Here is a 118,200-nt window from a genome sequence, read left to right as displayed (position 1 = left end):
TAAGCAAATGTATTTTCCACTGCAAAATATAGGCGGAAACGCAATCAAAAGTCTTACTACGCCCTACTTACTTCAAAGACCAATTGATGTAAGAACTCTTCAGGGTTTTATTGTTGCAAATTATTTTTAAATGATATATTATAAAATATTATTATTTTTACAAATATTAATTTTAAAATAACATTTAGTTAAACATGATTTGTTTTTGTCGTTAATTATTATAACCTTAGTTCGAAAAATAAATCATTAGGTCAAGCCAACAAGGAGCATGTGATAGCGCCAAAGTTATTTTTCTCAAAGTGGCTTCGCTATAGCGACCTTATGGAATAGGCTCTATGGCCCAAGGAAAAATTTGATTCATTTAAATTGAAACTATTTTTACAGATTTAAAAAAATCTAATTTTAATTGTTAGTAAATAATACTAACATGATGTTGTTAAAACTAAAAGGCGAAAGTGATGCAGCATCCATACACCGCCATGAACTGTGACTGTGACAATATGTACCGAATTAGATAAATCTACTAATCGTTAAACCAATATATGTGGTATATATTAGTGCAGTATGGATTCTAGACATATTACATCCGCCATTTTAATTGTCATGTGACTCATATCGACCTATGATTTAAATACATAAAATGCACAAATAATTTACAGGTGTTGTTAAACCAGTTTAATTTAACCACATGTAATGCTCTGTTGGTACATAAATCACTAACATTTAAAAAACAGCCCGACTCATGTTTTTGTTTTTATTTATTCACTTTTTTAATTTGGCGGCACCTCAACTCTTGTGGCCTCATGGGAACACTCATAAATCTTAGCAAAAACCAAACATTCAGTAATTTTCTAAAATATAAGTTTCAGAAATAAAATTGAATAACAGTTCAAAAAACGTTTTTATGCAACCAATAGTCTTATCTACTTATGCGTAAAAACAGCAGTATCTTATAAATGGTTCCCAGCTTGTTTTATACAGTATGTGTAAACTGAACTGTGCAAAAAACTTTTTGAAGTATTGCATTAATTGATATTAATCATGATTAAAATATAAAAGGCAATAATCAACAATGGTTCTTTGAATCTTGAAGACATCTGTAACATCTGGGTCTTTATTCACAAAACATTTTGGTGCGGTTTCCCGGACAGCGTTTAGACTAATCCAGGACTAGGCCTTATTTATATTAGGTCATTTAAGACGCTTTTACAAACATACCTTACAAAAAACATGCATTTTGCATTCGCAGTTTGATACAAAACAATGTTACCAACCAATATGTTACAATTAGTCAGGACAAGATGTATTTAAATTAAAGCAGCTCAAACTTGCATTTTAGTCTGGGACTAGCATAAGCCATGTTTGGGAAACCGCCCCTTTATCTTAACACTACGAGTTCTCCTAAATAGAAGTAAAATTTCTTAGCTAGGAGTTTCCTCCTAAAACATAATCACAAAGCTGCTGAGAACATCTTTTACAAAGGAATAGGTAGAAATCTTAAGTTAAGAGAAAAGAAGAAAGCTAAAGTTGACCTCGATGCTAATGATGTCATCAAAATTATTAACTGGACACAGTAATTGACTAATAGGGGATAGGTCTTTGTGAGTGATGAAATCATAGGTATATTGTATAACAAAGTATCATTATGCCATATTAAAATAGATTTTAAAATAAAAATCATAATTTTTAAATACAACATTATTAATTGAACAAGTAAATGTTTATCAAATTTACAGCATATTACATGTTCGCATTTCATAAACAAATGTTGGATATACCTACACTCTTTAAACAAAAAATTCTACAGAAAGCTCTTCACAGCAATACCATAAAAAATTATTTCATACCTTTATATAGTAAAAAACCCTTTTATTAAACTAAAATAAACCTTTTGTGAAGCAGAAAGATTATTCAAATAGCAGTTTATTTATGGAACCATATAGTAAAAAAATTTTTATTTATGGCATCATGTACAGTAGCACCTTTTTTAAGGAGTGTATAAGCACATTTTTGTTAACAGGACATCTAAACCCCATTGTATTTCTCTTTAAGTGCAATCTAGTAGTTTGTATACTTAATGACCTTGTACGTTTAACCCTTTTGGTCAATATACAAAAACGTATAATGTGTTTTCTTTAGTAAAGCCTTCAAACATATATTTAGTCAATGGCTAAAAAGCAATAAATACTTTGACAATGACTATTAAATTTATTATCATTGTTGAGTCATTAACAAAGTACATGTTACAACAATCACAATTATAATCAGCTGTTTCTAACATGTATTGTTCCTATCTGGAGATTGTCAGGGATGTGGACGACTGTTGGAAATGTAGGAGAAATCCACTTCTGAATGTCAAACGTGTTACTACCACAGAAACAAATGCTGCATGAACGTTTAAGATCTAAACTAGAGTATACACTACGCGCCAAAGTTATGAAGAGCTAATCTGAACATGTCATTCGTACAGACCCATTTATTATCTACATTCTTCAGCAAAAAGACCTGTTGGAAGCCCATAACTTGATCTTGATCTGCTGTAAAAAAAATTCAAGCAAATGTCAATGTTTCTTTCTTATATGCTCTGCATTTTTATAAAGTAGTATAAAGTGGTATTATTTATAGTATTGGTTTTATTAATGGTGTCATTCAACAATATTGTCACAACTTACTTTAAGCTGGCCCATGACCATACTCATAACACAACTGTCTGGAGTTGGGTGGTGATCTTGTGCAGTGATGCTGTGTTGAATGGTCTGAAAGGGGAGGCTCTACAAACAGGCACATTCAGTTTAGCGTCCATCTCAAGTTAACAGTAAAAATAATTATTATTTGAAGGACCCACATACAGAAGCAGCACTGGGTAAAATAACTTACGTTTAGTTTGTTCATTATTGCAGTCTTCCCTTGAAATCCCTCCCCTTCCCATGTTAAACAGGACGCATCGGTATAGAGAGAATTGCATATCATTATAAACATAACTGAAATGAATTTCACAACTAAATCCAAACCACGTTAAGGAAAACTAGTAGTTCCCTTTTCATAACAGGTTTACTTAAAGTTGTGACTATTCGTATTTATTACACTTGTTGAACTCACATAGAGGTCGGAGAGCTTCAGGCGGTCTGTATCAAACTGCTGATAGTAATGTTGCACGAAACCCGCGCCGATTTGTTCCCAAATTGGTTTTTCTGCCATTGCCTTGTACCATATAAAAGATCCAGCAGAGGTTTAAGGGGACAGGTCCACGTGCGGCTGATCTGCGAACAAACGCTCAAGTTCAACCAACTTGTAAAACTTGGATCGCGAAGATAAGTTAAGTGTTAGATCAGTCAAGTGACAATTTATCATTTTTATAAACAATCTTAAAGTGTGCCCCTGAATTTTTTTATATTTACTTACGTTAAACACCTCAGTGATGGCAACGCTGTCTGACCTGCGATGAATTACTTCGCGCCTTATTGGCCGGAAAAAGAAGCAGACTTCACCAATAATGTTGCTCCATTTTTTGTTTGTTGCTCAGCATATCTGAGTATATGGGGGAATAATGTGTTTGATTTAGGTGTCGATACATAATAATAATTATGGGAATTAATAAAGGAAAAATAGAAAATAAAAAACAAATAAACAACTTTTCCTAGATTTAAGATTATACTGATTAACAAAATATTAAGTCCAAAAACGATAAATTACAACGTCTAGTTATTCCACAAATATCTAATTGTATCTAGTACAAATTTGACAAATTGCTTTACACATATCTGTCATTATTATGTGTGGTCACATCAAATTCAGAAGGGAGTAATACTTTGTCATCTCAATGGTGAAGACTTTTAAAAAGACTTTTATTATGCCATCGCTTATTCTAATGTACTTTTTGTAGAGCACTCGGCGATTGCCTCTTTGCCGGTAATTCTTTGCAGACAATTTTTTTTCGCCAAAAACCTGTTCTTAGTATATGTTTAACGTTACATTTATTGATTTTCTTCTTATTTTTAAAATGATATTATTATGATCGTTGGAAATATTCTTCCGTGCCAAAAATAATATCAGGCGCATATCGGACAGCTAAGTTACGGATTTCCAACTTTCGGTCTGCTACATGTTATAAACACGGATGTGTTTACTGTAAACGTAAAAGTTAAATTTTCAAAAAATGTCTCGGTCTGAAGGAATCACGGCTTTGTCCGAAAATCCTACCGAGGTCTTTTTAGACGTGTCTAAATTGCTCATTACCTATGCGGATAATATTCTCAGGTAAGAAGGTTCGGTGACATTGCCAAGCTATGGTAAACATACAGTACAGTGTTTTCTGGGGGTCAGCGTGGAGTTTAATTTATGTGTGTGTGTGTGTTTACTGTAGAAACCCAGGTGATGACAAATACAGATCAATCCGTATAGGAAACCCAACATTCTCCGCCAAGCTGCTGCCTGTCAAGGGAGCAGTTGAATGCCTTTTTGAGATGGGATTTGAGGAGGTTGGTAACATCACTTCCCCATTCCGAGATGATGCTAAATTAGACACCTATTTCATTGTATCCATTTTATTTTTAAGTTTAAAATATATGTGTATGTCCCTATCAGGCTGAAACCCACTTGGTGTTTCCAAAGTCAGCATCTGTGGAGAAGCTTAGACAGGTGAGAGAGACCATTGCAGCTGAGAGAGACCAGAGGCTTGGAGACAGCAAAGCTACATCTAACCCACAAAGTGTCAGGGTTTCCCCACCAGCATCCTCTCCTGTCCCTGCATCTGCCCCTGCACCTGCACCTACACCTGCACCAGCTTCAATACCATTCACTGTAAGATTATTCATTATTTCTCAATTTATTTATTTTAATGTAGCATTAGTATTAAAGGAATAATTTACCCAAAAAAAGAAAAATTCTGACATCATTTACTCACTCTCATGCTGTTTCAAACCAGTATACATTTCTTTGTTCTTCTGATGAACACAAAGGAAAATATTTTAAAGAATGTTTGTGACCAAAACCAATCGTGAGCCCCATTTACTTCTATAGTAGGAAAAAAGAATACTGTGGAGGTGAATTGGGCTCATGAGCGGTTTGGTTACTGTAATAGAAAGAGTGTCTTGATGCCATTGCCATATTACTTTAAATTTTAACTTACTGCTTTATAGTTTCTCTGAATATTAACCCTAATAAGACCCTTGGGGTCAATTCTACCCCAAACCACTTTTCTTTAGTTTAAAAACATGGTTCCCTTTATCTCAGTGGAATAAGATTTTGTGACTTTTCCAGATTATCTGTCAAGATTCATATAAAAAAACTGCGCTTGATTCGGTCGTTCTAAAGAGGCGTAAAAAATTCACTTAATTAGTCCCTTTGGGGGTAAAAATGAACCCAATTGAAATGATTGGGGAAATGCAAAAAAAATAAAATAAAATAAAAATGCATCCAGAATAAATCTGAAAATTTCAACACAGAAAGGTAGGCCTGGTACTAGAACACAAATGTTACATAGAAAATAAATGCTCAATCACATACACACACAAACAGAAACAGACACACACAAACACACAAAGGTATGACTGCCACAGAGAGAATTTCTTATAGAATTTGGCAAAAAACCATCCACAGATGCAAAACAAAGATGTAAAATACTCACACAGGTGTGCGCACACACATACACACACACATGTGCGCACAAACACACGCACAAACAAAGACACAGTAAAACTTACACACACAGAAAGACAAAGTCGGACACACACACGCACACACACACACACACACACACACGCACACACACAGAGACAGACACACACACACACACTTACATTCAGTCAAATTTCTGTGGCATTTTGTAAAAACAGACATTTCAAAATGCATCAAAACTACAAAAAATTATACTATTTGAAATAATATTTATTTTTAATGTGCTTTCTAATGTTTATATGAACATAAATTCACAAAACATATCAATAAAGTATTGATGTTGAGCAGTTGACCACATTCAGTGAAGTGATTTATTTCCTAAACTGTAACCATAAAACTGTTTTTTCTAAACAGCAAATGGCTGAATTCAACACATAACATCTAGATCAATATCTAAAAACAATTTAAATCAAATTTAGATCATAATTTATGTGAATTTTTCATAAATTTGATATTTTTCAGGCAAGCTAATGGTGTAGTTGAGGAATTGAGTGGTAAATGGGTTTAATAGGACTTCATATCTCACAAAACACAGCATTAATGTATAGATGGGAAGAAAATGAAAAAAATGATATATTATTTGTATCATTAAAAATTTATATATTTTTTGTAATCACTTTTTTAATCTCTGGGGTCATTTTTACCCCCAAGGGACTATAACGTATACAGGAAAATAGGGTCTTAAGTGAGAACAGAAAATAAAGTATGCTTAAAGAATAGTGTAAGCCAAACCAAAGACACAACTGCACTAAAGCTGAATTCATGTGAACATTCCAGCATATCCTACAACGTTTTATTATTTATTTTTTGCTAGTCGAGCAGTGTGACATTTCTGAAGACTCTGCAGTCAAACTTTCAACATGTGATGGTGTATGAGAACCCTGCATTGCAACAGAAAGCCCTGAGTTGTATACCTCATGTATTACTCCGAGCCAAAGCTAAAGAACGTCTGAAGCAAGCCAGTGATGCAGATTCAGGTGTGTGTATGAGAGAAAGAGAGAGAGAGAGAGAGAGAGAGAGAGAGAGAGCATCTGTACCTTTTGATAACATATGATAAATCATATTTATAAAATAACTAAAAACATACCATAGCTTCCTAATAGTAATAATTCCCATAATCTTACATAAATTTAAGTTTTATGTTGGTTTCTGCTCCTAGCTTGTGGTTTAGAAGAAGAGGACATGTTGGTTCTAGACCTGTTGCAGTGGTTTAAAGGAGACTTCTTTTCCTGGGTGGACAGTTTGCCGTGTAGTCGGTGTGGAGGTAAAACCCATCCTTCTGGCTCCTTACCCCCTTCAAATGATGATCTGCGCTGGAATGCAGGCCATGTAGAGAACCACTACTGTCAAACCTGCCAACTCTCCACAAGATTCCCAAGGTGCACTTTACATTAATGAAAAAACTGTTTAATGACGTGTTGAATATTCTGCATGAAATTTCTGTTATGATATCCTGTATCCTTGCCTGCTCCATTTTGACTTTGGAAATACATGTACACTGCAAAAAGTGATTTTCAAGAAAAAAAATCTCTTTTTTGTCTTGTTTTTAGTGAAAATATCAAAAAATTCTTAGATTGAGATGCTTTTTCTTGATGAGCGGGGTGACCCGGGAGGATGGGTCTAGTTTTTGGACCAAAGATATTAAATTTAAGTGATTTTGTGCATAAAACAAGCAAAAAAATCTCCCAATGGGGTAAGCAAAAAAATCTTCTAAATTTTTCTTAAACACTGAATTCAAGAAAAAATCAAGAAAATTTTTCTTATTCCATTGGATGATTTTTTTGCTTGTTTTCTTAAAAAAATCACTTAAATTTGATATTTTTGGTCTAAAAACTAGACTTATTTTCTTGGGTCGTTTTGCTCATCAAGAAAAAGCATCTTAATTTAGGAATTTTTAGATATTTTAACAGAAAACAAGACAAAAATACTAAGAAAAGTTTTTCTTGAAAAGAATTTTTTTGCAGTGTAATATTTTTTTATCTGCACTGCAAAAAATTACTTATTTTCAGTAAAACATCTAAAAAAATCTTAAATTAAGATGTATTTTCTTAATGAGCAAAATGACCTAGAAAAAGTAAATTATTGCTTAAAACAAGCAAAAAAGGAAACATTTCTTGAATTAAGCGTTTATGAAAAAAGTAAATTTATTTCAAGAAAATTTTTCTTACTCCATTGGCAGATTTTTTGCTTGTTTTCTTAAAAAATCACTTAAATTTGATATTTTTGGTCTAAAAACTAGACTTATTTTCTTGGGTCGTTTTGCTCATCAAAAAAAGCATCTTAATTTAGGAATTTTTTGATATTTTAACAGAAAACAAGACAAAAATACTAAGAAAAGTCTTTTTTGCACTGCAAAAAATTACTTATTTTCAGTAAAAATATTTTAAAAAATCTTAAATTAAGATGTATTTTCTTTATGAGCAAAATGACCTAGAAAAAGTAAATTAGTACTTAAAACAAGCAAAAACAAATCTGCCAATGGAATAAGAAAAATTTTCTTGAATTAAGCGTTTATGAAAAAAGGAAATATGTATCAAGGAAATACATCTTATTTCAAGAATTTTTAGATAGTATTTTTTGTCTTGTTTTCAGTAAAAATAAGTAAGAAAGTAATTTTTTTGCAGTGTGAAATGGAAATTACCGTAACCATTCTATTTCACAGGTACAATAACCCAGAGAAGCTCTTAGAGACCAGGAGGGGGCGCTGTGGAGAATGGGCAAATTGTTTTACCCTGTGTTGCCGAGCTTTAGGTCTAGAAGCAAGGTATATCTGGGACAGCACAGGTACAGATCTTTCTTTTATGTTACTTGTGACATCTTAAGATTGCAAATGCAGTATTTTGTTTATTCATCGTTTGACCCAACCTCTGCATTTGGGCCTAATTTTGCCTCTAACTTGGCCATCTGGGCTTTAGATCACGTCTGGACGGAGGTTTATTCCCACTCGCAGCGCCGCTGGCTACACTGTGACCCTTGCGAAAATGCATGTGATAAACCCCTCCTGTATGAAGTCGGCTGGGGCAAAAAACTTTCCTACATTTTGGCGTTCTCAAAGGACCAAATTGTGGATGTGACCTGGAGGTACTCATGTAAACACCCAGAGGTGCTTTCCAGGCGCACACAGATTTCGGAGACAAAGTTGCTGCATGCTCTGAATGAGCTTAATGCTACGGTATGGTTCTCAAATGCATGCAATATCACAAAGTAAAGCTCATTTCATCACTCCTGGAAAGAAAATAACTGAATGTGACTGTTATTACCTGCAGAGGCAGCAGTCTATAGAACCAGAAAGGAAGAAACAGCTTATGGAAAGGCTGCTAGTGGAGCTGGTAGAGTTCATTTCTCCCAAAACCCCTAAATCTGGAGACCTGGGCGGTCGCAGCTCTGGATCTTTGGCTTGGAGGGCTGCACGAGGGGAGACTGGTGCAAGCAACACTAAAGAGGTATGATGCTGATGCTAACTTGTTTCATTACCAGCTTTTATATCAATGGAAATGAGTCCGGCACCGTTGTTAGGTTAAGCTTTTTATACGTGAAATGAGTGCGATACTTGCATACTTTGTCATTGGCCATTTCTTTAAGAGATAAATCAAAGAAGTGTCAAATATGTTTACATTTATTCTTTATGTATTTTTCCTCTTAGGATGCGGATGGATGTGTCTTCATACCATTAGAATCTGAGAGGCAAAAAAAGTTATTTCACATTAGTTACAATGTGGCTAAAGACTGTTACTTTAGAGGCTCAGAGACTATCCCAGGATGGCACAGAGGAGCTTGGAGAAAAGAAAATGTGTTTAGGAAAGAGGAGAACGACTGGCAGATGGTTTGTTTTTTGTTTTTTTTAACTTATGTGGTCATATTTTTCGGAATGAAAATCACTAAATGTATTTTTGTTCAAAATTAGTCTAAAATGATGAAGAATTTAAGATGTTTACATAGGAATCAAAAAGCTACAGCAACAAATTATTAGACATATTTCAATGTAAGAGTAAAAAGGGTAGAAATTAGCAAATCTATAAATATATATACTAGGGGTGGGTGATAAATCGCCTGCGATTCTCATTCATATCTCATCAGTAAAGCCAGTCATCCTGGGAGAGGCGATTTGTCCACGATTATGAACGCAATTTTGCCTAGCTTCTCAGTGAAATACAGCTCTGTGTAGTAAATGCCGCTCCATTTGAAAGCAGGGAATGGCGATTTACTACTAATCACGAAACCGGCTTGACTGATGAGATGCGCATGAGAGTCGCAGGCGATTTATGGCCCACCCCTAATATATACATAGATACGTCATTGGCGGCTGTTTCTATGGGCTGTTATACACAAGTCTGCCATATTGGAACTGTCCAAGGCAGTCTGTAACCAGTGTTGCCAAGTCTCCGGTGATCACTTTAAAACTGGTGAGGCAGATTGCTTTTTCTGGCGGTTAAGTCATTGTTGAAGGATTTTGTTTATTGGCTATCAATTTTAATTTTTTTTAAATAAAGTGTTTGTATTTTGGGCTATTGTCATTTGGTTTTGTTGCACAAATCTGGCAATCCTGCCATTACGGTTTGTGAACACTCGAGCAAGCTGACTGTGTGTCCGCAACCGTAGTTATCGATCAAATGTTGTAGACTCAAGTTTAAAAACCTGTAATATTAAGTTAATATATATATATATATATATATATATATAGAAATACCTGTAAAATGTTAGCCCGTTTTTTCGGGAATATAAATCTCTGCAGGGTTTACGAATTAGAGGCTGCGCAATGTTGTGGTATCCTGAAAAATTGTAAGTGATGTCTGCAACTGGACCATTCCAAAATGGCGGACATACGTGAAGCAGTTGAATCTATATATGCATATATATGCACTTACTAACCTAGTTCTGTCAATGCAGGTGTATTTGGCACGGACAGAGGGATCCGCCTTTGGGAAGATAAGCTGGAAGTTTGACTGTACTTCTGTAGGAATGAAGATAAAGTCTGCTTCTGTCCGAGCCTTCAGTCAAACCTTTCATTCAGGCAACGTGCGTTGGAGTTTACGTTCTGCACAGACCACCACAGAGTTCCCTGGAGGTATCAACCTTATGCCTTGCTAGATATAGCTAATGCCATCAAGTCTGTAGACACTTAGTAGATAGTAAATATAGGTTTTAATCTATACTTTTAATACCTTATGTTACATAAATGATTTCTGTACTTAATTCACCTGTTTGTACCATAATAGATTATATTAGTAATAATGAGTTTGTTTTCATAGATGGTGAAATGCACTCAGTTGCAAGTCTGTCTGGAGGAACGGAGCTGTTGGTGGAGGCAGAGCTAACGGGAGGGGAAGGAAACGAATCGTGGCAACATGCTCAGCTCTTCAGACAGAGTTTGAAGGAAACAGAGAATGTATTATTTGAGCTTCTGGTTGAAATCGAAGAGTCTTGATGATTTATGTTGTGAAAAACTAAGGAAATGTGGTATAACTGTTTGTTTTATCACAACTAAGAGAATTATGTTATGTTTAAATGGACATAACAAAATGAATCAGACACTAGTGTACTTTCTTCAAAGCCCTGCATGGGTAACACTTTATAATAAGGATGTATTTGTTTACATTACACTGTAATAAGTAAAAGTTGGATCTACTAATACATGGATCTACAAAAAGTTACTTTCACTTTTTACAGTGTAGTTTATGCATTAGCTAACATGAACTAACAATGAACAATACTATAGCATTTATTAATCTTAGTTCATGTTCATTTTAACATAAATAACTAACTATCATTAACAAAGATTAATTAATGATGAAAAACTATATTGTTTAAACTTTATTGTTACTTAATGTTAGCTAATGCAACAAATACAACCTTAATGTTAAATGTTACCCATGCACGTTTTATGTGAAACATTTAAAACGAATTTACTTTTCATTTTTTTCAGTTTATTGGCCAGAAATACACTAGTTCATCTGCTCTGTACTGTAAATAAGATGGTTTGATCTTGAAATGTATAATCTGAAACTGTTTGTGCGTCATTATTTTAGGTGCAAGGTAAGGATATGTCCACATAACAATACATTAAAATTTTATTACTTGAGTTTTGCCTGGATCATTCGCTTTATTGATCACCAGTGTTGTTTAGTCAAGGTCCAGTCATTCAAACTCCTTAAAGTATTGCACTACACAGTAATATGTTACATTTAACCAGCAAATGAACTGCTTTGTTGACTCATTTTCTGTAAGAAGATAGTCAGACACGTGTTTTCATAATGCAGAAATTGTATTCATTGCTTAATAACATACTTAAAATGGTAACTTGCCAACAAAACTGGCATCTAAGTAGCTGAAATATTCAACAGGGATAAAAAAACAAAAAGACAATTTTGACAAAATTTTCTTTGATTTAACAGAATATCTATACCTAAAAAGTGCAAGACAAAAAATTGTGCAGTTTGTGCAACATTGTTCTCTAAAGAAATACTCAAAAGTAGACATTTTATTCACATTAGTTGCGCAAAATTTTTAGTCATTCTACAAAATATGCTGTCTTTAAAATCAAAGGACCTTAAAATAGCTTTACCCCCCATTCCCCTCAATGTAGTACAAAGTCCTGCTCTTTTTAAGTATTTAAAAATACAAACATTTTAGAAAATGACAATTTACAAGCCATTTCACGTAATATTTACATACAAAGGGTGACCTTTCTTAATAGAAGTGCGTTGATAAAGATAAAGCATATGAATTATTTTTTTCTTCTTGTACAGGGAATGCTCCTCAATAAACCACATCACCAACACGCTCTGGTACAAACTGCACATGTGCAAGAAATCATTTCATCATGTATGCTAGTATTCACCACAATTCCTTTAGGTTAAAAAATAAGTGCTGTTCAATATTAGAGTAATTTTAAGCATCTCTACGTCCTGTCCTACAATATAAATATACAGTTTTTCCATCAAATTGATCTATATAAACAGTTTATCTCTATTATGTACACACACACACACACACTAGCTTGTAGGCTACACATGCACATGAAATGCATACATACAGTCATACATACAAACACTCGAGCAAAATTGTTCCGCAACGTTTGGCCAAATGAACGTTTAAGACAGAAGAGAGAATTTTCACATGTGATGATGTCATCAACGTACTCATCAATGACATCATCAACCAGATATGTAAGCGCCTTTGTCTAGGACAAACAGTGAACAGAAATGAGACACAAGATGTGGATGGAGAAAAAGAGGTAGAGATTAAAGGGATGGCAAGAGGCCCGCCTCTTTGATCTTGGTGTAAAAGAATTTCTCCAGTAGGTTGGCACATTTGTAGTACTCGCTTTCGGGAGGGTTGTACTCTCGACAGTTAGTGAATATCCGCTGCATGTCGGCCATGAACAGTTTTCGTGTCGTATAGTAACGACTCTTTAGGCGTTCACTCATCGTCTTCAGATCTGGATGGACAAACAACAAACATATTTGTAAAAACCCAACTTAAGTTCTTACTTTTAATTTACTTTTACATAAAATCATCCTATATATTATAAACATTCTGTTGAAATATAACCACGATATCCTAATATTGACGGAGTAAGACTGAAATCAAACTTTGATCCCCCTAATCCAATCATTAAGATACTTTCACCTAATTGCAAATGCCTGGATTTTACAGCCAGAGTCACATTTATGTACGGACAACCTTTGGTGGTGGTCTTGTTAGACCCCTGCTTGGCCAGAAACTTTTATGTCAACACTTTTTTATTAATATAAGTAGGAAAGTTAATAGTATTATAGATCTTCTAATCTATAATTTATAATCTAATTCGTTCAGATTGAGTGTAAAATGTATTGTGTGTAAACAAATAATTTCAGATCCATAGGAAAGCGGATGACTTGGTAATAACCAGGGGCCTCATTCTTCTTTACAGGTTCCATGAAGGGCCATGCATTTTGATGTGACTGTAACGTATAAAAACACGTTACCCTTACCTATTTTATTTTCACATACATTATATAAGTTTTTTGAAACGCATAAAGCAATGCAAATATACCTTGACCTGCTGTAAAATGTTCTTTATGGTACAATACAACTGGTCTGGATCCTTCAGTTCTTTGCTGGGAAGAAAAAGGCCCATTAACTTTTATGTTTAGAGGAACAACTAAATACAAAATTACACAACACATATTGGTCAATGACATGACATGCATATTTATGTGTCAAGGGGCATTATATATTATAAAAATAACTTGATGTGTCACTTTACTTTATTTTTAAATACATTTTCAGTATTTTTTTAATAATACATTTAAAAAAAGTTTTGGCATCTAAAACTTGGCATCTAAAATGGCAGGCGGTGCAACTGTCCGTACAAATTAGTAGTTTAAAGGGAAACTTGATTTGATTTTTACCGTTTTGGAATCCATTCAGCTGATCTCCGGCTCTATTACGCAGTGCCCAAAATTGTCCCCATGCTATTGAAAGTTACCAAGGGGACTATTTTCGGGCACTGCATAATATAATTGCGCCTGCTGCAGCCATGTTACGGCAGCAAATTTCTTGATTATTAGCCAGAATGAGAATATAGTTCCTAGCCATATCAGCATAGAAAATCGCAACTTTTAATTTTCCGTCAGTCTAAGTACACAAAGTAACTACAGAAGAGCCAAATTTTAAATAAGGTTTTTTTTGGGGTTATTTTTGAGTGCGATGCTAATGGTCTAATCAGATTCAATGGATTGTGCTAAGCTATGCTAAAAGTTGTAGCGCCAAACCCGGAGATCGGTTGAATAGATTCCAAAACGCTAAAAAAATCTAATGTTTCACTCTAGGGGAGGTAATTAGTATATTTAAAAAAAAGTGGAGTGCCCCTTTAACAAGAATAAACATTAAACATGATATCACATCTTCCAGTGAACCCCAGGTGGTTTTTATAGCTCAATGAAAAGTTTTAAATTTCTCTTAAATACTGAAAAAAATAGCTACTTTAATGTAGGCTGATAAACTTTCTGTGTCAGGTTGTACAACCAATGTAAAACTAAAAAAATGCTATCTTATCAAACACATTTTAATTGTATTTAAAAAATATATTTATGAATTTGATATCACAAGCACAAGCTTATACCAGCATCCAAGTAGACGTCAGTTGAATGTAAAATCTTTGCTTTGAGTTCAGTTGGTACAACCAGAATGTCGAAAAGGTACTATGAACCCCCCTCCCCCCAAAAAACAAGCTAAATAATTTTAATTAGCTAATAAAGCTAAAAAAAATATTGTTCTTAAATGTATAGTCCTTAAATGTTAGTTTCAAACTTTCAAACTATTTTCAGGATTGTAATTTTAAATGCTACTATCAAATAAACAAACAATCAGCATGACACAGGGAGCGCATTAAAACTTATCTGGCAAATAGGCAATAATTGGTTGTACCACCTGACATTTTGTAAATTATCAAAAATATTGTGAAAAAATATGTACTGAAATGTAAAAAAACTTTTTAAAACACATATATATAAATATGGATTACATCCCGTTTTAAAAATAAATTTTTAGGAGCATATTTTCTTATTGACCCATATGTTTAACTGTGATGTTTTGCATTGAAGAAACACAAATGTACCTTTTTCCCAATGGCTTCCAGCCCGTTTCACCTATACAAACACAAACAAACAGATTAAGCTACGAAAAAACATCAACCTTGAAAGCTACAAATGTCAAAACAACACTACCACAAAACTCTATTTATAATACTTTCGGAAAAAAATAATACTACTAATAATAATAAATTGTGTGTATATAGTTTTAGGTTAAGTACATTTAATGATCTTTTCAATAATATATCAACAAATACTTAAAACAGAGACGTACAGATTCCTGGAATGCTCTCAATGGGGATCTGCCGAACTCCTTCCTTAAAACAGGACAAACCCGGGTAAACTTTACGAATCTGAGCTTGCTTGCGCTCTATAAGCTTCTTGATGATCTATAAACGAGAAAATAAAAAGTGATGATGACAGAAGAAGCATATATTGTTATACGGTATGCAAACTCTATAACATACCTCTTTTTGTTTCTTTATAATGACGGAGAACTCAGTGTAAGGGATGCAGGGATTGAGTTCACAGCCCATCAGTGTTGCGCCCTCATAGTCCTTAATGTAGCCCACATACTTAGCCTTCGGCACTTTAATATCCTTAGAGAATCCCTGACATAAAACAAGCAATATAAGCTAAGTTCACTCTATAGGCACATGTTGACTATGCTTATTTATTAGGGTTCTAGTAGATCATGACAGAATACCATTGTAATGCAATGCTCTACCAACTGAGCTACAGGAACACTCTTAAAGGCACAGTTCAGCCAAATAAACACCTGTTTTGGCTACACTCCAGAACACTGACCTGTTTCTTGAAGTAGCCAATGGCATATTCATCAGCGTAGGTGAGAAAGTTGAGTATTTCATGTTTGATGTGATACTCCTTCAGATGATTCATGAGGTGAGTTCCATAACCCTTACAAAACAAATGAATGGAAAAAGTGCATAAGGGCATAGATTGTGAAGAAATCGAGGAATACATACTGTATGCGATAACATACCTTGACCTGTTCGTTGGAGGTGACGGCACAGAACACAATTTCAGTGAAGCCTTGAGTCGGAAACATTCGGAAGCAGATTCCTCCAATAACACGACCGTCTTTAATGAGAGAGAGAGTCTTGTGCTTCCTGTGTAAAGAGGAAGTAGATTCACAATGTTATGTCATCTCTGATTCAAGAGGAAACAGGCCAAAGGTTGATTGCTAGAATATTTTTTAGCATCTGTCGAAGACTTGTTTTGGGCTGCAAAGTATATTGAAACTACCAATACATTGCAAATGTGCATAATGCTATATGTATATCACAATGGTTGTAATAACTGAATATTTTTAATACTTTTAAAGTGTAGTCACAGTTCTAGGTCAGTGCAGATGACTTTTAAAGTTTTAAATATATTACATAATATTTTTAATAGATTTTACAGACATATTGGAGTGGTTTCCTTAAGCCGGGACTAGGCCTTAGTTTAATTAGGAAAAATAACTAGTTTTAACAAACATGCCTTCAAAAAACATTACACAAAAAAGGGCACTGATGTATTTTGAGATTTGTCAGTGCAAGTTGTTTTCAGTTTGGACAGCTCTTACATTTATTTTAGTCTAGGACTACTCTAATCCCTGTTTTTTAGCAAGTTATCACATTTTTATTCAATATTATGCAGCCCTAGACTTCATCATACAAACATGTGACTTATGAAAACATTAAGGTGATGATTATTTTGGATTTTATTTGGTTGTAATGTGACTAACGTACGGGTCAAAGACGAGGCGTGTGATGTATTCTTTAGGCATGCGGGGAAGCTGGTGAGAGAAGACGTTCTGCAGGCCAACAAGCCACATGAGGATTTTCTTATTGGGCTTCTGGTTGAGGGAGTTCCCAATGACATGAAATTCAATGACACCACGCCTCTCCTCCAATCGAGCAGCTTCATCACGAGCAGAATGGGCTGACAGAAGACTGGTCTGAAAAAAAATGAGAGCGATTGCTGCTTAGATTTACAGACAACGTATATTTCAGCATACTGTATTAGACCAACACTCTGTTTACCTCAGGTCCCAGCATGGCAGTAGGATCAGTAATTGTAGACATGACTTCATTAATAAGTTCCATTGGAATGTCACCGACCACGCGAGGTCGTTTGTTATCCTCATGAGATAAAGGCTCCGAAGGCTTTCGTTTTTCTCCACCTACTGTATTTACACACACATAAATGTGCATAAAGTCAATTGTAATGAAGTAACATTAATATTCATTTTGTTATCCTCGCAGTGTTGTTGTTTATAATAACTGAATATAGCATATTTTCTTGTTTTTAATTATGCAAATTATAATAACGTATACATTTAGCTGTGCTGACTAGTACCTGGATTGGGTTCCAGAGTGGAAGCTGTTTTCCGGGCTGGACTTATGCTGCCACCTCCGGCCAGCTCCACAGATGCAGGACTGCTGCTATAGCACAAGGGGCGTGTCACAGGCGAAGCACTAATCACTGAACCAATCAGAGAAAAACATATTTACATAGTCATGCCAGAGAGAAGTGTTTATTTATGCCATAATAATTCTAACACTGTTAATCACTGTGGGAATTTGTCCTCCTGATAAACCAACCATAAAGTTTTCACTCCAGATAGGTGAATTGTGACTATATACCTCCTCCTCCAGCATAGACAGAAACCTGCGCATGACACAAACGTTCAAATAAATACAATATCCGATTTGTTTGGAGTATTCATGTTTTAATTGCTTACTTGGGAAAATGTGTGAGAATGAGCGTGCGTTTTTCGGGAGGCAGTTTGTCTTTCTCCTGCCTGGCTTGTTCCAGCAGCTGCTTCCTCATAACAGTGAATACAGAGCGGAGAAAAGTGCGTCCGAAAATCTGTGTGGCCTCGTACCGAGGAAGGCTGTCACAAAACTGGGGCACGTTACAATAACACAGCCACCTGTAAGCACACACCAAACAATGCAGTAGTCTGCCAACACACCAATGTCAATAGTGTTAAGTGTTAAATTATCAAATTGAGTCACAGCAATGTTTTTTCCAATGCCTTCAACAAATGACTGGATGGTTAGCTATTAGAGATAACTGGATAGCTTGGATGCAAAACCCTCCAAGTGATTCTAAGTGCATCTTTTCTTGTAAATGAGCATTTTTATTAGGCACTTTAATTTAGATTTGGTTAAATTTCACTTTAATGGCAAGGTTATTAGTCAGTAATTTATATGCATTATTTAATTGGTATTTAACAAATCTGGCTGCTTTTTGCTGCAAAACCATCAAAGTACATGCAAAAATTTCCACTTTAAAAAAGTTTCCAGACACTCTTCACTGTCCTTTCTAAATAAAGGTAAGTGTCTGAAAAATTCAGTAAATATCCTAATATATTCGTAAACCGCTTTTCACTGGGGAAAATGCTCTTGCACCGTCCAATTTTGAAAAATCTGGGATTAAAGGATTAGTCCATTTTCTTAAAAGAAAAATCCAGATAATTTACTCACCACCAGGTCATCCAAAATGTTGATGTCTTTCTTTGTTTAGTCGAACAGAAATGATGTTTTTTGAGGAAAACATTGCAGGATTTTTCTAATTTTAATGGACTTTAATAGAGCCCAACATTTAATACTTAACTCATCACTTAACAGTTTTTTTCAACGGAGTTTCAAAGGACTATAAACAATCCCAAACGAGGCATAAGGGTCTTATCTAGCAAAACGATTGTCATTTTTGACAAGAAAAATAACAAATATACACTTTTAAAGCACAACTTCTCGTCAAGTAGATCCGGTCGTGATGCGCCAGCTGACCCCACGCAATACGTCATGACGTCAAGAGGTCACAGAGGACGAACGCGAAACTCCGCCCCCGTGTTTACAAGTGTCTTGAAAGAGGACCGTTCCTACGTTGTTGTATGTCAACTAATACTAATTAATGTCTTTGTGTCAGTTTATTGTTTACAATGGTCCGCAAATGTGTGTTTTATATATGTAACACATGACCTCCCTACGTCACTACGCATTTACGTTAGGTCGCGCTGGACCGAATCTAGACGAGAAGTTGTGCTTTAAAAGTGTATATTTGTTATTTTTCTTGTCAAAAATGACAATCGTTTTGCTAGATAAGACCCTTATGCCTCGTTTGGGATTGTTTATAGTCCTTAGAAACTCCGTTTAAAAAAACTGTTAAGTGTTGAGTTATACATTAAATGTTGGGCTCCATTAAAGTCCATTGAAATGAGAAAAATCCTGCAATGTTTTTCTCAAAAAACATAATTTCTTCTCGACTGAACAAAGAAAGACATCAACATTTTGGATGACATGGTGGTGAGTAAATTATCTTTTTTATTTTTCTTTTAAGAAAATGGACTAATCCTTTAAGCAGATTTGAAGCAGTGTTTGATGAAAGTATAATACGTGGCGAGAGCATTTGTTCAAAATCTTTATCTCATTTTTGATTTAGGTAGCGTTTAGCGGCTTTTGCTAAGCTCTTCATTTTTAAATTAGTTAAAGGCGGGGGGCACAATTTTTGAAAAACGCTTTGGAAAAAGTACTCGGGCTGAGTACCAAAACACACTTGTAGCCAATCACCAGTAAGGGGCGTGTCTACTAACCGACATCGTTGCCGGGGTTGCGTATGTGTGGGCGGGTCTATCAAAAGAAGGTCCAGATTCTATTGGGGTAGGGGCGTGTTTGTTTAGGTGATTTCAAATGTCAACACTGGCTTTCAGAGATCATGCACCCCACCTTTAACATTAACCATAGCCCACATGGCCCAGAAAACATGAAAATAAAAGTGTTTACACATAACATATAAAACAAAGACAAACCATTAGATCCTCATTATCAGCAAATCACCTGGTGTAATTGACTTTATAACCGACTACATCATCATCAGGTGCCCTTTGCCTCCTTTGTGAGGGCGTCTCAAGTTGCCAGTAGTTGATCTGGTTGAGGAACATCTTTGCGAGCTCCACAATGGTTTGTCTCTCCTTAGATGGTAGGTGGCTAAACTTGTACTGCACAAAGTTATTCACACCCTGCCACACAAACAATACAACAAAGCTCTCATAAATGATAATAAACAAGAATCTTAGGAATGTATTTGAGAGAGAAATTACATTTACTGCTTTCAGGATTGAATTGAATTTGCTATCCTCATGTAAAGCTCAGTGGTAGAGCATTGCATTAACAGTGCGGTCATGGTTTGATCCCAGGGAACACACATACTGATTTAAAAAATGTACAGACCATTTCAAAAGATGTAAACAACACGGGTCCAGAAGCACTTCCTGTATCAGTTTTTTAACACTAGATAAATGTTGGGATAAAATACAACCAACAGAACATATAGAACCGAATCAAAAGGTTAAACAAACATCTTAAAGATAATAATATATGTTAAATAAAAAAACAGACTGAAACAGGAAGTGTTTTAGGACCAGTGTTGTTTACATCTTTTGAAATGGTCTATAGCTTGTAATGCACTGTAAGTCGCATAAATGCATAAATGTAAATTTACAGTGTAAATGTGCTATAGTCTTGATGTATTCAGGTACAAGAAAATAAGTGTTTGCTTATGTTTACATTTATAAACATAAAACTATGTCACTAAATACGCTGACAAACATGGTACTATTAATGTCTGGTCAGGTATGCTGAAAGGGAGTGTCTAGGGTTGTTTGGTATGACAATGTATACAAGTTGCTTTTTATTAGTGCATCACAACAACATATGAAAAAGATAATTGTGGAAAGCTAGGAAGCTTTTTAAAATGTTACAGGTTCCATAAAATATGCTTTTAATATATAAATAAAACTATTTGCATGATTTATCTATATCTTCACACATGCTTCACGGACCTGATATTGATGATTACGACTAAATATTTGACATTTGAGACACGCTTGGCTACCTGTTCAATGCTTGGTTTTTCGAAAGGTGGACTTTCCAGAGCCTCCACCACTGGCCTTCCCATCTGCAGGATGCATTTCCTCAGCAACTAAAAGACAATTGAAACACATATTAATAGATGAAGTGCACAAACAGAAGCAAACACTTTTCACAGTAAACATCAGGCCTTACTGTTAAAAAGGGAGTAGTTCAATTAGTTTAATTATCAAGCTGTTATCGCACAAAAGATTAGTTGTCACAAAACAGGCTTTACTTGGGCAGAAAATGACAGGGAATCAGGAAATGACACGCAAGCAAGATTTAAACTTGGTTTGCCAACATTAACACCACCGCACGACGTGCCGCAACATGTGCCCACATCTGCCAAGCCTATGCCCTCACTTACTTTGAAGAGTGAGAAGTAAACTTGTTTAGTGTCAGGATCCTCCTCTTTATGGACACACGTGTACAAATATTCCACATCCAGTACAATTCCAAGCAGTCTGTTCATCTCCTCTTCCGACACACTCTCTAGGTGTGTGACGTGGTCACCTGGCCAGTAAGGAAAAATTTAGCAGAATGTACATTTGAATAACATGCTTATTATTCAGTCAAAAATGTATTTGACATTATTTTTACATAATCATTACCTAGGGCGTGGCTACAGCTTCTGCAGGGCTCCATTAGATTAACAGCAATTGGCTGCTCTGCTCTGGGTGGGGTTGGAGGGGGCGGAGTCGGTGGTGGATTTTGACTCTTCCAGCCATTACATTTACAAGCACCTTCGGCCTATGGGAAGACAAAACAAAACATGCCTAAAATTACTATGTTACTAATAAACATCAATACGTGTTTGAACACCCCACTTGATAAAATCCTGCAGTACAAATAAGGATTTGCTATAGTAGTAACTGTACACTTTGTTAATGTATAGCCTACTACACTATTCTGTAGCCTATAATACAGCTATAGTGGACTGACAATACTGTAGTATACTTTAATATTTACAGATTAACACATTTGTTCACGTGGGAAAAACAACAACAAACAAAATCGTAAATAACTTGTCTAAGAGCGTGTTTTTGAGAAATAGCAGGCAACGCCCCCTAAAACACCCAGTAGCAGACCACGCCCCCCTCAGCAGCTGTCATCCTGTCAAAACAAAGACGATGCTCTCTTCTCTCAAGTAATCAACATGAGATCGCGCTTACTATTTTAGCAAAACGCTCCACGTCGAAGCACAGTGACACTTTGGTTTAACTTGACAGAATACGTTGTCCAAAAACTGTGCATATTTATGTTAAAATTAAGCTGACGACCCGCCAAGAGTGTCCGATGTTCACGTCATGATCTTGCCCACAGCGGGCAAACATAGCGATGTTTTATCTCTGTAGACTACGGAAATGATCGCTCTCCCAAATATTGTGTTGTCTTTTTGTGCATTTATTTACCCAGCTGCACAAACTCACGTACATTTGCAATGTAATATAAAGAAGCATGAGGTAAAAGCTTTTGTGCTGCGCTTGCAGATTCAAGAGTGGGTAAAGTATATAACCCTTTCCACCCCTCGGCTTCAGTAATAAGCTAAACTAAAAAAAAAGCTATTATTTGCTTTCATCGCCTCCGTATGTACTGTATGTACTGTAACATACCTTGCACGAAGAATATACACCGAGTTTTTCCAGTTTCTTCGGGCGCGGGGAGGAGCGGAGCTGCGCCTTCTTCACGGCGATACGTGCAGAACCGACGGCGGCGCCTGAACATTCGGTTCCGCCGACTCCTGGCGCTGCAGGAGCCGAGCCCGCCGCACCCACCGCCGGCGAGCCCTGAGGAATCCCCGCGCTCTCCGACATGTCGGAGGTTGAGCCAGATTACGCGCTCAGACGCGAATCCTCGAAGTCCGCCCGTTGTATTGACTCTCTCTAGTCCTCAACAGCGGGAGCAGACATGGCGTTCATCCCTGCCTTTTTATTTGACATTGTAAATCCGCCTCGTCTCCGCTAGGGGAGGCACATAATGAATAACCCGTTATGATTCGGATAGAGTACAAATATGCCATAATTCTGGGGGCGAGCTTTTCAAGGTCAAATTATTTAAAGGGATGAGAAAGTGCCAACTCGATGCTTTTAAGCCAAAAGCTATATGGATAAATAAAGAGGTGTTAAGTTTTTCTCTAACATGAATGTGTTATAAACAACCCATTTCTAATGTCTTCCCTGCATGTCTTTAGTCAGACTCCCTTTAAAAATGGTGTACATAAAGATGGCCTTACATTTTTTGGTAACACTTAAAATCATTTTTATTATCATACATATTAATGCATAAGCTAACACAAACTAACAATGAGCATTGTAATTTTACTACATAATGTTAGTAATGCATATTGTTCATTGCCTATTGTGCACTAACTATTGTTAGCAGACAAGGCGTTTACTTTTAAATATTTCTTTAAAGGTGCAGTGTGTAATTTTTAGAAGGATCTTTTCACAGAAATGCAAAATAATATACAAAACTATATTATCAGGGGTGTATAAAGACCTTACATAATAACCCGTTATGTTTTATTACCTTAGAACGAGACCTTTTTATCTCCATACACCGAGGGTCCCCTTACATGGAAGTCGCCATTTTTCTACAGAAGCCCTTAAAGGACAATTTTTTACTAAGTTGTCTTTGACGATGACATGTTTGTCCAGTGGCGGCTACCGTAGCTTCTCTATGTGTTTCAAAAGCGAGGGGTGAGCAGTGGACTAAGCCATTGGTTGCAATTCGCAACCTCACCACCAGATGCCGCTAAAATTTACACACTGCACCTATTTGCTAAGATTAATAAATGCTGTAAAAGTTGTGTTTATTGTTGTTTCATGTTAAATAATGTAGTAAACTAACGTTAAAACAACAATTTTTTAAGTGTTACCATTCTTGGAGTTGTCACTTAATAATAATTCACTTATTTAACTGTATGTTGATCCATCTACCGTAAATCATTCCTGGAGGGCTTGAGTTTAGCTCCAACTTGCAGGAACCAGCACTCCAGTTTGATTTAAATAGCGCTGATCACCCATTAGCAAAATACATAAACAAAATCTGGGCGATCATAAACCAGACAAGGGTGATAAATAAAAACACTTTTCTGCAATTTACCACTGAATAAAAACAGCACAATATGCACATACATTTCAAATAAATGACTCAAGGTACAATTTACTTGTATACTAATGTATAATTAAACATAAACAATGGCTATTATACATGAGTGTGTCATTTGCACTGTGATGGGATTTCCATTCAGTGTTAAGACTAGAAGTTAATTTGGCCCTCTGAACACAAAATATGATCAATACCATTTATAAGAAATTTATTTGATACATTAACAGTAATATTTAGTTAAATGCATTTTTTTAATTCAAATGGGAATGCTTCAAAAAAAGACAAAAAGTTGAATGTAGCAGCGAATTTATGTGGTACCAGTATCCTAAAGGCAAAAGACTGAGCGAATGTTAAAAGTGGCTGGGTGTGTTGTTTGATACTGGAACAAGCAGAGGAAGAACCATCGTAAGCTTTGATGTATACACTGTTAGTTCTATCAGGTGATGAAAACATTGTTTTTGCTTTCGCATGGAAATTACAATACAGACCACTAAGGAAAAGCAAGAGTTTCTTTGTTAATAACACTACATACATTTTTATAAGACCACCATTGATTATAATTTAACCATTTTGTGAAAAAAGAAACAACTCCAAACCCCTATCAAAGCAATTCCTGGTTACTGTACATTTTTTATGATTATCTAACTCCCTATCAAGCATTAGTCCTGCAACAGTAAATGGAAAAGACGAATACATTGCAACACCCTATTTACAGTAAATTATTTATATATATTTATATCACTCTGGCTGTACTTGAGATAATATCAAGACCAAAAATTAGTGCAAGGCATGAAGTAAGAAACAAACTAAAGAAGAAAATAATGAATGTATCCGGTCTGGTGCATATATGTGCAGGTGAACGTATACTAATTGTATATGCAGAATTGTGTACGTTTCTCTAAATAAATGCACAATGTGTCCTTGTGTAGGCTATTTTATGCAAGTGCAACTCATTTGTAAGGACAGTGCCAATAATGCTTAAAAAACATGAAGGCTCGCTTACTGGTGAGAGAATAACAAAGGGGCAGGATCTTGGATCTACGTCTGTGTGTGTGTCTGTGTGTGAGATTAAGAAGGAGGTGGGCTTGTTGTTTGGCAGCACAACCTCAGGAAGTGGGCAGTCTGCCATTGAACAGAGCCACTGGGACATCCCGAATCAGGACGGGCCAAAAACAAGAAGAGGTGGAGCAAGGGGCGGGGCTAATATGTCTTATCCTCTCTCTCTCTCACCATGTGTGCCATTGAAGTTAAAACTTTGATTTATCTTTCTTAGGCCTTGTAGTGATACATGCATCCATTATTCTTTAAAGTTCATTTCTATAAAACAAAATCATAAAAAAAGATGGAAACAGAACCGAGAAAAAGAAAGAAAGACTGACTGCAGAGTTCTGAATAGCAACAGGGCAGGTGAAGAACTCTTCTGGAAGCCCCACCCTGTATGTCCAGGTCAGGAAAATGGCATATTTGTGACAGCATATATTACAGTATGTCTTAATCATGAATACAGGCCTGGGTCTTTACAGAAATAAACAACTAAACAAAAACACCGCAGATACATGGGCGGGGCAGAGCTTTTGTTACAGCGTAAGAGAGTTGTGGAAATGAAGAAAGCGGAGGCATTTCATTAGTTAGTCAAACTCGGGATGAAGGGCGGGACCTTGCGTTAGTTGTTGCAGTAACAAGAGTTTGGTGGTTGAGGGGGATGTTTTGCATTAGTTGCTGCAGCAGGGAGCCTTAGCGGGTTGGGCTGTCTCTGTGAGGTCCACGCCCCTACTCCGCCCACTGTTGGCTCCGGCAGCTTGGGGCTCACTCTTGGGCAACTTTTTCGCTGAGGAGAAACCAAACACAAAAATAAACCCTAAATATTCAGCTCCTATACTCCTAAAAACACAACCTGTGTTGAAAATCTTATAATCTTACCAATGGCCATGAAGATCTCATTCACATTCATGGAAGTCTTTGCTGACGTCTCCATAAAAAGCAAACTGTTGTCATCTGCATATGACTGAGCATCCTGGAAGAATTAAAATAACACAGGTGAGGAAAACAGCCAAAGTCAGGACCTTGAAATCTCTTTGATCTTCAATAAGGTCATGTATACCTGGAAGTCCACAGCTCTCTTGTTGGCAAGGTCGGCCTTGTTTCCAGACAGAGCAATAACAATGTTTGGGCTGGCCTGCCTCTGAAGTTCCTTAACCCAGTTCTTTGCTCTTGCAAATGACTCCTCATTGGTGAAAGACAGAATATTACAGTATGATCGTAAAGTAAGTGAGAGAAAGGTTACATTGTGTTACTTTTAAAGATACATTGTTACAGTTCCCTTTCGAGGGAACTTGCGCTGCGTCACTGCGGTAAGTGCATCTGAAAGGGTAAGTGCATCTGAATCAAATTCAACCAATGGTGAGGCTTAACGACAAAGACAGGGTGATGCGGAAGCCAGGAAGTATATCGCTATCTGAAATATTGCCAAAGGCGACGTTATAGGGACACAGGTAGTATGGCGAGGGAGATGCAGCGCCTTGTTCCCTTATCAGGAAACTACAGTACGTAACCTGAGACGTTTTCATTTGTCAAACACAACTATGCAAAAAAGCATTTTGGTATGAATCAACATCCACATACAGAAGATATAAGCATTTAAAGCAAACAGTTTAGCACGTGTGCTTAAAAAGTCTAGAATTTTTCTGATATTATCCTAGACTATACAGGGAATAATATGGATTTTTTTCCAGAAAACTTTCAATGCACTTTCAATGACCTGTATCTATGCATGTATATTTTCAAAAACTTCCATGGAGGAACCCTGTTCAAAATACCGAAATAATAACAATATATCAATAACAATGCTCTGTCAGCTAGCTTATTCAGCCACATGTCACGATTTTGATCCTATTTACCTCATTGGTGATATCATAAACTACAATGGCAGCCTGGGCACCTCTGTAGTACATGGGCGCCAAACTATGGTAGCGCTCCTGTCCGGCCGTGTCCCAAATCTCGAACTTTACCGTTGTGTCGTCCAGACACACCGTCTGTGTTAGGAACGCCGCTGTGAACAAAAGATGTGTGAGAAAGCGTACGCACAGGCAAAGATAAATTTAGCAGTGACAAGACCTTTACCTCCTATTGTGCTTTCCTGAAACTCGTGAAACTGCCCCTTGACGAAGCGCAGTACAAGGCTGGACTTTCCCACAGCAGACTCTCCTAGCAAGACCAGTTTAAACTGGCAGATCTTATTGCCCGCGTTGGACCCGTTGGGGCGTGTTGCTCCTCCCCTATTGGCCATGACAGTTGTCAATCACCCAGTCTCCTTTAGGTGGTCACACGCTCACCGAAAGCTGTTCCAGTACTGGCTGCGTGGCACAGAACGTGATCAAAAAAAAAAGAGAAATGAAAAAGAGTATTTTCACGTTGCTTATAGACACAGATGACCTCTTCCTGTTCTTTCCTGGCAAAGTTAAATAGTAAGTAAAATGTTATTTTTTGTTTTTGAGATTCAGTCTTTGAAGACAAACGGTAAGAAGGTGAATGTGTGACACAATGACAGCTTATCACAATCGACTCAAGGCAGTCGTGGGTGTGACTATTTACATTTATGAATTTGGCAGATGCTTAGAGAAGTGACTTTACAGAGTAGTGCATTACAAGGTATACATTTCAATATTTGTGGTGCCTGGGTTTCAAACCCATGACTTTTCGCGCTGCTAATGCAATGAGCTATACAGCCTCAGGGAATCCTAAATATTGACTGATATGTCATCTACTGAAAAGACTCATTTTATTCAGTATAACCTAACATTGATGAAATCCAAGCAGAAAAATTATGTCTGTAACCATGGTAACTCCTTTCGGCACAGAATGTCCTGAGTAAGCAGTCAAAACAAGCATACTCATTTAGCTTGACTAACAGCAAACTGCAACAATTCAACAGGAATGTCACAAAAATCCAGGAATGAAAATGTGTCAAATACTTCCGGCCTCCGAATGACTCCACAGACATTGAATACAAGACTAGACATCTGAGATTTTATGACATTCGCTATTGCGGCATTGACCCCAGGGCTTAAAACAGCACACAAAACACTTTCACTGTCAGAGGAGCGCCATTACTGCTGTTGTGAAATAGCAGACCACAAAAACAGACCCCTAACGCTTGTGCGGCCAGCAATAAAACTGATCGTGTGATGTTGCATCATCAAAAGAGAAGCTAGTGCTCTGACAGTAAGATTCATCTGCATATTAAACAATGCCTTTAAACCAGGCCAGGATATAAGCATGTCTGGGGCAGGATACAAATCACAATGATGGGCTGCATTCATCCAACTGTCAGGTATAGAAGCTTTTATGTGACTTTAGCCAGAAGTAAAACTAAGATCACAAAGCAGAACAACAAAAGCACAGCTTATGACATGGCAAAAGTCAAATTCCCTGTGAGAGACAACGACTGGTGGTCAAAATGCCTTCAATTTTAATGACAGGCCTAAAAATGACAAAAACAAACCAGTGATTTCTGGGTTAAGGTTGACACACAGTCCTCCTGTTCGTGAATCATCAAGCTAAAATAAGCACGTAGTACTATCAACAACAGAGCACTTCATAAGCCCCAAAAAACAACTTGACATTACATTTAAATTTGTGAGACCCAACATAAACTTAACATTTTTAAACACACCCATGACCGTCAAGCCAAAAAAACAAGGCGTCAAGGCAACCCATATTATATCAGATGCTAATAGGCACTTCAATGACAGGAATCATCCACAAAACGAAATAATAACAACATAACTACATTATTTAAAAAGAAATAAAGATCCTGCTTCTAATTTCACTTTCAGTCCAATAATTCTAACGTTACACTGTTTGCAACCCAACTGCATTCCGACATAACCTGCAACAACTAAACACACAACACGGCAGGTCAAGTATACAGTCATACATCTAACGTTAAGGAAGCAGGTCATTTGTATGTATATGTTAGGCTGAACAAATCGGGGTTACTCACTCTTGTGGGTAGAATTTAGTAAAGGGGCCTGTGATATTTTTGACGAAATATAGCAAGCTAAAGTGGCTAACTAGCTTGGGGGATACGCCAAAGCAGAAAACGACACATATAACGGACGTATTCGGTGTCTTTTTACCTGAATGCCAGCCGATATGTTGCGAAAACTGATTTCCGACGAAGGGGTGCTAAAATTTAAGAGAGGTTCTCCTTATTATTGGGGTCGGTTAATGGGAATTTTACCAACCCCGATCAAGTCTCCTCCTTTTTTTCTCTCGCAACTTCCCCTTCAGAACCAAAACACAAACAAGCGTTTCCGCCCCTCATGCCACGTCAGATGCCATTTCCGCCCCGCAATTACGTACTTCCTTGTCTTTAGGGAGCCACGTAAGGCCATTTTGTTAATGTATATATTTTGTATTATTAACAACAATGAAATATAAATATAAACTTAAATAATTACTGTACTTTACTTTAATATTTACCACGGTAATGTTCAAAACACTAGCCTACAGTAATGTATGCAACTGTAAATGTAAATCGGACTTTGATGTGAGAGTTTATCTAGTAAGTTGTCTAGTAATTTTGAGATTTAAATCTCTTCATTTTTGTGAATTAAATCTCTTTAAAACAGTTTGAAGTCCAGTATGCGCTTAGTGCTGAGAAAAAAAATGATGTTGCTGACATTATAAAATCTATCAACAGGGGGCGCAAGGACTCCACATTGTAATAGCGGTGTTAAAATCATTTAATCTTACGCACCTTGGAAAAATCTTGGAAAAGGATCTACGAGAAATCTGGCAACGCAAAGGTCATTGGTTCGAACCCGAGGGAACACACATATTGATAAAAAATGCATTGCAGTATATGTCACGTTGAATAAAAGCCACACCAAAATTAATGTAAATGTTTTTCTTGGATGATCCATCATAACTCTATGATTAATTATATTTCATACTCATTTATAATGGTTCCTAAAACACGATTTCTCGAGCTGTTTGGTTCAATAAAGCATTTTTAGCATTCACAGAAGTATGCTGTTGAACAAACGATTATAGTGGGGAAGAAGTATAAGATGGTAAGAAAGGAATTCATCTTCTAAGAGTGTTTGATTAAAAGGTTATTTGGGGAAGAAAATGGTTCTTCTATTGCACTGCAGTGTGCAGTACATTCCAGCGTTATGGATGTGACAAAAAGGGCACATGTTTTTGGGACACAACGTACTTTGAAGGAATTCTGTGAACTGAAAGGCACAAACCAGAAGCAATAATACCCAACAAATGAAGAAGGGACAGCACTTTAAAGAACATTTAATATTTTTTTGTATGTGCATTTATGAGGAAAGAACTATGTTATGGACGTAACATTTCTCCGTTATACACGTGAAAGTTTGAAATGAAACTATGGGAAAAAAGGCTTAATTTGACCAACACTTTGCATGGGTATTTATATCACCAAATATTGTCATCTAAGACAAAAAATTTACTTTCAATTATAGGTTGACATGAATTGCCCATATAATTAATAAACCATTAATGCACAGCATTTAAAGTTATATTTCTCTCTTAAACATTTACCTTTCTTATTCATTCCAAATGGATGTATTCATCCAGAGGCATAACCTAAACAAAATATTATGAATCAGAAAAATAACTGATATTTTGCTTTATATTGGAAATTTTTGTTTATTTATTCCATATGAGGATTATATTTTTTTTTTTGTTCATTAAAGGCATAAGCAAATTGCTTGTACATTTTAATTGCCCTTTAAAATAAGATGCTGCAAAAAAAACATAACCCCCGAAAGGGTATGTTATATATATAATAGTCCTGGAATGGCATGACTGGTGTGGTTTACGCTAAAAATGAAGATGAATAGGACTACAACCAAATTGGCTCCATGTGTCAAGAAGCGGACAGTTCCCAATGGATCATGGGTAGCACTGATGTCATTTAAAGCAGGTGCTGAATGATCTGAAAGGTTCCTCGCCATAACTGAAGCAATTTGTCAGATTGTTAATCAATAAGTCAACAACAAAATTGCTGAATTTGCAGTTTCATTCAATGATTTCATGCTCCACTCCAAACAGACTCTAGTTCTGCTTTTTGTCAATTATTTTATTCTATTTTTGTAAAGCTCTTCATTCTTAGTTTGTTGTTATTACACTAATACTTTTTAAAACAAACTAAACAATAAAATAATTATTCATGTTTAATCTAATAATCTTTAAAGTCATTTATTATGTGTTAAATGCAATAATTTTATTCAAACAGTTAGTGATTAATATGGCTACTGAATATGTAAACAGAACACAATGGAAACACCCAAACCACTACACAGTACATAGATCTTAAAGTGCATAAATGAATATGTTGCAGTAGTTTATCAAAGACACAATCTATTTCGGAGCCATTTAATTTTCTTTCCTGGAAGAAAAAGTCAATGTTTAAATCCCACCAGCTGCCTTTACGACCTACTGTGTCATAATTATATGAGACTGCTGTTGTAGCTGTGGTCCCTATGGGGTCCAGTGGTACTTTAATCGGCCTCTGTAGAATATAGACCTGAGACTCTTTTCAAATATAATGCAATATTCAATTTAAGCTTATGGCAAAATTGGCATCACCTTGATGAAAACAGGATTAAAAAAGTGGGGCGTTATTCGAATAATCAGATAAAACTTAATACCAAAACAAAATACCATAATAATTTGTTAAGTATTATTTTAGTTAGTATAATAAATCACTAACCAATGTTAGTTGGTCGTTGGTCAGATTATAGTCTCAATATAGTAACTATAAAACCTTTAGCATTTTTAGATTTGCATAGCAGATTAAATACCCACAAAGTGACACTTAAATATATGACACAAGTCAAGTACATTTATTTATTTAACAAAAGTCGTTACCTTTTAAAAAGGTCTCAATATGTACCATTTTGTTATAGATACAGGTGCTGGTCGTATAATTAGAATATTATGAAAAAGTTAATTTATTTCAATAATTCCATTCAAAAAGTTTAAAAACTTGTATATTAAATTCATTGAAGCACTGACTCCAGCTGCAGTCCAATCTTTGTGAGTCTCCTCCACATTTTTAATGGGTTTTGTTTCACAATCCAGGGTGCGGTTATCCCTATTGCTTGTACATTTTTTTTCTACCACATCTTTTCCTTCCCTTCGCCTCTCAATTAATGTGCTTGGACACAGAGCTCTATGAACAGCCAGCCTTTTTTTTGCAATGACCTTTTGTGTCTTGTCCTCCTTGTGCAAGGTGTCAATGGTCGTCTTTGGACAACTGTCAAGTCAGCAGTCTTCTCCATGCTTGTGTAGGCTACAGAACTAGACTGAGAGACCAATTAAAGGCCTTTGCAGGTGTTTTGAGTTAATTGACTGATTTGCACCAGGATTGAACCTTTTCACAATATTCAAATTTTCTGAAATACTGAATTTGGGATTTTTCTAAGTTGTCAGTCATAATAATCAAAATTAAAAGAAATAAACATTTGAAATATATCAGTCTGTGTGTAATGAATGAATATAATATACAAGTTTCACGTTTTGAACGGAATTAGTGAAATAAATCAACTTTTTGATGAAATTCTAATTATATGACCAGCACCTGTATGTACCTCTAAGATGCCAGTGTGTACGTTTGAGGTACCAATATGCACCTTTTAGGTACAAACGTGTACTTTTTATGTACCACCCCAGTGATAACTCTTGTACCTTTTTTCTTAGTACATACTGTATTGTGTTTATCGTGTACTAGCCATTTCTGTTTGTAACACTGTGTATTAAAATAAGTCTGAAAATAGGAGCTCATCCTTGAGGATTTGTGGTGATGATGGCTTTCATCATGATTCACAGTGTTATATATTCATGTATTCCTCTGACAGGCCGTTTATAAAACCTGTAAGTGTGGCAGTGTCTGAAACATGAAGTACAGTACATGATCCTATTAAAATTCAGCATGAAATAATTATATGCAAAAAAAATTAGACACATGGTCATGCAGGTCAGTCTATCTATCTTGTATCTCATTCTCATTCCTTCACATGCAGAATCAGTTAAGCTGAACAGCAGTTTTCCTTATTTTCCTCTAGCAGATACAGTAAGGTATCACACAGTTATCCTAGCCAATTTTAAAAATATCATGACATGGCTTTACGAGTGTAGACAGAAATAGAGTGCTGACCGACTGACTCAGGACGGAGAGATGGGACTTATCAAAGGGACTGTCCCATTGCAAAGGTTATTTGTAAAGAGTATCGACAAATTGACATTCTGGAGTGTATTTGCGTAAACGAACATCTGTACAGGATGATTTCATAAAGAAATCTTAAGGGCAACTTGACAGTTTTGAAAGTGCTAGATGTTTAAGAAATAAATCATTAAAGCCAGTCTGACAATGTTTTAGCTGGCTCAGAATAATGATCAGGAAACCATTGCAGAGCTTGGTTCCTTATCATAGTCTCTCTTCCTTATCAGACAGAATCACACCACTATACAGCTCTCGAAATGAATCTGTCAGCTGCACCTGAGAGCTCTTGTTGATTCTTGGCTGCTGGTTCTCTATTACGTGAACACAAACATTTCATTCAACACAGCACAATCCTAATATACAAAACAAACCCTATAATGATCTGTCAGTTGGCAAGTCTAGATACATTATCAGAAAAAAAAACGGTTACGTAATGGTCCCAAGCCTTCACTGGGGCATGTGCAAAGTTTAATGTCGTCAAGTACGGCTGTTTGAATAGTAACAAAACCCTTCTCCCAGAGAATGTAATTTTTTAACGGTTGATGATTGGCTCTTTTTACTGGAAGGCGGGACGTTGACCATTGCGATCTTCCCCATTCATAGCAACAGCACACTGTAAAAATTATATTGACTTAAATTAAGTTAAACAATTTCTATTATGTCAGCTTAAGGCAAAACTTAAAAAAGTAGGTTGAATGGACTTGCATAATTAAGTTGTTTAAACTTCATGCTGCATTTTTGCAGTGATGCATCTTGATAATCTTAAAGGATTATGTCACAGGTCAGAGCGGACCACTGATGTCGTGAGTATCACCCCTCCCTAGTTTCCACCTCGAGGAGGTCCCGAGAGCACCCCAATTTCCAGGCACACAAGAGCGTAAGTAAACTTAAAACAAACTTTATTTAATTTAATTAAAAGCAGGTAAGTGTGGAAAGGGAGGGGAAATCTAAAATCAAACTCTCGAGCCAGAGTCCAGAGAGTATTGGGCCGGTAGTGCTTGACTTCGCCACAGGGATTCTGCAGGTATGTCGTCCCAGAAAAGTTCCTCTTTCCCTCACGTGGCTTTAACTGATGCTTCCAACTAATACTGAATCTTCTGTTTCAGACTTGACTGGCCGTGGCGCCCTTCCTCCTTCCTGAAGGAACTCGGTGAGCAACAGGTAGAACTGAGGTGAGGACCTTGAGTCCAGGTGTCCACTTCCGAGGGCCCGGCTCACGGAGTGCCTGGACGATGCGCAGGTGGAAATTTCCAAAACCCTGAAACTTCACTCGACACACAAGGGGGGTCAGTGTTCCGCCTTCGGCATCTCGATGCTTGTACAGAAGGGTAGATGGGTCTTCGCCATGAACATACCAGTAAGTACTCCAAAACAGATGGCTATTGACTTAAGCGTACAGGTAAGTATCCAGAGGTAAGTCACTTTTAGCTTGGGCTTACAGGTTCGTGTACAGAAGGGCAACTGGATCTTCACGTTGGGCGTACAGGGGCGTATTCAAGGTAAATAGCTTTAGCTTGGGCTTACAGGTACGTGTACAGAAGGGCAACTGGATCTTCACGTTGGGCGTACAGGGGCGTATTCAAGGTAAGTAGCTTTTAGCTTGAGTTTAAAGGTACGTGTACAGAAGGGCTACTGGATCTTCACGTTGGGCGTACAGGGGCGTATTCGAGGTAAGTAGCTTTAGCTTGGGCTTACAGGTACGTGTACAGAAGGGCAACTGGATCTTCACGTTGGGCATACAGGGGCGTATTCGAGGTATGTAGCTTTAGCTTGGGCTTACAGGTACGTGTACAGAAGGGCAACTGATCTTTACGTTGGGCGTACAGGGACGTGTTCAAGGTAAGTAGCTTTAGCTTGGGCTTACAGGTACGGGTACAGAAGGGCAACTGGATCTTTACGTTGGGCGTACAGGGACGTGTTCGAGGTAAGTAGCTTTAGCTTGGGCTTACAGGTACGTATACAGAAAGGGCCACTGGATCTTCACGTTGGGCGTACGGGGACGTATTCAAGGTAAGTAGCTTTAGCTTAGACTTGCAGAATATATACAGAGGCGCAGGGTAAATATAACTCACAGACCCTCAAGGCGATGGACACCATCGGAAGCAGATAAGCCTTCCTAGAGCAGGGGAGACTGGAGAGGATGTGTTTAACGCGTCGCTTTTACTTCTTCACCCCACAGGCTTTCTTGAACCTCCGCTCAACCTGGTCGCTTCTGACCGCAGACAAAATTTCCCACGACGACACAGAGCCTTAGGCCCAGACTTGTGGAACTAGTAGACAGACACAGAGCACTCCTTCACAATGTTAACTGACTTCAGTGAATATGTGGGAAAACATACACCACCTCTTGGCTTCGTACAAGGGCGGATGGGGACACAAATCCAGGGCTGCTGCTCATTGGGCCTAACACGGCCTTTGTTACCACAATGGGCGGGTTCAGGTAGGTTGTCTACATCAGGTATGCACCGCGGGACCGACTCGAACGCTTCTCTCTCCTCTCTTCCAACCAGCGGGACAAGAGATCTAGACAGGGGCGAACTTCTGAAATCACTCCACAGTCGGTAAACATACACAAAGGCCACAACAGCTCGTTTCACATGCAGCAGCCAGTAATTCCCTCCGATGAACGGTTTTCCCACAACATCCACACAATACCTTTACTCGTTGTTATGACTTCGCCACCTCCAGGCGGGAACAAAGGGCCAGGAGTTACAAGCGGGCATACATAAGGAAGGATGGTCACCGCCAACACAGCACACGTTCTCTTCGACAGGATGCTTCTCGGCCTAGTGAGTGAATACAGACGACAGGGACACGGCACAACACTGCAATGTTCAGGTGTACACACGTCAAAGACAGACTCACCCACTGCACTCCACACACTTCAGTGACAATAAGGTCAGTACTCTACTCTCGAGCCGAGGATACGTCCTGGGGAAGATCAGGGTCACTGACCGGCGAGTGGCCAAAAATAGACGTCGTAGCCACCACAGATATCGTCCGCCCACTGCACTTGGTTCTGGCTCGCCCACCTATCCTTTCCACGGTGGGCCCACTTCATACACTGTTGCACACTAAAAAGAACACTAATATTTCATATTCAATGATGGCACATAAGCATGAGGGTTATTCAATGTACTCACAGTTTCGTTGATGCTGTACTTCTCTCTTCCCTTCAAGCTACTCACATGTACCAGACTGGGGGAATGATTGCCTTTTTCCTGCCTCGCTACTGTATTTCACACGGCTCTTCGGTGTATGTGATTTCTTCACAAATGGCAACACAGGTAAGTATACCTCTTCCTCAAAAAGACTCTTTACTTGCCGACCTGTATGTAGAGTCGTGCCAAATCCTCCAGTTCGTTTAGCGAGTCCTCAATGTTCATACACATCCACTTCTCCCTGTCTCCAATCGCCCAAACGCTCAGTCTCACCCGCAGTATCTGCTGGAATACAACTTCACTTCCTGTATTTTCAACGCCCTCTTTATACTCCTCTCTTAGTCCAAATCGCCCAATCAGCGATCGCCACACTCGGTGGCGCACCTGTTGCCGATAGCACTCAAATTTTGGTTTTCCGGAAGTGACGGGTATTTGAACATCATAGTCCGGGCGGAACTTCTCTCCACCATTTTCTAGCGAAAGGATTGTCATTTTTGACAAGACAAATAAAAAATATGCACTTTTAAACCACAACTTCTCGTCTATCTTCGGTCCTGTGACGCGCCAGCACAACCTCACGTAATTGTGTAATGCCATGGAAAGGTCACGTGTTACATATGAAATGCGCATTTGCGGACTATTTAAACAAAAAACAGACACCGAGACATTAATTAGTATCATTCGACGTACAACAAGGTCGGAACGGTCCTCTTTCTCCACACTTGTAAACACTGGGGCGTAGTTTCGATACGTCATCTGTGACCTCTTGACGTGATGATGTATTGTGTAAGGTCGCACTGGCGCGCCACATGACTGGAGATAGACGAGAAGTTGTGGTTTAAAAGTGCATATTTTTTATTTTTCTTGCCAAAAATGACAATCGTTTTGCTAGATAAGACCCTTATGTCTCGTTTGGGATCGTTTAGAGTCCTTTGAAACTGCCATTTTAAACTGCATTAAAACTGTTAAGTGTTGGGGTCCATTAAAATCCATTAAAATGATAAATGAGTTCTCGACTGAACAAAGAAAGACATCAACATTTTGGATGACATGGTGGTGAGTAAATTATCAGGATTTTTTTTTAGAAAACGGACTAATCCTTTAAATACTGAACCACAGTTTATTTTTTTCATGCAACAATAAACTGCGATACCAAATTTCACATGGACCTACTGCTGATCTTTCATAAGATCTTGCTAAATAGGAAAAATAAAAAGCGACAACCTTCAATTTATGTTCCCTGAGATCCATTTGCTTACAATACTTGAGACAAAGCAGTCACAAATTGAAGAGCTCTGTAGTGTATAGCCTACTAAAAAATCTCCCTGCATCAGCAACAATGTAGTTAAACAGGTGTTTGGTTAAGCAGTCGAGTTATTTTGCAACACTCATCCAATACCTCTTTCATTTAACCTTTCTGTATACCTCCCAGAAACATTCGTGATATCTCCACGAGGCTTTTTATACACAACTTGTTATTTTAATGTGCTTTTAAAAAGCTTTTCATAATCATTCACGCAGCGAGTGGCTCGCTTCTGCCCTCAGAAAAGAAACAGGATGACAGAAGACGGCCTCGTGTTCTGCACAGCGAGCAAAAAACCCCAAAACACTCTTCAGCGAAGACGGCGATGATGCTAGAGCCAATTTAGTTCTCTCGCTGAAGGCCTTGAGCTCAAGGGAAGGATGTAGGTATGATTGACGACCAAAGCACAGAGTTTGCCCGCTTTAACAATCGCACGAGACGCTCACAAAGCAATTTCTGCACTGCCAGAGTCTATACCAGCTGAGTTTATCAAAATGTCTAGATGTGGTATGTTTAAGAGATGGAGTAGCTTGTTATCAGAGGTTACTGTTCCTCGGATGAGTTACACCATAAACTAAAAGCTGTGTCGTAGTACACTTTATATTTTCTGATTGAATTAAGGGGAACAATCATTGTTTAATGAAATTTAAAGGTCCCGTTTTTTAAACTTTGATTGTATTTACGGTGCGCAATATAACATGTGTTCATGTTTCACGTGAAAAAAACCCGCGGTATTTTCACAAAATTTACTTATCTGTATAGCGCTCTTTTCACTGTCCTAAAAACGGGCTGATGTCTTCCTTGTTCTATGAAGTCCCTCCTTCAGAAATACTTAATGAGTTCTGATTGTGTAGTATGTTTAGTGTGTTGTGATTCGATAGCAGCTTAGCTTGACATTAGCTAAGCTGGCGACTAACGTATTCCTGTGGGCGGAGTTTAGTCAAAAAACTGTTCTACTGATGTCACTAAAGCAGGAAGTAGAGGGCTGTAGTCCAAACAGTAGTTCATCGTAAGCATGTGCGGTAACGCAATATGCGCCTGGTCCGAACTGTACTTCCGGTTTCAGTTTTTTTAATGGTCTGACTAGTTGATAAACTGAACTCTTGAATAAATACCTCGTCGAAAAAAATAACAAATGTTTTGGTTTCCTAGGTAATCTACGTGTTGTTTATTTTGCTTATTTTATAAATAAACTAAGTTTAACGTATTTTATTGTAATTTATTCTTAGCGGAGTTTACCGGAAGTTACTCGTTGATCACGAAAGTCACTTGTTTATGTTGCTACTGCTGAAATCGTCTATATATGGATATAAACTCCCCTTCCACTTGATCAGTAGCAGGAAACTGCAGGATCTCTTAAACCTAAATAAAATTAAATCCTAATTGCTAATTTTAAAGAAATTAGTCTTTTTACTTAATTTGGCTCAAAAACGCTCAAGATGTGTTAAGTTCCAAGAGAGGTCACAACAAACACCAACGATGCCTAAAGAAGACATTTAGTCCTGAAAATGTATTTTTTTGTACATATTTATGTAATATTTAACTACATTGTTGCTGATGCAGAGAGATTTTCTAGTAGGCTACACTACAGAGCTCTTCAATTTGTGACTGCTTTGTCTCAAATATTGTAAGCAAATGGATCTCAGGGAACATAAATGGATATTACAGGCTAGAGAGCCATTCACTCCTAAAATAAAGGTGCACAGAAGAAGCATTTTTGGTTTATTATAGTTTCATAAAGAAAGTTTACCATCCAAAGAACCTTTACATTCAACCAAATGTTCTTCATAGTGAAGAAAGGTAGACTATATAATGGTAAGAATAAATTTATTCTTTTAAAAACCTTTCACTTAATGATTCTTGGTGAACCACACATGGTGATGAACCTTTTGTGCAGCACCATCACTTTAAAGCTTATTAAGACCTATATATAGCCTAAATGTTCATTGTGACTCTATTGGCAATATGGACCAATGCAATTCATCTCTCTCTGTATCAAAGATTGGATCAGGTGAACCATCGGGCGGATTCACTCAGCTTCATCTCTAAACAATGAGACTCTGCTCTCCACCTGACAGCTCTACGGAAACACAGGGGGTTAAAGCAACCGTAGAGCCACAGGAGAATCACTTCTGCTGAAAGCCATTGATCTTCTCCTGCCTAACAGATTCCAGCTCCAATCCCTTCTTACGACTGTACAAGCACCTCTTCACAGATACATTTTCACATTCATTCATCACCATCGGAAATGTTAATGCTTACATGCAAACTTTCACATGCAAAATTTACAGCGTATGCATGAATGCAAACACAGTCATTCATAAACATATTATAAACATAACACAAAGCTGCTTATATCTGATAATACAATGTCCCTATCTGACAGATATCTGTCAGGAGAGAAATTAGAAATTGTCAGTCTCAAAAAGCAGCAAAATATGAAAATGATGGCCTGGTAACCAGAAACTGGCAACTCTCTAGTGTGGAACTTGAGACCTGTTTGACTGAACAATGGAACAGAGGGGAGATCTGTCTGTCTGTCTGTCTATATATCCATCTATCCATCCATCCATCCATCCATCCATCCATCGAGTTTTGGGTTGGAAGGAACTTGGGACCTGTTTGACTAAACAATGGAACAGAGGGGAGATCTGTCTGTCTGTCTGTCTATATATCCATCTATCCATCCATCCATCCATCCATCGAGTTTTGGGGTGGAACTTGAGACCTGTTTGACTAAACAATGGAACAGAGGGGAGATCTGTCTGTCTGTCTGTCTATATATCCATCTATCCATCCATCCATCCATCCATCCATCCATCGAGTTTTGGGTTGGAAGGAACTTGGGACCTGTTTGACTAAACAATGGAACAGAGGGGAGATCTGTCTGTCTGTCTGTCTATATATCCATCCATCCATCCATCGAGTTTTGAGTTGGAAGGAACTTGGGACCTGTTTGACTAAACAATGAAACAGAGGGGAGATGTGTCTATCTATCCATCCATTCAATGAGTTTTGGGGTGGAACTTGGGACCTGTTTCACTAAACAATCGAACAGAGGGAAGATCTATCTATCCATCAATCCATCGAGTTTTGGGGTAAAACTTGGGATCTGTTTGACTAAACAATCGAACAGAGGGAAGATCTATCTATCCATCAATCCATCGAGTTTTGGGGTGGAACTTGGGATCTGTTTGACTAAACAATCGAACAGAGGGGAGATCTGTCTATCTATCCATCCATCCATCCATCCATCCATCCATCCATCCATCCATCCATCCGAGTTTTGGGTTGGAAGGAACTTGGGACCTGTTTCACTAAACAATGAAACAGAGGGAAGATCTATCTATCCATCAATCCATCGAGTTTTGGGGTGGAACTTGGGATCTGTTTGATAAAACAATCGAACAGAGGGGAGATCTGTCTATCTATCCATCCATCCATCCATCCATCCATCCATCCATCCATCCATCCATCCATCCATCCATCCATCCATCCATCGAGTTTTGGGTTGGAAGGAACTTGGGACCTGTTTGACTAAACAATGGAACAGAGGGGAGATATGTCTATCTATCCATCAATCGAGTTTTGGGGTGGAACTTGGGACCTGTTTGACTAAACAATGGAACAGAGGGGAGATCCATCCATCCATCCAAGTTTTGGGGTGGAACTTGGGACCTGTTTCACTAAACAATCGAACAGAGGGAAGATCTATCTATCCATCCATCCGTCCATCGAGTTTTGGAGTGGAACTTGAGATCTGTTTGATTAAACAATCGAACAGAGGGGAGATCTATCTATCCATCCATCCATCCATTGTGTTTTGGGGTCTATCTATCTATCTATCTATCTATCTATCTATCCATCCATCCATCCATCCATCCATCCATCCATCCATCCATCCATCCATCGAGTTTTGGGGTGGAACTTGGGACCTGTTTGACTAAACAATGGAACAGAGGGAAAACCATCCATCCATCCAAGTTTTGGGGTGGAACTTGGGACCTGTTTCACTAAACAATCGAACAGAGGGAAGATCTATCTATCCATCCATCCATCCGTCCATCGAGTTTTGTGGTGGAACTTGGGATCTGTTTGATAAAACAATCGAACAGAGGGGAGATCTGTCTATCCATCCATCCATCCATCCATCCAATGAGTTTTGGGGTCTATCTATCCATCCATTAATCCATCGAGTTTTGGGGTGGAACTTGGGACCTGTTTGACTAAATGAAACAGAGGGGAGATGTGTCTATCTATCCATCCATCCAATGAGTTTTGGGGTGGAACTTGGGACCTGTTTCACTAAACAATCGAACAGAGGGGAGATCTGTCTATCTATCCATCAATCCATCGAGTTTTGGGGTGGAACTTGAGATCTGTTTGACTAAACAATCGAACAGAGGGGAGATCTGTCTATCCATCCATCCATCCATCCATCCATCCATCCATCCATCCATCCATCCATCCATCCATCCATCCATCCATCCATCCATCCATTGAGTTTTGGGTTGGAAGGAACTGGGTAATTGTTTCACTAAACAATTAAACAGAGGGGAGATGTGTCTATCTATCCATCCATCCAATGAGTCTATCTATCTATCCATCTATCTATCCATCAAGTTTTGGGGTGGAACTTGGGACCTGTTTGACTAAACAATGGAACAGAGGGGAGATCCATCCATCCATCCAAGTTTTGGGGTGGAACTTGGGACCTGTTTCACTAAACAATCGAACAGAGGGAAGATCTATCTATCCATCCATCCGTCCATCGAGTTTTGTGGTGGAACTTGGGATCTGTTTGATAAAACAATCGAACAGAGGGGAGATCTGTCTATCCATCCATCCATCCAACGAGTTTTGGGGTCTATCTATCCATCCATCCATCCATCCATCCATCCATCCATCCATCCATCGAGTTTTGGGGTGGAACTTGGGACCTGTTTGACTAAACAATGAAACAGAGGGGAGATGTGTCTATCTATCCATCCATCCAATGAGTTTTGGGGTGGAACTTCCCTACTGAAAAATCCAGCTAAAACCAGCATAAGCTGGTAGCTGGTTTTAGCTGGTTTAAGGTGGTTTACGTTGGTCCTCCCAGCCTGACAAAGCTGGTCATGCTGGTGGGCCAGCTGGTATTCCAGCATGACCAGCTAAGTTCAGCTAAACCAGCTTAAAATGTGACCAAAACACAGCTAGACCAGCTTGCTACACCAGCAAAACCAGCTTCCTACACCAGCAAAACCAGCTAAAACCAAGCTGGGGACCAGCTAAAACCAGCTTATGCTGGTCTTAGCTGGATTTTTCAGTAGGGTTGGGACCTGTTTCACTAAACAATCGAACGGAGGGAAGATCTATCTATCCATCCATCCATCAATCCATTGAGTTTTGGGGTGGAACTTGGGATCTGTTTGACTAAACAATCGAACAGAGGGGAGATCTGTCTATCTATCCATCCAACGAGTTTTGGGGTGGAACTTGGGACCTGTTTCACTAAACAATCGAACAGAGGGAAGATCCATCCATCCATCCATCCAGTTTTGGGGTGGAACTTGAGACCGGCATGTTGAAGTGTTGCCATTCTGTTTTCTGTTTAAGTAAATACAAACTTCAATTTTGATTCGTTCCTCTAACCAAGTATATATTATTGCTGTAGAAAACTTTGAATATAGCTCACAAAGTTTTGACCTTGTTTCGAACGCTCGAATGAGCAAATCCCATAGCGGGCTTCGCTGAGCGGGTTCTGTTCGAACGACACAATATTTTTTTGCTCGTGTTCATTTGAATGGAATAGCTGTATTGTACACATTAAAAGATGGGCGAAGTGATGAATAGCCTCTGTATTTGGGTCAGGGCTATCGGAAAATAGTGAATAGTGTTATTGTTCACATCAGACCGCTTGTAGAGAAACACTATGGAGCCTGTCCACATTTTCACCTACTCTCTGTATTGCTAGTATCCTGTTCTGTTATCTTACTATAAATATCTTTCTGGCTCAGCTTTTTCGTTTATTTTCACTGCTGTCTCTGCACCATCAGCTCCGCCCCACTCCTTCTCCCCCCATATCTTATACTTATCCTGTCCAGTGTTTTTGTCTGTGGCTCAGGTACAGACTGTGAATAATCCTGCACGAATTGTGCAGGGTGATAGGGATTTTTTTTTAGTTCACAGTATAATTAAAAAAAGATGAAGAGCAGAACTATTCGTTTTCTACAAAAATAATAAATACACAATGTAAAGAACATTCTGTGAAAATATAACCTTGATATCTTTAATATTGACTGAGTAAGGTCATGTCAAAGATTGAAATCAAACTTTGATGCTCTTAATCTCATAATTAGATTACAAGACTTTAGCCTGGATTGCACAGCCAGGGTCACAAATATACAAGGAATGGCAATACACAAATGTAAAAACCTCCCACATACTCTTTTTCCCATCGACAAAAGACATTGTTAGTAAGGTGTGCATGTTTTAAGTTCCCTGCAATCCCATAATAATCTCCTCAAACCCCCGTAGTTAGCTTTCATCATCAGCCTCTTTTGTCTCTCTTGCATCATCCATTTAAAACTCTACCACTTTCTTCTTATTTCCTCTTATCTCAGTCTCTCTCCATCTCACTGCTTCTCTCTGACCTACCTTACCTCAGCTCTTCTCCATTTGTTTCAGTTTACAGTTGTTCCCGTAACCATGGAAACCTGTCAACGCGCTGTATTCCCCTCAGATGAACCACAGCGGCGGCGACAAAAGGCACACACTGCTGGCGTCTGGCATGCGTGAGGTTTCGTGCCATGTTATTTCAACACGTCTATCACTCGCTCAGCCAGAGTCAGAAAACACAACGAGGACATGAATGATGAGGTGCATGCACATGCAAATACGTCATTGCTGCTAAAACACCAAACATAGCAAAATACAGGAAATTTCACAATAACACATCATTATTGCATTCACAAAAAGTGTGTTCCTGTGGTTTAATGGGTAGATCATTGTCATGGATTCGATTTAAAAAAAAAACACACACATTAGGGTGGTCATTATTTTTCAACTTTTAAAAGTTCATGCTCTCACCCCACCAATATATTTGAATAAATAAATAAATAAATATTATTTCAATATTATTTAATATTTAGAGGTTGCTCAAGACCTTTATAGTTTAACACATTTGCGTATTATGTGATACTTTGTGCTAGCATTTATAATTGTTTAAAAATATATACTTATGGCAGAAATTGACTTTTTTAACCATGCTCTATGCAATTAAAACTCCTGTTTTAGTTGTGATATGTCTTCCAAAGCAAGCAAGCTTCAATGTGAATAAAGCACAATAGACAATACTGCACTGCCAAAAAATATTTTCAAGAAAAAATTCTTAGTATTTTTGTCCTGTTTTCAGTAAAAATATATAAAAAAATATCTGAAATGAAGATGTTTTTTTCTTGTTGAGCAAAACAACCCCAAAAAAATAAGTCTAGTTTATACAAAAAAAGGTCAAATTTAAGTGATTTTGTGCATAAAGCAAGCAACAAAATCTGCCAATGGGGTAAGCAAAACATTTTTAAACATTTTTTTAAACACTAAATTCAAGAAAAATTTGCTTACCCCATTGGCATTTTTTTTTGCTTGTTTTATGCACAAAATTACTTAACTTTGATATTCTTGGTCTAAAAACTAGACCTACTTTCCCGGGTTGTTCTGCTCATCAAGAAAAAGCCACCCAATTTAAGAATTTTTAGATATTTTTACTGAAAACAAGACAAAAATACTAAGAATTTTTTTTCTTGAAAATCATTTTTTGCAGTGTGAGACATTGGCTGAAGCAACACGAAGCAAGTGCGCTATATCATTACTCGGATAAGAAGAGACTGAAATAACTGGAACAAAGTAACTCTCCAAGAAGCAAGTTTTATGTGTGTTATGCGTTTTTAAATAGTACAGTTTTTGCAAAAAATATGTAATATTCAAAGGCTTTGAGCAACCTCTAGATATTGTAAAAACAATTCAAATTTTGCACAATGTGTGTTTATTGATATCCTAACACATTTAGGGAGTGAGAGTTTAAAAAAAAATTGACCCATTATAAGGACCACTCTAATACACATACTAATAAAAACATTTTAGATTTAAAGGATTAGTTAGATAATTTACCCACCACCATGTCATCCAAAATGTTAATGTTTTTCTTTGTTCAGTCGAGAAGAAATTGTTTTTTTCTCATTTTAATGGACCCCAACACGTTATCGTTTTAATGCAGTTTAAAATTGGAGTTTCAACGGGGTTTCAAAGGACTCTAAACGATCCCGAACAAGGCATAAGGGTTTGTCATTGTTATGACGATTGTCATTTTTGACAACAAAAATATGCACTTTTAAACCAAAACTTCACGTCTATCTCCGGTCATGTGACGCCCCAGTGCGACCTCAATATGTCATCACGTCAAGAGGTCACGGATGACGTATGCGAAACTACGCCCCAGTGTTTACACGTGTGGAGAAAGAGGACCATTCCGACGTTGTTGTATGTCGAATGATACTAATTAATGTCTTTGTGTCAGTTTATTGTTTAAAATGGTCTGCAAATATGCGTTTCATATATGTAACATGTGACCTTTCGACGGCATTACGCAATTACGTGAGGTCGCGCTGGCGCGTCACAGGACCGGAGATAGACGAGAAGAAGTGGTTTAAAAGTACATATTTTTTATTTTTCTTGGTCAAAAATGACAATCGTTTCGCTAGATTAAACCCTTATGCCTCATTTGGGATCGTTTAGAGTCCTTTGAAACTGCAATTTTAAACTGCATTAAAACTGTTTCATGTTGGGGTCCATTTAAATGAGAAAAAGGCTGGAATGTTTTCTCAAAAAACATAATTTGTTCTCGACTGAACAAAGAAAGACATCAACATTTTGGATGACGTGGTGAGTAAATTATCAGAATTTTTTTTGAGAAAATTGACTAATCCTTTTAATTAACTTTATGTTACTTTGGAAAAATGCATCATCCAAATGCGTAAAAATGCAATAGCCTGTGCAACATTTGGATGCAATTTTATCCAAAGCGACTTACAGTGCTTTCAAGCTAAACATTATTTTTTATCAGTATTGAACCCATAAACTTTGCATTGCTAACAAAACGCTCTACCATTTGAGCAACAGGAACACAACAGCTACAGGGTTTCTAACATTGGAGTAACTGTTAAAAGACAATCTTGCTGAACAAGCTAGTTCAACTCAACGTGTTTATAGCTGTCAACCTGAGTAATATACAGTTTAATGAAAGACATATAGGTGGTGGTAACTCTATTGGCTCTTTAATCCTGAGATTTGTTAGTGCCAGAGAAACGAATTAACATTCGCCTCTGGATTTGTGTACTTCCCACTTTTTGATAAGAAAGAACAACCACAAATAAGATCTTCATCAGAAAGCAAACGATCAGAGCTATTAAATGCGCTCTCATTGTCTCTTGCTGTATGTAAATAATTGTCTTTTTGTATAAGCTCATGATGATACTTACAGATAACTCCATTAAGCCTCCTGAGATATGACCGGGTGACCCGGCTGCGAGCAATAAAATGTTCCTTAGGAAGGTCAAAGCACTCATTTCAGCGAAACGTCTCTGCGATGATTATACGTAAAACAACAGTACAAAACAATACGTATGGATTAATCCAATAGCTTTAGTCATTTATTTGCATTACATTTTTTTCTCTATAATAATATCAAAACAAAAATCATTTAAATAACATGGTTACATTCCCAGTAGTATTGGTCAGAGGACAGTTTCACCAAGTCATTGAGATGGTAAGAGAGCTGCATTAAGATTCATCGCTCTCACATTTCCACCAATAGCAAAAACATATTGCATCCATTCTTGGCATAGTCTTGTCATGATTCCAGAAGATTTCCTCTGTTTATAGAGGTACAAAAATACACCTTTAGTCGAGATACATTCATAGAAATATAAAAATTGTAAACCCCCATGCCCAAGCTTGGCACATTGCCTTTCGGTGACAGGCTGAGGAAAAGTTCTGCAAGAGGGGACAAGTGAAGGACAAAATTCAGCCGAATCAAGAGAATTATAAACACTTTTTGTGGGCCGGTCCCGGTGATATATAGTGAAAATACCATGTTGTTATATACCTGAAAGATCAAGCAGAATAAATACTGTACTGGCTATATACGTCAACCTTTGCAGTGACCGTAAATATAAAGTCTGACATGCAATTTTCCAATAAGAGAATAAAAGAGTCGTGGACGTATCAAACAAGCAAAATTGAATATTGTTGAAAATACAGTTAAAGGGACAGCATACTTAAAAACAATGCTGTCATTAATTTAATTTAGTTATCCTTATGCTGTTCCTAAACTTTTTTAGCAACTTGTATGCATTAAAATATTATCGTGAATTATTATCTTTTGTTGTTACCACAAGCACAATTAGATTGTGATGGGCAAACTATCCCTTTAAATGAATAAGGTCAGGCAACCCAGTATCACGAAATGACGTACCTATACCGATGGGCAACCTTCCGATCTCTCTGATGAAGCCAATACGGAAGTGACTTAAACTGCAATTCATTGACTGGCCGCTAGAGGCAGTCTCCAAAAGGGAGTCAATTCCCATAGACATCCATGTTAAAATGGCCAACTTTACAGTAGAAAACAATAAGTTTACAGTCTGGTACAAAAATAGTTTTTGGTCTGTATTGCTAAGTTTGCCCTTCATGACAACTGTGAGGGGGTGAATTTTTTTGTAACTCCTCCGTTTAAATTATATTACTCCTTAAAGTTCTGCATAATTAAGGGCGTGGCCAGTTGAGTGAGGGGTGAACTGCCACTGTGGTCACTAGAATCGAGCTAGGCGGGCGTGGTTTCAGCAACCAGACACCTCAGCTTCACCCACGTCCCGCCTCTTTACCCACTTTCGGATATCTGGGAGTGATGCGGGATGACGCACGGCCAAGATGGGGACGGAAGGCAACGCCTACTTTAAGCTTCAAAAACGATCTTCAGAAACCAATGGGTGACGTCACGGACACTACGTCCATCTTTTTTTTACAGTCTATGACCTCACTGAAAAAAGGATTCATTCAATTTACTCAACTTTTTCAAGGTAAGTGGTCGCAATCAACCCATTCAATCTACATTTCAACAAAAGTTTTTTGTTTGTTTTTCACATTTTTTTTTGTTTTAATGTAACTTAAATAAATTTATTGCGACCACTTACCCCAAAAAATTGCGTAAATTGAATTAACCATTTTTTTTCAGTGTCACGTCACATATTTGTCACTTAACTGTTTAGTCCTATTTTCTTACCATTGTTGCTTCGTTTTAGATTGACATAAAATTACATCCTTACCCAAACTAACACGGTCTCACACCCATGGCGTCAACATTTGACGAAACCCGACCATGCGTCAACATGTTGACGCGGAGGGCATACCCCTCGCGCCATTCCCCGACGAACCGGGGACTTCAATACTACTAGGTACGCGAAATTAAACAGTTGTCGCCTGGCATTGGGGTTAGGGAAAGGTTTGGGTAGGGATGTCATTATGTAAATCTAACCCTAAACCGACGCGAAAATGGTAGAAAATGGTAAGAAAATAGGAAAGAGAATGCAACGGACTTACTAGTATTGAAGTCCCCAGTTCGTCAAAAAATGACGCGAAAGGTCAAGTGTCGTCAAATATTGACGCCATGGGGTGAGACTGGGTTGCCCAAACCCAACTCTAATCCTATAATGCCTGGTGACAATGGTTTAAAAATCATAAAATATAAAAAAATAAATCATGAATAAAATGTATAAACCAATACTTAAAGTGACATCCTAACGCAAACACCAAATCTAACCCTAACAGAAGCATCGATGGTTTGAAAACAGTACAAAACAGCTGAGTAACAAATACGTGACAGTGACACGTAAACAGAAAAGCGTGACATGTTCACGCAAAAAGGCGGAAAACCAGGTCAGTGTCACGCTTAAGACTTACAAATTTACGTGGCTATAAGTACATAATTTCGTGATACAGGGTTGGATCAGGAGGGTGTAAACAGGAGTAGGAGTGTGAAATATGTTACCCGAATAAAACTGAAATGGAAGGCAGATAAACAGTAAGAGTGAGTAAAAAAAACATAGACAGACAAAGCAGACAGACCATGTCTGCGCCAGGCAGAGACACATGACAGCCACTTTGCTATTGACAACCAAGCCCCTAAGACCGGTTTCTAAAGAGCAAGCAAACAGAAACCCCCCTCATCCCCATGTCAATTCATCCTCACCCAATAGTAAACGCCCCTGTTTCTCCACCCCACTGAACACATCTTTCTTGCCCCAGATTCCACTGCCTTACAAAAGATATACCCCTTCAATATCTGTATACAGTAACCCGACCTCCCCCATACAAAATTGGCACACACTCCCGAATTCATGCACTCACATACACACAATAGCTCTGTTACAAAAACCAGTGAGCTGCGTCGCTGTCTAACCTTCTGAGCTTGCGCTCTACATAGGCAACAATTCATAACGGCACAAAACACAACACAAATATTTGGGAAAACTAGATACCCTCCATGTATTTTATTTTGGATTGATTTATATGCTTGCATAATGGAGCTTACTAACTTTTATAACAACCTTCACGTCGTGATGCCTTAAAATGCCGCCTTTGTAGACATCTCACTAGGTTTTGGAAGAGAGCCATTGTAAACTAGTTGCCCCTGCTGTTCATCCCTTCTGCCCTGAGGGGCAAGCTAGGAAGAGAGCGCATACAGAGAGACGCTGTGTGTCACAATGACCTTCATGCTTCTATGATGACTACTGCATAACCCTACATGGTGTCTCTACAAAACCTACTGCAAAGGTATAGTCTCTCGCCCTTCCTGAAGTCATGCAATTAAAAACAGGAGAGAAAAGAAACTAAAGAGATATCTCAGACCTCTGACACCTTCAGAAGTTGCTTTCGTCAAACATTTCCCAGCAAGAAATAGCCGTCTATAGACTCGATATGAGTAACCCACTTCTATCCAAACTTGAAACTTAAAAAAAAAAAATTATTTGATTTATTGGTAACACTTTACTTGAAGGAGTGTTCATAAGACTGACATGCCACCTTCATAATCATGGTAAGACACGTCCCATAAACATGAAGGAGATTTTATGCACATTTATTTAACTGTCATGAAGCGTCACTTGCTCAATCATGTAACCTTCAATGCAAAGATGACATTGCTTGAGATGTCCCTGTCCTGACAACTTGACATAAACCAATACTTGTCATAAATCTGTTATAAACATGACATAGCAGAATAATGATCAAACTGAAGAAACTACCTAGCTTTATGGGTTAACATTACATTAAACGGTAATTTAAATGTCATTAAGTGTAAATACTCTGTCAAAAAGTTTCAAATAACATAACAAAATGCAACAGACACATTAAAAGATTATAATCAACTTTACGTATGTGCACAATACATGAAAAAACGAACAGAACGTGTTCTTCCTCACACAGAGGGTTCTAAAATTGTCTGACATAGAAGAAAAAACTAACAGAACATTAAATCAATTTCATTTAATGTAATTTACTGTTTTTCAGCTATATGGACCTAACGCTGCATGGCTTAACCAATTATTGTACTGTTTTCATTTAATTTTGTGTGTGAATCAGTCTCCAAATGCAATAAAATATAACTTTATCAATTTTAATTATTATTATTGTATTTTATTTCTTAAACACCTACAGAAAACTAAAAAAAATTATAAATTGAAGAATATTCATGAAGTTGTTATACAACTATTTGACTGAGTATTTATACTTAATGACATTTTAATCACAAATTTAATTTGTATCACTGAAGTTGAGGTCAAGAAAAATATTCATGACGGTGTTATAAAACTATTTAACAGAGTATTAACACTTAATGACATTTTAATCACAAATTTAATTTGTATCACTGGTAAAAACGGTCAGTTATGTTGTCTTAGTAATGTCAAGTTGTCATGACAAGTTATGATGTATTGGTTAATGTCAAGTTGTCATAGCAGACATCTCAAACAATGTCATCTTTGCGTTAAAAATGCAATTAATTACGTTGTAATTAACATGTATAAAATCTCCTTCATGTTTAATGTTTATAGCACATGTCATGTCAGTCTTATTTCCCCCCCTTCAAGTAAAGTGTTACCCATTTCTTTTGGGCTATGATTAGACATATTTAGACACAAAGTTTGCCCTGTTTAGTCTAGGCGTAAGGGCTGTGTTTGGACAGCTATTAGATGTCTTTTAAACACAAAATTGCTTGCTGGGTTTATGGTTTTACATCTACATTGAAATATACAGGAAACAAGGGACCTATTTTGACGAAGCTGACAAGGAACATATAAAATAATTAGGCAAGGAGTTTCTATTTCACTTGGTGACACGGATTGGGGAATGGCTAAGTTTAGCTTTTTCATTCATGCATTTGGCAGACGCTTTTATCCAAAGTAACTTACAGTGCATTCAGCATATATTTCCCCGGGGTTCGACCACATGACCTTTGCGTTACTAATAAAATGCTGAGCTACATAAAAATTGAGCTACAAAACTGCAAAGTCAAAGCTGGCCTCAAAAATGCAATCTTCCCTTGTGCTTACTAATAAAAACTTGCATTTATAAGCATACCATTCCCTAAATTTGCAAAACAAAAAACTTGAATCTCTTCAAAGTTTACTGTGACAACTATGCTGACTATCATTGACTTAAACTGTTATAATTTGAGGTATGATGCATTCAAACTGAATGTGAGGTTAATCATTACAAATTTATTGTTTGTATATTAATTATTCATATAAATATAATTAATTATATTATATGCATGCATTGAAAATGTATGAAACAAGCTAAAATGTACAGTTAAAGATCAGGGGGCTTGCTTAGACAGTGTTCCTCTTATTTAACTAACATGCAGATAGTTTTGTATAACAATTAACCAGCAACATTTCTTGCATTTTTTGTTTTACTATAAAAGTATAACAATAAAGGAAAACACCACCATTTTTCAACATTTTACTATGTTCCTATCTCAACTTATCTCAATCTCAACAAATAAATACATAGCTATCTTTTTTCAATGCGTGCACTTAATCTTTGTACAGGGCGTTGTGAATGAGTTAGCATTTAGCCTAGCCCCATTCATTCCCTAGGATCCAAACAGGGATGAATTTAGAAGCAACCAAACACTTCCATGTTTTCCCTATTTAAAGACTGTTACATGAGTAGTTACACGAGTAAGTATGGTGGCACAAAATAAAACAATATTTTGTTAAGTGGATAAAAAATGAGAACTATATTGTATGCCGGAAGAGCACTTAATTTGCAGTTTGGATCCCAAGGAATGAATGGGCCAGGCTAAATGCCAACACATTCACGACACGCCGCACAAAGACAAAGCGCACGCACCGAAAAAAGAGAGGTATGTATTAATTTCTCTAAGTTGATGTAAGAACATAGTAAAATATTGAAATACGGTGGTGTTCTCCTATAAGGTTTTACACAAATGTGATCTAAAAGATATGCAGTGAACATCAGATATCTTTGTTTGATGCTAGATCATCTGATTGGAGATATCCCTTTAGTTTCTAACGTCAAAAGACATGCCTTCAGAAAGATTATCTTAAAAACTGAGAGGGTAAACATGTATATTTTCAAAGGAACCACTGCTCCATGGCTTTGGCGGTGCGTGTACCACTTATCTTATCAGTCCAGTTCTGAGTCCAGGTTAACACGTAGGACATCCATGTTAAAGGTTGATTGCTACAAGCCCAGAGACCTGAGATCCTCTTCACCTCCCAATGATGGTTGTCCAGCTCTGGGTAATGTTCCAGGGGTGCACGAAAGGTGTTGGTGATGTTCAGGAACAGGTGCTTCCAAACTTTGCGATCGGGTCCGAGCGATCATGGGAGAAAGGGTCAGTAAAGGCTCTTTGGATCTGTCTGTATAAGAGGAAGCAGAAAGTGTGACAGGAAAAGAACCAGATGAAGAGCCAGGAGAGATGGTAGGACAGACCAACTGCAGTTCCTGTGGTCTGAGCGGAAGCGATATTAATCCTCCTGGATGTATCCCGGGGTGCATCGGTGAAGGAAAGGGTGGGTTGGCCCAGGAGGAGCCCTGTCCCTGAAACGGGACAGAAGGAGAGGGATGTCCAGAGGTAAATGTTGATGTGCAGACACCTGGTGTTTGAGGAGAGGTCATCATGGATTCAATGAGAAAGGCGAGACTCCGCATGACTCGTCCTAGTTCAGCCACTTCCCTTCCTAGGGAGTTTACCTGCAACACATTACCATAAACAGGTGTCATTCATATTTAGCTTTTTGAAGAAGTCTTATTGTTATTCAGGCGTAAACACTACACTACACTACAGTCAATACAAAATCTTTTTATTACATTTAAATTATTATTGATCTTCATTCGTATGCTTCAGTGCAGTCACACCTTTGACTCTTCCACAATTAATGCCGACCTCTCAGGGTGGCAGGGACTTTTTGTGTTTCCCCGAAGAAATAAAATCAAATGGTGAGGATTTGAAACAACATGAGAGCCAGTCATTTTTTTGTCATAAACTGCCTTTTCAAAATAAAGTGGAACAGCTATGGCTTATTAACCCCACTTGTGTGTTTTGCCTGGACAACATCATTCATTTTAAGAATACATATTATGTCCTACAGTACATTAAGAAGTCATTAAAAAAGGCGGAAACATCCAAAAATAGTAAGATAACATTAAAATAGTTTCCCGCAGCCCCGGAAGAGTATGAGCTTAAAGAGTCATGGGTCATCCCACAGCACCCACCCATCTGTCTCTGTCTGCTAGAGCCAAAGTCTTATTTATTTAGCTCCTGTGTGACATCATTGTGCAATTACTAAATTGATATTTAGCTATTTCTGGGTTTTTTTCAATTCATGTTTAATGTTATTAATTTTATTTTTAATTCCTGATTTAATTATTTGACTTGATGTATAGTAATATCTTGAATCTCAGTTTTATCTTGACCTCTAAAATGAGATTAGGCCCATTCAATAAACATACACATGATCAAATCAATGTTAGGGAAGATATGAAGAGTTTGGTTCCAAAACGCGATAAACGCCATTTTTTTTATTTGTTACTGCCAAAATCTGTATTGTATCAGGTCAGTATTAAAATGTAAATTCTTAATTTTATGCAAAATCCAATATCCGCCGTGTTATTCTGTCATCTTTTCTTTCTTTTTTCAAACCGCGATAAACGCCAGTCCTCCTCCTCTGGAGAATGCAATAAATCTGCTTAACCAATCACAGCACACCAGTCCATGCACACATTGTAAACAATAATGGCTGCGCTTTGAATACACACAGAATCCTAATTTTCCTCATCTACTTTGTACTTCGTGATCAACAAACAAACAAAAACAAAATAGTAATTTTGATGGCATTCATAAACCTGTGGTGGTTTTCTGTGGCGAGGAAGAAACATAAGCCATTAAAATCAAGTAATTTACGCGAGAGGCACTCGGGCGACGGAAAAATGCCGGCTGTTGCTTGTTCTCACACGACAGCATCAAGCTTCTATCATGCTAATACATTGACCCCCAGGGGATCTTATGAAAAACTTTCCATTATTTTATTAAAAGTCAACGAAAATTGAGCAGAACCAAAACATTTTACAGCTAATTGCTGTCAAAAAAGTTCAGCGAAGACGTCCCAAGAATGGCAGCAGCAATGACAGTGTTCTTAAAATGTCAAAGTAAGTGTTTTGATTAATGCCATTAATGATTATTTTTTTAATCAGTGTATACTACTAGTCAACTAAATGAATATAACATGGCAAAGATGAATGCACATTAATATATTGATTCAATAGATTTATTGCATTTTGCGGAAAAAAATTATCAGTTTTATAATAAATCTTTGAAAATTAAATTATGGATTTGAACTTTTAATGTTATTATAACCTAAAGATGCTATGTAAAATGTTTGTAACAGAAAATAGTGGCTTTCATCTTGTCACTTTCTTCAAGATCAAAAACACATTTTTACCCAAATTAGTCAAAATGGATTTATCGTGTTTTGGAACCAAAATCTTCAACTTTTAAAAATATAGATCACCATGCTACAAATATACTCATAATATATAAAACTAGTCAAGCTACTCTTTTAAAAATCACAATGTACGCACAGGAAGTAACTAACTACTCGCCTATTAAAGGGGGCAGTATCTTTTTACATGTACTGTATAACTAACCAATGATGTGATTTATAATCCAAGCCATTTTTTGGCACAAAAACGATGAAGGTTTTTGAATGAAAGAATGTATAATTTAGAAATCATTATTAGACAGCATTAATCTTGAACGTAAATTTTAATAGACCAACCACAGCTACTGTAGGAATGCCTACAAGTGACCAACCAGTGCAGTAACTGGTTACATGTAAACTGGGATTAAAGCTTAATCATATATGACATTGAAAACAGCAATGTACCATGTTTATTATAACACTACACTAATATTTGTTTGAAAACATAAAAATGTACTGCTTCATGTTAGTTAAAGGTAGGATCTCTTGACAGAAATGCAAAATAATATACAAAACTATATTATCAGGGGTGTATAAAGACCTTTCATAATGAATCGTTATGTGTTTATTACCTTAGAACAAGACCTTTTTATCTACATACACTGGGGGTCCCCTTACATGGAAGTTGCCATTTTGTGCCGCCAAGTTGTTTCCGACAATGACATGTTTGTCTGGTGGCAGCTACCGTAGCTTCTCTATGTGTTTCAAAAGGGAGGGGTGAGCAGTGGACTAAGCCGTTGGTTGCAATTCGCAACCTCACCACTAGATGCCGCTAAAATTTACACACTGCACCTTTAATAAATTAACTAATGTTAACAAATGAGACCTTATTGTAAAGTGTTACCAAATATTTTAAAAACAGCTGAACTACTGTATGTGTCTAAAAACAAGTTACTGTACAACTTTCACTACTTTCAGTTTGTTCCCCTCCCAAATGACTTTTTCAGGCAAACGCACATTTAATATGCTTCCAGTTTAATATAACCAAAACTCATTCAGACCCAAATTTGATTTGGATACCTATTATTACTTTCTGACTGAGTATCTTCTTCCAGTTTCTTCTCTTTCTACACTCACAGTGACTGTCTTAAAGTGATCATGTTTGTGATGGTCCAGAACCACAGATGAATCAGGCTGAGGTGGACACAGATCTGGCAGCTAGCCATTGAATTGTGCCAATAGGCGATAATACCAAATAATGAGGGTAATTGGGTAATGAACCATAAATGTCATCAGTTGCAGCGAGGTACACGAAAACAGCTTATTATAACAGGAAGAGACAACAGGAAGAGAGCCCTCAACCTCTTGGTGGTCCAAACCAAGCATGGATTACAACTAAATCCTGCTGTGAGGCCAGCTGTCAAAAATATATAGTGAGATACAAGACATAGAATGAGAGAGAGAGAAATAGGGAAAGAGAGAGAGGAAGCAGCAGGATGTCCCTTATATAGCATTACCTGTCAAAATCCCACTTGTCAAAGTTATGGGTTAACAATCAAGACTCGAGCTGACATACTCATCAAAACTACACTGTCCTACTCTTTCTGTTTCCAGACTCAATTATGCTGTAAGAAATGCAGCATAAGTTTTGTAGTTGTTGCACAATTCAGAAACATAAAGTATAACACAACGAAAGAATGTAGAAAATAAATCAAAATCTGAAAGATAGACTGACAGTGAGACTTCCAGGGATAGATTTTTCATCCACAACTGATTCACCTCCACTGGGTTTAGAGTGGATTACACATAATGATAAATATACAATGTATACTGTATGTGGGAAGCCACAGTGAGCATTAGAGAGGGTTCAAGGGCAAACCTTTTTCAGCATCATGGGGCCAGCCCTACTTTCCTCTTCTAATGAGTTTTATGTCCTCTAGTGTTTGAATAACATCCCTTTTCCTCTCGCACAGCAGCTTGCCATATGGCCTGCGAATACCTGGCGCCAGTAGCTCACCTAAACCGAATTATCTCTGTACTTACATTTAGCAATACACTCTTAAAAATAAAGGTGCTTCATGGTGCCATATAAGAACCTTTTCTGCCTAAATGGCTCTTTAGGGCATCTTTAACATCTGAAGAACCTTTCTGTTTAAGAATAACATATCATGAAAATCTGACTTTTTTCATGTTTAAGTGCTATAATTGGGTCCTCAGTGCTTCTATCAACCTAGAAAATGTGAAAAAGATCAACCCAGTAACCTAGTTTTGGTAAACCATTCTCTGCAAGCATGTGAAAAAATAGGTAATTAAAATTTGGCACCCCTTGTGATGTCAGAAGGGGATAATACCACCCCTTAATTTAATCCAACCACGAAACTGCTATTTATTGCAGAGATCAGCTCATTTGCATTACGCATTTTTGCTCACACCTACAAAGTGGTCATTTTAACATGCTATAGTAAATTATCTATATAGTATTATGAGCTAAAACTTCACATATGTAATCTGGGGACACCAAAGACTTATTTTACATCTTAAAAAAAGTCTTGTGAAATGTCCCATTTAATGCGAAAAAGTGTGAATAAAGATTATAAAACTATATGAAGGAATTGGTTCTTTGAGGAACCAAAAAAGGTTCTTCTATGGCATCACGTGAAGAACTTTTTAGTTTTTCTCAGTCACTTTGGAGCATTTCTAGGGAAAATAATAAGTGCATTTCTTAGAACAATTCGTACAAACATGGATGTCCTGCAAAAGCCCGTAACTTGGTCAAAATCCTTAGTTCACGTCTCAAAAGTAAATGTTTACGTCAGTGAACATGTCAGTAGTCCAAGACAGTCAAAATGTTTAACCATGTTGTCAATATACCAAGTGTACACACAATCATATGTCAAACCGTGGACGAATTTACACTTTCACCTTTTTTTTCTGTAAACGAATTACACACATTGTGGTTTTGAAAAAAAGGTTTACTGTACTTTACTGTAAGAAATGTCAAATTTTCTTTTACTCAAAATTCACTTGACAGCGTTTTATAAATTTAGTTCATATTTACGAAATACAAAAAAACAAAACAGTATGACACAAGGGTCAACAATTTTGCATGGAATGCCTTGTATGATAAACTAATTCTGTAAGATGACATACACTGACATAACAGCAGACAACTGTTCATAATAATCTGCATGATTGTACCAAACCATTTGCAATTTGTCCAAAAAAATGAGATGCTCTTAAGTTGAGCACAACTGACTTGATAATGTGAAAGTGTTTAAAAAAATTATTTCTGATCTGAAAAAAACTATAAGCACCTTTATTTTTAAAGGCGGAGTCCACGATGTTTGAAAAACGCTTTGGAAAAGAAGACGGGCCGACTACCAAAACACACTTATAGCCAATCAAATCAAATCAAATGCCGCGTTGCGTATGTGTGGGGCGGGTCTATCAACAGAAGGTCCAGATTCTATTGGGGTAGGGGCGTGTTTGTTTAGGTGATTTCAAATATCAACATTGGCTGTCAAACATCATGGACTCTGCCTTTAAGAGTGTATCAAAAACCTGCATTCGTGGAACAAAAAAAATCCACCCTTGATTTAACATGACACAGGTAATTCAATAATATATTGATGACTGTACCTCTTGGTTGAGGTGGCGTAACTGCCCTCTTGTCTCCTCTGATTTAGCTGCAAATTCTACAAGAAAAGAAACTGTTCTGTCACATCGATAACAAATCCAATAAAAACTTATTTCAAAGAAAGAATTGCAAGATATGAAAGTTCTGTCTTCAGTTAGTCACCCTTGTGATATTTGAAAGAAGGTGTTATTTTAATCATCCATGCAATACAAATATGATGAATCGTTTGGTGAATCACCATGCTAGGCTCCATAAATGTTCCCGTATGACTTTTAAGTCTTTTGTGGTTATGTGGTAGCTTTGTATACAGTAACAGCAGTTGCATACATTTACAATCTGTCAGAAAACATGCAAAAACAAACAAATAAGCACCAGATAATGGGCCCTATTTTAACGATCTAAGCGCATTGTCTAAAGAATTTACAAACGTGCGGAAAGCCATTTCAGCACTCGGACAGCGGCATGAAAAAACAGTTCTCATCTCATCATATCCACAGGTACAGAGTCATCATATACAATTAATCCGTGGGGTAGCATTTAAAAAACATTTAGAAATAGATGCATTTGTTTAAAGCAAAGCATTTATTTACTTACCAGGCTGCAGGTGAAGCAGCTCTTTACGCCTTCTAACGTCTCATAATTGGTCCTCATTTATGTCCAAGAGACTCAATAATAATCTATTACATTTGAATGCTTAAATTTTTCATTTTTAAAAGCTTTTTGTGCTGCTGCGCATCCATGTGCGTTATAAGCAAACCTGCGTTGTCGTCCTGTTTATAGGCGCCTATTTCTAACGCGCACATTAAATAACAAAAACACTATTGCGCCTATTTTAGTTGCCTCAAAATAGCAACAATGTGCCTTAACACAGCTCGATTTCAGACCAGAACGCCCATGGGCGCAAAATTGGGCGCAAATGCATTTGTTATTTAAACAATGTGGCGCTAAACGTGAAAATTATCATTGCGCCGTCTTGAAACTAGCAAAAGACTCTTGCGTCTCGCATTGCGCCAGGTGTATGATAAAGCCCTAAATGTTATAACAGCATTTTAGATTTAATGTAAAAAATCTTTGTATAGAAAAAGGAGATACACGTTTTAAAAAATGCTAAATGCTAAAACCGTGATTATCAAAAATAATAAAAATTGTGTGCCCCGCAATATTGCAATCCAGTTTGCAAGAAATGTATAAAAATTACATCTCACGTCTCTGTAAAGCCCCTTGCTTACACACCTGCAGCAGTTGTGGTGGTATTAGTTTGACCATTGATGTTGTGCTGGTGACCAGAGGAAAATGAGAACGTATGGGAATTTTCAGGACCATCGCTGTCCTCGGTTCCATCCACAACCCTGAAAACACATAAACAACTCTTATCACATCTGTAATGTACCAGTGAGCAAACGTCTATTTAAATGACTGTGTATTTATATAAAGAAGTCTTTTAATGGGTTGTATGTGTGTAACTGTGTACAGACCTTGGACTGAGGTTTGAGAGGTCAGGCTTTGGAACAGCAGTCTGCTGAATGTGGAGCTTTTTGCTGGTTTGGTGATCATTTTTCTGCGTGTATGTTTTTTGTTTGGTTCCACCGCTCAGGTATCGTTTCTGATCGTCATCTTCATCATCTAGCTCATCTTGATGCTCAGCTATTGGAGGATAGCGCTGGATCACATCTCCATTTCCCCGCCCCTCCAGCTGTGATTGGACAGAGAAGATGTTAATCTCAAATATAAACTGCACACAGTTAAGCCAAATTAATTTTGGGGCGCACTAATGTCCTAACCCAAGCAAACCGTGCCCAAACATGATTGTTCCCCCTCACTACTATCTTGTCTCTCCTTTTAAACCACCCTTAATTGACTAGCATTGAATGACTCAAAATTAGTGATGTTTAAAAAAGTACAGATAATTTGTCAGTGCTTGTTCACTTTAACAAAGCATTTTTAAAGCAATAAGTTTCTTAAGGTCCTTTAGGTGGCATTTAGATAATTTGATGAAGGTCACAAGCTTGACTCCTACATTTGGCAAAATTCTTTCAATCTTTACTTCAATAGAATTTGTGAATACAAGATTAAAGAAACATAATGATAAAGAAAAAATTAAGTGTTTCTCTCTTTCTCTCTCTCTCTCACACACACACACACACACACACACACACACACACACACACACACACACACACACACACACACACACACACACACACACACACAGACACACACAGACACACACACACACACACAGTAGTCTGTGTCCACAGTAAAGATATGAGGCTCTATCTAATACCCGGCGCAATGCAGCGCAATGCGCGACGCAAGTGTCTTTCGCTAGTTCCCACCCTAATTTTCACGTTTAGCGCCGCGTTGTTTAAATAGCAAATGCATTTGCGCCCCCTTTTGCGCCCATGGGCGTTCTGGTCTGAAAACGAGGTGTGTTCAGGTGCATTGTTGGCGCGTTGCTATTTTGAGACAACTAAAATAGACTACGCCATTGACCAACAAAAACCTGGTCTAAAGTCTAAAGTCAATGGCGCAATATGTTTTTTGTTATTTAAAGAGCGCAGTAATATGCGCCTATAAACGGGAGGACAACGCGGGTTTGCTTATCACATAGTACATGAATGTGGAGCAGCACAAAAATGCTTTTCAATATGAAAGATTAAAGGATTGAATGTAAAAGATTATTATTGAGTTTTTGGACATAAATGAGGACTAATTATGAAACGTTAGAAGGGGCAAAGAGCTGCTTCACCTGCAGCCTGGTAAGTAAATAAATGCTTTGCTTTAAACAAATGCATCTGTTTTTAATTTTTTTTTAATGCTACCTCATGGATTTATTGTATTGACTCTGTACCTGCGGATATGGTGAGATGAGAAACATTATTAAGTAATGCTTAAAAAAAACTCTTTGCTAAAAAAACGCTGTCCAAAGTGCTGAAACGCGCAAAGAGCCGTTTGTAAATTCTTTATCTCCTGTTTGTTACAAATAAAGTATTTTTAGAGTACAAACCTTATCGTACATACTTGTAAACTATTTTTTTTATGATATTGGATAGCCATACATTTAAAGCAATTACAAGCCTGCTTTTTTACTTCCATGACTAAAAGAAAACGGGTTTTAAAGGTTTTAATAAAAAAATAACAATTTCAACACAAGTGAAAGACAACACAATTATTTAACATTAATCTTAAACTGGGGATCTTCTTCCTCCGCTTAGTTTTTCAGTTTACAAAGTTCGTCATCTAAATAGGGATTAGACATAGCGCCAGCGCATCTTGCTTTTAAAGGGGATGAGAGCTGTGACTCTCATTGGTTTACTGCATGTTACGCCCAAAATACTCCCATTACAATAGGACCAACCCTTTTCGGCCATGCGCTCGGCGCACAAACCATTTTTCCTGTCGTTAAATTAGCAAAAGTGGATTCGGACACGCCCATTTACACGTTGCGCTGTGCGCTTTAGACAATGCGCTTAGATCGTTAAAATAGGGCCCATGGGATTTAGAATTTGGACAAAAAGACAGCTTATGCTTTTTCGAGCGAATCGAAACCACACTGGGATAACATGGATGATCAGGTATTGCAAATTCTTGTAAAGCTTAAGATCATGTTGTCATCAAAGCATGAACTTGTTAATTTGTAAATTCAACACAAATTAATTCAAATTTAAGTCTGAAATGTGGATTCAGACTTAAAAACCCAACTGTGAATGTGCAGATACAAACATTCCCTCAAGGACCAATTAAGATAAAAAGCATAAAAACAGCAAAGCGAATGCCCTCAGTTAAAACTCATCATGTAAACGTCACGGTCACCTGAACTTTGAACTTGCAAAGAAACAACTGACCAGGCAATTTTAATAATACTATATAATGACCTCTAACCTCTAGTCATACGGTGAGAGCACTTATGTCACAAAACCAAACCCCAAAGGCTCGACCGCTTCTGGTCAATTATAGTCCCTGTAATGGCTTTTACTGCTTTACACCTCACGGTTCTCACGAACATTGCCAATTACACGGCAAAACACTTTGACGCAGCGTCGGATGGAAATAACAATCTCCATTTATAGAGCGCTTTAAATGTCAAGAGGTAAAACAAAGCAAATAGACGAGACGAATGCGAGGGTATTCCCCCATCTCACCCACTTTCGATCTCGCTCTCCTCCCTTGTTCTATATATACCGGATTAATTACACTTTTCCTAGACTAATTTGGTCATTTTCCCTACGTTGAATAATTGAGCTCTCTCGCCTTGTAATTGAAAGAGCGCTAGTTTCCTAAAGCAGTCAGTCATCCAGCACTTCAATAACCTCTGATAACCCCTCCCCTCTCTCTAAAACACCCTGTTCCCCTTCCTCCAGCTCCACTCCCTCTCTGATTACTGCTTTAGGCATGGAAGGACACGGAATGAGGAAGATGATGATCCTCGTCATCAATTCTCTCGCTGCTGTTTCCGAGCTGTAGAGTTCTTGGCTTTCCTCATTAGGCAAATGAGCCGAGAGCTAGATCATTGTTAGGGAAATGAGCCCGGAGCTATTATAGTCAACACAGCACTGTTAGTGGATAAGTGCAGAGTGATTGACAGATGAGGAGGAGACGCACCTGTGCGTCCATGGTCTTGCTGGACATTCTGGATAGCATCTGGAAAGAGAGATGTGAAAATGTTTTAGCGGTTAAACAAAATGTACAGGAAACGAAGCAATTTATTTCAATTATATTCTAAAATTGATTTAATGTCAAACCCACAAAGTGCCTTGAAATGCACACCTTTGTCTGAGGCGTTTGATGTAATTTCCACTGAAATTAGGGCGGGACGTGTTAGATGTCTCAGTAGTGTTTAAATAGTAGTAGTGTGTAAATACCTCACATAATCTGATAAGAAGCTGAGGTGGAGAATGATGCCATAAAAATTGTTGATCCATATTGGTGTAAATGAGAGACTGAAGTTTTGAACACTTATATCTTCTAAATGTCAATTTTGACTTTTTTAATATGTAAAATAAGTCTTTGGTGTCCCCAGAGTGCATATATGTGTAGTTTTAGCTTAAAATACTCCACAGATAATTTATTATAACATGTTAAAATTGCCACTTTGTAGGTGTGAACCAAAATGTACAGTTTTTGGGTGTGTCCTTTTAAAGGTGCAGTGTGTAATTTTTAAAAGGATCTCTTGACAGAAATGCAAAATAATATACAAAACTATATTATCAGGGGTGTATAAAGACCTTTCATAATGAACCGTTATGTTTTTATAACCTTAGAATGAAAATGTTTTATCTCCATACACCGAGGGTCCCCATACATGGAAGTCGCCATTTTGTGCCGCCATGTTTCTACCGAAGCGCTTAATGGACAAACTTGTCTCCAACGATGAGATGTTTGTCCTGTGTGGCTACCGTAGCTTCTCTATGCGTTTCAAAGCAAGGGGTGAGCTGTGAACTGAGCTGTTGGTTGCAATTTGTAACCTCACCACTATATGACGCTAAAATTTACACACTGCACCTTTAAATGCAAATTAGTGGATGAAATGCAAATACTGATCACCATAATGGTGGTTTGTTGAAACTGAAACTCAATTGTGCTGTAAATTATTCTCTCTCTCTCTCTTTCTCTCTCTGCACTAAATGGCAGTGCCAGAATTGAATAGTGCAGATTAAGGGGCGGTATCATTGTAATAAGAACCCCTTCTGACATCACAAGGGGAGCCACATTTCAATTTCCTATTTTTTACATGTTTGCAGAGAATGGTTTACCAAAACTAAGTTACTGGGTTGTTGTTTTTCACATTTTCTAGGTTGATAGAAGCACTGGAGACCAAATTATAGCACTTAAACATGGAAAAAGTCAGATTTTCATGATTTGTCCCCTTTAAGACTCACATAGTCAAAGCCCAAACCTTAAGCTTTGAATTCATGGGGACTAAATAGAGCCTTCAACATTTTCGTTAAGTTTCACGTATGTTGAAACAGCAGCCGCATTAGCCGTGATGTCCCATGGATCACTGGAGCATTCTGTCGTTCTGTAAACATAGCAGCTTTACTTTGCTTTGGCATTTTTAAAATGGCTTTTTCTAAAAAAAAAAGAATGTGCAAATCTGGCAAAAGAGCTTAAACTGGTTAAAGAACGAATCTCTAGTGTAGTTGATTCAAGACACCACCTGTCTAGCACAGTATCAGTAATGTCGAGTGGAGACTTACGTAGCTCTCTTGGCCTTCTCTTAGGTTGTAGGTGAGATCGTGAGTGATGTCTTGAACAAAACGGTGGGAGTATTCAGGATACAGGTTGAGCACCTCATACAGACCCCTCAGATTAATGCACTGCAGGTCACAGTATGTCAGCGACTTCACATCGGCGTTCGTCTTTATGACACGGTCATCAACAGACATGTTTGCACCAATCAGATCGCCTTTGCCTGGACAGGTAACACAAAAGAAAATCTCATGCAAAAAATGCAAAAACATATGTTGCTTTTACTTATACATTTTTGCCTGTCACATATCAGAAACCCTGTTTATACCTGGGATTAAAATCACTATGAAATTGAATTAAAAAATATTTTTTTAAATGACTTATTAGTGCCCTACATTACTTGTATGCATGACAAACCGAAGCGAAAATGGTAAGAAAATAGGACAAAACAGTTGAGTAACCAATCCGTGAGAATGCCACGGAAAAAGACAGTCCGTAGCAGGGCCACGGAAAAATGCGGAGATCCGTGAGAATGCCACGGAAAAATGCGCAAAAAATTCTGTGACTATCCCACGGAACTTTGTGAGATCAGGTTGGTCAGTCTTATGCACACCCCTTCAAGTAAAGTGTTACCATGGTTTTTATTAGATGTAGAAGTTCTTGAATTGATTAAATATTGATGAAATGACTAAAGTGACACTTGTTAAAAAAAGACATTTGAAGAGTTTGGTTCCAAAACGCAATTAACGCCATTTTTGAAAAAAAACGAGTTACTGCCAGAATCAGTATTATATCAGGTCAGTATTAAAAAGTAAATTCTTAATTTTACGCAAAATCCAATATATGCCGTGTTATTCTGTCATCTTTTCTCCCTTTTTTCCCAAAATGCAATAAACAACACTCCCCCTTTTCTACAGAATGCCATAAATCCACTCTACAGATTACAGCACACCACTGCAATGTAAACAAACAATGGCGGCGCGCTGAGTACACGGAATCCTAGTTTTCCTCATCTACTTTGTACTTCGTGATCAACAAACAAACAAAAAAAATAATACTTTAATAGCATTGATAAACCTGTGATGGTTTTCTGTGACGGAAAAGAAACGTAAGCCATCAACATCTAATAATAATTTACGCAAGAGACACTCAGGAGACGGGTGCTTGTTTGCCCGGGCCGACAGCATCAAGTTTCTGTCATAATAACACATTGAGCCCACGGGATCTTATGAAAAACTTTCCATAATTTTACTCAAAGTCAACAAAAATCGAGCAGGACCAAAACATTTTAAAGCTGATCGCTGTGAAAAACGTTAAGCGACGACGTCAAGTATAACCGCAGCAATGACAGTGATCTTAATATAACAAAGTAAGTGTTTTGATTAATGCCATTAATGTTTATTTTTTTAATCAGTGTGTACAACTAGTCAACTGAATGAATATAACATGGCAAAGATGAATGCACATTAATATAGGCGATTGATTCAATAGATTTATAGCATTTTGAATAAAAACTTGTCATGGATTTATTGCATTTTGTGGAAAAAATAATAATCAGTTTTTATAATAAATCTTTGAAAATCAAGTTATGGATTTGAATTTTTTATGTTTTTATAACCTAAAGATGCTATGTGAAAGTTTGTAACAGAAAATAGTTGTTTTCATCTTGTCACTTTCTTGGTATAGAAAACACGTTTTTACCAAAATTTGTCAAAACGGATTTATTGCGTTTTGGAACCAAACTCTTCATTTAAATTACTGACTAATAACCTCTTCATTGTCATTAAAGTGAAATTACTGAACCTCAACATAAGAGCCTGATAATTTTTTTAAATTTACAATAAAACATGTCAGATGCACTTAGAGGGTTTTGCATCTGAACTCCTCATATGTTAGCATCAGATTTTAACAGGGTTTCTAGCGAACAATAAGCAGCAAGAAAACATTTACAGTATATACTATAGACTCAAAAACCAGCACAGCTAAAGCTTTAGTAGAATTCAATGTCAGCGAGACCTTTCTCTGTCAGCAGGAAGGTGAAAGATGGAGTGTGTTTTCCCCTGTCGAAATTTATATTGTGATAATAACACAAACACTGGCAGGACCAACAGGAAGATGGAGATTTTTTTCACACATTTGCTCTCTGTCTTGTGAGCCTGCTGTGTGTTTGTGAAGTCCCACAGAGAGAGTGACTGATCGCATTGGGCGGCTTGTACTGTCTGATGTACACACAACCCCTTAACCCAACCCTCATATAAATCAAAGTTTTCACTTAATGAGAGGCTGTAATTGTTTTCTTCACAATACTTCATTAACACCTGTGCCCTGAAACTAGCATGAGAGAATTACATAAACAAATATGGTGGCCTGGTGGGTAGGACACATGCTGTGACATGTTGCAGGGTGGCACTAATACGCAAGCAAACGTGTGAATATAACTTTGCCAATTTATCGAAACTGCTACCCTACAAAATGGCAACAACATCAAATATACCAACTATATTTATGTTAAATAAATAGCTTGAAAACCATCTTCAAGCCTTTTGGTCAGATTCTACGTTTGGCAAATCAGAAGGCTTTGAAGCCATTTCTGCCTATCAGTCATTGTGCAGAGAGCATGATATTTTATTATTATTATTTTTTTAATCAAATAATGTCATAATAAACAGTGGTCTCAAATTCCTGGCCCACGGGCCATTTACGGCCCTCCCTCCCCCTCTATGTGGCAAGCATCTGCTGACAAAAATATAATATAATCCGTCCCGCAGAAAGATTTTTATTTAATTTTCATATTCGTTTGATTATTAATGTAAACGTTTAATGTAAACACCTTAATCAATACGATTGAGGTTGATCAGATGCAAATTTCAATCGTATTGAAAGGGTGGTGTAGTCCGATCTGTGATCAGTCAGCAGGAGACAAGTACGCATGGAAACGCGTGAATTGTAGTATTTCCTCAATCGTATGGAAAAATACATTGTGCACACTGCAAAAAAAATGACTTTCTTACTTAGTATTTCTGCCTTGTTTTCAGTAGAAATATCTAAAAATTTACCTAAGAAAATAAGTCTAGTTTTAGACAAAACATATCAAATTTAAGTGAATTTGTGCTTAAAACATCAAAAAAATCGGCCAATGGAATAAGAATTTTTTTCTTGAATTTACTTAATACATGAATAATATAACAAAAAATGTCTGATTCAATTTGCTTGTTTTAAGCACAAATTTGCTTAAATTTGATATGTTTTGTCTAAAAACTAGACTTTCTTTTGCTCATCAAGAAAATACATCTTGATTTAAGAATTTTTAGATAATTTTTACTGAAAACAAGACAAACATACTAAGTAAGAAAGTCATTTTTTGCAGTGTGCACATGCACAGAACATTTGTGCTCAAGTTCACGTCTTACATTTACCTCATATTTACGTATCACATGATTGTCGTCACAGAGACATGCAATAGCAAGGCAATGGCAACATGCATTAAGGTAATGGAGTCATGCGGTGTACATTCTGCAGTGTTCATGTGTACTTTCATAACATTACGCTACATAAGCAATAAAAGAGCCTTGTGCCTTTTAAATATTGTTTTTTTATGCCCTATATATGAAGAACAACTCTCTCCAATCCAGCTTTGTACATTTATCCAGAAATAAAGCGTGTACTCGACGAGAGATGCTGTGCGCTGGGTTGCGTTGCCAAGTCCTCTGCTTTTTTCAAGTTTAGATTTGGGCTACTGTTTAAACTGCCTCCGCGTTTTTTTTCTGCGGGTTAATTGTTGGTTAATTGTTAACTCTTGGTATTTGGGCTGTGAATAGTCATTGGGATGCTTTTGAGCTAGTTTTGAATGTCCATTTCAAAATTTTGAACGTCCAGAGAGTGTTCGTCCAGAAAAGATCTGTTATGGGGTTACTCAGCTGTTCCTTAAAAAGCTGCGGCAGGGTAAGTTCATGCCAAGTCACAGCTTCAATGGCGACACCTCACATAGGGAGGGAGAGGTGGAAATGTAATGCAACACATATTGAACTACGGATGAGAAAAATAGGCATCAGGTGCCCAGGTTAGGAAAAGAGGAAAGATGAGGAGACACGTGCAAAAGATAAAAGTATGTATGCAGCTCACTCATCTCAATTTAAGTATAGTATGAAGTATCCTTATGGTGCGTTTACACCAACCGCGGTAGAGGTCGTGAAGCGCGAGTGATTTGAATGTTAAGTCAATGTGCAGACGCGCTGACGCGCGTCAGGAGGTCCCGCGGCGCGGAAGAGGCGTTTGCCGCGGAAGACGCGTTTCCGCTTCATAAGGGGGGAATTGAGCGTTGTGCGCGGTACGCGCGAATGGTGCTTTTGTGCATTTTGCGGTTCACGCGAATTTGCAGCTGACGCCCGAGTTGAAAAATTTGAACTTTGGCGGAATTTCGCGCCGCGTTAACCAATCAGGAGCCTGCCTGCTGCTGTGGTGGCAGCCCTGCCCGGAGTCACTTACTCAAGCAGTCACTCGAAGCTATATGACACAAGTTGTTATTTCTATAGAGGAGACAGGAATAAAAAGGACCTCGCTTGGAAGAGTGTCAGTAAGGACTTTGGGCAACCTGGTAAGTTGTAATACACACTTCACATTTATCGACCCGCGCCATTTATTTTCCCCCTATAGTAAGGTTACCCAATACAAACTGGTAACTCTCTTGATAAATGCACAAGTAACATCTGTCATCTTGCAAACAGACACTTGCACAGCAGTTGCCCCTCCCACAAGAAGCGGATTTTGCTTCGGACGCGCGTCAAATGCTTGCTTTTTCCGTGCGTCTACTCCGCTCTACACGCGCGAATGCATTCAAAGTGTTCAAGCGGCAAACTAGGCGCGGTAGACACCATTTTGACCCCCAAAACGCGTTTTGTGTAAACTTAGCATTATGTTGCTTGCTATGCAGTTACTCATAGAACAGTAGCCTAATATACATTTTACAGAGATTAAAAGTCAAGTCTGTGACTTAAAGGGGACATATCACAAGACTTTTTAAAGCTATAAGAAAAAGTCTTTGGTGTCCCCAGAGTACATATGTGAAATTTTAGCTGAAAATACGATATAAATCATTTATTATAACATTTTACAATTGACACTTTGTAGCTGTGAGCAAAATGTGCCGTTTTTGGGTGTGCCCTTTTAAATGCACATGAGCTGATCTCCGCACCAAATGATAGCGTCGTGGCTGGACAGTGCAGACCAAGGGGCGGCACTATCCCCCTCTGACATCACCAGGGGAGCCAAATTTCAATGACCTATTTTTTCACAATGCTTATAGAGAATGGTTTACCAAAACTAAGTTACTAGGTGGATCTTTCTCACATTTTCTAGGTCGATAGAAGCACTGAGGACCCAATTATAGCACTTAAACATGAAAAAAAGTCAGATTTTCATGATATGTCCCCTGAAATAAATCAAAACAGAAACACTACCTGTTTGCAAAGAATGTATAATAGTTAGTAAATGTATTCAGGAATTTATTTATTTTTGTTTAGTGCAAGGTATAAATATAAAGTTATCAGGTCAGTGTAAAGATGAGTTCAGTGTTCGGGTTTGATTTATGTGACACTAGGTCTTAGATCGTTGTTTCTCTTCTGCTCCTTTGCAAAGGTCTCTGTGTACATGCGTGTTTTTGGACAGCGTGAAGTAGGTGTGTCACATATAGTGGATAAATCATTTAGTCTCAGTAAACATGCAAATTGAAGCAAATAATATGGCAAACACTTAGCATGATTAAAACTGTAACTCTGTGTAAACTAACCAAGGATAGCTAGCACCATGTTGTCCTTTAGCACCTCCATAGATCCAGAACAGACAAAGAAAAGGGCCTGCAGAGCATCTCCCTGCCGCAGCAGATACTCGCCCGGCGCGCAGAACGTCGTCTTTATGTGCAGAGACAGAGAACGAAGACACCCGCGACTGAGAGAAGAGAAGACCGACAGCTCCAGGATTTCTTTATTTAGATGCATTGCAATGTCTGAACGCATCTCATCGGGAAAATCCTTTAATAGCTGGAGAGAAAACACAGGAAAGAAAAAAGGTAAAATGAACAAGACATCAATGACATCATCTGTGCCCTCATCTGCTTACTATGTACTTTTATGTAATTATATATTAGATTCATTAAACTTAGGGGTGTCAACAATAATCGATTCGGCAATGCGCGCATGCACGATTCAGCATCGATGCAGCAAAGTGCCATAATCGATTATGTCACTGTTTATTTTCTGGCCTCGAGTGGACAATAAAGTTGTGAAGTTTCAATTACTTCCGGGGGCATAACAACAACAATCAAGATGGCTGAGGCAGAGAGAGATGACTGTGATAGACGGGTAAATAAAAACCCACCCTTTTCCGTGGAAAGTGGACATACGGGCACATTTCGGATTCTACGAAGTTAATGGGAAACTAGACAAGACTTACGCTGTGTGTAAATTCTCATCTCAGGTATATAATTGTCATTGTCTTAAAGCTAAGCTTCCGTTTTTGTTGAGAATAGTTGTACTTGACTGAATAAAAACAGTTGCTGTGTACAGTAGAATTATGATGCATCGTAGAATCAAATTGAATCGTTACCTGGTGAATCGTAATTGAATCGAATTGTGAGGGCAGTGCCAATGCACACCCCTAATTAAACTTGCATTAAAGTTATTTTGCATTAGTGCTGCCTCACGATTAGTCGTGACTAATCATTTGCAGAATAAAAGTTTTTGTTTACATAATTTATGTGTGTGTACTGTGTATAATAATATGTATAAAATGTAATATAAATACACACACACATACACATGTATATAATTAAGAAACATTTCCACGTGTATATACATGTTTATATTTATATATAATTTATATTATATATAAATATAAATATTTATTATATAAATATATATATTATATTTACACACACATATATATATATATATATATATATATTACATTTTACATGTATGCGTGTGTGTGTCTGCAAACACGACTAATTGTGACTCATCGTGAGGCAGCACTATTGTACATGTCACTTTGAGTTTTTACCCCTAAAAAGCAAGCATTTCGGTCATGTCTCATTCATCCATCCAGATTCACACATCCTCAGCCTGACTGGATGACATCTGTCACTCTCCCCTTCACTCACACACACACATCTCCCCTTCCCCATATTTCTCTTTCTCCACCTCCCCGGCCATCAGCCTCAGCCATCTATTATTCATAAATCTGTGATTTAGCAAGATGTTTAGATTCCATCTCTTTTTTACACCATCTCCTCGACTCTGGAATAATGTCCTGGGCTCAAGGACATACTGTAACATAGAAAGTTGTCACCCTCCTCTATGTGCACTGTACTTGCCTTTGTAATTCCCTTCATTATAGCTGAGGTATGTTATTAAGCTTTCATGAATTAATAGAAACCTAAAGATAGCACTTTTATAGTGTAATATAATATTTTGTATATACACACCAATATGCGACATTAGAGTGACGTTCAAAATAAAATGGCAAAGTTGGCTTGCCTTGCACAGTCCAGCTGTGTTCTGCATCAACCTACAGTGCATTAAAAGCTATACATATCACCTGAGTTCAAACCCATGACCTTTTTAGCTGTTAATGCATTGCTCTGCCAGGTGAGCTTGGAGCACTGATTTACCTCTGCAGTCTGTTACCTCGTTCGAGTCGATGCCGTTGTTGACAGACCAGGTGGTCTGAAAGTATTCCAGCATGCGCTGTTTGAGGCTCTGGGGCAGGTGGTGCACACGGATGAAATCTTTCAGGTCTTTAGTGCGTGTGTGGTAAGAGGACCAGCGCGAGTACATGCGCTGGATGATGGCTGTCACATTGCCAAAGACCAGAGCGTGCATCAACGCTGCAAAAGATACAATTAAACACAGGCCTACATTAATAAAATGTACTGTACATGTATACATGTATGTATAAATTTGCTAGGAAAAAAACTAAATCATCGCTGTTTTTAGATAAATAGATAAAATGGGATAAGGAACTATTGCATGGCAGATAAAGGTAAGGTCAAGTATGTCTTTTAAAGTATAATTTCACTTACTCTATGATACGCAGGTGATTATTTAATGTGTAGATACGTGTTGCTGTGTGCGATTGGGTATTACTGTATGTTTGGGAAGGGGGCAGAATTGCCCTGTGGCGACGGGTGACATTTCACAAAATAAAGGCCATAAATTTTCAATGCAAGCAGCTGGTGTGGCCTCACATATTCCCATGTGTCGACAGACAAACATGTGTAAACACACAAAACACAATGACATGTTGCCTGTTGTACGGTGCATATTGTCTGACCTGAATTGTGTTTTGTTTTTTTAAGAGATATTTATAGCCTACCTTTTTGGTATAATCATTTGTCTTGTACAACCCAACACAGATGCAACCTCACTTTCGGTTTTAAAATAAGGATAAGTAAAACACACACCCAGCATTAAGTTTATGGATTAAGTAGATAATCCGAGCTTGTCATACCGTGAATTATATCTAAATGAACCTCTAAAACTTCAACCTGCCTGTACAAACACACACAAACCTCCGATGAGCATGGTGCAGATGGAGAAGATCTTTTCTGCATCTGTGTTGGCAGAGACATTTCCGAAGCCCACGCTGGTCAGGCTGCTGAGGGTGAAGTACAGCGCGGCTATGTAGATGCTTCGTAAAGACGGTCCATTGCTAGCCGTTCCATTGACCGGGGCCGCGCTCATCCCCTCGTATGGAGACTCCAACCGCTTCCCGAGCTCATGCAGCCAGCCTGAGGAGAACGACGTAAGACCAAGAAAAAGAAAAGTGAGATGTTATTAAATGTTTGAAATTAGTTTTTTAGACAAAAATATAAAAATTTCTTTCATTAGATAACTAAAAAAGAAAATAAATATATATATATTTAAAATAGATGACTTAGACTGAATATTACATTTGTCTAAAGCAACTTTTTTAGGAAACAAAGATTAGGAAACTATAAAAGCGATGTGTCGTAGGGAGGCAATAGTACAAAAAGTGCTTATAAAATATCAAATATAATCCGTCCCGCAGAGAGATTTTTATTTACTTAGTTTCATATTTATTTTATTATTAAATATTGAGGAAAAAGCAGCCTTTAATAGCCAAGAATAAATGTGAACATCAATATTGTTTAAAATGCATCTCAGGGTGAAACTTCAAAAAACTTCTTGCTGATAAGCTTTTTTTTATGAGATTTATACATAATATGAAAGGATGTAAAAATAAGCTTTCCATTGATGTATGGTTTTATTGATGTATAGCATACACTCACAAAAATGAAGTTTTGATGTATTTACTGTAGTAAAATTGACAAAATATCTTGACCACATCTTTACATAATATCCTAATGATTTTTGGCATTAAAAATATTTTTATAATATATGTGTGCTACATTTGGTGGTACAATGTCCCATGTTTGTTATTCCATAGTTTTGATGAGTTCAATATTCTATAATAAACTATTAAAAAATAGTGTGTTCAAACTTTTGACATTATCCACCTTTTTCTCTAACGCGGAAGTAAGTGATGTGACATATTTCCTTTCCGGTCCGAGACTTCCGGTTCAATAGCCAGCCGGTAGAAAACAGTGTAGTGGGAGCACGCAAAAAACATGATTTAAACAGTTAATATTTACTACACCTGTCATGTATGAACCAGTGAGAGGATGAAATTAAGAAGTGGCTTGATATATGATGATATATTCAATCATTTCGTGTTGTTAATCAGAGGTGACGGTCTTTAATGCGCAAATAGACATACTAGTATCTTTACAATGGGAAAGTCAGTCGAGTGTTTGTACATAGAATTTACCAAGACTTTGTGTTTTTAACTTTTCAGTGGCTGGTTTAAAATGTCACAACTGTCCCTCTGGTGTGAGGTTTTTTTTAAATGACAATTTTTAATGGACCTGTTTATGGCGACACGTCGAGGTTCTCGCGATCCGACACCGTCAGCAGTATCTTTCTCATTCAACACATTGTAAGTTATTTGAACAAACCATAATAAACATATTAAACTACTACATGTATTGAGTATTGTTTTCGTTTTATGAAAATATTATTACATCGCTTCTTACGCAGGTGGAGACATGAACTTATGAAATAATTTGCTTACTTTTTAAAGTATTTGCTTTTTCATTTAAAACATAACAAAAGTACCCGCATAACACATTACGAACTATTATAAACATTAACTAAGCAGATTATGTCATATATATTTTGTACTGTAATCGCATTTTTGAAATAATATATAGTAGCAGAATAAATAAATCAGCTAAATCAGCATATTTTTATCAGAATAATATTACTTGTTTTTAAAATATTATTGTATTTATTGTTTACTGGCAGTTTCTATGAAAGGTTTTACTGAATGGATTTGTAAATACAGATCATGAGTGCGTGTGCGCCACATACATATTTAGTTCTTTTGTATGGATTATGGTTAAAACAAATGTTTTATAGAGATTTACTGCGTTTGTATTATCTATTATGCACAAATTATGTCGGTCATCCTGGATTTCATAATAAACATTAAACAGCCAGTCAAAACGGCACACTTGTGTCCTTCGCAATAGACTACCATTAGCTTTAGTGGCTCACCGGAAGTCATAAACAAGAAAGCTTATAGATGGCGCCCACATTTACGTAAAGAAACCGGTGGATATAAATATGGTAATCACACAACACAGCAGTATTTCAATCCGAAACAACGTACAATGGTATTGCCACAGAAAGTTTAGTATTGGGTAACCTTGGGTACAACAAGGCAGAATAGCACATCAATTGTTTCAGTCTCACCATAACAGTTCTTTTATAATCATGCATTGTTTGGATGCATACTCAGACACAGATGTTTTTTCATAAAGCAACCCTTGTGCTTGCTGAAAAGTAGGTACCATCCATCCCCACATTCTAAATCAGGGTACCAGAGAGGAGATTCCAGCGTTGCTATAGTAACTGCCCATCAGAGCAGGCTGAGGGTCAGTCGTTGGATGCAAAGTGGAAGAGCAGCTTTCCCTCAATACTGATCAGGGACCAGGGCAGTGGGAATGCTGGTACTTTTACAGCGGTCTGTCATTACGAACCACAGAGCAGCACACTGGGCCTAATTACAGCCCCTCCTACAGACAAGATGAAGAGGAAGGCCAGCGGCACAGCGTTGGGGTGACTGGTTTGCTGATGTTCACCCACTTTTTTTACATTCTGTTGCTCACTTGACTGCTTGCAATCTCTAGTGCATTTTTCCTATCTTTCTGCTTGTCCACTATGAGTCTAAAACACATCTAGGAGTGTCAGTCTTATCTCTTTTCTACTGTAACTATAAATTCTGCTCTTTTCATTATCGTCTGATGTCTTTATCACACACTCTCTCTCTTTCGCTCTCACTCACATAGCAGCGTAAGATTAAATCCATCCGTATTATGTTCATAATGCAATTTTAACCAATCTATTCCGAGCTGATATTTCACAGACGGTTTCATTAGGAATCGATCAGATCAAATTATACATTACAGTCGACAGACCCAGACTTCAAAATTAAATAACATACCATATGGTTTTTTTTTCAGTGGAAATAACTGCTCAATCATTACAGCTTTGCTTTTTATAAGATGCACACAAAGTTCAAGTTAGTAGGAAAAATTTGTGTTTCAAACAATAAAAAGAAGAGAGAAATGCATTTAAACAGTTTATTAAGAATTATATAAGTTGACCTCAGGGAAAAAATATTATAATAATATGTTTAATTTTATGCCATTTCATATGCATGTTTAAAGACATACACTGTATACAGTATGTGTGCAAAAAAATTTTTTTATGTATGTTTGTGGGAATTTTGCATGCTTGACTATCAAATTACTTTCTTACCTATATCCCAAGAGTCTGCGTTGCCCTCCACCTCTTTTTTGCCAATGATGTACCAGATGCAGGCCATCCAGTGAGCCAGCAGTGCAAACATGGACATTAGCAGTGTCAGCACCACCGTACTGTGCTGTGAGTATCGGTCCATCTTCTGTAGCAGACGGAGGAGCCTCAGCAAGCGTACGGTCTTCAGCAGATGGACAACTGACACCTGGAAGAGAAAAGACGTCATTCAGGGATTCTCACAGTAGATGTGGAGGATTTGCTGAGTGTGCGTTTGGGGGTTGTGAAGGGCACATGCTAGTTAACTGCCAGTTTTCTATAGACTACAGCGATAAAAATGGAACCAGGTATATTTTAGCAAATAAAGGAATATAGTGGGAACCAGGTGTAACATATAAGACTGAGGACTATAAAATACCGGCTTGTTTTTAACTCAGGGCTGGGTAAATATTGCACAGAACACACGCTCGTAGAAAAAAAGTACAAGAAGGTGCAGAAGTTGTCACTGGAGCCGTACACTAAAAGTAGGGCTGCATGATAAATCGCATGCGATTGTCACAAGCCTCTCGTCTGTAAAGCCTTTTCCTTGATTAGTAGTAAATCACCATCACCTGGTTTCAGATAGAGCGACGTTTACTACAAAGAGCCGAAGTTCACTGAAAAGCTAGAAAATATTGCATTCATAATCGCAGGCGATTAGAACTACGGCTTTACTGACGAGAGGCACGTGACAATCTTATGCGATTTATCGTGCAGCCCTAACTAAAAGTACATTTATGTACACAAAAGGTACATACTGGTACCTCAAAAGTACATAAAAAGTAAAAAAAGTACAACAAAATGGTGCATATTAGGACTTTGTTTAAAGGTACTGTTTCAATGACAACTTTTGTACCTCTATTTTGAAAAGTGCATTGCTGGGTTAAAAGTTACCCAATGCTGGGTTGTTGTTGCCCAATCATGTGTTGAAACTTTTCAGCAATTGGGTTAAAACAACCCAGCATTGGATCATTTTTAACTCAGTAGTGTGTTCTGTCTAATTTTTCCCAGCCCTGGTTAAAAACAACACAGCATTTTTTATTTCATTTTTAAACAGTGGAAGTGACACACATACTAACATACTGATAAAAAATATAGCTTGGATAAAAAACATCTGTCAAATGCACAAATCTAAATGTAAAAGTTAGGTCATTGCATTTAATTAAAGGGACACAAGGCAGCATTTTTATGTTAATAAATCATCTTCGTAAGTCGGTATATGGTTAAATGACTCATTACATGACGAATGAAGACTCTCTCGCCCGCCCCTACCGTCTGTAGGAAGAATACCCCACTTGCAAGTTCGCTGTATCCGACCCGGTGTCCTTCAGTCTCGTAAAGTCTCAGATATAGAAAGCATTTACTCCCAGACACTAGGGGGAGCTAGTAGAGAAATAATACTCAGACTTGCCTTGTGTCCCTTTAATACATGTTAATACTTCCAAAAAACAAAACAAAAAAATATAGTACCATAGCTGTACCATGGTATAGTGATGTAAACTGTCAGATAATTCAACAGTACTTAAATGGTATAGTGCTTACATTGCATACTAAGGTACACTCTAAAAAAAATGGTGCTATATAGCACCAAAAGTGGTTCTTTGCTCGTAATCATAGAAGAACCGTTTTTCGTGCCATATAGCACCGGTGAAGCACCTGTGAAGCATCTGTGTAGAACCACATAGTGCCATGTAGAACCATATTTGGTGCTATAGTGGTGCTATATGGCCCCCATATGGTTCTACACAGGTGCTTTACCGGTGCTATATAGCACTAAAAACGGTTCTTCTATGATTACGAGCAAAGAACCATTTTTGGTGCTATATAGACGGTTTCAGCAGTAACAACATAAACAAGCGCGATCACGATCCGCACGTAACTTCCGCTAATAATAAATAACAACAAAGTTCTTTAAACGTAGTTTACTTATATAACAAGCACAAAAAACAACACATAGATTACCTAGGAAACCAAAACATTTGTTATTTTCGACGAGGCATTTGTTCAAGAGATCATTTTAGCAACTAGTCAGACCATTAAAAAACGAAACCGGAAGTAAGGTTCGGATCCAGACGTGTATCACGTGCATCCGATGAAACCGTCTATAGCACCGTTTGGTTTTAGATTGTATATTAATGACCAAAAAGATGTTTAAGCGCATGCAAAATAAAAGTTTGTTTTTGCATAATATGGGTGTGTGCACTGTGTGTAATTATTTTGTATATATAAATACACAAACATGCATGTATGTATTTAAGAAACTTTTACATGTGTGTGTATATATATAAACTTTTATTTTGTATGCGATTAATTGCGATTTATATCAATACTATATATTATATATAAATGCAAAACTTTCATGCAAAAAGATTCTTTTGGGCCCTGCTAAAGTTTTTTTTTAGCAGGATGACCATAATTCATCCTTTTATATGCAAATACAAACTTTTATTTTGTATGCGATTCATTGCGATTAATATCAATACTATATATTATATATAAATGCAAAACTTTTATGCAAAAAGATTCTTTTGGGCCCTGCTAAAGTTTTTTTTAGCAGGATCCATCCTTTTATACATTATTACTGTGCATTTCTTTACATCCATACAGTAAGTCTAAGTAAGAAATCATGTTAAAATTTAAAAAGCTAATATATATTCAATAATTATTGCTTATAAATTTAGTATGGAATATATGCATAAAAATAAGATCATACTTGTACTTTGTATTACCTTTCACACACACACACACGCAAAATGATTAGGTGAGTTTGTCCTGAGCTTCAGGCGGTAACTAACAGACAATATTCATCACCGCCTCTCATATTATAATCAGACAGACAGTCCCCATGAGAACCCACATTTTCACATCCCTGCAGCATTAAATAATAATACACGTTGCAATGACTGTAATGTTTCACTTCACTATCAAATATTAATAAACAGCGAAAGATCACGGTCTCAGAATCAAACGAAATAAAAACACGAATGCCATTAGTAATATGCAAAGGCTGAACTCGAGAATAACAAAAGAAGTGTGAAATTGAGGGTGGAGAGGGGTGAGGCGGTGACAGGGGTCCATACGCCGAGGTTTATTGGGTAATGTGTCAAAGCGTATTACCAAATAATACACTCATACAGTTGAGAATGTGTAGGCGGATGCAGGCAAACGAAATAAAGAAAACTATTTATTCAGCTTAATGAGCAAATAACCACTAAGTAAAAATGTAAAAAGGCAAAACGGTTTATTAAGGTTTGCAGTAGGTGTAGGGTTAGTAGAGAAAAAATATCACTTCCTCAGCATATAAAAATTATAGGTTCAATGGAAAGTCATTCAAATGAAATCAAGTGTGCGCATACTAAAACTGAAGGGCGGATGTGCACGGATACCAGAGGAGCAGAGGGGAAACCTGTAATTGGAGCAGATTGAAGGGAACAGCCCAGATGCAACAAGCTCTGTATTACAGCAACACTAAAGCATAGTACTGTATTTCCCTCTGTCCAATATAATAAGCCTCAGTGGATTTGAAGCACTCGTTTCTCATGTTTTGCCATACAGAAGGATGCAGAGTTTCATTACTGCGCGTGTCATCACTGTATATGTGTACCCAAGTGGCACTGATCGATTTTGCCAGTCTGGATTGGCTGATTGTCTTTTTTATGAATTAAAACGGTGACCTGCTGTGACCTCTGCTTTCGTAGACGAATCGGCAGTGCCGGTGTCAGCCTATTTAATAAGTGACCCAGGATCACTTATTAAAAGTTGTACATTCATGATGTCATCTAAAGGACTTCACGGTCCACCCACTCAGGGTCACACTCGGCTTAATCTCAGCAGGGAGTATCTGCTCAATATTTTGTTAAACACTTAAGGGCAAGATCATTGAGATAAATAGACAGTGCTGGAGAGACTTAATATCCAAGATTGAAGATCAAAGATTGCTTGTGACTAATATATATCAGTCTGATTAAAATACATTTAGATAGATAATTTTGCTTCTTGCTTCATAGTTTATTTAATGTAGTCCTCAAATTATATTCTTAATTCAAGTTTTATTCCAGAAACATATTATTATATCCAATATTCCGAAAAAGCTAAATATTAGATTCAATTTTCTTCAAAAGAGGAAAGGCAATGCATACGTTCTGAGAAGCTGCAGCTTGTATCCTGGTTTCATTAAATCTGGTAGGCATAACTAATTTAATAACATCAAGTGAATATAAATACAAGAACCAATTCGTTTTTTTTAAGCTAACTTTAATTGCGAGGAAAATTCTTTGAGCGTTTTTGATTATAAGTGTTGCTAGCTGAAAATACCTTCAACTTATCCGAAATATTTAATAAGCAAATACACTTAAGGGAAAGCAGATGTGTACGACTTTGTGAAGGCCTTTCAGTTCTGCAGAGCAGGAATAAATTCAGCGCCTGCTGTTTTGCAATATCACATTGAAAATGCATTTGAAACTTCCCACAGGTTTGTTTTGATACATACGTTTTAAATATGCATTACTCACCACGCTGACTCTGAAAGCGTAAAGAAGATCAAAGGGTAGGGCGGCGACCAGGTCGATGATGAACCATGTGGTCATGTAATGGATGCAAATCTGTCGTGCGTCGAAGATCACCTGTCCCGACTTGCTCACGTATGTGGTGCGGAAACTGAACACAATGTCTGGCGAAGTGAGAGACACAAAATACACCATCAGCATAATTCAATGAATAACAGTTTGTTCACTGAGGCATTTTCTGTATTACAGCAAAAATGCTTTCTGCTAGCTTTTATATCAGGAGAGTCCGATCGGAGAGTAACAACCAAAGGATAATGAAATATTCATGGCCTGTCACCAAATCTGAACATGAGGCTTTATCAGTCATAAAGCCTAAGTTAAATTCACAAAGAGTCTCAAAGTACTTATTTAATGTGAGTGTTGTGATCTGTGAAATCCATTTAGGTATGAACTTATAACTGATCCTCTATAAAGTGGTTCTCAGCATGTGTCTGTTCTGACGAAAAGAAAAAAAAGAAAGAAAAAATTGTAAAAAATAACAAAATGCAATTGCCATGCATAGCTAAATACATACTGTAGTAAATACAGTACATACTGTTAACATACTCTCTTAGAACGAATGTGTTAAAAACAACAAATTAGTGTTGATTGTGGGACGACACCTTAAATGCGTTGTCCCAGAATTCACCCATCACTGTGTTATTATTGAAACAACACATTTTGTGTTACTTTTAACACAACTTGTGTTATATTTTAACACAAAATCAACACAAAATGACACATAATGTGTTAAAATTACACATTATGTGTTAAAATCTTAACGCACAAAGACGTGTAAAAAATTAACACATCCTTTCTAAGAGTGTACTTAATTTAAACTTAAACTAAAACTAACAGGGAGTAAAGATTGCTTATGCATTTACACAGTTTCTAGTTTTAAGTTCAGCCAATGTCATCTCAAAGTTTGGTTTTGGGGGCATTTTTGTTTTAATACAATATTTTTTAAATGTTAGATTTCATATTTAAAGTAAAATCTGGGTGCTGAAGCAAAACCATTTGAGTACCACTAATCTTGCATTTATGCTTTTTCTTTTATAATATTAAACAGGGATGACATCAGAGAAATATTAGGCAATGGCTATAATATCACACAAAATGTAAAAGTATTTAAAAAAAAATTATTTAATATACCAATGCAAAACTTTTTTTTCTGATTTAGAGACATTACTATGATTGTGTAAGATTTTGATGTGTTATATAAAAAAATACATGATGTCAAATGCCATCAAGACATATGCAAAATATAAAAACCTTACCTATTATAAAAAGAATCTCAACGGCAATGTCGGTGACCGTGGTGCTACGAGTGAAGTCGTGATCACCAATAAAACAAACATTGTACGGCACGGTCACAGCAACATAAAACGTTGCCAAAAGTATCAGCCAATCCCAGCCTGCTTTGAAGGTGCTAAAGTGTAGAAGAATGAATTTTGACTTCTTGGCATCGGCGACTTTATATTCAGGAAGGGCCGGTGGATCACCAAACACATTCTGTTACCAAAAAATACAAAGATAAATTGGTTCAGTGTTTTTTTTTTTTAGATTTTTCTACATCCTCAGTATTTGTACAACCTCACCTTATTAAGTTTAATTTTACTCTGTTTTTGACGGTTGTGCAGGTGTCCTGTAATCTGGTACAAAACCGTGCTGGATCGCAGTCGAGTGGAGCCGAACGGAGACCCGCCCTTGACCTTTTCCCGATGGCACCCTGTAAAACGGTTGGATTATGGTTATGAAAGTCAAGGGCATTGTGGGATACAATCTATCAAGAAATAAAAACACAAGGGAGAGTGGGGCTAAAATGTTTTACATCATTAATCTAGCAAAACGGGGTATAATTGAGGCCACACATTTAAAAGAAAGTTTGTACCTTTTTAAAATAGATTTTTACATATCTATGTAAGTCATTTATGTATTCCCCAATGACTTACACTGGGCTTAATTTTATACATGTACCACATTTTTATGGACTTAGTGTATGTTATATAGTTTTATTTCACGGCTCGTTGGAATGCTTGATTCTGATTGAATTTTTGCAGGTTTGTTATTTCCAGATAACAACCACTCAAAACTAATAACACACGGTAACCCGAATGCTGCAAATCAGTTTGACAGGTACAGTTTAATATTACACAAACATTTTATATAAATATGTCTTTTAATAACATATATGACATTAGATTTACAAAATGATTATACCAAATAGCGTGTTCGTGACATCTTGTCTTAACTTAAAAAATTTAATAAAAGTGTGACTTATGTCGCTTTTCCATTGCATATACCCCACGGTTTGGTTTGGGTCAGGTCGGGTCAGCTCACTTTACTTTGCCTTGGTTAGCTTTTCCATCAAGTTTAGTAACACTTCAGAGTGGGAGGGATTATAGGCGTGTCGTTATATTTGCGCTGCCTGCAGCTGTATCATACAAGTGAGAGCGTTGTTGAAATGCTAAACATCCCCAACATTCATTTATTTCTCAGTCCGGCACAAAATCAAAATTGACCACCACAAATAGATGTTTGCACACTTTTGGTATCAGCTTGGGTCGCTTGGAACCCCGACCAAGGTGGTACTAAAAAGTATCGGGTACTACGTACTGCACCCAGTGGAAAAGCTCATAAAAGTAAGCTGACCCGACCCAAACTGTGGGGTACTATGCAATGGAAAAGCGCCATAAGATTCCTAAGACCTGAGAACCAAGACAACATGACATGACATTGGCAGAGAAAAACTAAAAATATTCCTCTAATATGTGGTTAAGTAAAACATTTGAATCATCATCTCTTAACAACATTTAATTTCTCTCTAGAACATTCAATGAAAATCATTTCATTGAAGAAAGAATGTAGCCTATAATTCAGAAAGTGATTTTTGCTACTTGATGAAAAAAGCCACGGTTCTCCATCAATATTTTCATGCAAATGTTACCACTATTATTGAGTGGGCATTTATTCAGAGAGACCTGTTTTTTTTATTACTGACCTCCATACTACACAAAAGCTAAACAGGAATAAGTTCCTTTTTGTTGATGACCTGTTTTACACTACCTCGTTCAAGAAATTTTGTTGCCTGAATGCTTAGATGAATAACAAGAGTTCTGTACATGGTAATGACATATCGTGAGCCTCAAACACGATTGATTCCTTCTTCTTATGTAAACCTCGTGCATGCAAAAGACCGCTGAAAAACAGACCAATCTCAACATAACACAGACTGTGACTTTACAGTGGTGATGTATGCCCTCAACATTAAATTACACAATAAATTAAAAACAATGTTATTACAATGCTAAAAACAAAGTTACTGTTACATGCTAGTTAAAGGCAGGGTATCTCATTTGATCCAGAAACATTTTTAGTTATGCTGGTTAAAAGTCTCCTCACATCCTGATAGCAGTCACTATGTTAAGTTGTTCAAATGTATTTGTAGAAATTTATGTCATCTGTGAAAGGCGTATAGGACCAAAAATGTTCAACCAATCATAGATCTCGTTCCGAACGGACGTTGCCTTTTTTGTACCTTATCCGTAAGCGTAATTTGAATTACGGCACACAGACAGACACCATACGTCATCGGCGCGTTCACCTCCCGTCTGTAAACAGAGGGAGAATGGCAAACTTTCCTGAATTGACAACCCGCACAGGAGCCACAAAATGAAAGACATGTTTTTTTAACAACAACAGCAAAAACTGCCTGGATCAGCACAGAGCAAAAACCCAAATTAACATCGGCAACTTTACTGCTTTACCACGAGATGCAAACAGCTGCAGGAGGCAAAGAGTCTGAAAGGGTCGTTGCACTGTTTATTTTGCTAAGGTAGGTACGCGATATGTTTGTATTGAGATGGATTCAGATATTCTACATTGATGAAACATTGTGTTGCTTATGAAATTTCTGTTCACTTACGGATTAGCGTAACAATATAGTTACATCTACACAACCGAACGTGTGCTTTAAAGGGGTGGTTCAATGGTATTTCAAGCATTCTGACTTATTGACACAGTTATAGAGTTGTTTCCTTATGGTAAACGTAAGCAAAGTGTCAAAAAAAGCAGTTGGACATGTTACAGAGTATTTCTGTGCTGAATGCACTTCGCCAGGGTTCGTACAAGTTTCGGAAAGTTCTTTTTTGATTACAGGTCCAACTGACGTTTCAGGGGTTTCTATACATATCACTTCTTTATATGGGCACTTCCCCTGGAAACCCCCGCCCACCTGTCAATCAGCGGGAGACACTAGAGCTTGCAAACAGCTTATCACGCCACTCAGCTTTGTTTAATTTCAAAAGTCAACAATGGCACGAAAGATGAAGTCAGCCTTATGAAAACAATGGATATAGTTTATTATCCGGGGTAGCAGTGGAGTTTTGCGTGCATGTTTGATGCACTGGATTTTCCCAACCAGGTCATGACGAGTTGCACGAGGTAAGTAAGACTTATATTGGAAATAGTTGTGTGCATATTATATAAATGACACAAACATGTAGTGAATCATAAGTTAAAACATTGTTGTATAGTGTTGCATGACTCGTACTCGCTCCTCCTGCGGTATAACTCCTCCTTCTTCATTTTTTCGTACGTTATCGGAAAGATTCGGTAAAGCTTATCTTTCTTTTATAAATCTGATTAAACTAAAGACTCTTCTGGGATATAAAGGATGTAATACTACTCTACAGGTACTCCAGATTAACATCAGAAATGTAGAAACAGCGTGTTACGTGAGCTTTAATTAATTCTGATGTAAACCAGTTGTTTATGTTGGTTATTTTGTAATGTTATTCACTTTGGACTGCAAAGTTTTCTCACTGGTGAATGAGACATGAGATGTGACCGTCTGATCTGTGCATGTTCATGTGTTTTGAAAGAGGCGTGACTTTGGATGGTGATTTGAATGGAGGGTGGGATTGTGATTTCATTGCTAGTCGGCTACAGTTAGCATTTTTCAAAATGTGATACCCAACCTTTAATGCTATATGCTAAAGTTTAGCATGAAGTTCTACTACTGACATTAGTTACATTTTGCAGGTCCATACCGGAAAAAAAACCCTTACCATTCAGAAACGTCCATTAACAAACTACCCAAAATCTGTATCTTCTTCTTGCACACACACATAGCTACTGAAATAAGCTGCTCTGAGAAACAACCAATCAGAGTAGAGCTCAACAATATTATTTATGGCCCTTTCAAATAAGGTACTGTAATAATAGACCATTTTATTCTGGGGACAAATTCTAGGGCTGTAAGTGGACATTTTAAAATCTCTCGATCATTTCTGCTTTTAATAAAGTCACATACCTCATATGTAGGTATCAGAGAACAATATACATTTTGTATTAATGCATGGGATATATAAGAGATATTTTAAAAGACAATAGATTTTCATTTACATCACAGGCAAACAACATATGTTTGTTATTGTGCTTGCTACTGGTAGCCAGAGTCAAGTGGAATTTACAATTTAGGTGGAAGTCATAGGTGGACATCTTGCCAGTCGCTCTCCACAAATAAGTCAGAAAAAAATGGTAAAATATATACTCCATCTGTCACTGGAGTGGTACCTTTACAAAAACACAGCTTTGCACCTTCATATTAGTACCACAGAGGTACATATTGGTACCAAATGTATACATATCTGTACCTAATGGCACATATAGGACATTTTTCAAGGGTATTGCCTACTTCCCCCAGTGACAGCATCAGACCATTTTTTTTCTAATAGTGTAGACACAATACACATGCTTCAACTATGTTATGACAAAAAATCCTAAGCAGGTAGGAAAAATATTGGTATATCTGCTAGCAAAGCCAGAAACTGTCATAAAAAATGGTAGTGCATTGGTTATAGCATAAATAGACAAGGATTTTATCAATGTGCTATATCTCTGTGGATATTGTCAATAAGTGTGTGTGTGTGTGTGTGTGTGTGTGTGTGTGTGTGTGTGTGTGTGTGTGTGTGTGTGTGTGTGTGTGTGTGTGTGGTGTGTAGAATTTTTAAATCAACCAGCTGAGGAAAGCAGAAGACAGCTTGGTTGCCAGTCTCAATTGCCAAGGGCAACAGGGGAAAATGTCACTCATTGCTACCCTGCCGAATAAGGTACCAAGGGAAACCTGTGCAGCAGGATTGGGAGAAGAACTAGAGGGATGGAGGGAGAAGGAGAGAAAGAGATAGAGAAAAAGAGAGAGACAAGAGGCTAAGAAAAGAAAGGGAGAGTGAGAAGATTTGGAAGAGAGGGAAAAAGATCATATTAGCCTGCCGGGCCAGTGGAAAAGAGGGGTGATGGGAACGAGAAACTGATCCATAAAAGACTCCTGTCAATGGGGAGTGTAGCGGCATAACACTTATTATAGATCCTAATAAATGTACTCCCAATTTACTAGAGGCTCAGGTCATGAGAGAGACAGAGAGAGATAGGAGAACATGACTGCCACAGGAAGAGATTGTGATCAAGGCAGTAATAAGACAAAGCTGCACTTTCTTAACATAGCGCACAAACTATGTAACCGTTCTACCACAAATTTAAACATGCACACCACATATTTGAGTGGTACCAAATAATGAAAAACTGCTAAGGGAATGTATAAAGACTGCTGTGTTAGCAGTTCAGTGTCTACCACTATATCAGAGACAGTGAGTGATAGAAAAGTCCCCACTGTGATTATAGTGGGAATACTTTCCGGCAGCTATTTTCAGTCTTAAAAAAAACAGGTCTATTTATTTGATTGTGGGAGACTAAAACTGAAATAATGTACTGGTCAGAATAAAAAAACTACAGATTGTGTTTTAATAGCAATTCAAATTAAATTGAATAAAATGTAAAAACAACTGCATCAAAAATCACGTGACCCCAAATTTTGTGATGCCATTGGGGAGGCATAAACAAACATTGTGATTTAAAAGATAACTGCTTCTGTTAATTTTAAAGTTGGACTACATCAACCCATCCTCACCCCATGTCGTCAATATTTGACGACACTTGACCATTCGTCAATATGTGACGGGGAGGGTATACCTTTCGCGTCATTTTTTGACGAACTGGGGACTTCAATACTATTACGTCCGTTGCATTCTCTTTCCTATTTTCTTACAATTTTCGCGTCGGTTTAGGGTTAGATTTACATAATGACATCCCTACCCAAACCTAACTCTAACCCCAACGCCAGGTGACAACTGTCGTACCTAACTCTAACCCCAACGCCAGGTGACAACTGTTTAATTTCGCGTACACTGTTTAATTTTGCGTAATCTAACCCTAAACTGACGCGAAAATGGTAAGAAAATAGGAAAGAGAATGCAACGGACGTAATAGTATTGAAGTCCCCAGTTCGTCAAAAAATGACGCGAAAGGTATACCCTCCCCGTCACATATTGACGAATGGTCAAGTGTCGTCAAATATTGACGACATGGGGTGAGGATGTGTTGACTACATGCATATTTCTCCTAAACGTGATCAGCCACTGTTGTATGTGTTTTTTGTCATTTATTTCTATCTTTCATTTTTATTGTTTTCTTATGTTTTCAATGTTTATTCTTTAAAGTCATCAGTCATACCTTCAATAAATTCAATTACTCTGTATATTGTATCTGATATTTCTCATAAACTATGTGCTTTGTTTTGCCCCATTTTCTTTGCAAGGTATGATGCAATTACTTTGGCAATATTAAAGGGATAGTTCCACCAAAAATGAAAAATCTGTCATTATTTACTCCTCATTGGGGCAGTTTCCCGGACAGGGATTAGACTAGTCCTAGACTTAAACACTTTTTAGAGCTCTCCAAACTGAAAACAACTTGCACTTACATATCTCAAAATATATCAGTGCCCTTTGTTTTACCTCAAAATGCACACAGGTAATGTTTTAGTAAGGCATGTTTGTTAAAACTAGTTATATTTCCTAATTAAACTAAGGCGTAGTCCTGGATTAAGCTAATCCTGGTCCGGGAAACCACCCCATTATGTTGTATATGATCTGTTGAACACAAAAGAAATTATTTTGATAAAGATGGTGGGCCCTATTTTAACGATCTATGCGCACGGTCTAAAGCGCACAACGCACATTCTAAAAGGATCTGTACGAATCCACTTTTGCTAATTTAACAATCTGAAAGGGTTGTTCCTATTCTTGTAATGAGTAATGGGTGTGTTTTGGCGTAATGTGCAATAAACCAATGAAAGTTTTAGCTTTCATCCCCTTTAAAAGCAAGCTCTCATCCCCTTTAAAAGCACTGCGCAAAAATGAGTCATTAGCTCCACCCACTAACCACTGACCGACGCAGCCTTCAGGTTTGTTCGACTTCATGTGGCGCCGCAAGAACCGACAGCCGGATGACATCAAAGTTCCGCAAGAGCGATTTAAAAGCAAACTCCTCCGTATGATTTCGCGAATCGCTCTCGTGGTACTTTGACGTCATCCTGCTGTCGATTCTTGCACCGCTGCATAAAGTTGAACAAGCCTAATAACTTCTTTTACCGCTCAACCTGCTCTCAAATCAACTCAAGTCAACATGAAGTAAGCTGGCAGATGAACCCAACCAAAGAGTAACCCCGCTTTTACCGTCTCTTTAATTGCTGTAAATGTATGGATAGCCTACATGATGTGTAATCTCAAAGAATAATTTACAAATATGCAAGAAAAGGTTTGAACTCTAAAAATACAAACAGGAGATAAAGTATTTACAAACGTGTGGAGAGCCAGAGGTACAAAGTCATCATATTCAATAAATCCGTGGGGTAGCATTTAAAAAAAAAAATCAAAATAAATGCAATATTTCCATTGGTTTAAAGCAAAACATTTAATTACTTTCCAGGCTACAGGTAAAGCAGCTCTTTACGCCGTCTAACGTCCCATAATCATTCCTCTTTTAAGTCCAAGAAAATAAGTAATAATCTTTAACATTTTACTTCTTTAATTTTTATATTTAAAAAGATTTGTGTGCTGTCCATGATGTGTGTAATAAGCAAACGCAGACTGTCGTCTCATTTATAGGCGCATATTACTAACTCGCTCTTTACATTACAAAAACAGTATTGCGACCAGGTTTTGGTTGGTCAAGGGTGTTTGGTCATTGCGCCAACAATGCACCTGAACTCACCTCTTTTTTCAGACCAGCACGCCCATGGGTGCACTTATGGGCGCAAAAGCATTTGCTATTTAAACAACGTGAAGCTGGACGTGAAAATTATAACTGCGTCGTGCTGAAACCAGCAAAAAACACTTGCACCTCGCATTGCGCCAGGTGTATGATACTGGGCCCGGTAAGTACGCAGTTGACGGTACCCATTGACCCAATTAGAGACAGCATCTAATTCATACAGGCTTAGAAAACATGAGGGTGAAAGAATTTATTTTTGGGTGAACTATCCCATTAATGTAAGGTTTATGATATGTCAAAAAAGCTCATTTAAAGCAAAAATTACAAGAGTGTAAGTGAGCAAGCAAGAGAAAGAGAGAAAAGTACAAGATAATATGAGAAAAGGTACAAGAGGGAAGGTGAGGAAATACAGTTGCACTGGGATTTTCTGCTTGGCACAATGCTTTCCATTAAAGCTTAAGGCCAAATTTGATCTGGGTTACTCCTTAAACCATAAACGGAGATTTTTCATCTCACTATCCTTTTACAAGCACATACTGTAAATACAACCTTATAGACATTTCAGAGAAAAAAATCATTTATCGTCATGTAATAGATTCACACACACATACACACACATCATCCATCATTGGCTAACCTTCTTTTTTCTCCTCAAGGATAGATTTGGCTTTGGTGTCGGTGATGTCTTTAAAAGAGGCGAGAAGAAGGACCACATCTCCTTTCTCATTTTTTATAGGCACAATATCCAGCAGACACCAGAAAACACTACCTGCAGAGAAATGTAGGGAAGAACATTTATTGCGCAATATATAAACAGTAAAAAGCGACAAATTGCAGTTGTTGCCTTTAAGAGCTATAGCTACCTCATCTAACCCCTACCTTGATATCGTATTGTTTTGCTATTTTAACGACATAAGTGCTTGATGTACTATAAAACATGCCAAAACATATACACATTCAGACCTTCAATAAAAGTATTAGGGACTAAGCTGCAAAAATAGAAAATATTACATGCATTAAAATACTGTATATAGTAATGTAAAATATTGCATATGCTAAATAATATATATAGTTTTAACACGCACCCATATATATAACAAAATAACAACACACGCACACACACATATATATAAAAATCAATCTACTCTATTATATTATATTGTTGGTGATGTGGCCGCCTACTGTAAGAAGCACATGCTGTACTGTAGGTTACCTGACAGAACATTGATAGTGAAAACAAGACCAGGACACCCAGAAAAAAAACACTGTTATTGTATCCAATTTTGTAGGTGTGTGTATGTGAGAAAGCGCTTGTTTGTCTCGGCATGTATTGAGTGGTGTGGGTGTATGTCTGCGATAGGGCACTTATATGTGTGCTCAATTGTGTTTTCAGCTTTCTGTGTGTGCACTTTCACCGGTAGACGTTACTTAAAGCCTCTGGGGGAATCCCGTCTGATTGCTCACAGCTGGTAAAGTCTTTGTGAAAACTCTCATTTCCTTACGAAAAAGCCTCACCATTATGGAGAAGAAAGGAGGAGTGAAATAATAACACTATCTAGAACAAGTGCGCTGGAGATGTCCCATTCAATAAAGAACAAAGGGGGGGGGGTGAGAATGAGAAAAGGGTACAGTGACAGAGAAAGAGATGGAGGTACAGCGCAGAGTAAAACGCCACAGTCAGATGTGTTTTAAATCTTTATGTTGGATTTATATTGCTGTCTGAGTAAAGAACGTAACAAAATTATCATATCAAAAAGTACTAAGCCTGTACCATAGTACAGTGATGCATTAGACGGTAACAGCATGGTATTTTGACATATATTGGTATTGAATGATTACCATATTTAGGTTCTCTAAACTTTTTCAGCGTGCGGCCCCCTTTTGTACGGTGCATTCCTTCGCCGCCCCCCCAAAGAAAATTTATGACAAAAAACAGTTCTAAAACTTCTTTAAATTATACAAAGTAGTGCTGCCTTATTTTTTTAGGTTTAATTTCACAGAATTCATAATAAATTAATGTATTTTATAAAATGTCATAAAACTGGGGCCCCCCGGCACCATCTCACGGACCCCCTGGGGGCCCCGGACCCCAGTTTGAGAACCACTGCTCTAAATAATACTGGGTTGTTTCAAATCAGGGTTGGGTCAATCGGGGACATTTTCTAGGAATTTAAAGTTGGGTTTGTCCGAATTTTACCCAACCGTGAACTAAATCAACTCAAATGTTTTGAGTGTATTATTCAGAACATACTAAAAATACTGTGGGGCTACTACCAGTGGCGGCCGGTAACTTCATTTTACGCAAAATTTGTCACAACATGTATGTAGCCCGTCGTGTGAGTGGTTCGTAATTTCTAAATATGTGTTCTGCGTGTCGAGCGATCTTTTCAAAATAAGTGCCTGTTGCAGATGCATCTAAAGGGTTTATGATAAAAGAGACGCTCGCGTTTGCCAGATACTCGCATAATATCATGCGTAATTAGAGTTTACTGTTAAGGGAGTGTCTTGCGTGTATTTTGTGAACGTACGCGTCTCTTTTATTATAAACGGTTTTGACGCGTGTGCAGCAGGCACTTATTTTGACAGACACGTGATGCACATGACGCAACAAACACATATTTTGAAATCAAGAGCAACACACACGACACTCCGAACACATATTTTGAATTTGCGCCTCTCGGATGAGCAGTCATGAGCCGCCACTGACTACTTTGGTGCAAATCCAAAACACATGGTATTATCATGGTACATATTAAATCATGGTTAATCAAGTATGCACTTTATAATGGAAAATCATGTGCAAATTTGTAAAAGCTAATATTGTGGGGTAGTACTCTATGACTTCATAGCTATGGGCTCCTCTCCGTGTGATCACAATTCCCAAAAATAAAATGACACACCTGCTGAACTGCAGTTTTTAATTTGACTTTAGTGTCTCTCTCTGGTGCTTCTCGCAAACAAAGTCTAGTAAGAACCATCTGCCCCTTCAACAGTCAAGAGATTTCCTTTGTGTTATATAATACCACCTATTACTAGTACCAGATCGACCTTACAGTACTTGTCTGTGTTATAACAGTGGAACTTCTGCTAATATACAGTGCTAAAAATAGTAGAGATCCCTGCAAATGAAACAACCTTACTAAGCCAGTCAGCCAATACATTAGTTTATCCTTTGTTAAATAGTAGGTTGGCTCTTACATTAAAATTATCTCAAAAAATGTATTTTGGTTTAATTGCAATGTTTGTAATGTTTTTTTTGTCCTTACCACTCTTTTTGTAAAACATTATCTCTTCTTTAAGTTCGCTCTTCTCCTCAAGCGCAGCATCCACATGACGTATAATGTGCTCGCTGGTCTCCGGTCCATATAGAAACTTGCACGCACAGCTCTGCTGCATGACCTCAGTGCGTGCGAATCCCGTAAGCTCACAGAATCCATCCGAGCAGTACACGATTGGGAAACCTTTGGACACTTGTGCATTGGCCAGGATGAAGTTGCTGTCTGTTTCAAACACACACATCAAGTAAAAATGTTAGTTACTAATGTAATAGATATGGTCTTTGATATTGCTTATTTCAACCAGATGCTCACATAGAATTGTAGAATGATATTTTAGCAGAAATCATGTTGACGCAGTTTATAACATTTCCCATGTGACATTGTTAAGGGAAAATATCATGTTCCAAAATGCATTTTTAGGTTTCCTAATCCACAATGTGGAGAATCTGCACAATAATTTTACCCACAGGAGGCACCAAAAAAAATCACAAAAAGACATTATTTTCTCATCCTTATATCATGGACAGACATAGGAGTCACATTTGGAAGAGGAAATAATGAGGGAGAGGAAATAATGCCATAACTGATGGCATTTCATTCATTTTTAAACTATGCCTGTAATAAACTCTGCCACCCTCCGAATATTGCATTATCACAATCATCATCATCACATCAACAAATCATCAACATATATGGCATCATTTGAAAGCTTCGAACCTCAATATTGCATTTGTGTTACCTAAATAACTTAAAGGGACACTCCACTTTTTTGAAAATATGCTCATTTTCCAGCTCCCCTAAAGTTAAACATTTGATTTTTACCATTTTGGAATCCATTCAGTTGATCTTCGGGTCTTGCAGTAACACTTTTAGCATAGCTTAGCATAATCCATTGAATCTGATTAGACCATTAGCATCACCCTCAAAAAAACCCCAAAGAGTTTCAATATTTTTCCTATTTAAAACTTGACGCTTCTGTAGTTACATCGTGTACTAAGACCGACAGACAATTAGAAGTTAAATTTTCTAGGCCGATATGGATAGGAACTATACTCTCATTCTGGCGTAATAATCGAGGACTTTGCTGCCGTAACATGACTGCAAAAGGCGTTGTGATATTACGCAGCGCCTGAAAATAGTCCCCTTGGTAACTTTCAATAGCAACTTCTACTTTTCTGTCGGTCTTAGTACACAATGTTACTCAGGGCTTCAGACTAACTTTTTTCACTAGGAGCACAGTGGCCCCCAACTGAAAATTTTAGGGGCGCAAGCAGAAAATGTAGGGGCACACATTGTAAATCAACATGCTAACCAAATATTCACATTTCTACTAATTTTCACTGTATTACTAATAAATACTTTAATGATAGATGCAGAAAGCACAATGTGCTGTTTTCAAATTCAGTGTCACATCACAAAAAAGGTCAAATTTACTGGTCGCACATGTGCAACTAGATGTAAAATTCAGTGGCGCACTCTGAAATTTTAGTGCCAAAATGCCCCCATTTGGTGGCAGTCTGGAGCCCTGTTACTACAGAAGAGTCAAGTTTTAAATAGGAAAAATATTGAAACTCTTTGGTTATTTTTTAACATGATGCTAATGGTCTAATCAGATTCAATGGATTATGCTAAGCTATGATAAAAGTGGTACCGCCAGATCCAGAGGTGAGCTAATTCCAAAATGATAAAAATCAAATGTTTAACTATAGGGGAGCTGGAAAATGAGCATATTTAAAAAAAAAAGTAGAGTGGCCCTTTATGAATACACTGATAAAGTTGCTAACAGAACCTGTGTAGTCCAGTTTTTAAAGAAAATCTTATGCCATTTTTCAGTTTTTAATATTTTAATTGCATCTTCATTATTCTAGTTTATTTATAGTATCACTTTTTCATTGACATTCATTTACTGTAGGGAGTTTAGTGGGTTTAGTTCTGTAACTTACTGTAAATGTTGATTTGTTTTTATTTTAATACTCCATTTTTTGGACAAGCGTTTTGATTACAGGCATCATTGGACCTTTTATAGGCAATAAAAAGTCTGACTCTGCATGACATTAGTTAAAATCTTAAATAACCCTTCATGTGCAAAATGTTGTTTTCTTGTGATTTCAGTACATAACCAATTTCCTGCCTGGCAAATTTTTGCATTCTGAGTTGTCATATTGTCAAAACAGATTAATAGCAATTGTGCATCATAAATGAATATACCAACATTGCCATGTAAGTGTTTCTCGAAAGACAGCTTGTGAGACTTGTCTCTGAAATCCCAGAATGTGCATAGAGAATGCGTCATTAAATGCTGCCGTGTATTAAAAGCATTCGCACTGTGGAGAGACAGACATTTAGTACTGAACCTTGTTCTGCTCACATAAGCAAAAGTAAAGTTATGCTCTTATTTATAACACAGTGCGTGTTGGGAGGGGGTCAGACCTAGAAAGTTATGAAAAGAATATCTAAAGAGAGAGGGGAGGGGGGAAGAAGAGTAAAAACATAACACTACCATGGCAAAAGAAAAGATGCTGAGACTGTCTCTAATGAAGGTATAGAAATACAGAACAACATTTGTCTCAAATGTTTCTCCCAAACTTGCGTAAAAGAACTAAAAACAGACCCAAATAAAACTGTTGACATAAAGAGTACTGTATGCCATAAACTGTAAAAAATGGTCAAAATATGTACCCTAATTTGTCACTGGGGCAGTACCCTTAAAGGGATAGTTTACCCAAAAATGAAAATAATGTCATTAATAGGGATGCACCGAATCCAGATTTTTTAGGTTCGGCCGAATCCCGAATCCACCGTTTAAGATTCGGCCGAATCCGAAACCGAATACCGAATCCTACTCGCATCCTTATTCCAACACAGTAAAACACATTAATGAAGTAAAAAACGTCCACAGCAGTGTATTTTTCATTTTATTTAATTTTAACTGTACAATATGCCAGGATGACAAGTTGGAAAAACTATTTTGACAATAACCATAAGCCTATGCATAATGAAAGCGATGCGTTGCGACACGCTCGTTTTTCCAATAAGCAAGCAGCTCCGCGCTGAAAACTATATTTAACTTTGAGTGAGAAGCTCCGCTCGTCAATGTCACAGTCTTCACACGGCCGTCCAATTACAGTGGAGGAGGGGCGGGACATTACCACAGCAACCAACCGGCTCACAGCTGAAGCATCACAGCTACCAAGCGCTCGGCTGAAAAACAGCTGGCATTTGGGGTCCTCAAGGCGTTTTCAGCGGTGTTTAGAAGTTTTGGTGTGTCCAGCTGACCGAAAGAAAAAGCTCATCTCCACGTCAGCACCCGATGTGTGTAATCAACGGCTGCGTGACATCGACCAGCGTAGCGCAAGCCTAGGGTTCGGTTCGGTGGAAAAAAAATCTAGGATTCGGCCGAACCCGAACCCCGCCAAAAAGCCCAGTATTCGGCCGAATCCGAAACCGAATCCTGGATTCGGTGCATCCCAAGTCATTAATGACTCACCCTCATGTCGTTTCATACTCGTAAGACCCCGTTCATGTTCGAAACACATTTTAAGATGTTTTATATTTAGTCTGAGTGCTTGTTGACCCTTCATTGAAAATCTACGTACGGTATACTCTCCATGTCCAGAAAGGCAATAAAAACATCATCAAAGTAGTCCATGCGACATCAGTGGGTCAGTTAGAATGTGTTGAAGCATCGAAAATACATTTTGGTCTAAAAAGAACAAAAATTATTACTTTATTCAGCAATGTCTTCCCCCTCGCGTCCGTTGTGAAGCGCACGCACGAGACCAAAGCCACGTAACCGCAGTGACGCGGATGACGTGCCATCCTTAGACATGTTTGCAAAGTTTTTTTTCAAACTTACAGCGTGCGTCTCCCTCAGACTGTAAACGAAGCCCGGGCACACACAAAAAACAGCTGGGGCGCACCAGATAACACGTCAGCCGTGTCAAGAGAAGACAATGCTGAATAAAGTCGTAATTTTTGGACCAAAATGTATTTTCGATGCTTCAACACATTCTAAATGACCCACTTATGTCACATGGACTACTTTGATGATGTTTTATTACCTTTCTGGACGTGGACAGTATACCGTACATAGATTTTCAATGAAGGGTCAACAAGCTCTCGGACTAAATATAAAACATCTTAAATAGTGTTCTGAAGATGAACGGAGGTCTTACGAGTTTGGAACGACATGAGGGTGAGTCATTCATTACATTATTTTCATTTTTGCGTGAACTATTCCTTTAAAAGGTCCTAAAATGTACCATTAGGTACGGAAATGTATACATTTGGTACCAAAATGTACCTTTGAGATAATATGAAGAGTTTCGTTGCAAAACAAGATAACCACCGTTTTTTTAACTGTTCAGAAATCTCGTTTTTTGGTTGTGCATTCCAATTAATTTCCATTCAACTGCAGTTGGTTTGTTTTGATTTAAACATTCATAACCTAAAAAATACAGCTAAGTAGCACCATAAAACAAAATAATAACATGATAACATAATAATAAACATGTTTTGACAAAAATGTTAAAAATGGATTTATCTCGTTTTGCAACAAAACTCTTCATATACAGTATGTATCTTTGGGCTACTAATATAAACTCTTTAGGTGTAACGTTGTACATTTTAAAAGGTGCCGTCCCAGTAATAAGTCGGTATATATTTGACCGTGTGTAGCTATAACATATTTATAGAATAACACAAATTATTTGTTCTTGGAAGAAACCGATGACTAATGTGTTGATATATAAAACTCTCTTACTTTGATTACCGCATGTTCTTGTTGAGATCTTTCTCTATGTGACAATAATGAGATTTCTCAGTAGAAGAACTGGCAGATTTAAGGTTAAAGTATTAATATCTATGTTTGTCTTTAAGAAACAAGCTATATACGTTCCAAAACATATAAAGAGAATATCTTCCTTAATTTTTTTCAGGATGTGATCTCCGACCCAACAGTACGACAACAACCGAAACGATCCTCTTATCCAATTCAGCGTCCTGTGAAATTGTGTTTATCCATCTATGTATAGTTGAGCATGTTTGTTTTATTATCAGAACATGCATGCAATTAATTTGTGCATTTTTACAGACATCGTACAGTGTGTAGGTAAAAAATTCCCTCACTCATTTGCATACCAGACCTCATGTGGTTTACCCTGTCAGTTTATGTTTAATTGGACAGATTGAGAATTCATGCTGTAAAAACACTGCTGAGCGTGTGTGTGTGTGTTTATATTTATTTAAGTGTCTGTTTCCAATAAAAACATGGAAAGATGGATAGGAAAGCGTGGTGAAGCAGGATTCTCATTTGCCCCAGATTGTTGCATAAAACACAGACACACACTTACACTTATACTGTATGTGCACCTTTTGTGAGCGTATGTCCCACACAGGAGCACCTGAGATCTATTTAAAGAGCCAGCATGATTAGTGAGGAGAGGGAGAACACAAAAAAAGAGGGACGCAAGAACAACCATTTGAGGGAAAGTGAGGTTTGGGGGAGGGAGTGAAACCGATGCTGGAACCTTCTACTTTAATGCCATCCTGCATTTAAAGCCTTTTTGTGTACAACATGTGTAGAAGAGGGATGTGTGTTAAAGATACGGTATGACCCATAACCCGAGGCGGGAGCAAGGTGATTTATGTGTCTGCCCAGTATTAGGGTTAGTGTGGTCTCCTAAGGATATTAACGTCACTACATTACTATGTCTACTACTGTATATATGCATGTTTCTCGTATGCATGACACAAAACTCTTACGTGTGTATTTTGTACCGAGCAAGCAATACCCGTCATTTCACTGTCTAAGTTAATATAGTCTGGCTATACTGTAAGTAACCCAGTTTTAGCCAAAATAACTTAAGAGACAATGCAATGCATCTCATAGGACCTAGGCATAATACGCATTCCCGACCTATGAGTACAATGTATGCAGGGTTTCAAAAATCATATAGTACGCCCTCACTCTTCTGATGACGAAAATTGTGTCACGCTTACTGCGTACATGGAAAATTTTTTACTATACTTCGGCCTTAAAGCAATCGTTTTTGTTGACTCATTTTTTGATCAGCCTGAAAAACATTAAGCGTGAAAGTGTAATTTCGGCAAACACCAAGGGGCGGTTTCCCGGAGAGGGTTTATCCTAGTCCCAGACTACAATGCATGTGTGAGCTGCCTTAATTTAAAAACACCTTGTCTCATGATGCAAACCAGCATTGTCTTTTGTAAGGTATGGTTATAAAAACGACTTAAATTTCCTAATATAAGTTAGGGCAAGTATTGGATCAATCTGGAAACCCCCCCTAATGTATTGCAAAAATAATTACTAATTGTCAGTGGTGGCTCGTGACTGCTCATCCGAGGGGCGCAAATTCAAAATAAGTGTTCGGAGTGTCATGTGTGTTGTTTGCATTTTCAAAATATGTGTTTGTTGCGTCATGTGCACCATGTGCATCACGTGTTTTGTAAAAATAAGTGCCTCCTGCATATGTGTCAAAACCGTTTATGATAAAAGAGACACGTTCACACAATACACGCAAGACACTCCCTTAACAGTAAACTCTGATTGCGCATGAGATTACGCGAGTATCTGGCAAACATGAGCATCATAAACCCTTTAGACGCATCTGTAACAGGCACTTATTTTGACAAGACACGTGATGCATTGCACACAGGATCTCTCGATGCGCAGAACACATATTTTGAAAAAAGGAACCACACACATGACGGGCTACATACATGTTGTGACAAACTTTGCATCGAACGCCCTCGAAAAACAATGTCACCGGCCACCACTGCTAATTGTTTTAAAAGGTTTCCTTAACCCCATCCCGTTACTGGTTGGACAAACAAGTAGTCTCACCCAAACTTATGGTGTCAGAAAGATGCTCAACAATTGCGTTTTAATTGTTCATAATGTACTCTTTACTATTTCACATACTGTATAAAATAGCAGTATATACTACAGTATATACTATTTTATGTTATGCAGTAAGAGGTACACTATTTCTCCATTCCATACATAGCTTCAGAACATATTTTTTTTAACTGTATACTGTAACCCACCCTATGAGATACTGTATAGAGAGCATATTATTATGTATGGTTTTGTTGCGCCCTTGATTTTCCAGGCTTGAGGGCTTGACTGTCCTCTAGTATTTCCTTGAAATAGTGTAATGTATAATATAACAAGTCTAATATCTTTTCATGAGAAAAATACAGGCACCAGCTGGAAAACGGTTTGATTTCTCTTTTACCGGCACTAAAAAAGGGTGTTTTAGATAATAGCTTTAAGAATTGCAGTGAAATGACTGTTAAATACTCAATACTAATGAGCTCAAGTGGCATTATGAAATTGACAAGAAACTGAGCATGCTAATTTAAAACCAAGAGCATATGGTGCTAAAATTGTTTACAGTCTGTCACGTGTGTCCCCAATCAATCAGCAACCAATTAAGATTCTTTAGAAAGATTTGAGGTGAAACTATTCAACAAGGTTGTTACCTCAAAAAGAGTTCATCCAAAAATGAAAACCCTGTCATCGTTTACTCATCCTTATGTTTTTTTTTTCTTCTGTGAAACACAAATGCAGATGAGTGACAGCCTCAGTCCTTTTTCACTTTATTTGTATGGAAAAGTCAACTTCAATCATTGAAGTTCAATGTCAATTTTTCCTTGTGTTCCACAGAAGAAAATTATACAGGTCTGTGCACCTGTGTAGCTCATACGTGTAGCATTGCCTTAGCCACGCAAAACATCATGAGTTTGAATACACATATTGATAAATAATACCTTGTAAGTCGCTTGTGATAAAGCATCTGTCAAATGCATAAATGTAAATGTATGTAAATGTAATGAAACAACACATACAGTAGGTGAGTAAATAATAGGTATAATGAGTCACTCATGAAAGTTCCGTCATTATTTATTCAAAATTGTAATCGTGACCAATGTTAATTTTCATATTAAATAACACATTTTAGCCTTTAATGTAGTACTGTACAACATTAAAGAGATAGTTCACCAAAAATGCAAATTCTGTCATCATTTACTCACTCTCATGTTGTTACAAACCCCTTAAATGTATTTGTTCTGATGAACACAAAGGAAGATATTTTAAGAAATGTTTTAACCAAACCGTTAGTGGACCACATTTACTTCCATAGTATTCTTTTTTCCTACTATGGAAGTAAATGGAGTCCACAAACAATTTGGTTACAAACATTTCTCAAAATTTCTTCCTTTGTGTTCATCAGAACAAAGAAATGTATTTTCAGGTTTGTAACAACATGAGGGCGAGTAAATTATGACAGAATTTGCATTTTTGGGTGAACTATCCCTTTAATATTAAGTTATGTTTTATATGAACTAGATGAAGTAACAAAAACCATAGTAAATGTATAAATAAAAATGGGTGATTCTCGCGAAATTAGACTTATGAGGTGTCATGAAACATTTTGATAAAAAAGTAAATGCTATCAAAATAAGAAGCATACAGTTACAAACATCTCCTCATGTACTATTTTGCACATGATTTCAAATTACATCATACACACCAATTTTGTTGTTTTTTCCACATTTAAGGGGAAAATTGTCATTACCGCAACATGTCCATGACTGGATTTGGGTTCTTTGACATGGAAATATTTATAATTAAAAAATCTAAAAAATGAAACGCTTCAGTGCATGTTATACTATAAACATTTACAGTAAAGAAACATGTGCTATTTGGTGATCATTGGTAAATGTAGAGACATTAATAAGGAATATAAATGTGTCCAAGACCAATTTTCTCGTCCTCCACAACAATTTTCAATCATTGTTTAAGCCCTCAAGGGACTAACATTTTCAAAAAAATTGTTGGAAGGGACATAATTGACTGTGACACTCAAGATGGCTACCAGGTGAGCAGTTATTATTTTTTCTCTCCAGATAAAAGTTGAAATTTTGTCTGTCATAGTACCTACACAACTTTTTAGTTCTCATTACCGAAACATGAGTTTGTAAATGCATATATTTTAATGCGGTAATGATAATTTTTTATAATGATAATCTAAAAAATTTAAATAATTCTGTAGGAAATATTTTTAAATCCTCTAAAAATAATGGTTATAGTAAGTTCAGACCTTAATGTTATATGTGCAAAAAATGGCTTCAAGGGCTTTTTAAAAATTCTGATGCTGGACACCTTCTAAATCTGGATTTCGTGAGAATCACCCGAATGTGTGTGTCAATATAAGGAACCTTATTAGCAGAATTTCAAATAAGTACATTGTGTGTGATAGGTTCTGTTCTTTTATCCTGCTAACCTGCTTTAAATATGTAATTGTTTTTGTCATTACCTTAACAGGATGTCTTAAATTTAGTTTCAGTTCATTTCTCGCAGTACAGCACACATTTTTATACTCAGAATGTTAATAAGAGAAAGACGGAAATGTCTGAAAGTCTAGACTGATACAATTCAGATGCCATACTTGAACATACTGGAACAGCGAGTGACAGTTTCAGCTGTATCCCAAAAACCCTGGAGAGTCCCTTATTCCTGTGTGCTCCTATTGAAACTATTGAAACACTGTCCTGTTTTTACTATCCCTAATTTGAACCTGTATTATGCATGTCTTTTTCTATCTGGAGTTAATAAGCCAAAAATCCAATACACACCATTACAAGCTGTCCCAATTTTCTGTCTCTTTATGTCCCTCTCTTCATTCTTTTCATCTCTTTTGTTTTCTCACTTAGAGTTCTAGTCTTTCTTTTTCATCCCTAATGATGACTGATGAATTCGGTCTCAGCTCTGTGTGAAGTTCACTGAACAACAGAAAAGCAATATACTGACATCTCTATGCCGGTTCTGCCGCAGACAGTTCGTTCTGATAGCGTTACTATTTACATTGCTTGAGATGAATAGCATAATTTATCCAAATCTACAGATCTGTTTAAAATTGGAAGTGATGCTTCCTCTTTTCTGTGTCTGATACATGTTGGATTCACTGGCAGAGTGGTTATGCACTGCATGCAAGAGTGAACCGCCTGAAATATCTCCATTACCTGACTTGGGTGTCTAACCTTGCGCATGTAATTTTTCCCAAAGGAAGCATCTACTTAAAGTGTTCTTTTAAAAGGGCTCATCCAAAATTACTCTAAATTACTCTTTCACAGTTAACCACCGAGTTTTTGAACACACAATCGCGAATGCACACAAGCGCACACAAACACACACTGCTTTACTGTAATTACCCACCATATGCCGTCCTGACAGGTACGTGCATGAAAAGAGCATTTTGTAGTCTTTTGTCTTGATGGAATATTAACACATACAGTGAGCACAACCATTAGGAATTTCTTTAGTAATTTAATACATATATCCTCTAACAATATCAAGTCCGGAGGCATTTTTATGTAACTGTTGCTCACGATTATTAAGTAAAGTGTTTAATTAGTGGTGATTGCTAAGCATCAGTTGTACTATTGCTCATACTGAGGGTTATGGGGGTTCAAAACACATATAATTTGGGTGAAGACTTTAATAATACTTCAAATCACGTGCGCTTGTTTAGGAGATGTGTGCTGTTCCTTTTCAAAGCAATCAGATTCAATAGAAACCACCCAGAGCACCTTAACAACCACATAGCAATGCCTTAGCATCATGGCAGGGAGTTCCAAATTCCCAAGCACAACAAAAATGATCTAGCTTCGCACAGCACTAAGACTTACGAAATCAAGATTGGCAAGAGCATTTCTACACTGCCCTGGTTGTGTACCTGCATTACTCTTATGTAATGACCATAACATCCATCCACTGAGAAAAAAACGTATACAGTCTCACTGCTCACTGTTGATGCTCTCCACATGTACCATTGCAGTCACTGTAGATGACACCTAATGTGTTGTTCTCCGTTATGTCATTGTCATTCCTGCGCTATTCTCAGGCATGTTACCTGCGGCAGCTCAAGGTGTGACAGTCGCACAGGTATTTTTCTGTCCCTGAAGGACAAACAATAGTCACGGCTTAGAAATATAAGGGTTCAGCAGGCCAAAGGACACTGCATCCTGTGTAGAAGATTTATGTGGTTAGAGCTGCACCTTGTGCAAAAATAAAACAAACTTGGTCCATTACTCAAACCTATAACCTGACTTTACAGGGGTTACCTTAGAGGCAAACAAATTACCTATAAAAAGTTTAAAAAAAATAAAGCTCTGTCTGTTAGGAAAACAATTCACAGTTCGGAGAAGTCCCAGTGCTCCGAACATAGCTCATTAATTTAGATCAGATGACAGGCATTGAGGATCACTGTTTGATATCAAACTTTTATCATGCCTGAAAGTATGAGACATAGACCAGGCACTAATCCATGCGCCTTGAGGTAAAGTACCGTTCTGTGGTTGACCAATTATATTTGATCGATGCTGGTCTTTACCCAGGGCCACGTTGAAGATTTCATCACGATATTAAGCCTGTCCCTTTCGCATATTATTTGGTCAATTGGTCAGAACTGTAATTAAACAGACATCAAATTGTTGTTATCAATCCTGTTATCAAAATTAAGCATTTGAAAAGGCCAATTGATGTGCAGTATAAGCCACCCAAGCCTTATAAACTGCACAGGTGCCCTGACTGAGAGAGTAACCGTGTGCGCTGTCCATGGTGCTGACCGAGTCAACTTATTCCTAAGCTTACTATTTACATTCACATTAAACAAATGCCTATTCAAAGCCACTTACAGTAGATTCAAGCCATGTATTTTTTTATCAGTATGTGTTTTCCCTTGGGGATCGAACCCATGAGCTCTGAGCTGCCAATTAAAATGGCAAAATTGACAAAAGGAAACTATCCACTATACATTCACATGAATAAAAACACTTCTTTTTAAATCACTAAAGTTTTTTACACACTACCAGAGTTGAATGAATTCGCGATAACTCACGTGTGCCGTCAAAGCGCGTCGCTATAGTATCCAAAAATGTGTTCTGTGGCGCGAGCAATCCCTTCATAACAGGCATTTTCCCGCCCTGGTATCGAGTTCCCCATCAAAGTGACGCGGCGTTGTCGGAGACAAAGGTAGAGACAGTTTTAAGCACTCCTGTGAAACTGAGCCTTACAGACACGGACGATCCTGTTCCCGTTCAAGCGCGCGACACTGCCGGACGGGATGCGCGTGCTCGTGTTACTGGGAGGGACCCCTGCAGGTGCGTGTCAGGTAAAAAGCGTGTTGTGTAAGAGGGTAAAGATTCAATCAGGTGTTAAGTGCCACATCATTCAGTAGATAAGATTACCTATGCTATTAAAATATAGGGGGAATACGCTTTAAGGAGCCACAGTTAAAAGCACATTAAAGATAAACGTGCATTAAAATTAGGGATATAATTGGGCTGCTTCATCATTAGTGGGTACATCCACTTTAGTCTCCTTCATTTTGCATTGTTAACATGAAGGTAATTAATCATTTCCAGACTATGGCCCAGTTAAGTCAGTTTGTGTGTGTATGTATGAAAGAGAGAGAGAGAGAGAGAGAGAGAGAGAGAGAGAGAGAGAGAGAGTCCGGCCATGACATTGTACAACCAAAACATTGTACAACAAGACGTGATTTTTCATTCTCACATTTTTTTACGTGTCTGTGTTTATGCAATGCCAATTTAATGTTTTTAACCTAAACAAAAACAAAGAGAGAGAGAGAGAGAGAGAGAGAGAGAGAGAGAGAGAGAGAGAGAGAGAGAGAGAGAGAGAGAGAGAGAGAGGGGGGGGAGACACGATGAGTAATTATTTAAGAAACACAGAAACGTTATACACAAAATTAATAAATCCCATTATTTGCTCAACTATTTTAATTAAAGAAGGGGTTTCATTAAAGCAGATGGACTAAAACTTAGTTAAAAAGAAAGTATCAATTTATCACATCAAATCTCTACTCTGTGTCAAATGTGCTTTTATATTAATCAATCTAGCAGCGTTTGTCGCCCTCTACTGTTCATATGATTGAAATCCCGAACCGTATATTGTTCATAAGTTCATTTTCATGTTTTGTATACTGCACTACTTTTGAATTATAAACTTATACGCCGCCATACCCTGAAAACATTTTAAGCATTAAACCAATAACCGAAACAAGTTATTTATTGTTTATGGTCTATTATTGAGGATTAGTCACTAAAGTATGTTGTACATGTTATTTAGCCGTGTTTTCGCTATACACATCAATCCTTACACAGATAATTTCAGTAAAAATCTGTGTAAGGATTGATGTGTATAGCGAAAAGGCTGATTTAGAGAACAAGAAAGTGTACACTCTTAAACTAATGTATTAAAATAACACATCTTGTGTCTGATAACACATCTCTGTGTTATTCTTGGAACAACACACATTGTGTTGCTTTAGCACATCTTGCATTGTCCCTTTTATTTATTTGAACTCAAAATCAACATGAAATAACACATAATGTGTTTAATAGGATAACACAAAACGATGTGTTAAAATTAACACATCCTTTCTTAAAGTGTATTTGCATTTAATGAAAACATAAATTATTCTGTTACCTTGACACATTTACATTTTTGACAATTTAGCATATTTATATCATATTACAATTATGCGATAGAAATGTGTTTTTCATTTGATTTTAATAATAGGCAACGTAATTACAGACATAAATGAAGGCTGGCTCATTAATGAAATAGAGTGATTGCCGCATGTGGTGACTCTCATGTGCTCAGGTGCAAACAAACATTAATCACAGGGAGAAAACCTAAGATGAGACTGATTAAGAATTTTTAATCAACTAAGAATCTATAACTGAAACCATAAATGTATCATTATACCAAACGCCCCCCCTCCACACACACACACACACACACACACACACACACACACACACACTTATACCTTGCAGTATTAATCCCGAACTGTCAAGCCTATATAGTTCTAAATTCAACAAGAGCAATGTATTGTTAAAATGGATCAGAAGCTTCTGGGCTAATAAAGGGAGGTTCAGGTAGATTGGGACAAAGATCCTGCTCAATGTTTTGGGTCCAAATCTTTAAGTCGTATCCATATCTGTAATTCTATAATAGTGTTTATTATAGCATGATTGTAGCAAATTAAAAGTTAGTTAAGGACAAGCATGTGTGTTAACTGGTGTTTAGGTGAAGTTTCGAATAAGGATTATAAAAGCAGTTTGAATCAGCACTATTGTAATGCTACATAACAGTGTATTGTTATTAATGACATATTCATGACTATAAAGCAGATAACGTTAACCAAACGAACTTTGCTAAAATGCATAATTGTATTAAATAAAACAGGCCTACTGAACAGTGATATCTAAAATTGAGTAACTGAATATAGACAAACATATTGTTTCTTCTAGAAAACAAAATGCAAGAGATAGATTCGAATTACCCAGCCAGCAGTAAAGTGTGTCCTACTTAATGCGGCGTGCGCAGACCGATCAGCGTATGACGTCAAAGTATCGCGAGAGCGTTTCGAACACACCTCTGCTCTGACAGGAGGCATATTCGCTGAACTCTGACTGGTTTACATTACGGTGACATCACATCATTGCTCGTGGGGCTGCCCAGAGGTTTAATGACGCGTCTGTGCTCGCGCAGTATATTGTGCGAGCCGTTTTTCTCCATGTTTCTCCATTTTTGTGACTCACGTGTGTCAGATTTTACGGGATTTTTCTTTTCGTAAAGGAGCTACACGCACATATACGTAGGGATAAGAGCCTCCGCTTCTCTCGCTACCGGACAGGCGTGTTCATTCTGCGGCGAGTGTTTCTGAGGGATCCTGGGACGCGCGCTCGATCTGCTGGCATGTTCGGGAGCGCGTCTGGAGAAATAAACCCAGTGGCACCGCAGTGAGTGATTAATTATGGTGGGGCGAAGAAAGGCGATTATTTTGACGATTGCATATAGAGGATCGAGTAGGCTTTAAACGCAGCACCTGTAGCCTTGCTTTTAAAAATAAAAACTGATGCATCTTTAACGTCGTCTTTAAATCGACTGCTGTTTTATGCTATAGGGGTCCGAGAGACCCCGACATGTAAGACATTTTTTAATTAATTCAAAATATTTATGCACTTTTCAAACGTGTTATCTTAAAACGTTGTTTCTGTTTGGGATGTCCGTAGGATAAACATTTGAATTTTTTTATTAAAAACAAAATGAAATTATTAAAAAAGACAGGTTTGTACTAATGCAGGTGTGCATACAATTTAAAAAATGTATGCATTTATTATTTAGGTGTATGCCTGAGTCTAAAATAAATCACCTTATATGTATGGGACAGTTGAAGTAAGCTTATTTTTTCCATATTTATGAAGGCTACAACACTTTATATTATTGTTGATTGCAAGGCAATACTATTGTTTTCATGCATACTTATTAATGGTGCTTGTGATGCAAACATCCCTATTATTATCTTGCATACTTATTAATGGTGCTTCCGAAGCAAACCATCACTATTATTATCTTGCGCATACTTATTAGTGGTGCTTGCAAAGCAAACCATCACTATTGTTATCCTGCATACTTAATATTCTGAGTTTGGCCATTGCAAGCGCCACTCAAATTTTCTTAAGAAAAAGTACATACTGTATTTACATGTTCATATTGCATAGATATGAAAAACAACAACCTTTGGACTAAGGAACCAGACCATGTCAACCTTAGCATTAACAAAAGCTTTTTCCCCTGTTAATGCATGCAGGTCTTACAGCAAATGTACCACCAGTCTGCCTCTCTGCCTACACTTTTGCTCCTTGTCTTCCTCCTTTGCTGGTGTCTGTGATAACTGAGCATCAAAAAGATGGACCATTTAGCAAGCACTAGTAACAACCATGCACCAGTTCTCAGTGAACCATCCTATCCTCCCTGTAAAATGGCCCGAATGGAAAATGCTAAAGACTTACCTGTATCTGGTGTGACACCTGTGAGCCTGGCCTCAAAACAAACAACGTTATCACACACCACCAAAGGCAAAGGTATCTACAGGAATGCTCAGACAAACAAAGGCATTTTACAGTTAGCGATCGATGCTGGATTAATCATATGCTCCCTCCAAACAGGCTCCAAATTGCTACCTGTGTTCTGTGTAGTGGAACATGGTGATGTCCCTCCCTCTGAGAGGAAGCGATCAGAGCACGCCGAATTTGTGTTGTTGAGGAAAGACCTGCTGTTCAACCAGATTACAGAAGCCGCATTACAAGATCTGGGGTACACACACACTGCAGCTGCGCTGGCTACAGGTACAAATACGCAAGGGACCATTAACATTTACCAGACTGATAATTTCAACGTTTTTGGTCGAAATTTCACCTACTTACAAGAAATATCGTTTAAATAGCAATATTAAGAGAGTGCACATTGTCATAAATATATATTTGTCTGTGTTAGGTCAGGTTCAAGTTGGCCATTGGAACCCTGTAGCCCTATCTAGTGTGACAGACACCTCTGATGCAACAGTAGGAGACATGCTTGAAGACCTTTATCATGTTATCACCTTAAGAATAAAGCTAAACAGGTACAACATGCATGCACGCCTATTTTAAAATCCTCCTGCGGTAAAAAAAAGTTTTTATTGTTTTTTATGTGGTGTTTCATCATTCAACACCATTGCTGAGTATTTTCTCCATAAGATGTAGGTCTCATTCCGCCGATTTGAAATCCCCTTGGTTTTCTACGTCACAAACATTCACATTATCAAAGATGAATGAGTGGATCAGTAGTTTGAGCCATATATATTATGTATGGATGCTGCATAGACTTGGCGCTGAATCGTTTGCAGCACTGCTGCTTCAGCTCTAGTTCTCTAATACTAATACGTGCAGTGTAAATGCTCTAACCTGTTAATATCAGTGCTAAAAAAATTGTGCTGTAAATGCACAATTCAGGTATGCATTGTGTGAAACCAGACTTAGCAGTTATGTGTCTGAAACTGCAGAATTCAGCATCTATTTACATATATATCTAGGTCTGAGGTGTTGTGAAAGAGTGGAGGCGGGGACTAATTTCCATATTTATAGGTCCATGTATACTAAACGAGTCAAGAGTGTAGAGTTACATTCAAGCTGTTTTAAAGCATGAAGAAATGACTGTCACAGGAAACACTTTTACATATGCTATTATGATGCTCAATGACGAGTTTTAAGTGATATAATTATTGAGTACAGAGGGGCTTTAAGTTTACCATTTCAGGAATGCATCATGTAACTTTGGACACAATGCATTCTTGAATAAAAAACAGAGCTCATACAAGAATGAAAAAACAAAAATGAGTCCATTCTGTGTATACAGCCACTTATATGATTTATCAGAATGATGAACTGCTCTTTGAGTATTAATGCTGCACATTTTCTGTGTTCTAATTTATGGTTAGGGATTATTTTAGTAATTATGACTTTGGTATTAATAATAATTTCAAAATTATTAAAGTCATTATAGTTATTAAAAATGTAAGAAAAAATATTTGAAATAGTTAGTTGTGAAATAACAATAATAATTTGGGATTATTGTAAAACAGGGTTTCTAAATTAGAGGACTTGCCTGCTGAGCAGTGGACTCATTCTACTGTCAGAAACGCCCTCAAGGAGCTGCTCAAAGACATGAATCAGAGTTCACTGGCTAAAGAGTGTCCATTATCACAGGTACACAGCATGCATTCTCACAAAACACTCTTTACAGACAATGTATATTCACATATCTACAATCTATATACCATTATACTTATTGCAATATCAAGGACCTCACTTAAGGGCACACAAGTTATCAAGAAGTACTAAGAATGAGCTATTAAATGTTTAACAAAGAGATAAAACAATAATAAGAACATACACTTTGTACATTTAGTTTTAAGGCACACTGAAAGACCAAATTCAATATGCGCCAAACTTTTTTTTTTTTTTTTGCATGCTCATCTACTTACTATCTTGTTATTTTTATTTGTTGTTAAAGAGCATGATTTCATCAGTGGTAAATGGCACTTACTATGCCAGCATCTCTGCTGTGAGATGTCAGGAGTTTGGCCAGTGGTACAAACACTACAAAAGGACCAAGTCTATGATGGGTATGTAACTATTTTTGGTGAACTATAAAAAGTTTTGTATTCATGGGTACCAAAGACGTCACTTCCGCCATCCCGCCGCCATATTTGTGTCCGTCTTGGCAGTGAACACAGCATATCTAATGCACTAAATGGTCACATTTATTAGTTTAATTAAGAGCTTACCAGAGACAAAATACTGATTTTACAATGTGGATTTAGATGTCGGCTGCCAGTCAGTCCCTCCGGTTGTTCGCAATCGCGGAAGAGCGCAAAATCAACAAAATGTTGCATTTTTGGTATCCTGCATTATTTGTCATATACTGTATAAAATATTTCCAGAAATTAAAAATGTCTCATAAAAATAATTAAATGTAATATCTCTGTCATTATAAATAGAGTAGACAACTTGGTGAATATCTTGGCTTTAATTTACTAACGCGCATAAACAATCCCTCTCATAGCACGCTGTATCCCTTTATCATCAACAGCCCTGCACCCCATAGTTTACAGTGAATCACATCTCCTGAGTACACATAAAACCATTATCTCTACTATATTTTTAAGTTTAATGGTAAGTTATGATGCATTATTACCATGACGATACACACATGAAAAGTCCTCGTGAAACCTGCTTGGCGCACCTGCTGTCTCATATGCAAGGATCTGGTAAAGCAATATCATAATGTACAATTTATTGTTTTGTAGTCCTTAAAATAAGTTGCTGGGACACAAAAAGTCTGTCCATAACATCTCAGCGGGAACAAATGTGCACATACGCTCATAATTAAGTACAAATGTCCATTGGCGTATATAAATGTGTATAAAAAGGTTATGTGTAAAGTAAAACGTTTAGGAAAAAGGTGGTTTAGGACGTATGAATCCATTACTTTAAGCTTTTAAAATGACAGCTGTTTTATTTAACTACTTGAGAACTTTTTACTATTCATTTAATATTAGGCAAGCATTTAAGTTATCTTTGGTCACATCTGATTGAAGGCAATCCTTTATTCCGCCGATTTAACTCCTTTGGAATAGAATAAGATTGTAGTTCGGGGTTCCTTTGATGACTGTTGTTACAGCCAACATCGCAACATATCCCGGGCAAATTGTAATCTTGTTGTGAACTTCCTGGGAGTGTTTTATTCATCTTTATCTGGTAGTTGTGGCTGCTGAAACCATACAATAAAGCAGGGTGCGCAACTGTGACCAGACACAAAACGGCGACGATGACACAACGTGCCGTCACGTGGTCTGGATGAATATGTACTAATAAACATTTTTACTTCGTCTCAGGTGAGACAGAGAGACCGGGCAATCAACTCTCATCCTCTAGCCAACCCACTGTCTACCAGAAACCCACAGAAAGTAAAGGGGCGGAGCCACATGGTGTTGTACAGATGCAAGCTGGAATGCCTGGTTTAGTAATGGCTCAGCTCCTATCACAGCAGCATGCCATGTCTCAGCTGCTCACACGTGCTCACACGCACCAACATGGGGCTTATCCCACACCACTAAAGACTCCGCCCAAGTGCAATGTGTCCCCACCCACAGTAACCCAATGTCCCTCTCCTGTCACTGATGTATCACCTGAAATTTACACTTGGGTTCGCGAGGAGCTAAAGAGAGCAGGGGTTTCCCAAGCCGTGTTTGCACGAGTGGCCATTAATAGGACTCAGGTAACATTTTTTTATAGTGCAGAACAATGATAATGCTCCAAACCATTGGACACTTTACACTTCTTTATTCACTGCCCAAATTTCAGTAGAAAACACATAAACAACACAGAACTACCATGACATAGACAGGATGTAAATGTGTCCGTCTCTGAGTACCTGAAACTCTGTTCATTTGTGTGCATTAGGGCTTACTTTCAGAGATTTTGCGCAAAGAGGAGGATCCACGTTGTGCATCTCAGTCTCTTTTAGTGAACCTCAGAGCCATGCAAGGATTCCTGCAGCTGCCGCAGAGCCAGAGAGACTCCATCTATTTGGAGGAAAGAGAACGTAACATCAACAGTAGCTACAGCACAAGCGCCACCTCTCCTCTACCTGTGCAGGTTCACAAATTCAAATGCTATTTCTTAACGTGTGCATACCATGACATCATAACAAAACATCTTTTTCACTACAGGCGAACCTTTCACCTGTTACCAAGGAGTTTGTAGTGAAAGTGGAGTGTGATGGTTTTGGAATACACTCTGGCATCTATGACGAAATACAGCAGGAAATGAGACGAGCTAAAGTGTCACAGGCCATGTTCGCCAAAGTCTCTGCAGGCAAAAGCCAGGTGCATATGTATTAATGTATGCTACAAAAAATTGGTGCAGATTGCACAAGGAACCTTTGACCTCATAAAATACTGTGATGGTCCTAAATAATTATTATTTGATTGTATTATTCACATGCTTAAAAAATTACAGAATAATCAAAGATGATACATGTTTAAAAAACTATCCATGCAGTCATGTCCAATAGAGTAAATATATGCTGTGTGTGTGTGTGTGTGTGTGTGTGTGTGTGTGTGTGTGTGTGTGTGTGTGTGTTAGGGCTGGCTGTGTGAGCTGCTACGCTGGAAAGAGGAACCATCACCTCAGAATCGTACATTGTGGGAAAATCTTACTTTGATACGTCAGTTCCTAAATCTCAGCCAATCAGAGCGAGATGCCATATACGACCAAGAGAGTTATACAGGGCAGACACTCACAAGAGCTCTAAGTGAACCACTGCAGGCGAGTGTTTACATGCATATATACACGTACTTATAGTATGATACTTATGCAAGACTTATGCAAGTAAACTACTGAACTTCTTACTTCTTTTTAGAAGTATTCTTATAATAATCAGGATAACATACAGTTAGTTGCACATTAACCTCCTAAGACCTGAGCTTTGGTTTGGCTTGCATTTTAGATATTTTCCAGCTATTTGGGGTTGGGAAGAACCAATAAATATAATAACTAGAGCTGTCAAAATTATAAAATTTGGCTGACGGATAATTATTTCATACATTTTGACGATTATGATGATTAATTGTCTGTTTTATTGCTTTGACATTTAATTCTCATACATTTTTTGTTTGTTTATAAAATTATTTTCACAGATTGTTGTGATTATTTAAATTAAACCTTTTGCAAGGTTTACCTGGCAGTAAATATTAATACACATAACACATATTTAAAAGTAATTTGATACAATCTCGTTATACAGGTGCTGCAGCTCCCCTTGTGTTTTTAGAGAGATGTGCAATCATTGCGGTGATCTGAAATCATCGCAATGAGGTCAAATAATCACGATGAGACGATTATTTGATCATTGTGACAGCCCTAAAAATTACCAAATATTTTTCATTGAACATGAAGCAGTGTAATTGTCCACGTTTGTGTACAACAGGATCCAGTTACACAGAATAAAGTATTATGGTGCAAACAACAAAAAATGTAATGTCCGCGTATGTGGACACACCTGGGGCCCGTACCATGAAAATGGTTAAACAAACCAAAATAATCCATCATTTGTCGGCTTTCATTTATCGGCCTAATTTTGCTATCAGACCGATAACCGATAATATTAAAAATAAGCAGTTATCGGCCGATAACGATATGTCGGCCGATATATCGTGCATCCCTAGCCCGCGTATGTGGACACACCAGGTCTTAGGAGGTTAATCCAAAAATAAACCTACACTACCTATAATCTATGTCTTTAATTTATTCCAAAGGCTATACCACATGCGGCACCTCTAAAGCAGCATCAACAACTACTTCAAATTTTACCTCAACACGTCAAACCCTTCCCACTGCAACAACTCACCACTGGAAGTTACAGTGATACAACTCAGATGGGCCCAAGCCTTCGAGGCACATCTTTACCACCAGAAGCCCATGCAATCCTACAAAGTTTTATTCAGGAAGTGGGACTACATCCAGATCAAGAGGCAATTCATACACTATCTGCTCAGCTGGGTGTGGCCAAAGAGACTGTCTGCTGCTTTTTTAATGGTCGCAACTGGCATAGTGAGAAAGAAATTGACAAGAGAGAAGAAGCAGACAGGAATGGAAAAAGAGAAGATGATTACATGGAGGCAGAAGAAGATGGAGAATGCAGGGATACAAAGACAAATATTCAGAGGACAGAGGAGAACAAAATAACAGGGACAGATGGCATTGGTATGGTGGAACAGAACGCATCTACACAAACTCGTTTCATTATTACTATTAAAGAGGAGGAGCTCCCTTGTAAGGAGGAGCTTGATGGAGGCCCCGCCTACTGCCAATTTATAAACTCCTAAAAATATATAAATGACACGTACAGAGCAGTGGGCCCTGTATGGTATGACAGTTGTATTTATTTAAGGTTTAGCACAAAAAGTATTCTTTCATTAAGACCTCAGACTTTGGATGAATTACATTATGCATAAAGCAGTGATTGTCAAACTGGGGGGTGGGAGATGGACATTTTATAAAATGCATACATTTTTCATAAATTTGGTGTAATTAAACCTTGGAAAATAAGGCTACTAACCAACAGCACTGCAATTTATTGTTTAATACATTTTGTTTAATTCAAATTCAAGAGGTGGGGGGCACGCCAAAAAGTTTGAGAACCACTGGCATAAAGCTTAAACATGACTGTTCTTCTTTAAAAATGTTTTATTAATATTATTGATTTGCTATTCTAGAGATCTATTATTAATGTTTGTTTCTCATTTTCTGTTAAATTCCCAGTATTACAGCAGAATCCTTCCAGGCAATGTTGCTTTATGTAAACAGTAGCATATTCAACTAAGAACCATCATCTCTTTTAGAAGCTAATGCCAGTGACCCTGAAACAGTGATGTATTATGTATGTTTAGAAGCAAACAGCACATTACTGTGTATAGAACAAAACACAATAGAAACTGCACTTTTAGTTACAGTGAATAGTTCTCTCTTTACTGATGGTGCATTAAAGTTGTATTGTTTGAATTGTTCATTATATCTCGAGTGACCTTATATGAAAATGTTAAACATTGATGTAATCTTGAATATAAGTTTGACTAATGCTAATGACTGTTGTTAAAATAGGACATTATTAGCATAATCATGTCACAATGGTGTTTGCCCTAAACAACCATCTTACCATTCAGGTGGTCATTAGGAAGATTTACCATCTTTATTGTACAGTACCATCTTACCTGAAGAGATATTTCAGACCTAATGTTGCTGGTTATTTATCTATAGAGATAACTTTAAAACTGTTGTTTTCTGAATTTGAAATCGAATCCGGGAGGAGACTCCATTGTCTAAAACATTTATTTTAGGAAACGTAGTCAATATTTTTATTATTGGTTATCATGGTATTAACCTTTTTTTACATGGTACCATGCTTGATGATATTTTTGTATCTAATCACACAATTTTAAAAGACACTATTTGC

General features: G+C 37.4%; 6 protein-coding genes across 9 annotated transcripts; 2 read left to right on the top strand and 4 right to left on the bottom strand.

Annotated features, from left to right (window-relative positions):
* Positions 1 to 2,185: 2,185 nt before the first annotated feature.
* nutf2l (nuclear transport factor 2, like) lies at positions 2,186 to 3,834 on the bottom strand. The gene is made up of 6 exons (XM_073858414.1): positions 3,756 to 3,834; positions 3,403 to 3,528; positions 3,106 to 3,260; positions 2,878 to 2,955; positions 2,669 to 2,771; positions 2,186 to 2,534 (listed from the first exon to the last, which is right to left on the bottom strand). Exons 3-6 carry the CDS (start codon positions 3,196 to 3,198, stop codon positions 2,422 to 2,424), a joined length of 387 nt encoding a protein of 128 aa, XP_073714515.1. The 5' UTR covers positions 3,199 to 3,260; positions 3,403 to 3,528; positions 3,756 to 3,834; the 3' UTR covers positions 2,186 to 2,421.
* A 119-nt stretch (positions 3,835 to 3,953) lies between these two features.
* On the top strand, positions 3,954 to 11,755 carry ngly1 (N-glycanase 1). The gene is made up of 11 exons (XM_073858413.1): positions 3,954 to 4,257; positions 4,364 to 4,478; positions 4,585 to 4,800; positions 6,491 to 6,653; positions 6,836 to 7,055; positions 8,339 to 8,460; positions 8,592 to 8,848; positions 8,943 to 9,119; positions 9,320 to 9,499; positions 10,564 to 10,741; positions 10,926 to 11,755. The coding sequence occupies exons 1-11, from the start codon at positions 4,157 to 4,159 to the stop codon at positions 11,099 to 11,101; spliced, it is 1,905 nt and encodes a 634-aa protein (XP_073714514.1). The 5' UTR covers positions 3,954 to 4,156; the 3' UTR covers positions 11,102 to 11,755.
* A 164-nt stretch (positions 11,756 to 11,919) lies between these two features.
* On the bottom strand, positions 11,920 to 24,321 carry kat2b (K(lysine) acetyltransferase 2B). Its single transcript, XM_073858412.1, has 18 exons — positions 22,789 to 24,321; positions 21,787 to 21,925; positions 21,543 to 21,688; positions 21,159 to 21,245; positions 20,102 to 20,283; positions 18,001 to 18,192; positions 17,833 to 17,927; positions 17,616 to 17,744; positions 17,300 to 17,442; positions 17,006 to 17,214; positions 16,255 to 16,381; positions 16,059 to 16,169; positions 15,719 to 15,862; positions 15,526 to 15,640; positions 15,278 to 15,308; positions 13,712 to 13,775; positions 13,536 to 13,619; positions 11,920 to 13,115 (listed from the first exon to the last, which is right to left on the bottom strand). Exons 1-18 carry the CDS (start codon positions 22,987 to 22,989, stop codon positions 12,918 to 12,920), a joined length of 2,397 nt encoding a protein of 798 aa, XP_073714513.1. The 5' UTR covers positions 22,990 to 24,321; the 3' UTR covers positions 11,920 to 12,917.
* A 156-nt stretch (positions 24,322 to 24,477) lies between these two features.
* Positions 24,478 to 29,586, bottom strand: rab5aa (RAB5A, member RAS oncogene family, a). Of its 2 annotated transcripts, none has more exons than XM_055220180.2 (6): positions 29,425 to 29,586; positions 27,407 to 27,639; positions 27,184 to 27,335; positions 26,388 to 26,510; positions 26,207 to 26,300; positions 24,478 to 26,114 (listed from the first exon to the last, which is right to left on the bottom strand). In XM_055220180.2, the coding sequence occupies exons 2-6, from the start codon at positions 27,570 to 27,572 to the stop codon at positions 25,999 to 26,001; spliced, it is 651 nt and encodes a 216-aa protein (XP_055076155.1). In that variant the 5' UTR covers positions 27,573 to 27,639; positions 29,425 to 29,586; the 3' UTR covers positions 24,478 to 25,998. The 2 variants fall into 2 exon arrangements, with proteins under 2 accessions (XP_055076155.1, XP_055076156.1); XM_055220181.2 differs by having other exon boundaries at positions 27,407 to 27,734; positions 29,425 to 29,584.
* A 23,583-nt stretch (positions 29,587 to 53,169) lies between these two features.
* Positions 53,170 to 114,769, bottom strand: kcnh8 (potassium voltage-gated channel, subfamily H (eag-related), member 8). Of its 2 annotated transcripts, none has more exons than XM_055220162.2 (16): positions 114,655 to 114,769; positions 94,734 to 94,967; positions 92,105 to 92,236; positions 83,955 to 84,085; positions 83,634 to 83,868; positions 82,324 to 82,481; positions 77,777 to 77,981; positions 74,443 to 74,661; positions 73,559 to 73,758; positions 71,665 to 71,914; positions 65,888 to 66,102; positions 64,293 to 64,331; positions 61,166 to 61,383; positions 60,924 to 61,039; positions 59,693 to 59,748; positions 53,170 to 54,326 (listed from the first exon to the last, which is right to left on the bottom strand). In XM_055220162.2, exons 2-16 carry the CDS (start codon positions 94,861 to 94,863, stop codon positions 53,814 to 53,816), a joined length of 2,817 nt encoding a protein of 938 aa, XP_055076137.1. In that variant the 5' UTR covers positions 94,864 to 94,967; positions 114,655 to 114,769; the 3' UTR covers positions 53,170 to 53,813. The 2 variants fall into 2 exon arrangements, with proteins under 2 accessions (XP_055076137.1, XP_055076136.1); XM_055220161.2 differs by lacking the exon at positions 114,655 to 114,769 and adding an exon at positions 106,673 to 106,892.
* Positions 109,275 to 117,754, top strand: satb1a (SATB homeobox 1a). Of its 2 annotated transcripts, none has more exons than XM_055220167.2 (11): positions 109,275 to 109,601; positions 110,453 to 110,726; positions 110,811 to 110,990; positions 111,139 to 111,265; positions 112,265 to 112,388; positions 112,696 to 112,807; positions 114,080 to 114,462; positions 114,648 to 114,836; positions 114,917 to 115,072; positions 115,332 to 115,514; positions 116,504 to 117,754. In XM_055220167.2, the coding sequence occupies exons 2-11, from the start codon at positions 110,552 to 110,554 to the stop codon at positions 117,071 to 117,073; spliced, it is 2,199 nt and encodes a 732-aa protein (XP_055076142.2). In that variant the 5' UTR covers positions 109,275 to 109,601; positions 110,453 to 110,551; the 3' UTR covers positions 117,074 to 117,754. The 2 variants fall into 2 exon arrangements, with proteins under 2 accessions (XP_055076142.2, XP_055076141.2); XM_055220166.2 differs by having other exon boundaries at positions 109,276 to 109,601; positions 114,648 to 114,842.
* Positions 117,755 to 118,200: the final 446 nt, after the last annotated feature.

This window comes from Misgurnus anguillicaudatus, chromosome 20, assembly GCF_027580225.2.
Source record: "Misgurnus anguillicaudatus chromosome 20, ASM2758022v2, whole genome shotgun sequence".
Lineage (NCBI taxonomy): Eukaryota > Metazoa > Chordata > Actinopteri > Cypriniformes > Cobitidae > Misgurnus > Misgurnus anguillicaudatus.
Note: the sequence above shows the minus strand (reverse complement) of the source record. Positions and strands in the feature narration are given on the sequence as shown.

Coding starts and splice junctions, on each gene's coding strand:
- kat2b (XM_073858412.1), bottom strand. CDS start 22,989: ATGTCGGAGAGCGCGGGGATTCCTCAGGGCTCGCCGGCGGTGGGTGCG. Junction 15,863..16,058: donor TTGGCTACTTCAAGAAACAG/GTCAGTGTTCTG, acceptor GTTTTATGTCAG/GGATTCTCTAAGGATATTAA. Junction 13,116..13,535: donor AAGTCATCCGCTTTCCTATG/GATCTGAAATTA, acceptor TTTGTCCATCCA/GATCTGAAGACGATGAGTGA.
- rab5aa (XM_055220180.2), bottom strand. CDS start 27,572: ATGGCCAATAGGGGAGGAGCAACACGCCCCAACGGGTCCAACGCGGGC. Junction 26,511..27,183: donor TTTATGATATCACCAATGAG/GTAAATAGGATC, acceptor TTCACCAATGAG/GAGTCATTTGCAAGAGCAAA. Junction 26,115..26,206: donor TGAGATCTTCATGGCCATTG/GTAAGATTATAA, acceptor GTTTCTCCTCAG/CGAAAAAGTTGCCCAAGAGT.
- ngly1 (XM_073858413.1), top strand. CDS start 4,157: ATGTCTCGGTCTGAAGGAATCACGGCTTTGTCCGAAAATCCTACCGAG. Junction 8,849..8,942: donor TGAATGAGCTTAATGCTACG/GTATGGTTCTCA, acceptor TATTACCTGCAG/AGGCAGCAGTCTATAGAACC. Junction 9,500..10,563: donor AGGAGAACGACTGGCAGATG/GTTTGTTTTTTG, acceptor CTGTCAATGCAG/GTGTATTTGGCACGGACAGA.
- satb1a (XM_055220166.2), top strand. CDS start 110,552: ATGGACCATTTAGCAAGCACTAGTAACAACCATGCACCAGTTCTCAGT. Junction 110,727..110,810: donor ACACACCACCAAAGGCAAAG/GTATCTACAGGA, acceptor CCCTCCAAACAG/GCTCCAAATTGCTACCTGTG. Junction 114,463..114,647: donor TGGCCATTAATAGGACTCAG/GTAACATTTTTT, acceptor TGTGTGCATTAG/GGCTTACTTTCAGAGATTTT.
- nutf2l (XM_073858414.1), bottom strand. CDS start 3,198: ATGGCAGAAAAACCAATTTGGGAACAAATCGGCGCGGGTTTCGTGCAA. Junction 2,956..3,105: donor ACCGCCTGAAGCTCTCCGAC/CTCTATGTGAGT, acceptor ATATGCAATTCT/CTCTATACCGATGCGTCCTG. Junction 2,772..2,877: donor CAATAATGAACAAACTAAAC/GTAAGTTATTTT, acceptor GCCTGTTTGTAG/AGCCTCCCCTTTCAGACCAT.
- kcnh8 (XM_055220161.2), bottom strand. CDS start 106,748: ATGCCTGTTATGAAGGGATTGCTCGCGCCACAGAACACATTTTTGGAT. Junction 61,384..64,292: donor GCAAGACCATGGACGCACAG/GTGCGTCTCCTC, acceptor GTCCAATCACAG/CTGGAGGGGCGGGGAAATGG. Junction 61,040..61,165: donor CTCTCAAACCTCAGTCCAAG/GTCTGTACACAG, acceptor ATGTGTTTTCAG/GGTTGTGGATGGAACCGAGG.